At 40.2% G+C, this 138,001-nt stretch overlaps 13 protein-coding genes and 4 long non-coding RNA genes across 25 annotated transcripts in view; 9 read left to right on the top strand and 8 right to left on the bottom strand.

The window, feature by feature from the left end:
- The window catches only part of LOC122835253 (galactose-specific lectin nattectin-like), a 2,504-nt gene extending 338 nt beyond the window's left edge, over window positions 1–2,166 (top strand). Inside the window, exons 2-7 of the mRNA XM_044124182.1 lie at window positions 11–76; window positions 249–264; window positions 837–931; window positions 1,132–1,269; window positions 1,574–1,685; window positions 1,947–2,166. Coding sequence (XP_043980117.1) covers window positions 11–76; window positions 249–264; window positions 837–931; window positions 1,132–1,269; window positions 1,574–1,685; window positions 1,947–2,032 — 513 coding nt within the window. The 3' untranslated portion in view covers window positions 2,033–2,166. The remainder of the gene's footprint in view (window positions 1–10; window positions 77–248; window positions 265–836; window positions 932–1,131; window positions 1,270–1,573; window positions 1,686–1,946) is intronic.
- A 2,502-nt stretch (window positions 2,167–4,668) lies between these two features.
- LOC122836083 lies at window positions 4,669–5,885 on the top strand. The gene is made up of 5 exons (XR_006371406.1): window positions 4,669–4,823; window positions 4,905–4,955; window positions 5,169–5,266; window positions 5,351–5,499; window positions 5,821–5,885. It is a non-coding gene; the product is annotated as an uncharacterized LOC122836083 (long non-coding RNA).
- Window positions 5,886–11,285: 5,400 nt separating this feature from the next.
- On the top strand, window positions 11,286–17,335 carry LOC122835844 (ladderlectin-like). Its single transcript, XM_044125285.1, has 7 exons — window positions 11,286–11,549; window positions 11,649–11,714; window positions 15,222–15,237; window positions 15,797–15,891; window positions 16,092–16,226; window positions 16,751–16,862; window positions 17,124–17,335. The coding sequence occupies exons 2-7, from the start codon at window positions 11,649–11,651 to the stop codon at window positions 17,189–17,191; spliced, it is 492 nt and encodes a 163-aa protein (XP_043981220.1). The 5' UTR covers window positions 11,286–11,549; the 3' UTR covers window positions 17,192–17,335.
- Window positions 12,847–13,627, top strand: LOC122836129. Its single transcript, XR_006371416.1, has 2 exons — window positions 12,847–13,477; window positions 13,576–13,627. It is a non-coding gene; the product is annotated as an uncharacterized LOC122836129 (long non-coding RNA).
- Window positions 17,336–22,352: 5,017 nt separating the features above from the next.
- On the top strand, window positions 22,353–26,024 carry LOC122835447 (ladderlectin-like). Its single transcript, XM_044124557.1, has 7 exons — window positions 22,353–22,643; window positions 22,743–22,808; window positions 22,981–22,999; window positions 23,452–23,546; window positions 23,771–23,905; window positions 24,819–24,930; window positions 25,799–26,024. The coding sequence occupies exons 2-7, from the start codon at window positions 22,743–22,745 to the stop codon at window positions 25,864–25,866; spliced, it is 495 nt and encodes a 164-aa protein (XP_043980492.1). The 5' UTR covers window positions 22,353–22,643; the 3' UTR covers window positions 25,867–26,024.
- A 9,978-nt stretch (window positions 26,025–36,002) lies between these two features.
- On the top strand, window positions 36,003–63,092 carry LOC122835656 (ladderlectin-like). Its single transcript, XM_044124916.1, has 8 exons — window positions 36,003–36,269; window positions 36,369–36,434; window positions 36,607–36,625; window positions 37,085–37,179; window positions 37,377–37,511; window positions 38,037–38,148; window positions 38,418–38,504; window positions 62,968–63,092. The coding sequence occupies exons 2-7, from the start codon at window positions 36,369–36,371 to the stop codon at window positions 38,483–38,485; spliced, it is 495 nt and encodes a 164-aa protein (XP_043980851.1). The 5' UTR covers window positions 36,003–36,269; the 3' UTR covers window positions 38,486–38,504; window positions 62,968–63,092.
- On the bottom strand, window positions 38,487–63,092 carry LOC122835975. The gene is made up of 2 exons (XR_006371381.1): window positions 63,051–63,092; window positions 38,487–38,587 (listed from the first exon to the last, which is right to left on the bottom strand). It is a non-coding gene; the product is annotated as an uncharacterized LOC122835975 (long non-coding RNA).
- Window positions 43,145–50,947, top strand: LOC122835315 (galactose-specific lectin nattectin-like). The gene is made up of 7 exons (XM_044124316.1): window positions 43,145–43,400; window positions 43,500–43,565; window positions 43,743–43,758; window positions 48,681–48,775; window positions 49,002–49,136; window positions 50,355–50,466; window positions 50,728–50,947. Exons 2-7 carry the CDS (start codon window positions 43,500–43,502, stop codon window positions 50,811–50,813), a joined length of 510 nt encoding a protein of 169 aa, XP_043980251.1. The 5' UTR covers window positions 43,145–43,400; the 3' UTR covers window positions 50,814–50,947.
- Window positions 59,094–63,092, top strand: LOC122835370 (ladderlectin-like). Its single transcript, XM_044124448.1, has 7 exons — window positions 59,094–59,250; window positions 59,350–59,415; window positions 60,314–60,329; window positions 60,879–60,973; window positions 61,174–61,308; window positions 62,525–62,636; window positions 62,898–63,092. Exons 2-7 carry the CDS (start codon window positions 59,350–59,352, stop codon window positions 62,969–62,971), a joined length of 498 nt encoding a protein of 165 aa, XP_043980383.1. The 5' UTR covers window positions 59,094–59,250; the 3' UTR covers window positions 62,972–63,092.
- Window positions 63,093–68,490: 5,398 nt separating this feature from the next.
- LOC122835518 (galactose-specific lectin nattectin-like) lies at window positions 68,491–71,104 on the top strand. The gene is made up of 7 exons (XM_044124685.1): window positions 68,491–68,751; window positions 68,851–68,916; window positions 69,089–69,107; window positions 69,559–69,653; window positions 69,855–69,989; window positions 70,506–70,617; window positions 70,885–71,104. Exons 2-7 carry the CDS (start codon window positions 68,851–68,853, stop codon window positions 70,950–70,952), a joined length of 495 nt encoding a protein of 164 aa, XP_043980620.1. The 5' UTR covers window positions 68,491–68,751; the 3' UTR covers window positions 70,953–71,104.
- A 2,171-nt stretch (window positions 71,105–73,275) lies between these two features.
- On the bottom strand, window positions 73,276–137,107 carry LOC122834595 (CMRF35-like molecule 3). Of its 2 annotated transcripts, XM_044123203.1 has the most exons (9): window positions 137,051–137,107; window positions 132,889–133,224; window positions 132,421–132,726; window positions 131,401–131,706; window positions 75,690–75,842; window positions 75,265–75,372; window positions 74,419–74,453; window positions 74,182–74,331; window positions 73,276–73,965 (listed from the first exon to the last, which is right to left on the bottom strand). In XM_044123203.1, the coding sequence occupies exons 1-9, from the start codon at window positions 137,088–137,090 to the stop codon at window positions 73,813–73,815; spliced, it is 1,587 nt and encodes a 528-aa protein (XP_043979138.1). In that variant the 5' UTR covers window positions 137,091–137,107; the 3' UTR covers window positions 73,276–73,812. The 2 variants fall into 2 exon arrangements, with proteins under 2 accessions (XP_043979138.1, XP_043979227.1); XM_044123292.1 differs by lacking the exons at window positions 131,401–131,706; window positions 132,421–132,726; window positions 132,889–133,224; window positions 137,051–137,107 and adding exons at window positions 76,021–76,338; window positions 76,889–78,597.
- LOC122834391 lies at window positions 78,610–96,165 on the bottom strand. 4 transcript variants are annotated; one of them, XM_044122998.1, is made up of 15 exons: window positions 95,867–96,163; window positions 94,886–95,252; window positions 94,303–94,389; window positions 93,716–93,781; window positions 93,479–93,643; window positions 93,099–93,405; window positions 92,268–92,553; window positions 91,927–92,160; window positions 90,754–90,845; window positions 90,548–90,652; window positions 90,135–90,325; window positions 89,882–90,046; window positions 89,530–89,774; window positions 86,469–87,031; window positions 80,740–81,023 (listed from the first exon to the last, which is right to left on the bottom strand). In XM_044122998.1, exons 2-15 carry the CDS (start codon window positions 95,131–95,133, stop codon window positions 80,880–80,882), a joined length of 2,898 nt encoding a protein of 965 aa, XP_043978933.1. In that variant the 5' UTR covers window positions 95,134–95,252; window positions 95,867–96,163; the 3' UTR covers window positions 80,740–80,879. The 4 variants fall into 4 exon arrangements, with proteins under 4 accessions (XP_043978854.1, XP_043978933.1, XP_043978764.1 ...); XM_044123074.1 differs by lacking the exon at window positions 80,740–81,023 and having other exon boundaries at window positions 86,435–86,612; window positions 86,702–87,031; window positions 95,867–96,162; XM_044122919.1 differs by lacking the exon at window positions 86,469–87,031 and having other exon boundaries at window positions 78,610–81,023; window positions 95,867–96,161.
- On the bottom strand, window positions 97,458–100,713 carry LOC122834699 (zinc finger protein OZF-like). Its single transcript, XM_044123419.1, has 2 exons — window positions 100,396–100,713; window positions 97,458–99,340 (listed from the first exon to the last, which is right to left on the bottom strand). The coding sequence occupies exons 1-2, from the start codon at window positions 100,484–100,486 to the stop codon at window positions 97,962–97,964; spliced, it is 1,470 nt and encodes a 489-aa protein (XP_043979354.1). The 5' UTR covers window positions 100,487–100,713; the 3' UTR covers window positions 97,458–97,961.
- LOC122835183 lies at window positions 101,492–102,921 on the bottom strand. 2 transcript variants are annotated; one of them, XR_006371283.1, is made up of 4 exons: window positions 102,849–102,921; window positions 102,426–102,518; window positions 101,945–102,016; window positions 101,492–101,745 (listed from the first exon to the last, which is right to left on the bottom strand). It is a non-coding gene; the product is annotated as an uncharacterized LOC122835183 (long non-coding RNA). The 2 variants fall into 2 exon arrangements; XR_006371286.1 differs by having other exon boundaries at window positions 101,945–101,982.
- On the bottom strand, window positions 105,362–110,178 carry LOC122835080 (polymeric immunoglobulin receptor-like). Of its 2 annotated transcripts, none has more exons than XM_044123854.1 (7): window positions 110,100–110,178; window positions 108,844–109,182; window positions 107,926–108,252; window positions 107,786–107,845; window positions 107,310–107,405; window positions 106,995–107,032; window positions 105,362–106,908 (listed from the first exon to the last, which is right to left on the bottom strand). In XM_044123854.1, exons 1-7 carry the CDS (start codon window positions 110,134–110,136, stop codon window positions 106,831–106,833), a joined length of 975 nt encoding a protein of 324 aa, XP_043979789.1. In that variant the 5' UTR covers window positions 110,137–110,178; the 3' UTR covers window positions 105,362–106,830. The 2 variants fall into 2 exon arrangements, with proteins under 2 accessions (XP_043979789.1, XP_043979867.1); XM_044123932.1 differs by having other exon boundaries at window positions 107,929–108,252.
- LOC122834771 lies at window positions 111,650–118,673 on the bottom strand. 2 transcript variants are annotated; one of them, XM_044123506.1, is made up of 8 exons: window positions 118,628–118,673; window positions 116,621–116,965; window positions 116,185–116,508; window positions 115,774–115,911; window positions 115,423–115,533; window positions 114,470–114,489; window positions 114,227–114,388; window positions 111,650–113,170 (listed from the first exon to the last, which is right to left on the bottom strand). In XM_044123506.1, the coding sequence occupies exons 1-8, from the start codon at window positions 118,665–118,667 to the stop codon at window positions 113,003–113,005; spliced, it is 1,308 nt and encodes a 435-aa protein (XP_043979441.1). In that variant the 5' UTR covers window positions 118,668–118,673; the 3' UTR covers window positions 111,650–113,002. The 2 variants fall into 2 exon arrangements, with proteins under 2 accessions (XP_043979441.1, XP_043979451.1); XM_044123516.1 differs by having other exon boundaries at window positions 115,774–115,908.
- Window positions 120,035–125,901, bottom strand: LOC122834978 (polymeric immunoglobulin receptor-like). Of its 2 annotated transcripts, XM_044123632.1 has the most exons (9): window positions 125,157–125,901; window positions 124,264–124,596; window positions 123,300–123,623; window positions 122,906–123,046; window positions 122,222–122,320; window positions 121,554–121,585; window positions 121,317–121,475; window positions 121,060–121,090; window positions 120,035–120,654 (listed from the first exon to the last, which is right to left on the bottom strand). In XM_044123632.1, the coding sequence occupies exons 1-7, from the start codon at window positions 125,194–125,196 to the stop codon at window positions 121,317–121,319; spliced, it is 1,128 nt and encodes a 375-aa protein (XP_043979567.1). In that variant the 5' UTR covers window positions 125,197–125,901; the 3' UTR covers window positions 120,035–120,654; window positions 121,060–121,090. The 2 variants fall into 2 exon arrangements, with proteins under 2 accessions (XP_043979567.1, XP_043979662.1); XM_044123727.1 differs by lacking the exon at window positions 121,060–121,090.
- Window positions 137,108–138,001: the final 894 nt, after the last annotated feature.

The raw sequence follows: 138,001 nt of genomic DNA, 5'->3' as shown, positions 1-138,001 counted from the left end.
CTTTCTACAGATGGCTGCAGGTCTTGTCTTCACTCTGCTTCTTGGTCTGAGCTTTGGACTCTGGGATGGAGCTGATGTAAGTATGGAGAAGGACTTAAAACAATGACTGGTATATCGCTGTTGTGAGCTTTGGCTGACTGACGTAGATCAGATGGAGCAATCTGAGCCATCATTTGGTCGAAGTTCAGTGAGGAAACTTTGTTTTGTTGGGAATTTTGTCCTAAAACTTTGGGTTTTTCCATCCACAGGCGGCTCAAATGAATGGTAAGTGCTTCTTTTATTGTTGGAGTTTCACCTAAATTACACAATTACATTGTGAGATGTTATTTTGCTTTAATGGGTCATCCTTACAGCAAAAGTACAGGACAAACTTTCTGTATAAAGTCAATTAACAAATTGTTTAGTTAGGTCATATTGTATATAAATGTCCCTTCCCACAAGGTGGAATGGTCACCATAATTTTTACAGAAAGTAGCTAGTAGCTTGTTTGTTCAAGAAATTATTTACTTCTCTTCGTCTCCTGAGAGTTCTGCATGTGGGCCAAAAACCTACCTAAAACCTTGACAGAGGTTTTTCATGTAAATATAAACTCTCATCTAATAAAATCCTTTGTTAAAGTGAAGTATTTTTACTTGAGTATTGACTTAATTTAATATTGATTCTATTTTTCTATTATTAACTGACATAAATCCCATTTTCATTTGGATTAATTTCTCATATTTTTAAATGTATTTTTACCATAATGTTTGATCCAGCTGAACTTCTGGACTGTTTCATGTTAAAATTATGCTGATTATCAGATAGTTGCATTTACTTTCTCTCTTCATATTTTCCAGTTGCAAACTGTAATGATTGCAGATTTACTATGACTTGGAACGACGGTCGATGTTTCCAGTATGTTGAATTGGAAATGACCTGGGCTAAAGCTGAGGTACAGCAGCTGTGATGGTCTCAGCAGATTTCAAAGACTGAAAATTTATTGATATAAGACAATAAGGTTCACCAACAACAAGTTTACAGAAACTGATTTCCATTAAACAAATTGAACCATAACTTCTGAAGGTTGATATTCAGCTGCACCAACTGTCTCACTGCACAGAGGAAAGTTTAAACCACTGTTGTCTTTTTCAGGAATTCTGCCGCTTATCGAATGGAAATCTGGCCTCAATGCGCAGTATAAATGACTACTACTTCATCACAAACTATACCCACGACAATCATTATGGTGAACACAAAGGCACCTGGGTTGGAGGTTATGATTCAGCAGAGGTGAGATTTTAAAAACACACAAATAACTCTGTTTGGTTGATGACTTTTTATGTCAAGATGCATTTCTCATGGCACTTTTAGTAAATGCTTTGAGACGACATTTGTTGTGAATTGTCATTCTATAAATAAAGTGAACTGAATTGAACAGGTGTTCCTAATAAAGTGGTCAGTTCAGTCAACTTGAACTGACCAACTTGGTTCTGTTGGAGGTTCTGGTTTACGTTTTCTTTAATGAGTGACAGAAGTCTAGGTTGTTTTGTGTGATTTGTTTCCATAGAAACTTAAAACTAAGATGTTCTTTCAGGAAGGCACCTGGATGTGGAGTGATGGTTCCAGGTTTTTGTTTAATCACTGGGGTCCTGGTCAGCCAAACAATCAAGATGGAAACGAAAACTGCATGGTGATCAGCGCTGGTGGTATTTATTTCCGAGAAATCATAAATTATAATTTCATAGTTTAGTTTAAATGTATGTTTTTATAATATCTTTGTATCTGGTGTCTTAGTAAGTAGGAGTTTTTCCTGTAATCGGTGGGTTCCTGGTTCGAACCCCCACTACATTCATGTCTGTTGTGTCCTTGGACAAGACACTTCATCTGCCCTGCATGCTTTCTGCAACTGATCAAATCATGTCCAAGTCTTTGTCAAAGGTTTGCAGTCAGGATTTGTCTCTTTACAGGAAACTACCATATGAATGATGATATCTGTTCCAAGGAGCTTCCCTTCATCTGTGCCTATACCATCGAAAAATCTTTTTCCTTTTAATGTGAAATGCCCATTTGGCTTTCCTGCTGGTGATGTCACTTCCACCTGGATGTCAAGCCTCGATGACATCACTGCTGGAAGAACCTGATTTCATTTTATTTGATCACTTAAATAAATGTTTTCTTTCTCTGAAATCTGATTGATTTAATCATAGGATTTAGAATATGTCAAAATTCCTATTAAGCAGCAACTATAAACTAATTGGTAGTTGTTCTAAATCTCAGCTATAACTTTATGCTGAAAATCATCAGAATATCAGTGCATCAGTATCATAATAAAAATCTATTAAATATGAACAGTTTTCACAAACTGAACCACCTGTTTTGAACAAATTGACTAGATTCATAAATATTTAACACCTAATGAAACCTTGTAAAAATGTTTGTCATCATAAACCTCTGAAACACCAGAGCATCTTTAGTTAAAAATCTGTTGGCCCCAACCAGATTACTGCAGATGGGTCGTTATTGGGTCTTACAGCTGGATGATGATCCAAATCACACATGAATAGACATTTTTCAGCAGACAGAGAATCAACTTTCTAATGCTTGAGATATTAGTTTAATTATGCTTGTTTTTAGTTGGCCTGGTTTAATCAATATATAACTTAAATCAGTTGGGCTTTTTTCTTTAGATATAATAATCATAATTTGATTAGAATTAGTCTATGTAGCAGAGCTATTTATAGTAGATCTATTTCTTAAGAGTATAAGTCGTCTATTCATCTGAAAAATGCTTCTAGTTCATAACAATCAAACTAGAAAACTAATCAGAAAATATTGAGTGTATATATTGTGTATATAGAAAATAGAGTTGTCTTAGTATTGAAGTTGCTCAGGTCTGTTATACGAGTTTAAAGATGTTATATAAAATATTTGCTAATTTTTAGAATCAAAATCTACTACTGTTGCAGTCTTCATTGTCACTGTAAACAGTCTGTTATCGTTTAATGCTCAAATGGACTTACATGCTTTGAACATCCATCCATCATCTTACACCCTCATACCTAGTGGGATCATTTAAATTAACTTTGGGCCAGGGTTTTCTATTTAAAATAATTACACAGTATATATGCAGAAAGTTTGCCCTTACTGTATATTATTTAATTCTTTATTCTGTTTTTATATATGCAGGCCTTTGCAGCCTATTTTATTCATAGTGTTTATTAATATGATTCTTCTGCCAAATGAATTGGTTTTATGGAGACCTTAACAAATCTGAAAACTCAAACTTGACAGATGTGTCAGGTTTGTGTGAAATGTATGTGTTTCAAAGCTGTTGCTAAAGTTGCAAAAATCTCCCCCAGCTCAACAAGGCCCAAGCTCTTTCAAAAGCAGCCCAAAGTACCAAAAAGGAATTCAGACACTTTGGTTTGAAGTTTTGATTTTGACATGATTTTGTTATGTCTCCTACACAAAACCTTACTGAGACACCAAAGCTTCAGTGATTGATCCAAATCCGGTTCCCTACAATACCGAATGGAGAAATGATGACATCACTTAAGCCACGCCCACTGAGAACAGGAAGTGTCATGTTTTACTCTGTGGCCTCTATCTGACCCCTTTGACCTAATCAACATAAAAGTGTGTCCAGAAACTGAAGACATGTTGACATGTTTTTTTCCTAAAAATATGTTTATTAGGGTGTCCAAATTTTTATGATTGCAATCTCTCAAAGAGTTGAAAAAACATTTCTACATGGGATTATTTTTGATGTAAAGGTTCAATATCATTGAATCTATTTGTTAGTCACAAATTCAACCAAAGTCTTAATGTAATGATCTTTGACTGTTTAGGTTTTTTGTCCCCTTTGCTTCAGTTTTCTTGTATCTATTTCACCAGCCTATTGTGATCATTCACCCTTCTTAAGTTTGCATAGTTGCTGTCTTTCGCAGCTGTTCCTTATTCCACAACAAATGTATTTGAATTCAATGTCATTTTCTCCTCATCAATCAGTAGAAAAGGTCTCTGGTTGTTCTGGTTTTTGCTGGTTCCTCATACTGGCCATACTGGCTTTATGTGATCCTTCTCATGGATGACATAAAGCTGCATGTCAAGAATGAAGTAGAAATAACTCACTGATCCTAACCCTGATATACAGCAAACTCACTGGACCATCATTCAGACTGCAGAAGCTTTCTAATAGTTTCCAAAACAGGCAAGGTGATCACTGCTAAATACAGAGCAGCCAGTATGAAATCAAAAGAAAAAACCTAATAGACACCCTTTTGTCAAAATTTAATCGGGGAGTGATTTATGACCCTAATTATTAATTCCACCCCCACGCAACTCACCCCCCACCCCCTGACTTCCAACCCCATTTGTTATTCTGAACAATGCAGCACCTTGTTTTTGGTGAACTCCTAACCTCCAAGTTTTAAAAATAAAAAGTGTTAGATAATCAAGAATATACAATGCGTGTGTGTGTGTCCGGTTTTAAAACAGAATGCAGGACAGGCCTCACCTGTTGAAGGACAGCTTCACCTGTCAGGAACACTCCCATGTCCTCTGGGTCAACACTCATGGCGTACATGGAAACTATCTCTTCGGAAAACAAATTTTCAGTATAATTTAAAACACCAGCAGGATGTCTCACGACCTCTGGGGAAGGATCAATGGCTGTGATGGTCACTGCAGGCGTGTGTGTGTGTCTGGCTTTAATACAGAATACGGGACAGGCCTCCCCTGTTAGGATGTATCCCACGACCTATGGGTCAACACACATGGCGTGCAAGGAAACCTTTGAAGATCTGCAACTTTAAGTTCCCAGGTTCTATCCACAGTTTTTGACCGTAAGTTAAGAAAATTCTTAAATTCTCTTTCTCTAATAAGATATATATTTGCATATGCTTAATAATGATTTTTTGTTTCAGGCGCATACTCTGAGGATGCAGACAATGTCTTAGAATCAGAGTTTATAAGCAGTAAGTCTGTTTTCATCATAACTTTTCTTTCTAATCAGAGTTCTAAAATAATTAAAAATATTTGCTTACAGATCTTATAAATAATCAGGAAACACACCAGGATCATACAGAATCAGAGTTTACAAACAGTAATTTGGTACTTCTGTAACCACAGTTCTAAAAGCGAGAAAATAAATATTAATAAGCATTTAATATGTATCTATCTTCTTACAGATATCCAGGAGAATTGCAGAAAGAACCACTTGGTTCTCAGTTGGTGAATGCAGCTGTGACACCATCCGGGCCCAGTTCCGCTCATGCAGGAATACAGAGTAAGGGTTTTTTAAATAATAGCCTATTTGAATCAATATGGAAACTAATTTTTAATTTACGTATTTATTTTTTTCATTCCATAGGCTGAACCCGTAATGAGGACCATGTAATTTTCATTTCATCTGACTCAGAAGACGAATTCTTGCCTGGCCTTCGTTCAGGGCAGAGATTTGATTCCAACCCAGTTTTATTACCCCAAAACCAGAACCGCTACATGAAAGCCCTCACATGGGTAAGTTTTATTTGTTTTAGCTAATAAAGATATATACCTTTAAAGCTTCTTTTGTGTGATTCCACTGAACATTAAAGTAAATGGGGGGTTGAATACAAATGCAAGTCACGATTTTAAACTCTTATTTTTCAATGAAAAGAAAGACACATATCATGATCCACTGACCAACAGAGACAGCAGTGGAGGGGTCGTGTCTGTGTGTGATTTTTCCTTACCATAGTATAACTCAAAATCTGTTTTCAAAAGCTTTTTCAGTAAAATATTGTTTAGAATTAAAGCAGCCTTACCTAACTGATTGTAATTATATTTCACATCTTCCAGTGCCAGAGAAATACAGAAGAAGTTTACAGCAGACAATCTGCAAGCAAGAGTTGTTTTAGTGGAGGGACTGATTACAGGTATATTATTTGAATTTATCTAGTAAAATCACATCTCATCACTGTTAGAAGATTATTCTTAAATATTTATTCTCAATTATTTATTACAGAATCTTTTCAGCTTCTGGAGAAATGCCCTGCACGTAGAAAGTTTAAATCTGCTACAAGCCGCCAGAACGGTGTTGCATAATGCTTCTTCTGATGCAAAGATGATTGTGAAATGATTCATATATGATTTATATTCTGCTGGTTCAACTCTACCTTTTGGTTATTAGAGTCTAAGAGAGAAGAAAGAAAAAAAAGTCTTATTCCGGTGATGTTCAAAAGGTAAACTTTGACCCAAATTCAAAACACCTTTCTCATGTATGATTGTGGGTGCGAGTGGATGTGGAAAATCATACTTTGTAGACAAAATGTTGGAAAATCTTGAGCATGTCATCAATGTTGTACCGGACAATATTATCTGGATTTTTGTTTCTTTTCAACCATTGTATGCTGAATTGCAAAAATTGAATAAAAATTATAAAATTTGTGGAAGGACTGCCTGATTCTTTTGATGAAGATTTATTTCCGCTGAATAAAAGTCACTTGGTCATTTTGGATGATGTCATTTTCCAGGCTTCTAACCACCCTGAAGTAGCCAAATTGTTCACTCAATATCGGCATCATAGGAATATGTATGTTCTATATCTCAAGCAGAGTGTAGTTCAGCAGGGGAAGTACAGTCGCACCATTAGCCTGAACAGTAATTATATGGTGCTTTTTAAGAACCCCAGAGATAAGTTACAAATAGACATTCTATCACCTCAAGTCTTCCCATCAGCAAAGGCAAGTTTCCTGGAGAGTTTTGAAGATGCAACTAAAGAAGCTCACGGATATTAAATCGTAGATCTTACTCCGAGCTGCCCAGAACATAACAGATTGAGAACAGGAATACTACCTCACGAGTGGCCAGTGGTGTATGTACCTAAAACAAAGTAAGTCAGAATGTCTGCTCACTTAAAAAGGCTCTTTACTCCTCAGAAGCGTAAAGATGTTGCTCACCAGATTTCCTTAAAACTTTATGTGAGATTGCTCTAAACATTCTAAAAGGAAATACTAGACTAACACCTTCTCAACACCAGAAGTTGAAAAAGCAGCATAAAATGATCAGACTGTTGGCTGATAAACGAACAAGATTGAGATGTAAACAACTGGCTCTTAAAAGTCAAGGAGGAGGGTTTATTCTCCCCATCCGAGCTCCTCTTACTCTTACTCCCAGCAGATAAAAAAGGAATGGCTCTTAAAACATCTCAAAAGATGTTTCTCATCTCACCTCAGGTTAATCGATTGAACCCCTCAGATACTTCAATTAGAAGTGGCAGAGGAGGATCTGGATTCTCAAATCATTTTGAATGAATCAGTGTTCACTGCATATGAGAAAATTAAATATGATGCTTTGCTACAAAGATATCTATCTTTAATCAAGCAAGGTCAATTAGGAGAGACTCAGTTATCTGTGTCTGTGCAGTGTGCCAAGGATGATCTTGAATCTACAAACTATGAAGACGATTCTATTGATTCTATTTATAAACAACCTGAATTGGATGGAACTACAAATGAAGTTGTGAAAGCCCTTCCCGAAAGAGATTGTAAAAAAGGTGAATACATTTTGAAAAAGCTGTCCAAGAGTAACAGTGGGTGGAAATCCAGAGAAGAATTTGTTTATAAAGGAAATGTCACCAAAGGCTCTCATTTGGTTGATTTACTGAAAAACCTTCTGCTCCCGTTTAAAAGAAAATCCCATAGCAGGATAGCCTGCAGGATGGACTGATTTCCTTTCCACACTAGATGAACTAAATTTTCCAGTATCGTCTGTAAATAATCCGCGAGCTCCTGAACAATATCTGCATGTCAAGACAGATGGTGTGAAAATCCCTTCAAGAAGAGAAAAAAAGATTATCCTATCCCCTAAATTTGATTTAGAAGATGAGATCACAGATATAAAACGTATGTGTAAAAAGAAATTTATCTTATCCCCTAAATTTGAGCTGGAGTGTGATACCCCATAAACTCTGACAATTCTTTTTTTCAATAAAACATTTTATTCAAACATTTTTCAAGTGTACAGTCTCTTGTTTTAATACAACAATAATACTAGAACATGTTCTGTAGTCAATAGAACAAAACTTTTGCTTCTTTACACAGCGCTGATATTTTTTCACAAAATCTGAAACCATGACATCATTTTTTATCACATCACCGGGGTAACAGTCAAGTACTTGTTGCACTGATAAACCGCATGCTCTATTACATAGGTAATAAACACAATGATGGCTGCAGACAGCAGAGTGTCTTGAAGTTGATTATTATGATATATTATTTTTGAAGATGTCTTTCAAAAATTTTAGGATGCTTGTTGGATAGAAGTCAAAGTCTGTCCGAAAGCGATAGGAGTCGAAAAATGTGGCAATCCTGTTCCCTTTTAAAGTAAGAGCCAGCCAGTGTTCTCTGGGCATGTGAGCAGGATGCGTGTTCACAATAAAATATGCGGGTCCTTTGTACTCGTGTGAGAGCAAAGACAGTTCATCGCATGCCTAGACTCCACAAAATACTTTCCCCAACAGATGATGTAGCAGAATCTGAAGTTGATGATTATTTATGATTAATAATAATCCACCAAGACCTGTCTTTTCGACTTGATCTCCAGAATGGAATCGTAACAGGTATACACAATCAGTGTAGTTGTGTGTAGTAATGGGATTCTGAACAGAATCACTAACCTTAAGTTACTGTTAGAAACAGCTGATCAAGCATCAGTACCCTCACCAGGGTTGAGATTGAAGACAAACAGTGAATATCCATTATTATAATCATCACGCGCAATGCTCAGCAGAAGATCTTTAAGATGATGGCCTGTTGCAGAGAAAATGTTGTAAAATTCTCTGACCGATATTCTGTGGTTGAATCGGGGCTTGGAAAGCTTTGCCTGGGATCTGTCTACCCTCCTGACACAGAGCAAAATACTCAACATCCATGTGTTTAAAATGAAAAGGTGGCAGGTCCCTTCTTCCTGTGAAGGCTTCATGATGAACCATTCCCAGAACTATGTACTTCGGTATAGCTCCCAAAAATAGGTTCTCCTGAGTACATATTCTTGAGTTTTCAGGGATAGAATATGTTTTAACATTAACTCTGGGGGCGTGCTGTGGTGGCGTAGGGGATATCGCGACCCACATTTGTAGGCCTTCAGTCTGCGACGCGGTGGTTCCAGGTTTGATTCCCGGACCCGGCTGACGTTTGCCGCATTTCTTCCCCCTCTGCTGCCCCTTCCTGTCAGCCTACTTTCGAATAAGGGACACTAGAGCCCACAAAAGACCCCCAGGAGGGAAAAGAACATTAATTCTGGAAAGTGGGTACAACACATTTCCTCACATTAAAGCAGAAGTGTGTCCTAAACAGACTGCAGGAGAAACACAATTTTTTCACAAAAAGAGAAGTGCCCAAAATTTTCAATCAAAAAGATGAGTCACGGGCTCCCACAGACAAAATGCATCACTGGCTTTTGTTAATTTAATCCTTAAATCCATGGAATTAAGCAGCACCCTCTCACAGAAAAATATATCAGCATGGAGCGCTCCTTATTTACAACTATAGAGTTTGGCTCCAGCTGTATCTTTGTAAAAAAGACCTGCGCTAAATTGACTTTATAGCATATCTTCAGAGAAATAAAGTTTCAATCACTGCCCTGTAAGGGTGGGTGGAGCTTGACTGAGGTATCAGCCGATCTCCCAGTGTGATGTCGCAATGGGAAAATATTGTGTTAAGAGGATAATTAATTAATCACACAGCAGCGTCATTAGCCAGGTCACTACCATCGGCATTTGTGATCTTGATGCGTAGATGAAGCAGGGTGTCATTTAAGTCCAGATATTTCTCACCTCCGGGGATCATAAACTCAATAGGACTGCTGTCTGTAAGAGCTGACAGTGGTACATTTTCAGTGTAGACCTTGTCATCTATAGATACCTGGGTCATAGGGGCTGAAAATAAATTCAACTCAGCTAGAGTACATTCCGGTGATTTGTGATGCAAAAGAGCCTTGTTTTATTGAAATATATCTTTGCTAGGAGCAGAGTTCCTCACTTCGGCCCTCCCTCTCCCGTTTGATTTCTTTAGCTTCAGTGGTCTATGTATTTGTAAGATTCGCGCACACTCTCCTGGTGGGCGCATCCTTGCTCTTTTTGACAGAACTATAATTCCTGACCCTTCTTGACCCTCTTTAGCAGTGGTCCCCAACATTTTTATTGCAGCGGACCGGCCAAGCTCCTCCAGACTCAATACATAGAACGGACATATTTTATTATTTCTTGCGCGGCCCGGTACCAATTTGTCCGCGGCCCGGTGGTTGGGGACCACTGCTCTTTAGGACCAGTTATTTTATTCATTGCTTTGCCTATGACATCTGAAGCAATGTTGGTGGCTGCTCTTTTTAAGTGAGGTTTAGCCAGGGCAAAACCTGATTTAACTAGTGGCAATACAAAACGGATTAATCTTGAAAATATTGGCCCTATCCCCTTCCCATACATTACTGGCGCCCCCTGGATACCGTTCTGAGCACCACCAACCTGGTTATGGTAATAATGCACGAACCAGTGAGGATTATCTCTCAGATTTATCCGAGTCATGTTACCGCAGGTTTATACATAAATATATGGTAAATAGTTGCTTTCAGACTGCAGCTGTGAGCTGGTATGAATGATAACCTTGTCATCAGCCATTTTATATACAAATGTTTCTGATCAGAGTTCTTACGGTTATTATCTCAGGCTTCCTCGTGATCTCACAGGTCAAAAATGCAATTTCACGATTGACTTTCCATAGGTAAAATTTATCAGGGATGGGGTAATTTGAGACCGGAAATTAAAATCAGTTAATGATTAGGGTCATAAATCACTCCCCGATTAAATTTTGACAGAAGGGTGTCTATTAGGTTTTTTCCAAATGAATCATCTCTAGACCTCTGTGACAGGATTGTCTTGTTCTGGAGAAGGATCCAGAAGCTGCCCTGTTTTTAACACAGATGGACTGAAGCTGGTTTGTGAGTCTTCAGGATGGCCGAATGCTCTTGTCCTCTGCCACGGAGTCCTTCTGGCATGACAGATCCCACTTCTGACACCAAGAATGTGGTGCAAATTCCTAATCAAACAGGTAGAGAAACTACTCAAGAATTGATAAAGTTTCAACTTTATCTCTCAAGAGTTTTATTTGAAGGCAGTCAAAAGACTCTGAATCCAACAGAGTCAGGAAAAGCAGAGCAACATCTCACAGATACGTCCTTTTTTAATACACTTCTGTTATCAGAGAGTACATTCCATACAAGAACACTGTTCTGGACAGAGAAGCAGAAGTGGCAACATCAGCCGCTTTGGTCCGGTTCTAATCAGTTCTTATGGTACGTAACTCTTCACGCTACCAGGAAAACGTCCTTGGCCGAATCCTGGAAGATTCTGCAACAACTTGAACACTTTTTTAAAAAAGTGACAAAAACGAGAACAGACAGTGACTTACTCAAAGATTTCCACTTCAGACAAACAAACTGAAGGTATATAAAGTCTGTGTTTCCATCTCTGAGACATCCTGTGAGCAGAAACTGCTGCTGGAACAGACTCTTCAACTAATCATCAAAACAAGGTAACATTTAAAGTCCTACTGCTCATCATGATGCTTTATGTCTTGATTGAGTTGATTTGTGATACTAATTATTAACTTTCCTAACGATTCTTTCTACAGATGGCTGCAGGTCTTGTCTTCACTCTGCTTCTTGGTCTGAGCTTTGGACTCTGGGATGGAGCTGATGTAAGTATGGAGAAGGACTTAATTGGAAAAGATGACTGGTATGCTGGGGTGAAAGTATTTTTAAATTCTTGCCGGTACTAAAATGGACTAAAATGGTAAATGGACTGAACTTAAACAGTGCTTTTCCAGTCGTTTTGAGCAGTCAAAGCGCTTTACACTAGAGTCACATTCACCCATTCACACTCACAAACGCACACATTTATTCACCAATATGCAGATCATAGGCAATCTATGATTTTTCCATCCATCCATCCATCCATCCATCCATCCATCCATCCATCCATCCATCCATCCATCCATCCATCCATCCATCCATCCATTATCTGAACACCCTTCTTCCTGTTAAAGGAAGAATTTCTAAGTTAGCTTAATTTTGGAAAAAGCTTGGCTCTCTCTTCCTTATAGTCCCGGATACCGGGCTCTTCCGGCGGGCGGCGTGTGGCAGCAAGGAACAACGATGCGTGATGACATCACAGAGTTACAGAGTTTAATCTCAAAGCAAGCAACGTATGAGTTAACAAGAAAACTGCAGAGATACAGAGATATACATTCTTTACCTGAGACAAAAATTAAAAGGAAAAGAAAAAGAGGGACAAAGACGCGTCTTTGGAGAGAGCTGATGCAAAAAGGCAGAATAGGGCAGCTATCTGAATTATTATCACTGTGTTTGAGCTCTTATAGTGAAGGCGTTTCTCTCTTTGTTAATGTATTCAATTAAGACGTACCCCTGGTTCGACCAACCAGGATCTCCCCTGGACACTCAGAAAAACTTAGACCTTCCCTTAGTTTCACACCAAGATCAAAGGCCACTTTTGTCTCCGATAGGACAAAAGAGCAAGAAGCTGTATCCTGGCCCCAGGAGCTTCTAAGGCCACCTGAGCAAATAGATCCTTAACATAAGACTTCACATATACCTGTGAGTTTTTGAGTGTCTCCTTCACAAAGTTAAACTCAGTAATTTGGTTTAAGGAAAGATTACCTTCACAAAACCTAGTTTTTGCTCATCTGCACTCAGCATCTCCAAAGATTTGAATCTTTGCTTTATCACATAAATCCTGAACCATTCTCTGATACTAAACAACACATTTTCATTCAAACAATTTCCATTAGATTCAGATATTATCACAAATAGTACAATTTTCAAATACATTCATCATTCATTATTCTAAACTTAGATAATACACTTTGATTAAAAACTTGCTATTAGTCCATAAATCAAACACAACAGTCCGATCACCAACCACCGTCTTTAGGATGAAGATGTGTTATGAAGCCCGTTTTTCGCATTGGGGGAGGATCAGGGAGGGATTTCTCATGATGGCGGACAGCAGGTAGTATGAGAACGGAGCACAGGAACAGTAGAACAAAACGAGAGCAACAGAGAAGTGATGAAGAAAATATCCAAGCTAACAGTGTATTTTAAAGCTTATATTGGACATGGAACAGAACCAATAATATTCTTCTCTTTCTCAAAACGTTAACCTTTCTAACAGCAGCTTTACTGTCCCGCCAGAACCTGGAGCCTTGTCTGATCTGGTGCCTGAGGAGTCAGAGGTGGTGGAAGCACAATCTTCCCTAGTCGCAACTATGACTGGATAATTTGTGTAGTACTGAGCCTTTGATTTGGGCAAAAACTGATGTGGGTTTACTGGGCTGAGCAAGAAGCAGGGAACTGACAAAATATAAAAGTTAATTTTAAAGCATCGAAACATGTTTACAAAAAAAATCCAGATCGTGCTTTGAAAGCCAGCTCGCAAGTGGTGGTGAGTACACCCAAACACAGTGACTGATTTATCCCACATCCACTGTTTTGTATTTTTAATTGTGTTAAACGTCATTGATGCTTTGAAACCAATTTCAGTGACTGAAAACACGCAAAAGAATGTTTGAAAGAGCAAGAAAACAACGAAAGTCACACAAAAGTAAGGCAATTGCTCTGCTCACGCACTCAATGCGAACTTAAAAAGGTGCAACTAGCTTTAGCCTCCACCTAGCAGCGGCAGGAGGAACTGCCCGACTGCTACAGGCAACATTCCAAAATGTACAAAATAGCTTGCCCTGCCATGACACGCAGCTAAAATTCATTTATCACCAGATAAAAGTTTTGTCCATTGTGGAGAATTATCCTTTCTCCAGGTTAAATTCTTGATATATGAGATTGAGGAAGAGTCAGTGAGTTGAATTCATGAATTCCATTTATTAATACCAAAATCAACTGGTCCATTTCTCATGCTACCTTTAGGAGCTAGCAGGACAAAATGGCAACATGCAACAGTATGTAATTCTATTTGTTAGTCTCTATCTAAGTTATGCCTTGTCACATCCTTTAACCTTAGCTTTGATTGAGTTTCCTAACATGTCATTGTCTTTAGCCTTAGCTTTGTAGCTAGCTACAAGAGATAGAAGAAAAACAGAATTATTTACTCTATGTTTGGCTGTCAGAGGAGGAATACTCACCCTGACAGTCAGAGCTTAGTAAATAAACCAAATAGATACAGTACATAGAGGATGAATATTGTCAAGTTTTTCTTCCTGTCAAATATGACGACATAGTCAAGATGTTATTTCTTTATTAACTACAAAATATATTTTGTTTGTAATAATGGTCTTTACATTCGTTACAGTAATCAACTGTTCTACAGAAAGAAAGCAGCGGTGCACCGATTGCACATTTCTGGTTGCTCACCGATATTTGAAAAACTTGACTTGCCGATTTTTGTGTGTGTGTGCAAAATATAGCAAAAAAAGTCCCTACGTTGGGGTGACCGTTGTAAACTGTGCAAATGGAGATCTGGTGGGTGGAACTGTGCATTAGCCTTCTCTCATGGTAGAGCAAAAGGAGACAGTGGCTGATTATTTACATACGAGTGCATGTTATGTGCAACTGTATAGGGCCCTAGTGCCCGCACATTGGCTCAAGTCCAGGGGCCCACATCCTCCTAAGTCTGGCCCTGTGCACCATCGTTAAAACCAGTGAAATCTATGGTTTTATGTTCATAATAAGTTGTTTTAATTGAGCAAAATAACATGAAACACAAGGAGATACTCTCTGCTTTTAATTGGCACATTGTGTAAAAAGCAGACAAACATTAAACATAGTGGTTAACGGTCTGAAGGCTGTTCATGAAAGCTATGAGCTCCAGGAGGGGGACAAAGGGTGAGAGAGAGACGGCTGAAGAGTGAGAGGCTCCATCACGAAGCACAGACAGTTCAGAAACATATAAACAGACGTAGACATACCTATTGGCAGCCGATCTACCCTGACTCAAGGTGCATCCGTTCTGAATGATGGTTGTATTGCAGCCGATCTCCCTGTACTGTGTACTGGTGCAGAGTCTGCCGGACCGTACTAGCTGACTTTCACCCTTGCTGATATGTCCAGGTTCTGAGATTAGGCTGAGTGACACAGATCAGATGGAGCAATCTGAACCGTCATTTGGTTGAAGTTCAATGACAAAACTGTTTTGTTGGGAATTTTATTCTAAAACTGGGTTTTTCCGTCCACAGGCATATCAAATGGAAGGTGCGTGCTTCTTTTATTTTTGAAGTTTCTAACACCTAAAAGACAACAATATAAGATAAGAAACTTTTGCATAGGTCGGCTATATTGGGTCATCCATTTATTAAAGTGAAATTAATAAATTGTTCAGTCAGAATATATTGTATAGAAACTTTCCATCCCACAAGGCGTCTAGGTCACAGTAGTTTTTACAGAAGGCAGCTAGAAATGCTGAGAAGGCAAATTATTTTCTGAATAAAATAATTGCATCATAACCAATAAATGTGTCATTTCAGAAGTTTTTCATGTGAATATCTTTAGTAATAACTGTCATCTAATAAAACCTTTGGTTGAAGTGCAGTACTTTTAGTTAGTTAATGAATTAACATTGATCATGCTTTTTTATAATTACTAATTGACATAATTCCCATTTTCATAAGCTGTAATTCAGATTAATTTATCATATTTTTTATGTATTTTTACCATAATGTTTGATGCAAACGAACCTCTTGACTGTGTTTGGAGTTGAAATGATGCTGATCATCGGATGGATGTATTTACTTTCTCTCTTCATATTTCCCAGTTGCCGACTGTAACGAGTGTTCTCCTGGTTGGGCTTGGTGTGACGGTCGATGTTTCCTGTATGTAAAAAAAAAAATGACATGGGCTAAAGCTGAGGTACATCAGATGTGATGGTCACTGCAGATTTACTAGAATGTAAATTTATTGATATGAGACAATAAGGTTCACCAACAACAAGGTTACAGAAACTGATTTCCATTAAACAAATTGAACCATAATTTCTGAAGGTTGATATTCTGTTGCACCAACTGTCTCACTGCACAGAGGAAAGTTTAAATCACTGTTGTGTTTTTCAGAGATTCTGCCTCTCATTGGATGGACATCTGGCCTCATTGACCAGTACAAATGACTACAACTTCATCAGAGAGTATATCTACAATACAACTAAACAACACACAGAAACTTGGGTTGGAGGTCATGATTCAGTAGAGGTGAAATTTTATAAACAAACAAATAACTGTTTGGTTGATGACTTTTTATGTCAAGATCCATTTCTCATGGCACTTTTAGTAAATGCTTTGAGACGACATTTGTTGTGAATTGTCTTTATATAAATAAAGTGAACTGAATTGAACAGGTGTTCCTAATAAAGTGGTCAGTTCAGTCAAATACATTCCAGTTGATCCTGGTTTTAACACGATGCAGTTAATTGCAGATTAGAATATGAATTGGTCAACAGTTTTCTCAGGAAACCCAGTTTGTTGTATTGAATCACTGACCATGCTAAACTCCCTCATGCTGAGGAAGCATGTGGCAACAGTGGAGAGGAAAGAGAGGAGACCTCCTACAGAACCAGAACCTGCTTCTGTTTTTCCAGCGACTGCTCCGACCAGCTGAGGGTTTTAAATATAAACCATCCAAACACAGTTCATGTTTTCTATAATGACTGACAGAAGTCTAGGTTGGTTCTGTGTGATTTGTTTGGATAGGAACTAAAACTAAGATGTTCTTTCAGCATGACTACTGGATGTGGAGTGATGGTTCCAGGTTTGTGTTTCATAACTGGGGCCTCAGTGAGCCAAACAACTTTGGTGGAAACGAAAAATGCATGAACATCAATGTGGAAGGTATTTGTTACTGGAGATACAGAATCTGTAATTTAATAATTTCATTTAAATGTATGTTTTTATAATATCTTTGCATCTGGTGTCTTAGTAAGTAGGAGTTTGTCCTGTAATCGGTGGGTTCCTGGTTCGAACCCCCACTACATTCATGTCTGTTGTGTCCTTGGACAAGACACTTCATCTGCCCTGCATGCTTTCTGCAACTGATCAAATCATGTCCAAGTCTTTGTCAAAGGTTTGCAGTCAGGATTTGTCTCTTTACAGGAAACGACCATGTGAATGATGATACCTGTTCCAAGAAGTTTTCCTTCGTCTGTGCCAAACCCCTGTAACCTTCTTATACCTTTTAATCTGAAATGCCCATATGGCTTTCCTGCTGGTGATGTCACTTCCACCTGGATGTCAAGCCTCGATGACATCACTGCTGGAAGAACCTGAATTCACTTCATTTAAATAAATATTTTCTTTCTCTGAAATCTGATTGATTTAATTATAGGATTTAAAATGTGTCAAAATTCCTACTAAGCAGCAACTATAAACTACCGTAATTTCCGGACTATAGAGCGCACCTGATTATAAGCCGCATCCCCTACATTTTTAAAGGAAACACATTTTGTACATACATAAGCCGCATGTGCCTATATTGAAACATGTTGGGTCCACATGCAGAACAACCACAGGAGAGACAGAGATCAGTAAAATGATTCTTCCTGTTTTCTGCAAAACGATAGAGGTGGTGGTGAGTTTGAGGGGAGTTGGAGAAGGGAACTATGAAGGTAATGAGAACGATCTTACTTGTTGTAGAACCTGGGCTTGTCTGGGAGGGGTGATTCTGCTGGTTTGGGGCTTTGGTCTCCTTGTGTAGGTCCTTTGCAGAAATCAAGATTCCAAAGGGAAGGTAGTGGGACGGTTATGGGACCAGGCGTTGGTGCTGCGGTGGAGGGTAGTAGTAGTAATGGACTATCTGAAGCCAGGCTTCGAGGCTTGTACCGAGTAATAAAGGGGCGTGTCCGATGAAGCCCCGCTTTGAGGCTTGTGTCGTCTTGCTGAAAACAACGTGACCGGCAACAAACGAGGCCTCGCATTGCGTGGGTCACGTGACTGCTTCATTTTGCGTGTCGGTTTTCAAAATAAAAGCGTGATGAGCCGCTGCTTAATCGCATCAGAGGAGTATTTGTCTTCAGCAGTGGCCGAAATAAAATGAACGTTTTATAGTTCACGTGTATTAATGATTTTAATAACGGCGCTCGTCAAAGTGTAATGTTTGCTACCAGTTTTCTCAACGGTTGATTATGGCATATTTTGTGACTTTATGTGTTTTTATTAAGTAAAACATTTTGAAACTGCATTGTTGCTGAAATGTGCTACAGAAATAAATTTGATCGAAAAGGAGCCAGCAAGAAGAAAAAAATCTGACATCAGGAAAAACTTGAGATGATGATTCACAAGATTCTTAAATAACAATAATTAAACCCTTCACCTTCACAATTTTCACCTTCTTGAAATTTCCACTATTTCTTTGTTCTGCAAAAATATATCAGTCTTTTACAGCAGAAACAGACTTAAAGCTGTTGGATTGAAGTGAGTTGGACCAGGGAGACTGTAAGAGTTGCAGGAAACTTGCCCCCGAGGACCAGGACTGACCTCCCCTGGTTTAATTTCTTCCTTTTTAGAAGGGCTTTTCCCCTTTGCTTTAGAGCAGGGATGGGCAATCCTGGTCCTGGAGGATCAGTGTCCTGCAACTCTTAGGCGTCTCCCTGGTCCAACATGCTTGAATGCAATAGCTGAATCACTTCCTAACTGCAATCAGAGTCCTACTAATGACCTCATTATTTGACTCAGGTGTGTTGAAGTACAGATACATCTAAAAGTTGCAGGAGACCGGCCCTCGAGGCCTGGAGTTGTCCACCCCTGCTTTAGAGCTTCCTTGTATGTTCCTTGTATTTCAGTATTCTATGTTAATCATTCACCTTCCCTAAGTTTGGATATTATGTAATTAGATAGACCATCACGAACCACTCTCCATACCAATGTTAAAGGAAGAAATTACTAAGTTAGCTTAATTTGGAAAAAAGCTTGGCTCTCTCTTTCTTCCTGTTTCCCGGGTTCTTCCAGCGAGCAGCGTGTGGCAATCAGGAACCAACGATGCGTGATGACGTCACAGAGTTACAGCGTTTAATTCTACACAAGAAGCGTATAAATTAACAAGAAAACTGCAGAGCTACATAGGTATACATCCGTTACCTGAGACAAAAGAATTAAAAGACAAAGGGACAAAGACAGAGAAAGAAAAGGCAAAGACATGTCTTTGGAGAAAGCTGATGCCGAAAAAGGCAGAATATGGGCAGCAATCTAAATTATTATTATCGTGTTCGATCTCTTATAGTAAAGGCGTTTCTCTCCTTGTTAATGTATTCATTAAGGCGTAGCTCTGTATGACCAATCAGACGCTACCTTGGACGCCAATAAAACTTAGAACTTCCCTTAACTTCACGCCAAGATCAAAAAGCCCCTTTTGTCTCCTGTAAGACAAAAGAGCAAGCAGCTGCATCCTGACCGCATGGGCTTCACATATACCTGTAAATTTTAAAGTGTCTCCTTCACAAGTTAAACTCAGTAATTTAGTTTAAGGAAAGATTACCTTCACAAACCTATTTTTGCTCATCTGCACTCAGCATCTCCAAAGATTTGAATCTTTGCCTTATCACATAAATCCTGAACCATTCTCTGATACTAAACAACACATTTTCATTCAAACAATTTCCATTTGATTCAGAAATTATCATAGATAGTACAATTTTCAAATTCATTCAGCATTCACCATTCTAAACTTAGATAATACACTTTGGTTAAAAACCTGCTATTAATACTTAGAAAAATGTCTTAGAAATTAAATGTTAATGATTGATGTTCTGTGAACCATACAGGCTTCTGCCCTGCAATAAATGCTAATTTTTTGGCTTCCTCCTGGGCCCTGATAACACTCCTAAAGAATCTTTTTGATGTAGTTCCTGACCTCTGATAGTTACCCTGTTGGATAGTTTAGTTGTAAATCCTTGACACAAAATTAAGAAATTTGTTCAAAATCAGACTGTTCATTATAACCTTTACACCTGGGGTAAGATTAGCTGTATTAAGCACTAAAAATAATTATTTTCTTCAACACCAGTAAGTGGCGGTAATGCTAACAGTTTGTTGCCTACCACCAGTAAAACCAACAAGAAGAAGTTTGGATATTTGATGTGTTCCACAGCTGTTCCTTATCCCATAATCATTTCATTTGAATTCAATGTCATTTTCTCCTTATCACGCAGTAGAAAAGGTCCCTGGTTTTCAATTTACTCACATGGCTCAGCTCTACTTGAGGGTGTTGTGGTGACTTCTACCATTTGCATGTTTTATACTACACTTTAAACATTATTTTGTAATATCCCAAGAAGATCACTGGCCACTAGTGATGGTAAATGAGGAGTCATGTATTGTTTCGACCCAAAGCTAAACTGTATTGATACTGTATTGATACTGTATTGATACTGTATTGATACTGTGTCACTGAATACTGACACCTGCTGGACATTAAAAATCCCTACAGGCAACGTAGTTGAACTGATTTGATGACTTAGTCTGTACAATAAGATTGAAGTCATTGTATTTTATTATATATTATATATTGTATTAAATCATATCTTCAGTTAAATTCAAAATGTATTTGATATTCTTTGATCCAGTCAATAAATAATGTGAACATGAACCAAGTGATGAAAATGAAAGTGAACGTGTTTGGAATGAAGATGCTTCTGGAATGTTTTTTCTTCTTTTTCCCCACAATTTTTCATTAAAAAAATAAGTTTTTCCAACATTTTGAAATTTAGCCTGTTCCGTTTTTTTAACACAACTTCTCCTGCTGTAGAAAAAAAATAAAGTAAACAATACATTTCTATGAAGTAGTTTATAAAAAGTAATTTGCAGAATGGCTGCATGCCTGAGTTTATCCTGGTGTATCTGGGACTTTATTCTGATGCCCTATAATGGCTCAGCAATGAGGAGGTGGATTCATTTCAAGAAAACAGGTTTTAGTGACAATTTTAGAATAAAATTATGAAATGTATAATTTAAAAGGAGAAACATATGCAACACTTAACCTGCAGAACATAATACGAAAGTCAATTTCAGCTGAATTTGGATTCAGATCGAGTAGAAACTGGAAAGAACCGGATGAAACAACAACGCAGTGATAACCAATATCTTATTTTCTGATGTAAAATCAAAATGGTCCCAAACTACAAAACCTTTTGTTTGTCTTGAGTGTCTGTAGTTGATGCTGAACCGTAAAAGATCAAGAAATATTTTGGCAAAGGCATCCTGGTGACAGATTCATCAGTGTCATTTAGAACCAGTTCCTGTATCGATCACATGACATGGTGAAAGCAACCGATATGGGTTTTGGTCTCTGGGCTTGATGCATGCGCCGACACGTTGGTGTTGCCGGACCCATCACTACTGGCCACCTTTTAGCCCTCTAGTTATGTGCAGTGGTGACTGCATGCATGTTTCCCCATTTCAAGTTGTTGCTAAGCTCATGCAGCTTAAGCAGGTACAGCTGGTTACCAGTAAGTGGCGGTAATCCTAACAGCCTCTTTTTTGTACCCGTCCAGTGGGTCTTTTGTGGGCTCTAATGTCCCTCATATAAAAGTAGGCTGACAGGAAAACGTGAGGGAGAGGGGGTGAAGACATGTGGTAAACAAAGTCGGGTCCCGGAGTTGAACCCGTGACCTGTTGAGGAAAGCTGTTACCATGGAAACAGATTTTATACTTAAATGATTCAGTTTCAATCTATTTCCTCTCACCAAAGTCTCTCCTCTTAGACTGAAACTACTGCAGATCAGTAGCACTAGCTTAACATTTCACATCCTGCGCTCCACCGGTATACTTTTGTTAAAGCTGCCTTCAGGGAGTGTGGGAAATTTTGGTATCCAAGAGCCGCACAGGATCCATCAAAGAGTGGCATTGCTACCCCCGCACTGGACCATCATTCAGACTGCAGAAGCTTTCTAATAGTTTCCAAAGAAGGCAAGGTGAATGCAGCTAAACAAGAGGAATCATCTCTAGACCTCTGTGACAGGATTGTCTTGTTCTGGAGAAGGATCCAGAAGCTGCCCTGTTTTTAACACAGATGGACTGAAGCTGGTTTGTGAGTCTTCAGGATGGCCGAATGCTCTTGTCCTCTGCCACGGAGTCCTTCTGGCATGACAGATCCCACTTCTGACACCAAGAATGTGGTGCAAATTCCTAATCAAACAGGTAGAGAAACTACTCAAGAATTGATAAAGTTTCAACTTTATCTCTCAAGTGTTTTATTTGAAGGCAGTCAAAAGACTCTGAATCCAACAGAGTCAGGAAAAGCAGAGCAACATCTCACAGATACGTCCTTTTTTAATACACTTCTGTTATCAGAGAGTACATTCCATACAAGAACACTGTTCTGGACAGAGAAGCAGAAGTGGCAACATCAGCCGCTTTGGTCCGGTTCTAATCAGTTCTTATGGTACGTAACTCTTCACGCTACCAGGAAAACGTCCTTGGCCGAATCCTGGAAGATTCTGCAACAACTTGAACACTTTTTTTAAAAAGTGACAAAAACGAGAACAGACAGTGACTTACTCAAAGATTTCCACTTCAGACAAACAAACTGAAGGTATATAAAGTCTGTGTTTCCATCTCTGAGACATCCTGTGAGCAGAAACTGCTGCTGGAACAGACTCTTCAACTAATCATCAAAACAAGGTAACATTTAAAGTCCTACTGCTCATCATGATGCTTTATGTCTTGATTGAGTTGATTTGTGATACTAATTATTAACTTTCCTAACGATTCTTTCTACAGATGGCTGCAGGTCTTGTCTTCACTCTGCTTCTTGGTCTGAGCTTTGGACTCTGGGATGGAGCTGATGTAAGTATGGAGAAGGACTTAAAACAATGACTGGTATATCGCTGTTGTGAGCTTTGGCTGACTGACGTAGATCAGATGGAGCAATCTGAGCCATCATTTGGTCGAAGTTCAGTGAGGAAACTTTGTTTTGTTGGGAATTTTGTCCTAAAACTTTGGGTTTTTCCATCAACAGGCCGGATGTCACCTGAGAGGTTCGTGCTTCTTTATATTGTTGGAGTTTCTAACACCTTAAAGACAACAATTACATTGTAAGAAGTTCTTTAAAAAGATAGGAAACTTTTGCTTTATTGGGTCATCCTTTCAGTCAAAGTACTGGACTTCATTTCTGTATAAAGTCAGTTAATAATTTGTTCAGTCAGTATATATTGTATAGAAACTTTCCATCCCACAAGACGTCTAGGTCACAGTAGTTTTTACAAAAGGTAGCTAGAAATGCTAAGCAGGCAAATTATTTTCTGAATAAAATAACTGAATCAGAACCAATGAATGTCATTTCAGAGGTTTTTCATGTGAATATATTTTGTAATAACTTTATATATTTTTTCCATAATGTTTGATGCTGCTGAACTAATGGACTGTGTTCAGTGTTAAAATGATGCTGATAATCAGATTTATGTATTTTCCTTCTCTTCATATTTCCCAGCTCCCACAGAACATGACTGCACTGCAGGGTGGAGTTGGTTCCAGCGTCGCTGTTTCATGTTTGTGCCTAATCCTATGTCTTGGGCTACAGCAGAGGTACATCAGATGTGATGGTCACACAGATTTCTTACATTCAAAAGAAATTTAAATTTAATATAATATGATAATATAATATAAGACAATAAGATTCACCAACAACAGGGTTGCAGAAATTGATTTCCATTAAACAAATAGAATCATAATTTCTAAAGGTTGATATTCAGCTGCACCAACTGTCTCTCTGCACAGAGGAAAGTTTAAACCACTGTTGTCTTTTTCAGAAACATTGCATCTTTTTGAATTCACATCTGGCCTCATACCACAGTACAGAGGAGTACACCTTCATCAGAGACCTTATCCACAAAACAAGTGGAGCACACACACCATCTTGGGTTGGAGCTCATGATTCAGCAGAGGTGAGATTTTAAAAACACAAATAACTGTTTGGTTGATGATTTTTTATGTCAAGATCCATTTGTCATGGCACTTTTAAAATTTTTTATATTTGTTGTGAATTGTCTTTATATAAATAAAGTGAACTGAATTGAACAGGTGTTCCTAATAAAGTGGTCAGTTCAGTCAAATACATTCCAGTTGATCCTGGTTTTAACACGATGCAGTTAATTGCAGATTAGAATATGAATTGGTCAACAGTTTTCTCAGGAAACCCAGTTTGTTGTATTGAATCACTGACCATGCTAAACTCCCTCATGCTGAGGAAGCATGTGGCAACAGTGGAGAGGAAAGAGAGGAGACCTCCTACAGAACCAGAACCTGCTTCTGTTTTTCCAGCGACTGCTCCGACCAGCTGAGGGTTTTAAATATAAACCATCCAAACACAGTTCATCCATCCATCTTCTTCCGCTTATCCTGGTCGGGTCGCGGGGGTAGCAGCTTCAGAATGGAGGCCCAGTCTTCCCTCTCCAGTCTCTTCTTCCAGCTCCTCCAGGAATCCCAGAGAGACATCGTCCCTCCACCGTGTCCTGGGTTTCCTCTCCTCCTGGTGGGACATGAACTCCTCACCAGGGAGGCGTCCAGGAGGCATCCTGACCAGATGCTCCTCAACTGGCCCCTCTCGATGTGAAGGAGCAGCGGCTCTACTCTGAGTCCCTCCCGGATGACTGAGCTTCTCTCTCTCAGGGCGAGCCCAGACACCCTACGGAGGAAACCCATTTCAGCCGCTTGTATCCGTGATCTCGTTCTTTCGGTCATGACCCAAAGCTCATGACCATAGATGAAGTTCATGTTTTCTATAATGACTGACAGAAGTCTAGGTTTGTTCTGTGTTATTTGTTTGCATAGGAACTTAAAACTAAGATGTTCTTTCAGGAAGGCACCTGGATGTGGAGCGATGGTTCCAAATTTATCTTTACCAACTGGGCAACCGGTGCACCAAAGAACAATGGTGGACTCGAACACTGCATGAAGATCAATGTAGCAGGTATTAACTTCTGGAGTTACACAATCTGTATTTTAATAATTTTGTTTAAATGTATGTTTTTACAATATCTCTGTGTCCAGTGGGTTAGTAGGTCAGTGTTTGATTAGTAATTGTTGGGTTCCTGGTTTGAATTGTAACCCACCAATTACAGAGGGTAACTAGTGGGTTCGAACTGTTGGAGACTTTCACGTCTCCAGTTATGGTTCGCCGATGCAGGAGATTCCAGAAGAGTCAGTGAGATAAAATCAACTAAAGTTTATTAAAAGCACAAGATATATCTTGGAGATCCACTTAAGTATCAAACTTGCATACAGTTACCCAAAGGCAATCTCAGGGAGATCTGAAGTCCTTTGTCTGCGTCTCCTACTATGCAGCCCCACAACATCTGTCTTGCTCCACTCTGTGGCCTGCTTCTCCCCATAGTTTTATTGGGCTACAGTGCATTTCCTGACCTGGGAAATAGATTTGAAGTTAGCGACCATTTGTTTCATCTCCTCTTTGATCCACATTTTGATTCCTTTCTTCTGCCCTGGTTAAGACTGTAGTGTGCTGTAATTACTTCCCTATGCAAATCCATCTTAAAGGCTATAAAAGGCCAGACTCACCATGGAGGAGGGAACTTAGAACAAAGCAAGACCCCACTTGTAGTCTCCTTGTAACTTATCAAGGCAAATTCATGCTTATACATCAATGTAACATTCAACAAAAATAATTTTATATTTCCACAGAGCCCCCACTCCATTCATATCTGTTGTGTCTTTGGACAAGACACTTCATCTGCCCTGCATGCTTTCTGCAACTGATCAAATCATGTCCAAGTCTTTGTCAAAGGTTTGCAGTCAGGATTTGTCTCTTTGTCTCTTTGCAGAACAAGAACATGTGAATGATGAGAACTGTGCCAACAAGCTTCCCTTCGTCTGTGTTAGTCCCGTCTAACTTTTCTCTTCTTGTGCCTTTTAATCTGAAATGCCCATATGGCTTTCCTGCTGATGATGTCACTTCCACCTGGATGTCAAGCCTCGATGACATCACTGCTGGAAGAACCTGATTTCACTTTATTTGATCACTTAAATAAATGTTTTCTTTCTCTGAAATCTGATTGATTTAATTATAGGATTTAAAATGTGTCAAGATTTCTATTAAGCAGCAACTATAAACTAATTGGTAATAGTTCTAAATCTCAGCTATAACTTTATGCTGAAAATCATCAGAATATCAGTGCATCAGTATCATAATAAAAATCTATGAAATATGAAGAGTTTTCACAAACTGAACCACCTGTTTTGAACAAATTCACTAGTTTCACAAATATTTTACACCTAATGAAACCTTGTAAAAATGTTTGTCATAAACCTCTGAAACACCAGAGCATCTTTAGTTAAAAATCAAATCAAATTTTATTAGTATAGCACATTTCAGCATCAAGGCATTTCAAAGTGCTTTACATCAAATCAAACACAGAAACACAATGAAACATAGAATCAACAATAAAACACAACATCAAGTCAGATTCCATAATGAAATTTGTAATTGATTACATTTCAAATAAAATCCCAAACAGGTGGGTTCTTAATCCAGATTTAAAGGAAGTCAGTGTTTCGGCTGTTTTACAGTTTTCTGGAAGTTTGTTCCAGATTTTTGGTGCATAGATGCTGAATGCTGCTTCTCCTCATTTGGTTCTAGTTCTGGGGATGCAGAGCAGAACCAGAACCAGAACCTGAGAGTTCTGGAAGGTTGATACAACAGCAGCAGATCTTTAATGTATTGTGGTGCTAAACCATTCAGTGATTTATAAACTAACAACAGTATTTTAAAGTCTATTCTTTGAGCTACAGGGAGCCAGTGGAGAGACTTTAAAACTGGTGTTATGTGCTCTATCTTCCTGGTTTTAGTCAGAACTCCAGCAGCAGCATTCTGGATCAGCTGCAGCTGTTTGATTGATTTGTTGGACAGACCTGTGAAGACGCTGTTGCAATAATTAATGCGACTGAAGATAAATGCATGGATGAGTTTCTCTAGATCTGGCTGAGACAACGTATATGGAAAAAATGGGAATTTGAGGTTAGAAATGCAATTCAGAGTCCCTCTCCCCCACAGCACCTCACTGATTGTCTAACTGTGTTACTGTCATGTTAGGTTCTAGCTGGGTTACCCACATGCAAGAACACACTAAGAGAAGCGGTATGAAAACAACAATAATATTTATTTGGGGAAAGGTAGTGGGGGTCAGGGGAAACAGTCCTGGAACCTGGGAATGGAGGAAAACCGGTCGTTGGCCTGTTGATGAGAAAAGAGGAGTGAGACACGGGACAGATCTAAGGAAATAATGCTGAGAATCTTTCAGAGAGTGCTTACTTGAAGGCGGAGTTAGGTTTTGTCGGTGGCGGCGGCTGGAGAAATGGGTTACCGTTGGAGAGCGAGCAGGTAAGCCTTTATAGCTGGAGAGGGGAGCGAGCTGACATCCGAGCGGGGGTTCCGATGGTTAGCTCCCGGGACATGAAGCGCCGGCAGGCCCAGCCTGTGGGGAGGTGCAGGGAATCCACGGGAAGGGACCAGGGAGGTCAGTGCACGAGGGAAGGCAACCGATTGGTAACACCAATGGCGTCGTGAGGAAACACAAGGAAAATCCAGACGGCGACGCTTGTCCACCTCGAGGAGTCTCAGGATGACCACAAGGAAACCTGACAGGAAGAACACAAGGAGCGATCAGAACATGAGTTCAATCATAGAAGGCTTTTCTCTAAGGAAATGTCTACCAGTTGAGGCAAACACTCAGGCACTGGAGTGTCAGCTAGTCGGTCCTTATGAAGCACCTCCGCAGCTCTCGAAAATTAGACACAGGTGCGTCTACAGGTTGGCCGCCACACTTCTCCGGGGGCTCCGCTCAGTGGTGACATCTGGTGGCTGTGAAGGGAAATGGCAGCTTCCCAGAAAACCCAGAACAGAACAGAAGAGGAAAAATAAAAGCAAAACAGAAAAAAGAACCCCAACCAAACAGTTCCGACTCTATTCTGGAGATCAATTCAAGAAGGCAAGTTTTGTTGGATTACTATTAAGTACGAATAATCACCATCTGGAGAGTTTACTACATTACATCCTTGGGAACCTGTTCTGCAGTGTCTGGACATGTGGTCAACTATCTTTACTTGCGCATCAGTACACAAGACCTGCCTACTTTATCGTGAAAAGACATCCTTCCGAGGAAGTAGGTAATTACAGGCCAATTTCACTATTAACCTATGATCAAAAGATTCTAGCCAAAATTCTAGCTAATAGATTGACTTTATTAATGGATAAACTGATTCACCCCGATCAGACGGGTTTTATACCAAACAGACACTCTTTCTTTAATTTGCGACGTCTTTATAATGTGATCTACTCTCAGAAAGAGGAAACTTCTGATCTGGCTGTCCTTTCCCTCGACGCGGAAAAGGCTTTTGACCAAATAGAATGGCCCTACCTTTTTGCAACCCTGAGAAGATGTGATCTTGGTGAACACTTTGAAAAATGGTTAAAAATCCTTTATCATAAACCTTGTGCTAGAATTGTCACTGATAAGACACTATCTCCTGCATTTCAATTACATAGGGGCACCAGACAGGGCTGCTCGCTCTCACCCTTACTTTTTGTCTTAGCCCTAGAACCCCTTGCTCAATCAATTCGTGCCAACCCGCTTGTGCAAGGATACATTACTAAAGGGACTATAAATAAAATTTCCTTATATGCAGATGATATCCTACTGTTCATAACCAATCTTCAGTGTACCATACCAACGCTCCTAGACACAATCTCTCAGTTTGGGAGGTTTTCTGGTTATAGGATTAACTGGTCTAAGAGTGAACTGATGCCAATTAAGCTCAAAGACTCTTCGATCTTGGAAAGTACGCCATTTAAAATTGCTAATGATAAGTTTACTTACCTTGGAATAGAGATTACGAGGGACTTTAATTCACTTTATGAAGCTAACTTCTCCCCCCTTGTGGTGAAGCTACAAAATAGCATCCAGTTTTGGAAATCTCTTCCCATTTCCCTAGTGGGAAGAGTCAATGCAATAAAAATGGTTTTTCTCCCTCAGATCCTTTACCTGTTTCAAAATATTCCCATCTTTTTACCTAAGAAATTTTTTAAGAAACTTGATTCTATAATTGTTCCATTTCTGTGGGACTATAAAACACACCGAATTAGCAAAGCTCATCTCTGCAAGGCAAAAGTAGAGGGCGGACTGTCCCTCCCAAACTTTTCATTTTACTATTACTCTTGTACGCTGCGCACCATTACAATTTGGTTAGATCGTAATTTTACACAATCCAATTGGATCACAATGGAAAAGGAAGACTGCAGCCCTTATGAAATTAGCGCTCTTATTCTGTCACCCACAAGTACAGATACCTTGGCATACAACAATAACTGCATCATTCACAGTACTATACGTATTTGGAAACAGATAAAATCCCAGTTTGGTATTGAATCCATTTCTACCTTATTACCAATAGCAAAGAATCCTTCATTCGTTCCTTCCACTTTAGATTCAGGTTATACACAATGGAAAGATTTAGGTATCAGGACTATTGGTGACTTGCTGGTGGGTGGTAATTTTGCCTCTTTCTCTCAACTTCAGGCCAAATTTGGTCTCCATAAACACAATCATTTTAGATATCTACAGGTCAGAGCATATGTCAAAAAACACATGCGCACTTTAGAGAATATATTACCTAACGAATTGGATAAACTCTTTAAGCTGGGTGGTGGAGAAAGACATCTAATCTCCCAGATTTATAATGTGTTATTATCCAGCTCCTCGCCGTCCATGCAAGGCCTTAGATCAGGCTGGGAGCAGAAATTAGGAACGGAGATAAGTGATGAACTTTGGAAGGCTGCACTGGAGAATATTCACAAGTGTTCTGCCAATTCTAGACACTGTCTTATTCAATTTAAAATTATTCACAGGCTTCATTACTGTAAGGTGAAGTTGCATAACATTTTTCCTAACACATCCCCACTGTGTGACAAATGCCATATTGCAGAAGCTACGCTTCTCCATTCTTACTCTTTGTGTACAAAATTAACCCCATTTTGGTCTGGCATATTTAAAACTTTATCAGATATGCTCCGTATAGAGTTAAGGCTGGACCCACTTCTGATTGTACTCGGAGTTTCTGTTCAGCTTTCTCAATTTAATAAATACCAACGACAATTATTATCTTATGCCTTTATCATAGGAAAAAAGCTAGTGTTGATGTTCTGGAAAAAACCAGAGGTTCCGTCGGTTAAATTGTGGCTGGAGGAATTGGTAAGGCTCTCTCATTTGGAAAGAGTACGGTTCTCATTAGCAAATAACTTAAAGCGATTCAACAGAACTTGGCAACCCCTTCAGCAATATATTAATAATCCTATTTGAAGATGATTTGTTTTGATTATCGATGTGATCAGATGTAAGTCCCAGGAAAAGGGGAGGAGGGTGGGTTGGGGGAGGTGATTGGGTCTTGAGAATGTCCTTATTTATGTCACTTTTGTTTTGTTTTAATTTTGTATTGTCTTTATGTTTTATGTTCACATAAAAAAGAAAACAAACATGTATTGTTGAGGTTGTAATTCTCATGTCTGATTTCTCAATAAAACAGTTTGACAAGAAAAAAAAAAGACATCCTTCCCATATGCCTGGGGAACACTGCTTGGCTATGACTTTGGAACCTAATGATCAAGCATCATTCTTTGACTCTTATGGGTCCCCCAGACTTTGAATTTTATCCATCAAGCATTGTAACATTTTTAAGAGAGAGATCCTCAGAAATATTTTATCATAACAAACAGCTTCAGGACACCACGGCCAGCACTGCATTTATTACCTCTGTCAACAGGGGTTATCAATGAATCAAGTATTAGATTTTTACCACGGTGATTTGCATAAAAATTATATAAAGGTATCAAACTTTGTGAAAGAGTATCAGCAATGTATCTGAAATTACACCTTTTGCTTCTTTAACCATGTTACATGCTCTATGTAGATGTTTAAAGATTGTTACAAATTGTTTGTGTAATTTTTAAAAAAATTTTATTTTATTAATTTTATTTTTGTGTATTAATTACTTTTTTATTTATAATTTTATTAATGTTTTCATTGTAATTTTGTGGAAAAAATATACATTTGAAATGTGATCAATAAATGTTTTATTTAGAATTACAAAAGGAAAAAAAAACATTTCTTTCAAAAGTCTTATGGGGAAAGATTGATCCACTGAACGTTTTGTCCGTTTACGCAGCCACTTGTGATTTCACCATCATAATGTGCCCTATCAAATGATGGGGAAAGGATAATCCTTTTTTCTCTTCTTGGGGGGATTTTTAGTTTTCTGGCTCTGTCTTAAAAGGTAGATATTGTTCATCCGCATGTGGATTATTCACTGAAGAAACAGGGATATTTAGTTCATTTATAGTGTGAAGAAAATTACTCCATCCTGTAGGCAGGGAGCCTTGATGTTTTCCTTTAAAAGGGAGCAGAAGGCTTTTTAGTAAATCAACCAGATGCGACCCTGTGGTCACGAGTCCTCAATGAACAAATTCTCCTCTGGATGTCAAACCACTGTTACTCCTAGACAGTTGTTTCAGAATGTATGGAGCATTTTTGTCTATGCCTTTCAGGGAGCGCATTTACAACTTCACTTGCTGTTTCATCTAATTCATCTTGAGGTTTCTGAATAGAATCATCTTGGCAAGTTCCAAGTTCTGGCACATGGTTATCCTTAACATGGTCACACTGCAGAGTCACACTGCAGAGTCACAGTTAACCGAGCTTCCTCTACCTGTTCCTGTTTGACTAGAGCCAAATACAGTAACTCTGTAGCAAAGCATCATATATTTTTATTTTCTCATATGAAGTTAGTCCTGATTCATTCAATATCAATCTCATCTTAGAATCCAAATCCTCTTCAGCTTTTTGTCTGATTGAAACCTCTGGTTGACTCAAACGCTCGAACTGATGCGGCAAGATCGATGCATCTTTTGAGAGTGTCAAGAAAACTGGCATGAGAAAGTGAGATCTGTCCAGGTTCATGCAGAAAATGTATCGTGAACAGCTTGAGAGACTCTAGCATCATTGTATGTTGATTAATGATGATTATAAAGATGTATTTTTAGTTTTCTGATGTTATATCCATAATGATGAATGACCAATGTACAATTGTTGTGATGTATTGAATTGATAATTACATAGGAAAACTTGATGATTGATTAAAGGTGATTATATGTTTCACATACATAGAAATGTATTGTAGTGTTGTGAGGAGAATTGTAAAGAGCAGGGTCAGGGTGTGGGTGTGAGTTTACAGAGTTCAACTGAGTTCTTGGAAAGGAAGTAACATCCAGATGGCCAAGCAAAAACCTAATTATTTAGCAATCATAATTAGTCAACAGGGCAGAGGCCCAGGGTGGATGGTTGGGGCCTGGTTGTGTAATCAAATGTCAGAGAAATTGTTCTCTCTCTCTTTCTCCCGCTCTCCATGCACACCGATAGAGCGAGAGAAAAGTATAAAACCCAGAAGACGGGGTGAGACATTGTTCTTTGTCCCCGGCGTTAAGACTCGACACAAGTGCAGCAAGGAGAACAGCGGAGGACCACACCCTGGAGCCAAGGAGAAGACAGAGTACTTAGCGACAATGCAAAGGGACGGGATCCATCGATCCACTGCCTCGGCTCCTGATTGGATTTTGGTACTCAGTGCTCAATCCAACGATCTCTAAATTCACCACAACGGACTTGGGGACTGAACAAAGGTCACTAAGGTGATGAAGAACTGGGTGTTTGGACATAAATGACCAGTTCACTTTGTTTCAATTGCAAAGAGGATTTATTTTTTTCAAGCATAAGACTTTGAACAAGGACTACAAGGATTTCTGTTGCCGAGATCTATTTCTATCCTGGGTAGGAGTTGAGTTGCATCCTAAAAGCCTTATTTGATAGACAGATGACAGAGTAGGGAAGTTATTAGGAAGGGATTAAATTGATCTAAATTGAACTGATTTTATTTGAACTGTGTACTCATCAATGAATTGATCTGCTTGTCATTTGCCCTGCTAAAGCTTGCTTAATAAATATATATACATTAAAATTCTGATGAGGTTTGTGGACATTGAAATCAATTGAGTCATTTGAATTACAGTTCTATCCATCCATCCATCCATCCATCCATCCATCCATCCATCCATCCATCCATCCATCCATCCATCCATCCATCCATCCATCCATCCATCCATCCATCCATCCATCCATCCATCCATCCATCCATCCATCCATCCATCCATCCATCCATCCATCCATCCATCCATCCATCCATCCATCCATCCATCCATCCATCCATCCATCCATCCATCCATCCATCCATCCATCCATCCATCCATCCATCCATCCATCCATCCATCCATCCATCCATCCATCCATCCATCCATCCATCCATCCATCCATCCATCCATCCATCCATCCATCCATCCATCCATCCATCCATCCATCCATCCATCCATCCATCCATCCATCCATCCATCCATCCATCCATCCATCCATCCATCCATCCATCCATCCATCCATCCATCCATCCATCCATCCATCCATCCATCCATCCATCCATCCATCCATCCATCCATCCATCCATCCATCCATCCATCCATCCATCCATCCATCCATCCATCCATCCATCCATCCATCCATCCATCCATCCATCCATCCATCCATCCATCCATCCATCCATCCATCCATCCATCCATCCATCCATCCATCCATCCATCCATCCATCCATCCATCCATCCATCCATCCATCCATCCATCCATCCATCCATCCATCCATCCATCCATCCATCCATCCATCCATCTATATTAAATATATTTAATCTTTTGGTAAAACTTTGACGGGGTATGAATAGATAATAAACATGATATAACACCTGTCATGAACATGAGTAAGTCTTCATAAATATTTATGACTGTTGTCATAAAGTGTCATTCGGTAAATCATGACACTGTTAATACAAAGTTGACATTATTCAAAATGTCTTTGTTATGAAAATTTGGCATTAACCTAGAAAAAAAATAATTTTTTTATGACAACTTGCCATTAATGAAGACCCATCATATGTCATAATTATGTCATTAAGTGTTATTATACTGTCAAAAGCTTTAACAAAACAGTAATTAATATTTCCCCCTACCTGAAATAAAGCGGAACAAGTAGGACCAACAATAAAGATTGCATTAAGCATTCTTACTCTGTTAAATGATTTAATAACAGTCATTAATAATTTCTCTTACATCAAGTGAAACAAGAAGTAACAGTTATGAAGATGTAATTAAGTTTTATTACAGAGTCATTAATGTTAAGTCTTACCTCAAGTAAAGTGGGAAACACTGGACTGCTAATAACTACCATCAAAGCTGTAGAACAAACCCTTTGTACATTGGAATAAAACAAAGGATTATCCATCATCCATCTTCTTCCGCTTATCCCGGTCGGGTCGTGGGGTCAGCAGCTTCAGAAGGGAGGTCCAGTCTTCCCTCCCCAATCTCTTCTTCCAGCTCCTCCAGGAATCTCAAGGTGTTCCCAGGCCAGCAGAGAGACATCGTCCCTCCAGCGTGTCCTGGGTTTCCCCTCCTCTGGTGGGACATGAACTCCTCACCAGGGAGGCGTCCAGGAGGCATCCTGACCAGATGCTCCTCAACTGGCCCCTCTCGATGTGAAGGAGCAGCAGCTCTACTCTGAGTCCCTCCCGGATGACTGAGCTTCTCTCTCTAAGGGAGAGTCCAGACACCCTACGGAGAAAACCCATTTCGGCCGCTTGTATCCGTGATCTCGTTCTTTCGGTCATGACCCAAAGCTCATGACCATAGATGAGGGTGGGAATGTAGATCGACCGGTAAATCGAGAGCTTCGCTTTTTGGCTCAGCTCTCTCTTCACCACGACGGACCGGTACAGCGCCCGCTTGACAGCAGACGCTGCGCCAATCTGCCTGTCGATCTCCCGCTCCCTTCTTCCCCCATTCGTGAACAAGATCCCGAGATACTTGAACTCCTCCACTTGGGGCAGGACACCCCCCCTGACACGGAGAAGGCACTCTACCCTTTTCCGGCTCAAGACCATGGCCTCGGATTTGGAGGCACTGATCGCCATCCCAGCTGCTTCACACTCGGCTGTGAACCGCTCCAGCGAGAGCTGCAGATCACGTCCCGATGAAGCCAAAAGAACCACATCATCCACAAAAATCAGAGATTTGATCCTAAGGCCACCAAAACGGATCCCCTCAACACCTTGGCTGGTCCAGAGATTCTGTCCATAAAAGTAATGAACAGAATCGGTGACAAAGGGCAGCCCTGGCGGAGTCCAACCCTCACCGGAAACGAGCCCGACTTACTGCCGGCAATGTGGACCAGACTCTGACACCGGTCCTACAGGGACCTGACAGCCCGTATCAAGGAGCCCGGTACCCCATACTCCCGGAGAACCCCCCACAGGGCTCCCCAAGGGACACGGTCGAACGCCTTCTCCAAGTCCACAAAACACATGTAGACTGGTTGGGCGAACTCCCAGAACCCTCCAGGACCTGCTGAGGGTGTAGAGCTGGTCCAGTGTTCCACGACCAGAACCAGAACCACACTGCTCTTCCTGAATCCAAGGTTCAACAATCCGATGGACCCTCCTCTCCAGAACCCCCGAATAGACCTTGACAGGGAGGCTTAAGAGTGTGACCCCAATTATAGTTCTTCTAATAAAGGTAAAACCAGTGTACATGATTCCAGAAATGTGGTGGCTTCGGACTTTCCTTCAGTGAGTGTAAAAATAATGACCCTGGGACTTAAATCTAAGTTACTAAATATAATCTAGCCGTTACCAAGTGCACGTTATTTTACTCAGCTGATTGTTGCTTAACTGAAAAGGGTTGTAACTTCTGGATTGGAGGTAGTTAGAGTCAGGAAAAGCAGAGCAACATCTCACAGATACGTCCTTTTTTAATACACTTCTGTTATCAGAGAGTACATTCCATACAAGAACACTGTTCTGGACAGAGAAGCAGAAGTGGCAACATCAGCCGCTTTGGTCCGGTTCTAATCAGTTCTTATGGTACGTAACTCTTCACGCTACCAGGAAAACGTCCTTGGCCGAATCCTGGAAGATTCTGCAACAACTTGAACACTTTTTTAAAAAAGTGACAAAAACGAGAACAGACAGTGACTTACTCAAAGATTTCCACTTCAGACAAACAAACTGAAGGTATATAAAGTCTGTGTTTCCATCTCTGAGACATCCTGTGAGCAGAAACTGCTGCTGGAACAGACTCTTCAACTAATCATCAAAACAAGGTAACATTTAAAGTCCTACTGCTCATCATGATGCTTTATGTCTTGATTGAGTTGATTTGTGATACTAATTATTAACTTTCCTAACGATTCTTTCTACAGATGGCTGCAGGTCTTGTCTTCACTCTGCTTCTTGGTCTGAGCTTTGGACTCTGGGATGGAGCTGATGTAAGTATGGAGAAGGACTTAAAACAATGACTGGTATATCGCTGTTGTGAGCTTTGGCTGACTGACGTAGATCAGATGGAGCAATCTGAGCCATCATTTGGTCGAAGTTCAGTGAGGAAACTTTGTTTTGTTGGGAATTTTGTCCTAAAACTTTGGGTTTTTCCATCAACAGGCCGGATGTCACCTGAGAGGTTCGTGCTTCTTTATATTGTTGGAGTTTCTAACACCTTAAAGACAACAATTACATTGTAAGAAGTTCTTTAAAAAAATAGGAAACTTTTGCTTTATTGGGTCATCCTTTCAGTCAAAGTACTGGACTTCATTTCTGTATAAAGTCAGTTAATAATTTGTTCAGTCAGTATATATTGTATAGAAACTTTCCATCCCACAAGACGTCTAGGTCACAGTAGTTTTTACAAAAGGTAGCTAGAAATGCTAAGCAGGCAAATTATTTTCTGAATAAAATAACTGAATCAGAACCAATGAATGTCATTTCAGAGGTTTTTCATGTAAATATATTTTCTAATAACTATTATATATTTCAACTTTTAAAATATTTGATGCATCTGAACTAATGGGACTGTGTTTGGTGTTAAAATGATGCTGATAGTCAGATTTATGTATTTACTTTCTCTCGTCACATTTCCCAGCTCCCACAGAACTTGACTGCCCTCCAGGCTGGAGTTGGTTCGACCGTCGCTGTTTCATCTTTGTGAATACTCCTGTTACCTGGACTTCAGCTGAGGTACAGCAGATGTGATGGTCACTGCAGATTTCAAAGAATGTACATTTATTGATATAAGACAATAAATTTCACCAACAAGGTTACAGAAACTGATTTCCATTAAACAAATAGAATCATAATTTCTAAAGGTTGATATTCAGGTTCACCAACTGTCTCACTGCACAGAGGAAAGTTTAAACCACTGTTGTCTTTTTTAGGATGCTTGCTTCCTATTGGATTCACATCTGGCCTCATATAACAGTATGGCGGAGTACACCTTCATCAGACAACTTATCCTCAACAAAACTACAAGAAACGTACCAAGTTGGGTTGGCGGTTTTGATTCAGTAGAGGTGAAATTTTATAAACACACAAATAACTGTTTGGTTTATGACTTTTTATGTCAAGATCCATTTCTCATGGAACTTTTAGTAAATGCTTTGAGACGACATTTGTAGTGAATTGTCTTTATATAAATAAAGTGAACTGAATTGAACAGGTGTTCCTAATAAAGTGGTCAGTTCAGTCAAATACATTCCAGTTGATCCTGGTTTTAACACGATGCAGTTAATTGCAGATTAGAATATGAATTGGTCAACAGTTTTCTCAGGAAACCCAGTTTGTTGTATTGAATCACTGACCATGCTAAACTCCCTCATGCTGAGGAAGCATGTGGCAACAGTGGAGAGGAAAGAGAGGAGACCTCCTACAGAACCAGAACCTGCTTCTGTTTTTCCAGCGACTGCTCCGACCAGCTGAGGGTTTTAAATATAAACCATCCAAACACAGTTCATGTTTTCTATAATGACTGACAGAAGTCTAGGTTGGTTCTGTGTGATTTGTTTGGATAGGAACTTAAAACTAAGATGTTCTTTCAGGAAGGTGAGTGGTTTTGGAGTGACGGTTCCAAGTTTTGGTTTACTAACTGGAGGCCCGGAGGTCCAAATAATGATGGTGGATTCGAACATTGCATTATCATCAACTACAATGGTATTTATTACTGAGAAATCATAACTTGTAATTTAATAATTTCATTTAAATGTATATTTTTATAATATCTTTGTATCTGGTGACTTAGTAAGTAGGAGTTTGTCCTGTAATCGGTGGGTTCCTGGTTCGAACCCCCACTACATTCATGTCTGTTGTGTCCTTGGACAAGACACTTCATCTGCCCTGCATGCTTTCTGCAACTGATCAAATCATGTCCAAGTCTTTGTCAAAGGTTTGCAGTCAGGATTTGTCTTTTTGTCTATTTACAGAAGAAGAGTTTATGGCTGATGAGGAGTGTACCAAGGTGTTTCCCTTTGTCTGTGCCAAACCCCTGTAACCTTCTTATCCCTTTTAATCTGAAATGCCCATATGCCTTTCCTGCTGCTGATGTCACTTCCACCTGGATGTCAAGCCTCGATGACATCACTGCTGGAAGAACCTGAATTCATTTTATTTGATCACTTAAATAAATCTTTTCTTTCTCTGTAATCTGATTGATTTTGTTGTAAGATTTAAAATGTGTCAAAATTCCTATTAAGCAGCAACTATAAACTAATTGGTAATAGTGTTGTGTTCTGTGTTTTTCTGTATGTTTATTTCTAGTTTCCTGTGTGTCTGAGTCTCTGTGTTGTCCTGTCTCCCCTTGATTAGTTCCCAGGTGTGTCTCGTTCCCTGATTACCCTCTTGTGTATTTAGTGTCACCTGTGTGTGTCTGTCGTCGTCGGGTCCTACGTCTTCCTACGTCTGTGATTGTTTTCAAACGTTCATCTTGGAGTTGACTGTTAAGTCCTCGTAATTGCCTGTTGCTACCTGTAGCGAGCATTAGCCTTCCGCTCAGCAGTGCTGCCAGGTCTGTGAACTGTTTGCTATATTTTGGTTACTATCATTAAACTCCTCAACTACACCTAATCTGGGTCTGCTGCATTCACCGTCACCACCTCACCTTATGACAAATAGTTCTAAATCTCAGCTATAACTTTATGCTGAAAATCATCAGAATATCAGTGCATCAGTATACTAACAAAAATCTATAAAATATGAACAGTTTTCACAAACTGAACCAACTGTTTTGAAAAAATTCACTAGTTTCATAAATATTTAACACCTAATGAAACCTTGTAAAAATGTTTGTCATCATAAACCTCTGAAACACCAGAGCATCTTTAGTTAAAAATCTGTTGGCCCCAACCAGATTACTGCAGATGGGTCGTTATTGTGTCTTACAGCTGGATGATGATCCAAATCACACATGATTCACATAGCTGAATGTAACCACAAAGAGAATATATAGACTGCTTAAAAGCACAGGAATGTTGGTAGTAAAAACCTAGATTTATAAAATAAATGCAATGTGCCTAAAACTGTTGTGGCTGCGTTTACATGTTTGAATGTTAACTGGAAACTTAAAAATGGACATGCAAAACTATTTTCAAGTCCCTTTATTTAAACTGCATTATATTTTATCATTCATCCTTCCTTTGTCCTCACCTGCTTGTCCTGGAAGGGCTGAAGAGAGCCTGGTGCACCTGGTCAGAGGTTTGTTTCTGATTAGAAGTTGTCGGATCATCCGCCAATGTTTTCCATCATCCTTTTGTACTGGAAATATTTAAATGTTACATGGCGAGTCGGGAAATGGCTTAATTATTCCAGGATTCAAGTGATCTTTTAAAAGAAGGTTTTATTCCTTCCTGAGCTTCTGGTTTCTGTTGGTACTGTTTTATTCTTGGCCTATATTGTGATTTTTGGGTAATTGTAACAGGATCCATTAGGGTAATTAGCCCTACATCTGTTGGAACACAATGTGGTGGGCAAAGAGTGCAGGTCATCTTCATCAGATTGACACATTCATGGTTACTTGAAGTTCAGCTAGTGGTGTTTCATCAGCAGGATTAGACAAAGATTATCTTGTTATAGTTAAGATCTCACTTTTTTCTGTTATCTGGTTAAGAAATGGTAATTGTAAGGCACACAGGTTTTTCAGTTAGTGTGGCATAATGCTTTCAACTCTCACAGCCTTCATTCCACCTTGTGTGGGGAAAACTATAATGCCAAATTTTTCCGTTAAGTCGTGTCCTAACAGGTTAATGGGGCACTGGGTGATATTACAACAGAGGCATGCAGTCTTTTTCCTATTTGAGTGTTACAGATTTCAATGGAGCATGACATCCACTTTTGTGATGTTTGACCATTTGCTGATTTTACAAATATGGGAGTATTAGATGCTTTAAGCCCTATACTGTCTTTAACGCAAGTTCTACACGCTCCAGAGTCACTTAAGAAAGTCACATGCTTACCATTGATGGTCAGAACAATACATGGCTTTTCTTTCAATGCATTTAGCAGTTCCCAGGCCCCATACACATTCACACTTTAGGTCAAACTCTCGTCTGTGATTTTTGAATTATCTAGTCACGCTTGAAAAGATCGTGGGCTGGCCCTGCTTCCTCATCTCCTTCCCCTGTGGTGTGGGGCTTGCATCTGATTTGGGCATTCTCTAAACCAGTGTTTCCCAATTCCAGTCCTCAGGTCCCCTGCCTGCATGTTTTAAATTTGCCTCTATACCAGAACAGCTGATTCAAATGATTGCATGACATCTTCTGCAGCCACCAAGTCCTGCAGCCTGTTAATCACCCAAAGATTCAATCCAGGTGTGGCAGAAGGGAAACACCTAAAACATGCAGGCAGGGGGGCCTGAGGACTGGAATTGGGAAACACTGCTGTAGACCAGTGCTCTGCTGCCCTGCAAATCCAACGGCCTTCCTCTGTTTTTGGTGTTCTCTGTTTAGCCCGAGAGAACCCCCGGCCCTGGGGGGCCGCCCCTGTCTCCTCCAGAACCCGCCTCTATTTCCTGGAGAGGGTTGGGTGGCATGAAATGAGAACACTGCCTCTGAATTGGATGTGGGATCAGCCCAGAAGATTTGTGCTCCCTCTCCACTTGCACTTCCTCCTCCCTTTTTTGTATGTTTCTCAGTGAGATGTGCATTTTCCATTAGCTCCTGAATGATGGAGGTGTTAAATGTCACAAGTTTTTTTCTGATCCATTCAGTGACAGATGGATGGAAACCTGACATTAGCATATTTTTAAGGGGAGTCATTTCAGTCATCATGTGGGATGCTGCTGTGGAAGCTATATTCTTTTTCAAAGCGGATTTTGAAATCATCTACAGCCTCCCTGGGGTTTTGTTTAATTGAACTAAGGTGGTAGTAATCTGTGTACTTAACAGACTTTCTTAACCCTTTGCTATAATTCATCTCACTGACTTTGTTGTTCACTACTCGTGGGACCCTGGTGTGGGAGTACCTTTGTTGGGTCACAGGAGGAGTGTCCAGTATAATTGCCCCAGACTTTTGCCCAGTCTTCCCCTAAGGAAGATTGCTTGGCTTGGCCAAATTAATGTCCATTTAATCCATAGGAATTATGAATTCCTTCCATATCTGTGATCCATTTATCAGTATCTGATTGTGGGGGAGTTACTCCTTCCACAGCTTTTCAATCTTCTTCAAGAGACCTTGGATGGAAGCCCATTATGATGGGTTTTTCACAGTTGTCTCCTGGATTAGGATTTGCAACCAGAACCATTGGGTATAACTCTTTTGGTGGCACAGGTAGTGACAGGTATAATTTCTGGTGAGGGCTAGAGGGATCCGGAGTGTTAGAAGGATTATATGAAGGTGGGTTTTCCATTTGTACATGGACTTTAGCAGCCATCACGGTCGCTTTACTGCAGGAGGATTGGGACGGGCCTCGTGTTTCCCGTTTTCAACCACAAAACAATATTGATTGAATAACATCTTTTCAATATTACTTCATTGGCTAGAATTGGATTATTGTTTAATGATTTATGCAAAATCAATTGTCAACCTTAACCATTACGACAAAGATGGCGGCGCATGAACAACACGAGGCTCAGCGTCTCTCCAGAATCTGCTATTTAGTGGGTTTTTTTATCTATTCCTTACTGGACATTTTTCTCAGAATTGCATCGCTGCGCTAAAGCAGACAAAAGCTTCTGGATCTTTGGAGCTACAATTTTGACACCATGATCGCCAATCACCAACTCATCCCAGAGATAACCAGAACACCGGAGACTGGATGGCAAATTCCAATCCCTCGCCGTTGACATACAGTTGATTCTAGATCACACATGCATCATCCTATTTGCATCAAACAGGATAAAAAATAACATTGTTAATCTCCAAAAATGGTAAGGATTATATCAGAATTTGACTCTGGTGCGGCCCATAAGCTACTGGATCAGAAGTATCTCTATAATAAAAAGGAAAATTCTCTAAATGTGCTATTTGGTGTACAGCACATTAAAAGCCGTCTACCTGACGGCCGTCACCTGCATAACATAGATCCTGAAGTGCTTTAAACGATAGAATATCGACACATGCCAGTCTGAAGAGGAGTAATCATTGGCCATCTCCTTCTGGATGACATAAAGAAATAACTCACTGATCCTAACCCTGATATACAGCAAACTCACTGGACCATCATTCAGACTGCAGAAGCTTTCTAATAGTTTCCAAAGAAGGCAAGGTGAATGCAGCTAAACAAGAGGAATCATCTCTAGACCTCTGTGACAGGATTGTCTTGTTCTGGAGAAGGATCCAGAAGCTGCCCTGTTTTTAACACAGATGGACTGAAGCTGGTTTGTGAGTCTTCAGGATGGCCGAATGCTCTTGTCCTCTGCCACGGAGTCCTTCTGGCATGACAGATCCCACTTCTGACACCAAGAATGTGGTGCAAATTCCTAATCAAACAGGTAGAGAAACTACTCAAGAATTGATAAAGTTTCAACTTTATCTCCCAAGAGTTTTATTTGAAGGCAGTCAAAAGACTCTGAATCCAACAGAGTCAGGAAAAGCAGAGCAACATCTCACAGATACGTCCTTTTTTAATACACTTCTGTTATCAGAGAGTACATTCCATACAAGAACACTGTTCTGGACAGAGAAGCAGAAGTGGCAACATCAGCCGCTTTGGTCCGGTTCTAATCAGTTCTTATGGTACGTAACTCTTCACGCTACCAGGAAAACGTCCTTGGCCGAATCCTGGAAGATTCTGCAACAACTTGAACACTTTTTTAAAAAAGTGACAAAAACGAGAACAGACAGTGACTTACTCAAAGATTTCCACTTCAGACAAACAAACTGAAGGTATATAAAGTCTGTGTTTCCATCTCTGAGACATCCTGTGAGCAGAAACTGCTGCTGGAACAGACTCTTCAACTAATCATCAAAACAAGGTAACATTTAAAGTCCTACTGCTCATCATGATGCTTTATGTCTTGATTGAGTTGATTTGTGATACTAATTATTAACTTTCCTAACGATTCTTTCTACAGATGGCTGCAGGTCTTGTCTTCACTCTGCTTCTTGGTCTGAGCTTTGGACTCTGGGATGGAGCTGATGTAAGTATGGAGAAGGACTTAAAACAATGACTGGTATATCGCTGTTGTGAGCTTTGGCTGACTGACGTAGATCAGATGGAGCAATCTGAGCCATCATTTGGTCGAAGTTCAGTGAGGAAACTTTGTTTTGTTGGGAATTTTGTCCTACAACTTTGTTTTTTTTTTTTCCATCCACAGGCAGCTCAAATGAATGGTAAGTGCTTCTTTTATTGTTGGAGTTTCACCCAAAGGAAAACAATTACATTGTGAGATGTTATTTAAAAAGATAGGAAACTTTTGCTTTAATGGGTCATCCTTCCAGCAAAAGTACAGGACATACTTTCTGTATAAAGTCAATTAAGAAATTGTTTAGTCAGTTCATATTGTATATAAATGTCCCTTCCCACAAGGTGGAATGGTCACCATAATTTTTACAGAAAGTAGCTAGAAATGCTAAGAAGGCAAATTATTTTCTCAATAAATTAACTAAATCAGAACCAATAAATGTGTCATTTCAGAGGTTTCTTATGAATATATTTTGAATTATATTCTCTAATAACTCCTCAATCCTTTTGTTAAAGTGCAATATTTTTATGTGATTATCCATTTAATTTAACATTGATTATGCTTTTACATAATAATTAACATAATTACATAGCCTGTATTCCATATTAATTGCTCATACTTTTAATGCATTTCTACCATAATGTTTGATGCTGTCAGGAAAGTGGGATGTCATGTTTTCTCTGTGGTTCTACACTTCCAGTATGTAGCCACAAGAGGGTGCCACATATGAAGTAAATTAATAAATTGTTCAGTCAGAATTGTATAGAAACATCTCATCCTACAAGGCGGATAGGCCAGTAGTTTTTACAGAAGGCAGCTGGAAATGCTAAGAAGGTAAATTATTTTCTGAATAAAATAATTGTATCAGAACAGATAAATGTGTCATTTTAGAAAGATGGGAGCCGGGGTTTTTGGACCTGTGTGTGGATTTCTATTTCCTTCCACCTCCACAGGTTCTCCACTAGATGGATCCATGGGGCTGCTGTCACCAGAGGGCGGACCTGCTGATTATTGATCACACCTGCAGATAATCCCAGTTGTTATCCTGCCTTTAAGAGGAGCAGGGTGTCAGTCTTGATGCCTTAGTGTTGTCTACTGTGGTACTTCTAGCCTCAGAGAAGTCGCCACTGTGGTTTTTTCCTCAGGTTTTTGTGATAACCTTTGAGCTCATCTTTTTTAAAGGTCTTCTCGATGTTTCCCTGGAATCTGCTCTTTAGTGTCACCCTGGTTACTTTCTCAAGTCTCAAGATCCTCTCTCCATTTCCTGGTTCCATCTTCCCTGACTGATGACCCCCAAACTCCTCTTCCTCAAGTTCTCGCCGCTTAACTGTCTGCCCTCCAACACCACCACCTTCCAGCAGCTCCACCAAGTATTCAGGATCTAATCTTGCTCCTCATTCTGGTTTACCTTCCCCATGATGTTTCTAAGAAAAGCTACATCATCTCATTACTCACAGGCAGAATGATGAAGTTGGTGGAAACCCAGTTCCAAAAAGTCAATAATTATGGGATTATGTTCAAAGAATTCTTGGTGGAGTTAAAGCAGACTTTCAGTCAGGATCCCAATCACGTTTCTCTGTCCAGAAATCTATAGAAATTATAACAGGGTAATGAATTAGTCAAAGAATTTCCCATTGACTTCAGAATCTGTGCAGCTGCTTCCCACTGGAATGCATCTGTGCTTAAAAGTGCCTTTTTCCATGCACTCAACAATTTTTTGAAAGATATTTGGTTACATTAGACTAGCCAAAATTTTGTAACAAATGAATTTCCTTTGCCACCCTTTTGGATAATTGACTGACAGAATGTAATAGAAGAGATTTACAACTTCCAGGTCCAACCCACCTTGCACTACTCCCATGTCACGCCCACCTTATCCACCAAAAGCCTCAGAACTTGAACTATGCAGATCGGTAGAACCCGGTTAACTCTGGAGTGTCAGAGGCATATCGATTCATTGCAGTGCCTTTATTGCGGGGTAGTGAGACATTTTATTACACACTGTCCCATTTGACTCCACTACGACTCACTGCTCTCTATGGCAAGCCATTACCTCAGATCATTCATATGACTAAACTCCTCCATCTCATCACCTCTGGTAAACACGGTGAAGAAATTTCCTTTTTTGTTTTTCCCACATCTAGCTCTTCTGTTTTCCTGGGTTTTGGCTGGTTACGACAACACCATCCACACATCAATTGGTCCAAATTAGATATTGAGACCTGGTCTTCCTCTTGTCACTCCACTTATCTCCGTTCAGCCTTTTCGCCCACATATACCTTCTGAATATCCTGATCTCACTGCAGAATTCAGTAAAACTCAAGCTCTTTCCTTACCCCCTCATCAACCTGTGCTATTGCTCTCCTGTACGGTGCTCCATTACCCTCCAGTCGGTTATTTAATATTTCACGCCCAGAACCAGCAGCCATGAACACTTGCATAAGACTCGCTTGCTGCAGGCATAATGCGCTGCTCTTCTTCCCCGTTAGGAGCGGGGTTTTTCTTCGTGGAAAAGAAAGATGGATTCCTATGCTCCTGCATCAACTACCGAGGTTTGAACCAAGTCACTGTCAAAAATAAATATCCTCTCCTTTTAATCTCCTCAGCTTTTGAACCAATTCATGGTGACACCATCTTCATAAAACTCGACCTTCACAATGACTACCACCTGCTCTGGGCCGGCCAGGGGGCTGAACTAAAGACCACCTTCAAAACTCCCATAGGACATTATGATTATATGGTGATTCCATTCAGTCTCTGCAATGCTCCCAGCTTCTTCCAAGCCCTTATTACTTATGTCCGCCAAGATTTTCTGAACACTTTTGTTTTTGTGTACTTTGATGACATCCTCATATACTCCAAAATTCAGTCAGATCATAGTAAACATATTTGTATGGTTCTCCAGCACCTTCTAGGAAACAAACTGTATGACAAAGCAGAGAAGTGCGAATGGCATAAATCATCAGTTACCTTTTTAGGGCACATCCTTTAGTATGCACAGGTATGGCCTACCCCTGAAAAGACTCAGGCAGTTCTTGACAGGGCCTTACCACAAACATTCAAACAACTACAAAGATTCCTGGGTTTCATTAATTTCTACTGCCACTTTATCAGAAATTACAGTCAAAGAGCTGCGCCTTTAACAGCCCTAACCTCCTGGACTACATTTTTTGGACCCCCAAAGCCAACACCGCCTTCCTCCATCTAAAAAAAACTTGTTTTCTCACATGCCCATACTCAGCCAGTCCAGCCCCAGCAAGCAGTTCATTGGGGAAGTGGATGCATCCAAGACTGGAGTTGGAGCTGTCCTCTGTACAGAGTTCTGATAACAAAATTCACCTATCTGCATTCTTTTCCTGCAGGCTCTCTCCCACCAAGAGTAATTATGACATAGGCAATAGAGAGCTAATGGATATAAAACTTACCTTGGAGGAGTGGCGTCATTGGTTGGAGGGTGCATAACATCCTGTGCTGGTCTGGACAGAACACAAGAACCTCTCTTATCTTCAAGTAGCCAAACATTTAAATCCCTGGAAATCCCATTGGTCACTATTCTCCTGTTTTAACCTCTCTATTTCTAACAGACCCGGTTCCAAGAAGATAAAGCCTGATGCACTATGCACCTGATGAATCTGAAAGAACCTTCTCCCATTCTACTGCCCACCTACTCCACAGCCACTGTCACCTGGAAAATAGAAGACGTCATTAATCGAGCTCTACAGTCCAAACCAGGTCCTAAAACTAGCCCACATAACCATACGTATGTATCGGCGTCATTCAGAGCCAGCGTCATCCACTGGTTTCATTCTGCCAAATTCTTTGCTCATCCCAGAATCAGTAGAACTATAGCTCTCATCAATCACCTCTTCTGGTGGCCATTAATTCATTAAGAAGTCAGAAAATACGTCCTTGCCTGTTCAATCTGTGCCCACAACAGATCTTCTCATCACCATGTGGTCTGCTCCAACATCTACCCATCTCCAAGAGACCCTGGTCCCACATCTTTTAGACTTTGTCACAGGACTCCTCGTATTCAAAGGTATGACCACCATCTTGACCATTATCGACCATTTTTCTAAGGCTCATCACCTTATTCCCCTCAGAAAACTTCCCATGGCATTCCAGACAGCCCAACTCCTTGTCACACATGTTTTCTGTTTTCATGGCATCCCCCAAGAAATCCTACCAGACCAAGGTCCTCTGTTCATTTCATAAGTCTTGAAACAATTCTGCTCAGCCATCGGAGCCAAGGTCACACTCACATCTGGTAATAATCCACAATCCAACGGACAGTCTGAACGAAGGGATCAAAAACTGTAATCCACCCTCAAATGCCTTACCTCCACAAGTTCATCTGAACGGAGCCATAACTTACCTTAGGTTGATTATGCTCAACCTAAACCAGTGGCAGAACATTTTTGCTGCTACTGGTTTAACTCCTTTTCAAATATCTCTCAGTTATCAACCTCCGTTTTCCCTTGCAGATGAGAAAGACATGTCAGTTACTTCTGTTCAATACTACATCCGTCATTGCAGAAACATCTGGTCTAATACCGTCGCTGCTCTAAACCAAACTTCAGAACAGAACCACCTCTTCACTGACCGGAGAAGTATCCCAGCTCCACAATACTCACCTGGTCAGAAGGTTTGTTGTTCCCGGCTTCCAGTCAAGTCCTCAGAAGAACACATTCATTCACATTTACTTGTTTGTTCAAGAAATTATTTACTTCTCTTCGTCTCCTGAGAGTGTTCTGCATGTGGGCCAAAAACCTACCTAAAACCTTGACAGAGGTTTTTCATGTAAATATAAACTCTCATCTAATAAAATCTTTTGTTAAAGTGAAGTATTTTTACTTGATTATTGACTTAATTTAATATTGATTCTTTTTTTCTATTATTAACTGACATAAATCCCATTTTTATAACCTGTCATTTAGATTAATTTCTCATATTTTTAAATGAATTTTTACCATAATGTTTGATGCAACTGAACTTCTGGACTGTGTTTAATGTTAGAATTATGCTGAGTAACAGATGGATGCATTTACTTTCTCTCTTCATATTTCCCAGTTGCCGACTGTGATAAGTGTTCTCCTGGTTGGACTTGGAACGACGGTCGATGTTTCCTGTATGTGAATGTTAAAATGACCTGGGCTAAAGCTGAGGTACAGCAGCTGTGATGGTCTCAGCAGATTTTAAAGACTGTAAATTTATTGATATAAGATTCACCAACAACAAGTTGGTGAATCTTGTTGTTGGTGAAGAACAACAAGATTTGTTTAACTGATTTCTGTTAAACAAATTGAACCATAACTTCTGAAGGTCGATATTCACCTGCACCAACTGTCTCACTGCACAGAGGAAAGTTTAAACCACTGTTGCCTTTTTCAGAGACTCTGCCTCTCATTGAATGGACATCTGGCCTCAATGCGCAGTACAAATGAGTACAACTTCCTGAGAGACCTTATCTACAAAGCAAGTGGAGCACACACAACATCCTGGGTTGGAGCTCATGATTCAGCAGAGGTGAGAATTCATAAACATACAAATAACTCTGTTTGGTTGATGACTTCGTATGTTGGCCTTCTATAACCTGAAGAACATTTCCAGGATTAAAGGACTAATGTCTCAGCCAGATCTAGAGAAACTCATCCATGCGTTTATCTTCAGTCGTATTGATTATTACAACATAGTCTTCACAGGTCTGTCCAACAAATCAATCAAACAGCTGCAGCTGATCCAGAATGCTGCTGCTGGAGTTCTGACTAAAACCAGGAAGATAGAGCACATAACACCAGTTTTAAAGTCTCTCCACTGGCTCCCTGCAGCTCAAAGAATAGACTTTAAAATACTGTTGTTAGTTTATAAATTACTGAATGGTTTAGCACCACAATACATTAAAGATCTGCTGCTGTTGTATCAACCTTCCAGAACCTCTCAGGTTCTGGTTCTGGTTCTGCTCTGCATCCCCAGAACTAGAACCAAATGAGGAGAAGCAGCATTCAGCATCTATGCACCACAAATCTGGAACAAACTTCCAGAAAACTGTAAAACAGCTGAAACACTGACTTCCTTTAAATCTCAACTAAAAACCCACTTGTTTAGAGTTGTATTTGAAACGTAATCAATTATAAATTTATTGACGGAATCTGACTTGATGTTGATTCTATGTTGCATTGTGCTTTTGTGTTTGATTTGATGTAAAGCTCTTTGAAATGCCTTGATGCTGAAATGTGCTATACTAATAAAATTTGATTGATTGATTGATGTCAAGATCCATTTCTCATGGCACTTTTAGTAAATGCTTTGAGACGACATTTGTTGTGAATTGTCATTCTATAAATAAAGTGAACTGAATTGAACAGGTGTTCCTAATAAAGTGGTCAGTTCAGTCAAATACATTCCAGTTGATCCTGGTTTTAACACAATGCAGTTAATTGCAGATTAGAATATGAATTGGTCAACAGTTTTCTCAGGAAACCCAGTTTGTTGTATTGAATCACTGACCATGCTAAACTCCCTCATGCTGAGGAAGCATGTGGCAACAGTGGAGAGGAAAGAGAGGAGACCTCCTACAGAACCAGAACCTGCTTCTGTTTTTCCAGCGACTGCTCCGACCAGCTGAGGGTTTTAAATATAAACCATCCAAACACAGTTCATGTTTTCTATAATGACTGACAGAAGTCTAGGTTGGTTTTGTGTGATTTGTTTGGATAGGAACTTAAAACTAAGATGTTCTTTCAGGAAGGCACCTGGATGTGGAGTGATGGTTCCACGTTTCTGTTTCATAAATGGGGTCCTGGTCAGCCAAACAACTATCGTGGAAACGAAAATTGCATGGACATCAATCTAGGAGGTATTTGTTCCTGGAGATACAGAATCTGTAATTTAATAATTTCATTTAAATATATATTTTTATAATATCTTTGTATCTGGTGTCTTAGTAAGTAGGAGTTTGTCCTGTAATCGGTGGGTTCCTGGTTCGAACCCCCACTACATTCATGTCTGTTGTGTCCTTGGACAAGACACTTCATCTGCCCTGCATGCTTTCTGCAACTGATCAAATCATGTCCAAGTCTTTGTCAAAGGTTTGCAGTCAGGATTTGTCTCTTTACAGGAAACGACCATGTGAATGATGATACCTGTTCCAAGGCGCTTCCCTTCGTCTGTGCCAGATCCGTCAAAGCTTCTCATGTCATTTAATCTGAAATGCCCATATGCCTTTCCTGCTCGTGATGTCACTTCTACCTGGATGTTAAGCCTCGAAGACATCACTGCTGGAAGAACCTGATTCCACTTTATTTGATCACTTAAATAAATGTTTTCTTTCTCTGAAATCTGATTGATTTAAAATATGTCAAGTTTCCAATTAAGCAGCAACTATAAACTAATTGGTACTAGTTCTAAATCTCAGCTATAACTTTATGCTGAAAATCATCAGTGTTGGGTCTATTTTAGTTCCCAATCTGCAAAGTATCTACCAAAAACACAAGTTACTTCTTTTCTGCAGAAGCGGGGAGGAGAGCCAGATGCAGAGAACTGCTGGACAACACTGTCTGGGTTCAACTCCGCCGGCTCTCTGTCCTCAACTGCTTTTTATTATGATCACAAGGAAAGACGTTGGGCTTTTTCACACAGTCACAAAAACAGTTTATCAGAGACCTCTACCACAGGATGTTCTTGAACCCTCTGTGGGTGTGCCCATACAAGGGCACAAGGCTGACCGTTATAAATCAGCTTCAACAGGCAGCTGATAACACAGGAATGTGTAAATGCTTTTAACCTCCAAGCAAACATCCAGAGAACAGTTAGTAATGTACCCCAAAAGAAAAGGAGCCAAGTAAACAACACAAAAGAATAATAATATGAAAACACAACCTTTCAAATAAATTAATAATTAAATTAACTTAGATGATAATTTTCCTAGCATTCTCGCTCCCGTTTTTCTTATTATTACGGGAGGAAATAATAAGAAAATAGAGTCTCACTCAAACATCAGGAATACATTTCTTGCTGGTGCATTTTCAATGCATCTTTCACATTAGACATTGGAGTCTCCCTCAGACATGGAAGCAACAAGTTTATACTGATACATAAAATTTCCAACGGTTTTAGCTATCATTGATTTTAAACATGGTACTATGCAGGTAGTAAAAATACAAAACAATAAAAGAATAACAATAAGAGGCATCATTATTTTCGATAGGAGAGGCCACCATTGTCAAGACATAAGCCAAGAGAGAAAATTTCCTGCGTCCTGTGACATGGCCTGTTGCAGATTTTTCAAGGCAGACATTGCTTCTTCAATATTGGTTCCATTAGCATTAGAAATATAAATACAACATGTTTTTCCTATCATTACACACACACTACCCTGAGTAGCTGTCAGCATGTCCGACACCACTCTGTTTTGATAAACCATCAAATACATTTCATTGAGTTGTTGGTTCTGTCCTTTCTCAATGCCCTGAATCTTCATCCTGGAGTCCAGTGTCTCAATCATCAATGTGGATTTTGCTACTCCAACCCATAAAAAAGAGACAGTCCCCATTTTCTGCAGTACTCCAATGTTTGTGTTCACTGGGAACATTAGAGCCCCAGATATGATCATGTGGTTGGAAAACAATTCCTGTATTTCTCCTCTGCTGCATGTGGTGGGAGTGCACTGAACAGCCCAGTGTCCTGGAGAAGAATGAATGCAGACCAGGTCCTTTGTTCCTGGCTTCATTACAGCTGTCATCCTCGATGGGTATCCAGCAACATCGCTGCAGTTAAAGATAGGTGCACATCCTTTTCATCACAATGGCACCATCTGAAGCAGGGGTCTCAAACTCAATTTCCCTGGGGGCCGATGGAGGTAGAGTCTGTGTGAGGCTGGGCCGCATCGGGTTTTTCACAAGAAAAGCTCTTACAAATACATTCCAATGTTATCAAATGTCTTTATTTTTATTTTTTAAACACAAAATAAGATGAAAAAATAAATAAATTAACAATTCCTAAGAAAAAAAAAATAATCAGTAATAAATAAATAAAATAATAATAATAAGAAATAATAATAACACAGCAGCTATAGAAGACTAGATAAATGTAATTATAATAATTCAGATTCAAATGGCTGTATTAACAGTCCTTTAACCTTTAACTTTCTGAACATGAATGGAACATTGAACATAAACTGTTATGAATATAACAGTTTATAAACTGTTTCTTCTGCCTACTTCATACTGCTAGAGGTCTGGCAGCGCTTCCTCTCGCATAGCCGAGCCACATTTGGCTTAAGGGAGGAGGCAGTTGAGACCCTAAGTAGAGCTTGAAGATGCTCGTCAGTAAGTCTGGACCTGTACTTGGACTTATTAAAGTTCAAGGTAGAGAAGAGCTTTTCGCATAAGTATGTGCTCCCAAAAAGACACATGGTTCACTTGAACATTTGGGAAAGCTCAGGGAAGCTGGGTGGCAATTCTCTCAAAAATTGCCCAAGCTTGTCTGCTTTTCCACTCACCTCCCTGAACTTGGCTTTGAGTTCAGAGTGGCACTGCGGGTCAATGAGCTCCATTTGAAGCACTGTGATTGGTAAGTTAGTTCAGCTCCGCACACAACACTGACACATATCAAACTCGCGGGCCACGCTAACATTAAACTTTCATATTAAGGTGGGGGCCACAAACTATCGTCCCGAGGGCCGCATCTGGCCCGCGGGCCGCGAGTTTGAGACCCCTGATCTGAAGTGTTGTAGAGTAGGTTTCCTGGTAGAATTTGGCATCAAGTCTACCAGGAACTGCTGGAGATGTAGCAGTTGGTCATGTTCCGTTCTCTGGCCAACATCTCCACATAATTCTGCCATATGTTGTCATGGTGATGGTCTGAAAGGCATCCTAGCCAGTTCTTCACAGCCATGGTGTGGACAAATCTTCCGCCTCAATGGATCGAGTTGCCACAATGCAAAAGAGGCCCCATCTCCATGGGGAACCCTTTTTTGCTAGGTTACAGAGATGTTAGCGTTTACCCGGGTCTCTTTGGAACAGGGGTTAGATGGTTTCTTCACCAACGTTGAGATGAATGGTCCTAAAAAACCAAACCCCTTTATATTCAGACTTCCTCACTGTTGCTGCCTTGGATTCCATCACTCTCTGCAACTTACAGTGGCTTAGGTGGATCCAAGATGGTCTCTCTGCAATTTTTACTGCAGCAGGAGTGGTCAGAAGTACTTGGAATGGTCCCTCCCAGCTGGCCGAGTTCTATCTCTTAATGGCCTTGATAAAAACCCAATCACCTGGTTGCACCGCCTGAGGGTCCTGTAAAGACAGAGGTTTTTCTAACAGGGAATTTGCATTTGACACTTCTTAGACTGTAAAAATTCTTTCATGTAATAAATATCACTGTCATCTGGTGGTGATGTGGTTTCCTTAAACAAAGGAAGCTTAAAAGCTCTGCCGTGTACTATTTCAAAAGGAGTTAAACCATTCCCAGTAGGCACAATTCTCATGTATATTTTCACTAAATCCAAACATTCAGGCCATGGCCTTTTGGTCTCTTCCATACATTTCTTAAGTCTGGATTTAATTGTCCCATTTGTTCTTTCCACCAAACCTGCACTTTGTGGTTGATAGGCACAGTGATTTTTTAATGTTACCTGCAATCTTTCTGCCATTAGTTGAATAACTTGGTTTACAAAATGTGGACCATTGTCACTGTAGATTTTCTGTGGAATGCCATGATTAGGTATGATAGTTTAGCATATTGCTTTAGCTACAGTTAGTGCATCTGCATGTTTTGCTGGGACAATTTAAACCCATTTAGAGAGAGCATCTATCATCACTAGGCAATATTTATAGGGACCACTCTGTGTAAGTTCAATAAAATCCATGTGCATTGTCTGGAACAAATGAGAAGGTTTTGGGAAACTTCCTCTTTTTGGTCTCGTGTCCTTCAGGAGTGTTTTTAACACAGATTGGTCATGCAGTACAAAAGTGTGTAAATGCAGGAATGTGTAAATGCTTCTAACCTCCAAGCAAACATACAAAGAACAGTTAATAATGTACCACAAAAGAAAAGGAGCCAAGTAAACAACACAAAAGAATAATAATATGAATACACAACCTTTCTAATAGACTCAAAATTTTATGAACTTAGACAATGAGTGGGATCATTTAAATTAACTTTGGGCCAGGGTTTTCTATTTAAAATAATTACACAGTATATATGCAGAAAGTTTGCCCTTACTGTACATTATTAATAAACACTATGAATAAAATAGGCTGCAAAGGCCTGCATATATAAAAACAGAATAAAGAATTAAATAATTCTTTATTCAGCCTATTTTATTCATAGTGTTTATTAATATGATTCTTCTGCCAAATGAATTGGTTTTATGGAGACCTTAACAAATCTGAAAACTCAAACTTGACAGATGTGTCAGGTTTGTGTGAAATGTATGTGTTTCAAAGCTGTTGCTAAAGTTGCAAAAATCTCCCCCAGCTCAACAAGGCCCAAGCTCTTTCAAAAGCAGCCCAAAGTACCAAAAAGGAATTCAGACACTTTGGTTTGAAGTTTTGATTTTGACATGATTTTGTTATGTCTCCTACACAAAACCTTACTGAGACACCAAAGCTTCAGTGATTGATCCAAATCCGGTTCCCTACAATACCCAATGGAGAAATGATGACATCACTTAAGCCACGCCCACTGAGAACAGGAAGTGTCATGTTTTACTCTGTGGCCGCTATCTGACCCCTTTGACCTAATCAACATGAAAGTGTGTCCAGAAACTGAAGACATGTTGACATGACATGGTTTCTAACTGACCTGCTTCGTTGGAGGATGTGGGTGTGGCAGTGTGGAAAAGTCACAAACGACACCATTGCCGTATGTTTGGCTCTAAATTCCATGGCCTAATTACTCTACAGCGCCCCCTAGAATGCTTTAAAGGATCAGCTTTTTTATGCATATTGTATCTAAGCGATCTCCTGCTACAACATTTGACACACAAACTTCAGAATCACTCAACACAGTCTTGACACATTGAAGACCAAAAGTTATGAAAAACGTTTCTGTACATTTAAGCATGTGGGCGTGGCCAAAGCTCAAATCTGACCATTGGCCATGAAACATCAAGATGCAATAACTTCCCCATACAAGGACACAGCCGCATCAGACTTTTTGTGTCTCATTACAGACCAGCCCTCCTCACGATCACATGGTCAATTGGTGACATCACTTTAGCCCCAACCCCTTCCAAACAGGAAGTCGCCTGTTTTTCTGCAGGATGTCAGAGGCCGGAGCAGCACTGAGCTGTGAGGGCCACCAATTCTGCTTGTAGCTTAAATTTATATTCTATCTTTGTGTGAATCTATTTGATTTGATTGCCTGTCATTGTGTTGATGTTGCATTGAAACTTCCCCAGAGAGGGACAATAAAGTTATTTTGACAAAGTAATTATTTTCTGTGTTAAATTTCACAGATAAATCAGATTTTACTATGTGAGTTTTTTCCTAAAAATATGTTTATTAGGGTGTCCAAATTTTTATGATTGCAATCTCTCAAAGAGTTGAAAAAACATTTCTACATGGGATTATTTTTGATGTAAAGGTTCAATATCATTGAATCTATTTGTTAGTCACAAATTCAACCGAAGTCTTAATGTAATGATCTTTGACTGTTTAGGTTTTTTGTCCCCTTTGCTTCAGAGTTTTCTTGTATCTATTTCACCAGCCTATTGTGATCATTCACCCTTCTTAAGTTTGCATAGTTGCTGTCTTTCGCAGCTGTTCCTTATTCCACAACAAATGTATTTGAATTCAATGTCATTTTCTCCTCATCAATCAGTAGAAAAGGTCTCTGGTTGTTCTGGTTTTTGCTGGTTCCTCATACTGGCCATACTGGCTTTATGTGATCCTTCTCATGGATGACATAAAGCTGCATGTCAAGAATGAACTAGAAATTTGCCTCTATACCAGAACAGCTGATTCAAATGATTGCATGACATCTTCTGCAGCCACCAAGTCCTGCAGCCTGTTAATCACCCAAAGATTCAACCAGGTGTGGCAGAAGGGAAACACCTAAAACATGCAGGCAGGGGGCCTGAGGACTGGAATTGGGAAACACTGCTGTAGACCAGTGCTCTGCTGCCCTGCAAATCCAACGGCCTTCCTCTGTTTTTGGTGTTCTCTGTTTAGCCCGAGAGAACCCCCGGCCCTGGGGGGCCGCCCCTGTCTCCTCCAGAACCCGCCTCTATTTCCTGGAGAGGGTTGGGTGGCATGAAATGAGAACACTTCCTCTGAATTGGATGTGGGATCAGCCCAGAAGATTTGTGCTCCCTCTCCACTTGCACTTCCTCCTCCCTTTTTTGTATGTTTCTCAGTGAGATGTGCATTTTCCATTAGCTCCTGAATGATGGAGGTGTGAAATGTCACAAGTTTTTTTCTGATCCATTCAGTGACAGATGGATGGAAACCTGACATTAGCATATTTTTAAGGGGAGTCATTTCGGTCATCATGTGGGATGCTGCTGTGGAAGCTATATTCTTTTTCAAAGCGGATTTTGAAATCATCTACAGCCTCCCTGGGGTTTTGTTTAATTGAACTAAGGTGGTAGTAATCTGTGTACTTAACAGACTTTCTTAACCCTTTGCTATAATTCATCTCACTGACTTTGTTGTTCACTATTCATGGGACCCTGGTGTGGGAGTACCTTTGTTGGGTCACAGGAGGAGTGTCCAGTATAATTGCCCCAGACTTTTGCCCAGTCTTCCCCTAAGGAAGATTGCTTGGCTTGGCCAAATTAATGTCCATTTAATCCATAGGAATTATGAATTCCTTCCATATCTGTGATCCATTTATCAGTATCTGATTGTGGGGGAGTTACTCCTTCCACAGCTTTTCAATCTTCTTCAAGAGACCTTGGATGGAAACCCATTATGATGGGTTTTTCACAGTTGTCTCCTGGATTAGGATTTGCAACCAGAACCATTGGGTATAACTCTTTTGGTGGCACAGGTAGTGACAGGTATAATTTCTGGTGAGGGCTAGAGGGATCCGGAGTGTTAGAAGGATTATATGAAGGTGGGTTTTCCATTTGTACATGGACTTTAGCAGCCATCACGGTCGCTTTACTGCAGGAGGATTGGGACGGGCCTCGTGTTTCCCATTTTCAACCACAAAACAATATTGATTGAATAACATCTTTTCAATATTACTTCATTGGCTAGAATTGGATTATTGTTTAATGATTTATGCACCATCAATTGTCAACCTTAACCATTACGACAAAGATGGCGGCGCATGAACAACACGAGGCTCAGCGTCTCTCCAGAATCTGCTATTTAGTGGGGTTTTTTTATCTATTCCTTACTGGACTTTTTTCTCAGAATTGCATCGCTGCGCTAAAGCAGACAAAAGCTTCTGGATCTTTGGAGCTACAATTTTGACACCATGATCGCCAATCACCAACTCATCCCAGAGATAACCAGAACACCGGAGACTGGATGGCAAATTCCAATCCCTCGCCGTTGACATACAGTTGATTCTAGATCACACATGCATCATCCTATTTGCATCAAACAGGATAAAAAATATCATTGTTAATCTCCAAAAATGGCAATAGGATTATATCAGAATTTGACTCCGGTGCGGCCCATAAGCTACTGGATCAGAAGTATCTCTATAATAAAAAGGAAAATTCTCTAAATGCGCTATTTGGTGTACAGCACATTAAAAGCCGTCAACCTGACGGCCGTCACCTGCATAACAAAAATCCTGAAGTGCTTTAAACGATAGAATATCGACTCATGCCAGTCTGAAGAGGAGTAATCATTGGCCATCTCCTTCTGGATGACATAAAGAAATAACTCACTGATCCTAACCCTGATATACAGCAAACTCACTGGAACATCATTCAGACTGCAGAAGCTTTCTAATAGTTTCCAAAGAAGGCAAGGTGAATGCAGCTAAACAAGAGGAATCATCTCTAGACCTCTGTGACAGGATTGTCTTGTTCTGGAGAAGGATCCAGAAGCTGCCCTGTTTTTAACACAGATAGACTGAAGCTGGTTTGTGAGTCTTCAGGATGGCCGAATGCTCTTGTCCTCTGCCACGGAGTCCTTCTGGCATGACAGATCCCACTTCTGACACCAAGAATGTGGTGCAGATTCCTTATCAAACAGGTAGAGAAACTACTCAAGAATTGATAAAGTTTCAACTTTATCTCTCAAGTGTTTTATTTGAAGGCAGTCAAAAGACTCTGAATCCAACAGAGTCAGGAAAAGCAGAGCAACATCTCACAGATACGTCCTTTTTTAATACACTTCTGTTATCAGAGAGTACATTCCATACAAGAACACTGTTCTGGACAGAGAAGCAGAAGTGGCAACATCAGCCGCTTTGGTCCGGTTCTAATCAGTTCTTATGGTACGTAACTCTTCACGCTACCAGGAAAACGTCCTTGGCCGAATCCTGGAAGATTCTGCAACAACTTGAACACTTTTTTAAAAAGTGACAAAAACAAGAACAGACAGTGACTTACTCAAAGATTTCCACTTCAGACAAACAAACTGAAGGTATATAAAGTCTGTGTTTCCATCTCTGAGACATCCTGTGAGCAGAAACTGCTGCTGGAACAGACTCTTCAACTAATCATCAAAACAAGGTAACATTTAAAGTCCTACTGCTCATCATGATGCTTTATGTCTTGATTGAGTTGATTTGTGATACTAATTATTAACTTTCCTAACGATTCTTTCTACAGATGGCTGCAGGTCTTGTCTTCACTCTGCTTCTTGGTCTGAGCTTTGGACTCTGGGATGGAGCTGATGTAAGTATGGAGAAGGACTTTATTGGAAAAGACGACTGTATGCTGGGGTTAAAGTAGTTTTAAATTCTTGCTGCCATTATGAGAAAAATCGTCAGTGGCTCATTGTGCAAAGCAAAACCAATAGTCATAAGTATTTTACCGTGCTATAGGCTACCTGCATGGATAACACAGAAGTAGAAGCACTTCACAATATGTAAAAGATATATAGTTTGGTTCTGCCTTACAGGGTGGAGAGCTATTTGTTCCATTTATATCAATTGCTGTATTACCAGTAAAACAACTTGTCTAATTTGTCCTTTAAATTGTTTGCAAATCCTGAACTTTTACTTTTACTTGAATTTGTTTTGAGGACATTGAGTTACATTTGAAGTAATATCCATTAATGAGTAAAGATAAACATAAGAAAACACCAGAAACGTTGTCTTGATGAGCAGAACTTTTTCTCATCATAAAGTAACTAAAGTTAAATTTTAATGAGCCACATGTTGCTTTTAATTTTAGTAACTACATGTATTTAAGTGCAATTTTTATTAATCCAAAATAACTGTAGTTTTACTTGAGTAGCCAACGTTTTTTGTGCTCTTTCCACCTCTGCTGACATGTATTAACATTGATAATTTCATCTAGTTGCATCTGCAGTAACGTTTTATGTTCAGCATCGCTCTCTTTTCTATTGAACAAATGAGTAATGGTTTTCTGCACTTTTACCAGGTTTTTATTTTGCTCCAATTAGAAATTCACTGGTTTTTATTTTAAAGTCTAGACATGATAAGCTATTCATTGTGTCCTGTTCCAGAGCAAGTGGCATTTTCTATGTCTGTATAGCAACTATGTAACACGAAGAAACTTTGTTTTGTTGGGAATTTTATTCTAAAACTTTGGGTTTTTCCATCCACAGGCATGTCAACTGGAAGGTGCGTGCTTCTTTTATTTTTGAAATTTCTAACACCTTAAAGACAGTAAAATACAATAAGAAACTTTTGCATAGATTGGCTGTATTGGGCCATCCCTTCAGCAAAATTGCTGGACTTAATTTTTGTATTAAGTCAATTAATAAATTGTTCAGTCAGAATATATTGTATAGAAATTTTCCATCCCACAAGGCGTCTAGGTCACAGTAGTTTTTACAGAAGTCAGCTAGAAATACTAAGAAGGCAAATTATTTTCTGAATAAAATAATTGCATCATAACCAATAAATGTGTCATTTCAGAAGTTTTTCATGTGAATATCTTTATTAATAACTGTCATCTAATAAAACCTTTGGTTGAAGTGCAGTACTTTTAGTTAGTTATTGAATTAACATTGATCATGCTTTTTTATAATTACTAATTGACATAATTCCCATTTTCATAAGCTGTAATTCAGATTAATTTATCATATTTTTAATGTATTTTTACCATAATGTTTGATGGTAAAAATACATTGGATGGATGTATTTCCTTTCCTTCTTCATATTTCCCAGTTGCCGACTGTAAAGAGTGCCCTAGTGGTTGGGATTGGTATGACGGTCGATGTTTCCTGTATGTGACAAGAAAAAAGTCCTGGGCTGATGCTGAGGTACAGCAGATGTGATGGTCACTGCAGATTTTAAAGAATGTAAAGTTACTGATATAAGACAATAAGATTCACCAAAAACAGGGTTACAGAAACTGATTTCTGTTAAACAAATTGAGCCATAATTTCTAAAGGTTGATATTCAGCTGCACCAACTGTCTCACTGCACAGAGGAAAGTTTAAACCACTGTTGTCTTTTTCAGTACCACTGCCTCTCATTGAGAGCAAATCTGGCCTCAATCCACAGTACAAATGAGTACAACTTCCTGAGAGACCTTATCTACAAAGCAAGTGGAGCACACACAACATCTTGGGTTGGAGCTCATGATTCAGCAGAGGTGAAAATTCATAAACATACAAATAACTCTGTTTGGTTGATGACTTCGTATGTTGGCCTTCTATCACCTGGAGAACATTTCCAGGATTAAAGGACTAATGTCTCAGCCAGATCTAGAGAAACTCATCCATGCGTTTATCTTCAGTCGTATTGATTATTGTAACGGCGTCTTCACAGGTCTGTCCAACAAATCAATCAAACAGCTGCAGCTGATCCAGAATGCTGCTGCTGGAGTTCTGACTAAAACCAGGAAGATAGAGCACATAACACCAGTTTTAAAGTCTCTCCACTGGCTCCCTGTAGCTCAAAGAATAGACTTTAAAATCCTGTTGTTAGTTTATAAATCACTGAATGGTTTAGCACCACAATACATTAAAGATCTGCTGCTGTTGTATCAACCTTCCAGAACCTCTCAGGTTCTGGTTCTGGTTCTGCTCTGCATCCCCAGAACCAGAACCAAAAGAGGAGAAGCAGCATTCAGCATCTATGCACCACAAATCTGGAACAAACTTCCAGAAAACTGTAAAACAGCTGAAACACTGACTTCCTTTAAATCTGGACTAAAAACCCACTTGTTTAGAGTTTTATTTGAAACATAATCAATTATAAATTTATTGATGGAATCTGACTTGATGTTGATTCTATGTTGCATTGTGCTTTTGTTTGATTTGATGTAAAGCTTTTTGAAATGCCTTGCTGCTGAAATGTGCTATACTAATAAAATTTGATTGATTGATTGATGTTAAGATGCATTTCTCATGGCACTTTTAGTAAATGCTTTGAGACGACATTTGTTGTGAATTGTCATTCTATAAATAAAGTGAACTGAATTGAACAGGTGTTCCTAATAAAGTGGTCAGTTCAGTCAAATACATTCCAGTTGATCCTGGTTTTAACACGATGCAGTTAATTGCAGATTAGAATATGAATTGGTCAACAGTTTTCTCAGGAAACCCAGTTTGTTGTATTGAATCACTGACCATGCTAAACTCCCTCATGCTGAGGAAGCATGTGGCAACAGTGGAGAGGAAAGAGAGGAGACCTCCTACAGAACCAGAACCTGCTTCTGTTTTTCCAGCGACTGCTCCGACCAGCTGAGGGTTTTAAATATAAACCATCCAAACACAGTTCATGTTTTCTATAATGACTGACAGAAGTCTAGGTTGGTTTTGTGTGATTTGTTTGGATAGGAACTTAAAACTAAGATGTTCTTTCAGGAAGGCACCTGGATGTGGAGTGATGGTTCCAAGTTTCTGTTTCATAACTGGGGTCCTGGTCAGCCAAACAACTATCGTGGAAACGAAAATTGCATGGACATCAATCTAGGAGGTATTTGTTACTGGAGATACAGAATCTGTATTTTAATAATTTCATTTAAATGTATATTTTTATAATATCTTTGTATCTGGTGTCTTAGTAAGTAGGAGTTTGTCCTGTAATCGGTGGGTTCCTGGTTCGAACCCCCACTACATTCATGTCTGTTGTGTCCTTGGACAAGACACTTCATCTGCCCTGCATGCTTTCTGCAACTGATCAGATCATGTCCAAGTCTTTGTCAAAGGTTTGCAGTCAGGATTTGTCTCTTTACAGGAAACGACCATGTGAATGATGATACCTGTTCCAAGGAGCTTCCCTTCGTCTGTGCCAAACCCCTTTTAATGTGAAATGCCCATATGGCTTTCCTGCTGGTGATGTCACTTCCACCTGGATGTCAAGCCTCGATGACATCACTGCTGGAAGAACCTGATTTCATTTTATTTAAATAAATGTTTTCTTTCTCTGAAATCTGATTGATTTAATTATAGGATTTAGAATATGTCAAGATTTCTATTAAGCAGCAACTATAAACTAATTGGTAATAGTTCTAAATCTCAGCTATAACTTCATGCTGAAAATCATCAGAATATCAGTGCATCAGTATTGTAATAAAAATCTATAAAATATGAACAGTTTTCACAAACTGAACCACCTGTTTTGAACAAATTCACTAGTTTCATAAATATTTTACACCTAATGAAACCTTGTAAAAATGTTTGTCATCATAAACCTCTGAAACACCAGAGCATCTTTAGTTAAAAATCTGTTGGCCCCAACCAGATTACTGCAGATGGGTCGTTATTGTGTCTTACAGCTGGATGATGATCCAAATCACACATGAATAGACATTTTTCAGCAGACAGAGAATCAACTTTCTACCACGGTAATCTCATCGCTCAGACCAAAATCCAACATTAGAGCCCTCATTGATGCCAGCACATAACACCAGTTTTAAAGTCTCTCCACTGGCTCCCTGTAGCTCAAAGAATAGACTTTAAAATACTGTTGTTAGTTTATAAATCACTGAATGGTTTAGCACCACAATACATTAAAGATCTGCTGCTGTTGTATCAACCTTCCAGAACTCTCAGGTTCTATTTCTGGTTCTGCTCTGCATCCCCAGAACCAGAACTAAATGAGGAGAAGCAGCATTTAGCATCTATGCACCACAAATCTGGAACAAACTTCCAGAAAACTGTAAAACAGCCGAAACACTGACTTCTTTTAAATCTGGACTAAAACCAACATGTTTAGGATTGTATTTGTAATGTAATCAATTACAAATTTATTGACGGAATCTGACTTGATGTCGTGTTTTTGTGTTTGATTTCATGTAAAGCACTTTGAAATGCCTTGCTGCTGAAATGTGCTATACTAATAAAATTTGATTGATTGATTGATTGATTGATTGATTGATTGATTGATTGATTGATTGATTGATTGATTGATTGATTGATTGATTGATTGACTGTATGTAGAAGCATTTAGGAGTTATAGTCATCTGAAGTTTGTATATCAGATTTTGTCCAAGTGTGTCCATTTGGAATCTCCAAATGGACACACTTGGACAACAGCTGTACATCCTCAAAAATAAAACATGTCCAAAGTTTTATTTTATTTTAGTCTTTTTTTGCTATCTTGATCTGTCTTGAGATCCACAAGCAGAATGCTTCATTCTATAGATTTATTGTATTTTCCAGTCCATACATTCAACACTCAATGTACATTTACACTGAATAAAAATAAAAAATCTGGGTGAAGCAAAATTTTTAAGTTTCTTTTGTCTTACAGACGTAATGGCTACAAACTACTTACAGTTAAAGTATTTTTGACTGCAAACAGAAAATGTAGCTTGTCATCTTCATAAAGAGTCCAAGCTTTTGCATGTACTCCAAATTATTCAAGAATGGCAGGTGATTTAATTTGGGTTTACCTTTTCTGGTGTTTTTGGTGATTTTGGTACTGCCAGTAAAGGGGTAAAAGTTTAGTCTAAGGTTGTTTTTTGCACTGTAGTAATCACAGGAATCAGAATACGCTTGTCACAATAATGGAAGAAGAACTTCAGAAACTTAAAAAACTGGAGGCATGCTTAAGAGCTGACAATGAGCAGTTGCGACAAGGATAGGCTAGCTCAAGTGCTCAGCCGTCCATTTCTTCAACATTGCCTAATGCCCCTACTACACATTTATTTTAGAAAGGAGGACCCTTCTAACATATTTGAGATCTTACAGGAACTGTATGGTTTTTCTGAGTTATATGTTGCTCTTCCAGAGGTCTTCTTTTCCAGAAAACAACAGGGAGAGAGTCTTCAGGAGTTCTCTTTGCATTAATGGGTTTTATGGAGAGAGTGAAGCAGTGTGCACCTGCTGGTATGTTAAATTCTCAGACTGTTAAGAGACCAGTTTATTGAGCAAGTGTTGGACAGTTCCCTGCATCTTGAGTTGAAGCAGTTGGTGTGCACTCAGCTGGATAGCACTCTGGTTGATGGTAGGGCTACAGCAATCCAGTGGGAGCGTGAAGGGGTGTGCCTCGTGGTGTGAGGAGCCAAAGAAAGTCGGTTCCATCAGTATATGGTGTCCAGTATGGGGTTCATGATGGTCCTCAGGTAGGTGAAATGAGACTAAAATGAGTTAGATAAGAGAAATGCCAAATCATCAGCAAGAGCAGCTCCAACAACTCAGTGAGAGTATTTCTCAATTTGAAGAATTACTGCCATCCTTACCATCCACCCATCACTGGTCCAGTAATCTGTAGGCAGTGTACTCAGCCTGGTCATTTTGTAGAAGAGTGTGACGGGGTGCGTCACAATTGTGTCCTGTCCCCTCCACTTGGGACAGGACCCTGCTGAGGGTGTAGAGCTGGTCCAGTGTTCCTCGACCAGGACGAAAACCACACTGCTCTTCCTGAATCTGAGGTTCAACAATCCGACGGACCCTCCTCTCCAGAACCCCTGAATAGACCTTGCCAGGGAGGCTTAAGAGTGTGACCTCCCTATAATTGGAGCACACCCTCCGGTCCCCCTTTTTGAACAGGGGGACCACCACCCCAGTCTGCCAATCCAGGGGAACTGCCCCCGATGTCCATGTGATATTGCAGAGTCGCGTTAGCCAACACAACCCTACAACATCCAGAGCCTTGAGTAACTCCGGGTGGATCTCATCCACCCCCGGGGCCCTGCCACCGAGGAGCTTTTTGACCACCTCGGCGACCTCGACCCCAGAGATTGGAGAGCCCAACCCAGAGTCCCCAGGCTCAGCTTCCACAATGGAAGGCATGTCGGTGGGATTGAGGAGGTCTTCGAAGTATTCTGCCCACCGGCCCACAACATCTTGAGTTGAGGTCAGCAGCACACCATCCCCACTGTAGACAGTGTTGGTGCTGCACTGCTTCCCCCTCCTGAGACGCCGGATGGTGGACCAGAATCGCCTCGAAGCCGTACGGAAGTCTTTCTCCATGGCCTCTCCAAATTCCTCCCACGCCCGAGTTTTTGCCTCAGCAACAACCCGAGCTGCATGCCGCTTCGCCCGCCGGTACCCATCAGCTGCTTCCAGAGTCCCACAGGCCAAAAAGGCCCGATAGGACTCCTTCTTCAGCCTGACGGCTTCCCTCACCAAAGGTGTCCACCAAAGGGTTCAAGGGTTGCCGCCGCGACAGGCACCGACAACCTTGCGGCCACAGCTCAGATGAGCCGCCTCGTCAATGGAGGCAGGAACACGGTCCACTCAGACTCCATGTCCCCCACCTCCCCCGGGACGTGTTCGAAGTTCTGCCGGTGGTGGGAGTTAAAGCTCCGTCTCACAGGGAATTCTGCCAGACGTTCCCAGCAGACCCTCACAACACGTTTGGGCTGCCAGGTCTGACTGGCATCCTCCCCCATCAGCGGAGCCAACTCACCACCAGGTAGTGGTCAGTGGACAGCTCCGCACCTCTCTTCACCCGAGTGTCCAAGACATACGGCCGCAGACCCGATGACAAAGTCGATCATCAAACTGCAGCCTAGGGTGTCCTGGTGCCAAGTGCACATATGGACACCCTTATGCTTGAACATGGTGTTCGTTATGGACAATCCATGACGAGCACAGAAGTCCAACAACAGAACACCACTCCAGTTCAGATTGGGGGGGCCGTTCCTCCCAACCACGCCCCTCCAGGCCTCACTGTCATTGCCCACGTGAGTGTTGAAGTCCCCCAGCAGAACAAGGGAGTCCCCAGGTGGAGCACTCTCCAGTACCTCCTCTAGGGACTCCAAAAAGGGTGGGTAACCTGAACTGTCATTCAGCCCGTAAGCACAAACGACAGTCAGGACCCGTCCCCCCACCCGTAGGCGGAGGGAGGCTACCCTCTCGTTCACCGGTGTAAACCCCAACGTACAGGCGCCAAGATGGGGAGCAACAAGTATGCCCACTCCTGCCCGACGCCTCTCACCTTGGGCAACTCCAGAGTGGAAGTATGTCCAGCCCCTCTCAAGGAGACTGGTTCCAGAACCAGAGCCATGCGTTGAGGTGAGACCGACTATTTCTACCCAGAACCTCTCAGCCTCACACACACTAGCTCCGGCTCCTTCGGCCGCCACCCAACACACATTGCACCCGACCCCATTGACCCCTCTCACAGGTGGTGGGCCCATGGGAGGGGGGACCCTTGTTTCCTCTTCGGGCTGTGCCCGGCCGGGCTCCATGGGTAAAAGCCCGGCCACCAGACGCCCGCCGTCGTGCCCCCTCTCCAGCCCTGGCTCCAGAGTGGGGCCCCGGTGACCCGCGTCTGGGCGAGGGAACACATAGTCCAAAGTTAGTATCCATCATCAGGGTCTTCGGGCTGCACTTTGTCTGACCCCTCACCTGGGACCTGTCTGCCTTGGGTGACCCTACCAGGGGCATGAAGCCCCAGACAGCAGAGCTCCCAGGATCATTGGAGCCTCAAACCCCTCCACCACGATAAGGTGGCAGCCCAAGGAGAGGAATAAAATAAAATTATGAAATGTATAATTTAAAAGGAGAAACATATGCAGCACTTAACCTGCAGAACATAATACAAAAGTCAATTTCAGCTGAATTTGGATTCAGATCGATCGAGTAGAAACTGGAAAGAACCGGATGAAACAACAACGAAGTGATAACCAATATCTTATTCTCTGATGTAAAATCAAAATGGTCCCAAATTACAAAACCTTTTGTTTGTCTTGAGCCTCTGTAGTTGATGCTGTACCGTAAAAGATCATGAATTATTTTAGCAAAGGCATCCTGGTGACAGATTCGCTTCCTTGTCATTCTTTATGTGATCCTTTTCATGGATGACATAAAGCTGCATGTCAAGAATGAACTAGAAATAACTCACTGATCCTAACCCTGATATACAGCAAACTCACTGGAACATCATTCAGACTGCAGAAGCTTTCTAATAGTTTCCAAAGAAGGCAAGGTGAATGCAGCTAAACAAGAGGAATCATCTCTAGACCTCTGTGACAGGATTGTCTTGTTCTGGAGAAGGATCCAGAAGCTGCCCTGTTTTTAACACAGATGGACTGAAGCTGGTTTGTGAGTCTTCAGGATGGCCGAATGCTCTTGTCCTCTGCCACGGAGTCCTTCTGGCATGACAGATCCCACTTCTGACACCAAGAATGTGGTGCAAATTCCTAATCAAACAGGTAGAGAAACTACTCAAGAATTGATAAAGTTTCAACTTTATCTCTCAAGTGTTTTATTTGAAGGCAGTCAAAAGACTCTGAATCCAACAGAGTCAGGAAAAGCAGAGCAACATCTCACAGATACGTCCTTTTTTAATACACTTCTGTTATCAGAGAGTACATTCCATACAAGAACACTGTTCTGGACAGAGAAGCAGAAGTGGCAACATCAGCCGCTTTGGTCCGGTTCTAATCAGTTCTTATGGTACGTAACTCTTCACGCTACCAGGAAAACGTCCTTGGCCGAATCCTGGAAGATTCTGCAACAACTTGAACACTTTTTTAAAAAAGTGACAAAAACGAGAACAGACAGTGACTTACTCAAAGATTTCCACTTCAGACAAACAAACTGAAGGTATATAAAGTCTGTGTTTCCATCTCTGAGACATCCTGTGAGCAGAAACTGCTGCTGGAACAGACTCTTCAACTAATCATCAAAACAAGGTAACATTTAAAGTCCTACTGCTCATCATGATGCTTTATGTCTTGATTGAGTTGATTTGTGATACTAATTATTAACTTTCCTAACGATTCTTTCTACAGATGGCTGCAGGTCTTGTCTTCACTCTGCTTCTTGGTCTGAGCTTTGGACTCTGGGATGGAGCTGATGTAAGTATGGAGAAGGACTTAAAACAATGACTGGTATATCGCTGTTGTGAGCTTTGGCTGACTGACGTAGATCAGATGGAGCAATCTGAGCCATCATTTGGTCGAAGTTCAGTGAGGAAACTTTGTTTTGTTGGGAATTTTGTCCTAAAACTTTGGGTTTTTCCATCCACAGGCCGAATGTCACCTGAGAGGTTCGTGCTTCTTTATATTGTTGGAGTTTCTAACACCTTAAAGACAACAATTACATTGTGAGAAGTTCTTTAAAAAATAGGAAACTTTTGCTTTATTGGGTCATCCTTTCAGTCAAAGTACTGGACTTCATTTCTGTATAAAGTCAGTTAATAAATTGTTCAGTCAGTATATATTGTATAGAAACTTTCCATCCCACAAGACGTCTAGGTCACAGTAGTTTTTACAAAAGGTAGCTAGAAATGCTAAGCAGGCAAATTATTTTCTGAATAAAATAACTGAATCAGAACCAAAGAATGTCATTTCAGAGGTTTTTCATGTAAATATATTTTGTAATAAGTTTATATTTTTTTTCCATAATGTTTGATGCTGCTGACCTAATGGACTGTGTTCGGTGTTAAAATGATGCTGATAATCAGATTTATGTATTTTCCTTCGCTTCATATTTCCCAGTTCCCACACGCATTGACTGCCCTGCAGGGTGGAGTTTTGACGGAGATCGCTGTTTCATTGTTTTTAATATTCCAAAGTCCTGGATTGCAGCAGAGGTACAGCAGATGTGATGGTCACTGCAGATTTCAAAGAAATGTAAATTTATTGATATAAGACAATAAATTTCACCAACAACAAGGTTACAGAAATTGATTTCCATTAAACAAATAGAATCATAATTTCTAAAGGTTGATATTCAGGTTCACCAACTGTCTCACTGCACAGAGGAAAGTTTAAACCACTGTTGTCTTTTTCAGAAATCTTGCCTCCTATTGGGTGCACATCTGGCCTCATTCCGAACTACAGAGGAGTACTTAATAATCACACACCTTATCCGCAAAAAATTTAAATATGACGTATCAACTTGGGTTGGCGCTTTTGATGCAGTAAAGGTGAGATTTTAAAAACACAAATAACTGTTTGGTTGATGACTTTTTATGTCAAGATGCATTTCTCATGGCACTTTTAAAAAAAAATTACGTTTGTTGTGAATTGTCTTTATATAAATAAAGTGAACTGAATTGAACAGGTGTTCCTAATAAAGTGGTCAGTTCAGTCAAATACATTCCAGTTGATCCTGGTTTTAACACGATGCAGTTAATTGCAGATTAGAATATGAATTGGTCAACAGTTTTCTCAGGAAACCCAGTTTGTTGTATTGAATCACTGACCATGCTAAACTCCCTCATGCTGAGGAAGCATGTGGCAACAGTGGAGAGGAAAGAGAGGAGACCTCCTACAGAACCAGAACCTGCTTCTGTTTTTCCAGCGACTGCTCCGACCAGCTGAGGGTTTTAAATATAAACCATCCAAACACAGTTCATGTTTTCTATAATGACTGACAGAAGTCTAGGTTGGTTCTGTGTGATTTGTTTGGATAGGAACTTAAAACTAAGATGTTCTTTCAGGAAGGCAGGTGGATGTGGAGTGACGGTACGGGATTATGTACTAGGGTATGGAGCCTTAATCAGCCAAAGAATGATGGTGGAAACGAACACTGCATGGTCGTCAACTTAGATGGTATTTATTACTTAAAATACACAACTTGTAATTTAATAATTTCATTTAAATGTATGTTTTTATAATATCTTTGTATCTGGTGTCTTAGTAAGTAGGAGTTTGTCCTGTAATCGGTGGGTTCCTGGTTCGAACCCCCACTACATTCATGTCTGTTGTGTCCTTGGACAAGACACTTCATCTGCCCTGCATGCTTTCTGCAACTGATCAGATCATGTCCAAGTCTTTGTCAAAGGTTTGCAGTCAGGATTTGTCTCTTTCTATTTACAGGAAAAGAGCATGTGAGTGATGTTGAGTGTCATCAGAAGCTGCCCTACGTCTGTGCCAAACCCCTGTAACCTTCTTCTGCCTTTTAATCTGAAATGCCCATATGGCTTTCCTGCTGGTGATGTCACTTCCACCTGAATGTCAAGCCTCGATGACATCACTGTTGGAAGAACCTGATTTCACTTTATTTGATCACTTAAATAAATGCTCTTTTTCTCTGAAATCTGATTGATTTAATTATAAGATTTAATGTAAACAATAAAAATGTTTGTCATCATAAACCTCTGAAACACCAGAGCATCTTTAGTTAAAAATCTGTTGGCCCCAACCAGATTACTGCAGATGGGTCGTTATTGGGTCTATCAAGCTTATTCACTCAACACATTTCGTCACCAATGTACAAAACCTTTGTCTTGTAACAATTCATCACCATGAGTGAAAACTAGCAGGAAAAATGAAAACCTTATAAAAACCTGCCTCTTTCTCTATATTTACAAAATATATATTTTTCTTTTCATTGCTGTATATAAAATTAAGATACAACTTACAAACATATACAACTCTCCTCATTGTTAACTCAAAAGTGTATAAGACTTAATAATATTTTTCTTCTAAAGTATTTTGAACTGGTTTAAATTAGGACATTTTATCAAATCCTCTTTCAAACTGTTCCATAATTTGACTCTATGCACAGAAATGCTCATTTTTTAAGTAGTCCGCACAATTTTACTTTTGAAATCATACTTCCTTTGAGTTTTTCTGTCACTTGAGCTTAAGACAAAAAACTTTTTATGTGTTGCCCTAAACCCAAGAGAGGAAATCCCATTTCATTATTTGGGGTCTGGGAGATAAACAGGGAAATTTCTTCACAGTGTGAGGGGTCGGCGATGTCACAGTGAAATATAACGTAAAATGTGGTTTCAAATTTTTTTTATTGTGTTTAATTGCTACTCCTAAGCAAAAGTTATTAGAAGTAGCAATAAATAACAAAAGTGTTTTTCTCAGAAAACAATCTGTTGAGACCCATTGAAGTCAAATTAAGATTCAAATGTTTAGCTAAGAGTTTGGTTCAGTGTCACCATCTTGTCGCTGCTACACCCAGTGGTATTTCTGCCCATGCCTGTACCTCAATACAACAAGTCGGATATGGAGCAACAAATGAATAATATAAAATCTCAAGTGTTGAGAAATCTAAAATATATTGTACTTAGTTTAAAAGTCCAATAACTTTGCATAGTCTTTGTTTTATAAATTTTTATGAGATTTCCAGTTAAGTTCATGATAAAAAAATTTATTGTATTTTAGCCACTTAGTAAGTTCAGACAGCTCTCTAGTCATATATTCCATAAGAATTTTAAACCATTTCCGGAACAAAATAAGCTTATATTGTCAGCAAATATAAGATGCTCTTCAACTGGCCCCTCTCGATGTGAAGGAGCAGCAGCTCTACTCTGAGTCTCTCCTGGATGACTGAGCTTCTCTCTCTAAGGGAGAGCCCAGACACCCTACGGAGAAAACCCATTTCAGCCGCTTGTATCCGTGATCTTGTTCTTTCGGTCATGACCCAAAGCTCATGACCATAGATGAGGGTGGGAACGTAGATCGGCCGGTAAATCAAGAGCTTCACTTTTTGGTTCAGCTCTCTCTTCACCACGACGGACCGGTACAGCGCCCGCTTGACGGCAGACGCTGCACCAATCCACCTGTCGATCTCCCGCTCCCTTCTTCCCCCATTCGTGAACAAGATCCTGAGATACTTGAACTCCTCCACTTGGGGCAGGACGCCCCCCCTGACCCGGAGAAGGCACTCTACCCTTTTCCGGCTCAAGACCATGGCCTCGGATTTGGAGGCACTGATCGCCATCCCAGCCGCTTCACACTCGGCTGCGAACCGCTCCAGTGAGAGCTGCAGATCACGACCTGATGAAGCCAAAAGGACCACATCATCCGCAAAAATCAGAGATTTGATCCTAAGGCCACCAAAACGGATCCCCTCAACACCTTGGCTGGTCCAGAGATTCTGTCCATAAAAGTAATGAACAGAATCGGTGACAAAGGGCAGCCCTGGCAGAATCCAACTCTTACTGGAAACGAGCCCGACTTACTGCCGGCAATGTGGACCAGACTCTGACACCGGTCCTACAGGGACCTGACAGCCCGTATCAAGGAGCCCGGTACCCCATACTCCCGGAGAACCCCCCACAGGGCTCCCCGAGGGACACGGTCGAACGCCTTCTCCAAGTCCACAAAACACATGTAGACTGGTTGGGCGAACTCCCAGAACCCTCCAGGACCTGCTGAGGGTGTAGAGCTGGTCCAGTGTTCCACGACCAGAACCAGAACCACACTGCTCTTCCTGAATCCGAGGTTCAACAATCCGATGGACCCTCCTCTCCAGAACCCCCGAATAGACCTTGCCAGGGAGGCTTAAGAGAGTGACCCCCTACAACATCCAGAGCCGTAAGGAGTCAAAACGAGTCAGTTTAATGGGAAAAGAATAAAAAGAAGAGATGCTCCCAGAGGAAGACGAAGCAGAACCAAGTAACGATGAAGAGGAACCAACCAAAGCTCCTCCTGTCGCCTCAGGCCATGCTGCTGCTGCAGCAGCTTTTAAAGAGACAAAGGAACAATTTCAAAGTCCAAATATGTTTAGTTATATTTAATATGCTCTTATTACAGTCTGATTAACTTCTGAACCCTATTAACTGTCAACTGTTGCAAATGAAGCTGGAGAATTGTTCGTGTTTTTGTCTACAGGTTTCCTTTGCATGTTTTAATGTGGAGTGACGGCTACGCAGTCTGAGCGTTACGCCGTTTATGTTGGGCCCTAAAGCAAAGTTTTCTGTTTATTAATAGAGTCAAAAGAACTTTTGACGGGATCATCCGCCCATCAGGCAAAGACGACTTCTGACAAAACCAGAAGTCCTGAAGTTACGCTGTATTGGAGTACAGAGACTCTTCTCCAACATGGCTGCCAACAGCCACCCGACGAACAGAGTGAACCGCGTCGTCAGAAGGTTTGTCCGAACGTCTGTAGGGGAAGTTCACCTGGGCGTAGGTTGGTCCTGTCAAATCATCTTCAGCCTGAAGAAAGAAAAGCAAGCGGTCAAGGTGAGCTGCTGGTCAGAGCCACAAGAGATTCCTGATCATTAAACTGGATCTGAAAAACACAAAGCGGGTTCAGGACACTGAGGGACTCAGCTCATCTCCACTCCATTCAGTGATCTTTAAATTTGTTTTGTCATGAATGAATGAAGGAATGTGAGTTTTTGCAAGTATTCGGGTCAAAGTTCAGCTTACCTTGTCCAGAGGAAGAGCTGCCGTCACCAGGCTGTAGACGCCATCAGCTGCAGCTGGTTTACTGTAGGAGGCGTAGCTGTAAACTGTGCAGATTTCCACAGGAACAGATTTCATCTCATCTCCTCTGACTTCTTCATAAACTCTGGTAGTCTTCAGGAGAAAAAGGGAAACTGATGCCTCTTTATTTCTGACAGTTTTACAGCATTTATGCTGAACTGTGAAGCTCCTCACACTCACCTCCACAGCAGTTTTCTTTGTTTTCACAGCAGGATCTGAAAAACAGACCAGAAGGTTCAGAAACCTGCTTCCATAACAGATTCTTTCTAAAGAGGAATAACTAACTGAACCTCAACAGTCCTTGATCTGCCTTCAACCAGCTGAAACCGGGTTGGACTGAAACAGATGAACCAAACTGGACCTGCTCTTGCTCACCAGATTCTCCCTCCTCCTCAACTTGGGGGAACTGAAATGCTTTTCTAGAAAGCTGAGACATGATCTCCAGGTGAGTCCTGGGTTTTCACTGAGGTCTGTCTGAAAGACCTTGCTGAGGAATTATCCAGCAACCAAATCACCTCAACCTGAACTCCAGCTCTGGTTGTTCTGGTCAGATCCTGCAGACTGCCCTCAGGTCTGCTGCATGCTGGACTCATCACAAGGTGGAGAGTCACCAGAATCCCACCTGAAAGCTGTTGAGCGTTCAGGTGAGCCGATTTCTGAATCATCTCCTCTTTCTGAGTCGGAGCTTTCATCCCAGCAGCTCCTTCTAAGACTTTCTCTTTCTCCACCGGCCCACACTCCCTCCATACCTGGGAGTCCTGCATGTTTGTCCTCTTCCTGCCTTCTTTACAAACATCTATCAGACTAAACAGCAGAACAACTTGAGTGGCTTCCACCAACATCAGTCCTGTCTGACATGCAGCTTCAGCTCCTGAACGCTCAAACTGTAAGATCCCAGTAAGAACCGGTCAACATACAATACCTGTCATACTTAAATTAGACTGAAATATTGAAAAAAAAACAAAAAACAACAACTTTGGAGTTTTGGTAAATGGTTACCATGGTAGCCAGGTTTCTGTTTGCTACCTTTAGCATGCCTCTGTGATCTGTTTCTGCAGAAAACCAGCAGAGCCACAGTTAAGATGATGAAGATGATGATGAAGACCAGAGCCAGACCCACAATTAGCAGAACGTCTGAAAACAGGAAGTTATGTTGGGTTATTAGTGTTAATGTTGATATCAAACATCCAAAAATGTTTCATGTTTCTAATATAACTTCATTATTTTATTATATAAAGTGTGATAATTGTGTATTCATGAATTGTGTGTTATGTTTCTAATATATATGTGTTTTTGTAATTAAAGTTTTAATGATGTGGACCCCAGGAAGAGACGCCATGGCTGCTGGGGATCCAAACAAACAAATCCTAAAAACACAAATTAGCATCAAACTGAGCATTTCTGTGGTAACAGAGTAAAAACTCTGCATGTCCAGCAGAGAGTTGTTGGACCTGGAGATGATTTATTGCCGTCACCCAGAGCCGAACGCTTGGTGGGTGCAGAGGAACCTGAAGATGTGAAACTTGATGCACTGGAGCTGAAACTCCTGGTTGTTGAAGTAGTTGTAGTTTTAGTTGTAGTTTTAGTTGTTGTCAGTCTGACTGCTGGGAATTGGAAGAAAAGTTTAAAATGAGCAGTGTCATAATTTACAATAAATAAAAGCAAGTTTCATGATATACCTTCAAACTAAAAGGTAGGATGTTTTTAACACAAGCACTGTTATTTATTTATTTATTTATTGAAGATTGAAGAAGGTTTCATTTTTATTTAATAGAAACTCACCATCTGTAACAGTGAGATTAAAGTCTCTGTATGGATCTCGGCCCTTCAGGTTACATCGGTACCATCCAGAGTCAGACTGGGTCAGCGCTGAGATGCTCACATACAGAACTCTTCCTGAGGTTTCAATCCTGTATCGTCCATTTCTATCTGATGTTTTACGTGTTTCAATGAGGATGTTTTTTTCTTCACAGTTTTCCCAGCAGAAGATCTTCCATTCTCCAGATGAAGGAAAGGAACATTGAACTTTGATTTTTCCTCCAGGAACTTCATAAAAACGGGTCACAGGACCAGCGGTTCTGCTGTTGGGGATGTGCAGAGCTGCAGGAAGGAGCAACAGTTAATGTCAGGACTTCCTGTTGGGTTCTGCAGTGAGACCACAGCTTGTTCTGATTCAGTTACACTCATGGACCGACTCCAACCGAGAGCCAAACTTCACATTTCTGTAATAAACTGGTGAAATTCCCCTTCAACCCTCAAGCATCAAAACACTAAAACTAAGAGGATCTGAAACGATCCGACTGAAAATGTGGGAAAATGATCAAAATTAGATTCTAACCTTAAATGTTGCAGCTTTAGTGTTCAGGAAGCAGAAACGTCTCGACAACCAAACAATCTCAGTCTTTAAACATTAAAAACATTGTAAAAACTGGTAACTTATAAAACATGAATATGAAGCCAGTCAGTTCAGTTTTACTCTGGTTATTTTAAAACTTTACTTCAGCTTCCTGTTTTAAATCCGACCAAACTCTCAGCTGCATGTTAAAGTTTTACAGTTTAAAGTTTAAAAGTCACAGTTTATGTTTACATCATCAGAATAATAAATTACTGATAAAATGTTTGAATGTACAAATAAAGAAAAGTGACTCACAGAGGCAGATGAGGCAGAACCAGGTGATGATCATGTTGGACTTTAATGATTCTTCTTTAACTTCTCTAAAGTTCTTCCTGTTGTAATGAAAATGTTCCTCTTCCTGCTTCTGCTTTTCAGCATCACTGCGTCTTAATGCTCATTTGCATTTACAAATGCAAGTGAGCAAAACAACATTTGATTAAAAGCTGCAAAAAGATGAGATAAATAAATAGGATCTGATACAAAACTTATAATACTAATTACATAAAACAATAAAATATTTGCCACAGAGTTTAAGGTTTAAATTTGGGTTTTTAGTGATTTATGTCATTTTGCTGCACAAAAGTATTGAATAAACAACTTCTCTTCAAAATACAAGAAAAAAAATAAACAACCCTCAACTTCCAGTTGAAACACTTTTTGTAAATAAGTTCTTTAACTAGGCCGGTAAAGTTCAACTAAAATATTAAGTAAAAGATGAATAAGAAGAAAACCTGTGGTGACGTTCACACTGCAGGTTTTAATGTTCAATTATGATTTTTTTATTAAATTCAATTTTTTTAGCCGTTGTTCACATTTCCAAATATGAGATCTGAAGTGTGAACTGCAAATGTAGCACAGTAACGTTACACAGACAGCGCTCAGGGTTTTGTCAACCGACATAAAATAAAGAAGAAGAAAAAGAAGGAGAAGAAGAAGAATTGCTGTGTGGAAACAGACACAGATACTAATGCAGCAACATATCTTATGATTAACTGAATCCGTCATGATTGTTGTTTTTCTTTCCGTTTGCATGAATCAGGATGCATTTATTGAATGTTGAGGATCAAAGTTCAGGTCGGATGAATGTGACCGGGCCGTTTGGACCGGGTCTGTACGTCAGATCAGATACGTACCGGATTTAGAACCAGAGTGGCCTGAGTCGCATTCGAAAAAGTCTGATCCGTGTTGTTCAGAAAGACTCTGACACATTTAATAGAAACTGCTGTTCTGTGCATCAACCCTCTAGTCAAAGGAAAACTTACAGAACCAGTCTCCAATAAAACATTTAGAAATCAACCTTTAAAACGAGTATTACAGAGAAACATCTAAGACATGCAGTAGAAAATTACTTCAGTCCAATTAGTGAGGTTGTTCTTGTGTGTTTAAACATTAGAAGTTATAGTCATGAAAAAAAAGTTTTGGTAATTGTGTCAGAAGTAATAACTGGTAATAATTATTCTGTTGGAAATGTTTCTAATGTCTTAATCAGAGAGTTAGGCTCAGGATGTCACTCAGAGATGGAGTGAGTGAAAAGGGGAAGCAGAGCGAGACTGAAAGCGTGAGCAACGAAACGGAACGCGATGAGATATGAGCATAAAGAAGTTCATCATCAACTTCAACAGCTTTCAGAACATCTAATGGTTTTTATCTTTTGTTGTAGAGTTTGGTATTTGTGCAGACATGACGTGACTGATGTGGGAGAGGAACTGAACTGACCGTCTGATGTCAGGGACGACGTACCTGGGAGTAACAGGAAGGAAACGGAGATCTTTGTAAAGATTATTACTACATAAACATGCCAAACAACTAAACTTATTCATTGCATGTGTTTATTTTTAAACTCAAGATGACGGCACTGCATAAAAAAAACTTATTTTGCATAAAATGTTTAACTTTTAACATAATGAATAGATTTTTTATAAACAAAGTGTGTGTGAATCTTCTAGACCAACTTCCACTTCTTCTCTAGTTTATCATTGGATGGATGGAGGTTAAAGACTAGAAAACATCACATCAGAGAAACAAATGTTAAAAATGATCTGACTGAATTAACAGGTTGAGCAACAAAATGTGAAGTTCCTGGTACCATCATTTGTGTCCAGGCCTGTTTCAATAGTCTGGTTTTTAAATTGTTAGCTTGAACCAAAAATCAAAAGCAATGTCTGATTTTCAAAGCTTAATATTAAGTAGATTTTTCTTATTGCTTTTGACAGTTTCAAGTTATTTCATTGAGCACTGTGGGTTTTTGGTCATAAACAAGAGAAGTGGCAACAATTTTGTCAATGTATGAATAGAAAAGTAAAGCAGGAAGCCAGCAGAGCAGATGAAACGGAGAAGAGCTGAAGATTGATTGTTTATTCTTAAAAATAAAGGCCTTAATGCTTAGGATCAGTACAGCTATACCCAAACACTTCCCTTGTGTTTTAAACCTTAAACGTTTAGAAACAATTGGATACGAAAGCTGTTTTGAGAAAACTTCCTGGTTTCTAATGGCTTTCTGAAGTCTGCTGCTCAGGTGGGTGTTGATCTGAATCATCTGATAAATCACCAAGAAGTAGCAACACTCCAGCACTCAGCGAATCCAAAAGACATTACGTCCCAGTTTGTGACCCTGGACCAGAAACCCAGTCAACTAATGCCCAGGGCATCATCAGTTCCAGGGGAGGAAGATTTCCTGTGGACTCCTCACTGGAACGAACCTTTAACGTATGTATTTAAACTACATCCTCTCCTATGTGGACCCTCATGTGTCTGTTTAAATGAGGCTTTTGATAAAATCTAATCCCACAGATATGACAGCCGTAGGGTTTTTCTCCTGTGTGGATCCTCTTGTGTTTGTTTAAATTTGATTTGTGGTTAAATCTTTGTCCACAAACGTGACAACCAAAAGGTTTGTCTCCGGTGTGTATCCTCTGGTGGATGTTTAAAGTTGACTTTTGATTAAAACTTTGTCCACAAATCTCACAACCAAACGGTTTGTCCCCAGTGTGGATCCGGATGTGCTTGTTTAAACTTGACTTTTGGTTAAATCCTTTCCCACAAACATCACAACCAAAAGGTTTGTCTCCTGTATGAATTCTCATGTGTTTGTTTACAGCTGACTTATCACTAAATCTTTGACCACAAACATCACAAACAAATGGTTTTTCACCAGTGTGGATTCTGATGTGTATGTTTAAATGTGACCTTCTGTTGAAGCGTTGCTCACAGAAAAGACAACCAAATGGTTTATCTCCTGTGTGAATCCTCATGTGCTTCTTTAAATTAGCCTTAAGACTAAACGTCTGTCCACAGACATCACAAGCATACGGTTTGTCTCCAGTGTGGACTCGTGCGTGCATGTTTAAATCTGCCTTTCGACTGAATTTTTTCCTACAAACGTCACAACCAAAGGGTTTTTCTTCCATGTGGGCTCTCTTGTGTTTGTTTAAATCTGACTTTTTGTTAAATCTTTGCTCACAATCATCACAGTGAAACGGTTTCTCCTCTGAGTGGTTCCTCATGTGCAGATTTAAGCTTGATTTTTGGTTAAATCTAACTTCACACGTATTACAACTGAACGGTTTCTCTCCAGTGTGGATTCTCCTGTGAATTTTTAGGTGAGACTTCTGGTTAAATTTTTGTCCACATACGTCGCAGTTGAATGGTTTCTCTCCTGTGTGAATTCTCAGGTGTCGGTTTAAAGAGTTTTTTAGGCTAAAACCTTTCCCACAATCATCACAGGTAAAACCTTTTAAATCAGTTTGGACATTCGCTGAGACGACGTTTTTAGACGAACAGTTTTTTCTTGAACTGTGTCTCTGAAGTGAGGACTTGTTACCAAACTGTTGGCTGCACTTGGAGCAGCTCAGCGGCTTGTTGGCGCCGTTTCCTCCTGACTCTGCAGCTCTAGTTTCCTTCCAGTCGTTCTCACTGTCCTCAGTTTCAGAGCCGGAGTCTGGTGGGTGTTTCAGATGAGAACCAGGATGGTTCACATCATCATCATCCTCCTCCTCTTCGTCCCCACTGACCTCTGTCTCTGAAGAGCTGGAAGTGTCTCTGTCAGTGTGTAGGTCTGGGTTCCTGCTGGACTCTGCTCCTCCACCGTCCTCTTCATCACTTTCTGCTTTCATCTGGTCAGCTGAGCTGCTGGTTGGAAGATCTCCAACTTCTGGCTGATGAAGCTGTGAGAACAGAGGTTTATCTTCATGCTCACTTTTCACAACAACAACATTCAGTGGAAGCAGACACGGATCTGTCTCCTCCTTCACACTGAGCTCTTCATCCTCCATACTGCTCCAGACTTCCTCCTCTTCCTCCTTGATGTGAAGACGCTGTGCATCCTGCTGGTCTCCACCAGAACTCTGCTCTTCTTTAGCTTCTTCTTTAAGCACCAGCCTCTCCTGAACACCTAGAAAACACAGAAACACAACAAACACATTGTGACCAATGAGAGTTTAACATTTCTAAGAAGGTAAAGCAGAATTAGAGGAAGAATCTGATTAACCTAATCAGGTAACGATGCTGAGATTAATCACATGTTGATTAATGAAGTAAACTGGAAAAATGAAGGAAGTTCTGAGCTGTAAAGACATAATCTACTGGTTCTGATCAGGACCAGGAACGAGAACCTGGACCGGCTGAACATGTTTGGGATAATTTTAGGTTGATTTTGGATTTTTCTATTGACCATGAACTGTTACAGAGGTATGAATCCAACCTACAAACTTGTTTTTTCCTTCCTTATTTGTTTTTTCAGAATAATAGCCTGAGATTTTTAAATATAGTTTCCTCCTTCTGCTCCAGTTTCTGTTTTATCTAAAGTTGAATGTTAAACCATCCTTTGACAGTAAAAATCAGAGATGACGTCGTGGATCCATCACATTCTACTCACTGTAAATGAGTTTTGGTAAGCAAACTATTACAGTATTAGGTTTATAAAATAAAATCTCAAAAGTTTATGTAAACAGTTGAAAAGCAGAAAAGTTTCTGTAATCATGGAGGAACAGCACAGCTTCTTGAGATGTTAATGTTTCTTTTTGTAGATTTTCTAAAGATCAAGTGAAAAATCTCGACTCGTACGGCTTCTCATTCATGTTTTGCTAAAACTTTTTTTAAATATATAGTGCAGTTTTAAATACATATTTTGTATGCCATATAAAACTTACTGTGTTACTGAAAACAAAATGTTTTAACCCTAAAAAAGATTCCACATATGATATTGCCTTTGGAGTCGACCAAACCAGTTTAAATCACTTGCATTTAATTATTTGGTCGTTTTAAAGCCAATGCAATTACATACAAAACATGTAATAAGATCCTGTCTCTAAATGTTCAGTTTAAAATCAATGAAGTCAAATACGCACTGCAGGGAGAATATATTATAATTAACCCAAGGTTCAAATAAATGATCAATTTAACACTTTGCTCTGAAAAATAGCTGAATGATTTTAAAAGTCATAGAGATCCTTATTGCGCAGTAGCGTGCTGGATGTCTGCTGCATTGAAAACTGAACAATGGGATTTAAGTTTAAAGATTTTCATAAAATGTGTTGCTGTTGCCAGTTCTGTTTGTAAGAGGTAGCAGCAAAGGAAGGCGTAAATTTTAGCTTATTTATAATCTTTCCTCTTTATTTATCTGATTGTGGCCATGTTTTATTTCTCTTACATCTTATGAAATTGGCCAGTACAGTATGTCGCACACGAATAATAGCCATGTCTTTGGCACATATTTTAAAAAAGGGGCTAATTTTTAAAACATTCTCTAACTCTGTGGCATTTTGATCAGGGATCGCTGCAGATCCCCGAACTCATTTAAACACATCCGCCTTGCGCAGCGACGGTCACCAGATAAACTGGCCACCAGTAGATCTGACACACCGTAACAAGCCTCAAATACAGACAGCAGCTTCACTAGTTCTCATTCAGGTAAATCCGTCATCTTCCTAAACATTGCTGCTAAATTCTAACCAAAGTCCAAAGTGGATGTGAAAAAGGAAAAGACACGGACCCGATGTTTCCATCTGAACGTCAGAGCTAAAAGCAGAATCCATGTTTCTGTTTCTCCTCTGCTGCTGCTTCCAGTCGCTGTTTGAGCTGCTGTCTCTACATTTCCGGTAGCGTTTCCGTCTCCAGACCGTTCCGTAAACCGTTACAGTTCAATTCTAACCCGCCTTACGACCAAAGCCAGAAGAAAAGCCTCCGGTCACCGCGGCTGGACTGAAGACAAGCTGGAGTCTGCGCACTAGGAGGAAAGAGGCTCCAACACGTCAAAAGAACAAAAACCCGGAAGTCCCGCCTACACAGGGCGTCAGTTACTCTGTCCGCCATATTAGTAGAGAAAAGGCGAGCTATGTCAACAATATTAGTAATCAAAAGTATTGCTGTTTTAACTGGTAGAGAAGTAACTCACCATGAACATAGGATTTTAGACGTTTTAAATTTATTTTTCTGCAAAAATATTTTATTAATATTGATTTGAAATGCTACAAAAATAAAGTATCTGTTATTTTTGGCTTAACAAAATAAATATCCAACTCTGTATCAACCCGACTGAGCGCCCAGTCCTTGTGTCTGAACAAGAACATTTCCTGCTTCACGTTTCTCCCTGCAGAAAACCCTCCATGCTCCATCCGTTCCATAAGTACGTCACTAACGTTTCCTCCAGGAACTCTGAAGACATCAGCTCTGCTGTTATTGACCTGCAGAGCAGATCATTGGTTAACAGCAGAACTTACTGAGAGGTTCTGCAGTCTGACCTCAACATGTTTCCCTGCAGAAACAACTTAATCATTCTACTTAGATCATCATTGTTACCATGGAAACTCAATGTAAATCAGCCTGGTTTAACATGCAACACAAATGTTAATCTACTGACTTATTACCAAACTAAAGACAGAAGGTTAAATAATAAAAATAACTTTTTAAGAGTTTTAAAAGTTGCAGTTTCAGCACTAAGATAGAAACTTTAACAAGAACAGAATATACTTAATATCTGAAATTAAGAATTTTTACTTTCACTGACTGCAGAGGTCAGTTAAAGAAATAACTCATCCTGTGCCTGAACTTTATCCCAGATTCCAGTTTCATGTCCATCCAGAACCCTGAAGGTTCTGTTCTCACAGGTCCAAAACAAAAGGGTATCGTCCTTCCTCAGAGAAAAATCTGGAAACTGTCGGGAAAGTTGACAAAACGGGTTTGGCCCAATAATTAATACTGAACTGAAAGGGACAAAGCAGAACAGAGAATCCAGCCAGGACCAAAGAAAAGCCAGAAGGTTAAATACCTGGAAACAGGTGAGTGGTTTATGAGGTTAGACAGATTTGTTCGGTGGTTTAAAGACCAAATCAAAGAATTAAAAAGTACTCAGAGGAAGAAGCAGCAGAACAAAGTTAGACTCATGGTGGAGCTCTGAGGTTCTGCTGGCCTCTCTCCTGTTTCATCACTTCTAGAATTAGAGATGCTCCTCCCTCAAACACTTCCTGTTCCCTTCAGTTTCTCACCTGCAGATTTCTGCAGCTTTACATCAAAACATCTTCTCTCACTGGAAAGGGATCAAATGCTTCTAAAATATTTTATTAATAAGAAATTGATGAAAGGAACAGACTAACTTCATTGAAGAGTTCAGCTGCAGTGAGAAAATGGAATGGGTTTATTATGAAAACATAAATAAATGTATTAGTATTAACATAGATAAAGTTGGAAAAATCACTACAGGCATCAACATCTGATCTCCACTTCTGAACAGAACATGGACTTCTCTACAAAGTCACACCGTCCAACATTAAAGACCCCAGATGAAGAGCAGCTGAAATAAACTTCCTTTACCGGTTTACAGAGACAGGAGGAGATTTATCATCATCATATTGTAATGTATTCCTTAAAATAAACACATTTAAAGCAAAGGGTTTAAATGTTAGAAAACACTTTCCCAGTAATAATAATTCTGCAGCTCAGACTGAGGAGATTTAAATCTTCCAAATCATTTATTATTCTGAAATTTGGCAAATATAAAAAGATCTGATCATCCCACTTGACCCAGAAGAGAAAATGTTTACTTTGATTCAATGTCAGGCAACAAAAATTAAGTCTTGTTTTTATAGCATAAACAAATTTTAACAAGTTGAACAAGAATCCAACAAAAGAAATTCTTTAAAATATTCTGACATGTACAGAATTTCTGATACAAAATACTTTTTCATATTCAGCTGATAATCACGCAGCATGAAGTCCTCAGTTTGTTACAACCATCCATGAACAAAACAAGGAAGTGTTTGTGTCCAGACCATGAGGCACGTAGACGTTTCTCCAGACAAGAAAACATACATTTAAGAAATTCACAATGCTCAAATTTTAAAAAAAATATTTACATGGCAATTTCACAGAAACAGATTTAAACAAAAAGCACTGAGATTCTTGTGAAGAAAACTTTGATTAGACTGCAGCAGGCATGTAGATTTTATAAAGTCTATTTCTGTGAGCTGATAGAGAAAAGATGTGTACTGTAATATCCCACGTTTTTAAAAACCTACTGCATTATATAGTTTAAAGAATCATGGTTCAAAAACAAAACGGCTGAACTTTAAAGCTTTACTTTAACAGCTGTGAACATTTAAATCTGAACACTTCCTCCATCTTTGTGGACATTACTGTGTTTGATTAAATGTGACTTTAGGTTAAATCTTAGTCCACAGACATCACAACCAAACAGTTTGGCTCCTGTGTGGAGGGTCATGTGTTTGTTTAAATGTGCCTTCTGGTTAAACCTTTGCCCACAAACGTCACACCCAAAAGGTTTGTCACCTGTGTGGATTCTCAAGTGTCTTTTTAAAGCCGACTTCTGGTTGAATCGCCGTCCACACACATTGCAGTCAAACGATTTTACCTCACAGTGGATCTTCATGTGTTTCTTCAAAGCAGACTTTTGTATTAAACGTTGTCCACAAATGTCACAAGCGAATGGTTTCTCTCCTGTGTGGGTTAACTTGTGCAAGTTTAAATGTGACTTTAGGTTGAATCTCTGATCACAAACACTACATCTATATGGTTTCTCCCCTGTATGGATTCTTACATGTTTGCTTAAATATGACTTCAGGTTGAACCTTTGTCCACAGAAATCACAACCAAACGGTTTCCCCCCAGAGTGGATTTTGGCATGCTTGTTTAAGTTGGATTTTTGGTTAAATCTTTGTCCACAAACATCACAACCAAACGGTTTCTCTCCTGTATGAATCCTCATGTGTATGTGCAAGTATGACTTCAGGTTAAATCTTTGTCCGCAAACATCACAACCGAAGGGTTTTCCTCCCGTGTGGATTCTCATGTGCTTGTTTAAATTAGAATTCTGGTTGAATCTTTGTCCACAAACATCACAGCCAAAAGGTTTCTCTCCTGTGTGGATTCTCTTGTGCCTGCTTAGATGATTTTTCCAACTGAAACTTTTACCACAGTCATCACAGGTGAATAATTTGACATCACTCTGGACCTTTCCTGGACTTAGTGTGCTGACATTTTTCTTCCCTTTAGTACTTTTAACGGCCCGGGGTGAAGACCTTCCTGTTGAATGATGGGTCATGTGCCTCTGCAGAGAGCGCTCGTTAACAAACCGTTTACCGCACTCAGAGCACCTCAATGAACTGACGGCGTTTCCTCCTGACTCAGGAGCTCCGCCCTCCTTCCAGTCAGTCTCACTGTCCTCAGTTCCAGATCCAGAGTGCTGATCCATGTGCTGATGCTGGGAGTCAGGATGGCTCCCTTCTTCATCACTATCACCACCATCATCATCAAAATCATAGTCACTATCACCATCATCCTCCTCTTCATCCTCCTCTTCATCCTCCTCTTCATCCTCACTGACCTCTGTCTCTGAAGAGCAGGACGTGTCTCCATCAGCGTGTTGGTCTGGGTTCCTGCTGGACTCTGCTGCTCCACCGTCATCTTCTTCATTTTCTGCTTTCATCTGGTCAGCTGAGCTGCTGGTTGGAAGATCTCCATCTTCTGGCTGATGAAGGTGTGAGAACAGAGGTTTCTCTTCATGCTCACTTTTCACAAGAACGACATTTAGTGGAAATGGATCGGTCTGCTGCTCACTGAGGTGCTCTCCCTCCAGGCCGGTCCCAGGTTCTTCCTCTTCCTGCTTGATGTGAAGCAGCTTTGGATCCTGATAGTCCACACCTGGATTCTTTTCTTCACGAGCGTCCTGATGAGGATCTGGGTTCCTGCTGGATTCCTCTTCATTGGTCTCCATCTTGTCATCTGAGCTGCTGGCTGGAAGACACTGATCTTCTGTTTGTTTCTGATGAAGCTGTGAGAACAGAGATTCATCATCTGGTTCCTGCTTGATGTGGAGAGCTTCTGGTTTCTGCTCGTCAACATCCTCTTCTAGAGGAACCACAATCTGAGGAACATCTGCGAGCAACACTGAAACACATCATGTTCATTATAGACAACTGCAACTCGTCAGCATTTCAATTTATTACAAGTTCATTAGTGTAGCCATGACCACAGGCGTAAATCCGGGGGGGTAGAGAGGGTCTGGACCCCCCCAATCTTGGAAGTCTGGAGTTGCCCCCCGCCCCCATGAAAATCATTGAAGAAACATTTGCATTTAAATAATATGAATATGAAAAAGCAAAAGAAACAAAAAACAAAATAAATCTGCCATTTATCTCAGAAAAAAAAGAAAGAATTATTTTTCGGTCCCCCTACCATTATTAGAACAATGGTTCAGTCCAAAGAGTGGGAGGAGCAACAGCAGCACTGCAAACGGCTCGTTAGAGCCGCTGAAGAGGAGCTAACTGTTAGCTGCTAACTGTTAGCTGCTAACTGTTAGCTGCTAACTGTTAGCTGCTAACTGTTAGCTGCTAACTGTTAGCTGCTAACTGTTGGCTGTTAGCTGCGGCTCTGCAGCACAAACATAAAACCCTCCAGTAAGTAAATACTTGCAGCAGAAGACATGCAACACCTTTTATTTACTTTCACTGCTCAATAAGAAGAAACACATTAACAATAAAGATCAGACTGTTATTTTATTACTTTGGCTGAATTATGATTAGCAAAACTGCTACACTGCTTTCATAGATTTAAGCATTTTTGTGGCAAACATCTCATTCATATTTAGCTCTTTAACTTTTAGTTAATTAGAGTTTGAAACAGGAGGGAGGAGCTGAGGAGTGGCAGACTTTATTTCTCACCGTCTTCAACGTAGAGCCTTTAAAAGTGCAAAATAAATTCTGAATATTTTTCTATATACATCCTGGTGCTTTAAGTGTTACGTTTAAGTTATAATAGTCCCTAGATGTTCATATGGCAAAAATAAAAAAGGCTTAAAAACAAAGCAACTTATAATTTAAATAGGTCATAACTTGTATTGGGAGCCATTTAAATAAATCGATGTTTATGAGGAATTTTATTAAGAGCAGTTAATCATTAAAGCTTTTTTATTTAGAGCCTTAAATGTTTGTAAAGGTGTAGCAGAGATTAGATCAGTGAGACAGCAAAACTCACAACATTTGAATTTTAGTTTTATTTCTCAATAAATTGTTCACTGAGAATAAAACATGTTTGATGTGCATTACTAGTCATTTTTGGTCCTGCAGCTTCAATGTGGTTTAAAAACGTTTTACGTTACATTTCACTGTAACTTTGCCCCCCTCCCCCCAATAATGAGATGGATTTACGCCTTTGGCCATGACCCCTCTGGTTTTGAGAAGATGGAACAGAAACTGGTGCAGGAGTACGTCCTATGTTAGAGCAAAGCAAAGACTTTATAGCGACACCTGGGTAGAGCACAGAGCTGTCTGAGAGACTGAGGCAAACGAACAAGGACCAGGCTAATCGTATCGGACAAAATGAATCGTATCGGACAAAATGAATCGTATCGGGCAAAATGAATCGTATCGGGCAAAATAGATAAATGTCGGGCAAAAGAATCATCGGACAAAGCAGAATCGTATCGGACAAAATGAATCGATCGGACAAAGCAGAATAAATGTCGTGCAAAATGAATCATGTCGGACAAAGCAGATAAATATCGGACAAAATGAATCGTATCGGACAAAACGAATCGTATCGGACAAAACGAATCGTATCGGACAAAATGAATCGTATCGGACAAAATGAATCGTATCGGACAAAATGAATCGTATCGGACAAAACCGTGGACTGAAGGGCCCAATGCCTTCGATGTGGAAGTCATGTTGTTTTGAGATGTTCGTTTTCACACACCTTCAAGGTTCACAAGAATTTAATGTGTCCGATTTTTGATTCGGAAATTATTACACACTGAGGGGGAAGAAAGCAGTTTTATCCTAAAAATTAATCATAATCAAAATTAGAATTCAGTATTGCCAAACGACGTGTAGCTTTCCTAATTTTATAAATCAACAGTTTTTATTAGGAATGTAAAAAGCAGCTGTGTTACTCAATTACAATTTTTAATCAAGTTAATTTCAGAGTCTGAAATTGATCAGAATGATTGGATTTCAATAAACAATCATTAACAAAATAAGCAACATTTTTAATTTAAAAACTATTTGGTGCTCAGTTATTACATCAATATATGAGCTCAACAACAAAAATACTCAGGATTTTGAATCTGTTTTTCAACCATCACATTTTCTATCCGTTCATCTTTCCAGAGTTTCTCTGATCATTCATGGAGCTTCTTTAGGGATGCGGATGCTGAAACTAGTGTGAGCTGCTACATGTTTATGAAGCAGAAATGAAGCCCCAGAGAGCCGAGACAAATGGCCGCTGTCCAGCACCGTTTGGAAATGCCGCTTGTGCGTCAGAATTACGGGCATACCAGAAACGAGAAAACAAAGTCCTGTCTCTACACAACAAAAAGGTTTTTAATGCGCTAAAATCCATGTAATTAGTAGAAACTATAAACAGTGACACAAACATTGTCTTCTTACTCTGGCCCCTGCTGACTTGTAACTTTAATGGCTGCTGTGAGCTGGAAGCTGGTGCGACGAACAGCACGCCGTACTGACGAGGGTCACTCCGTGTCGCGGCAGTAAGACGAGGGAGACCTCGCCCCGATGCCACCCGCTTCCCCACAATGGCCCTCTGAATCTGCCGGATGTAGCGGTAATCCTTTTCCTCCTTTATAGCATACAAACACCACTTTCTGGATTTTCTGTTATAAAGTTTGCGATATCTGAAATTAGATGTTAGACAAACAATAAAAACAAGTGGAAATATTTATATCCGGAGTCTTTCTTGATAAGGTAGAGTAACAAATTACAAATAAAAAATAGTACGTACTCTACGGAGCCGTCGGGTTTTCTCTTGGCCGGTCTGTGGACATGGTGGTTGTAATCCAGGCCAGCCAGGAAAATCCGGGCTTCATAGACCGGACGGCTGAAACTGAAGTGTTTGCTGGCATACATCAGGATGTGGTTATGGAAAGACTCCAGGTCAGCCGTTGACCTAAAATTTCAATGAGACCCATCAGATCATATAAGCTTTTTCTCAAGCGCAATATATCTAGAAACAGAATAATTCAACATATTCATACCTAAAGTGCAAGTACTTGTGTACTTCCTTAAGCCAGCGTTGATTCAGAATAACTTCTGATAACGCCTGATGGGCCACAGACCCGTTTTCTATCCACACCTTGTCTCTGCGTTCCCCAGACGGACGCTGACCGGCGTCCAGGGGCCACTCCTGCTCTCCTGTTACATGGTTAAGAAGGCCAGCCCACATCTCCTAAATTACAAAATAAACACAACAGTTTAAACTTATATTTATCAAATATACAATTGGTATAGTGGCAGCATTTTTCCCACAATGTTTCACTCTTCATAATACAGTTATCAATGTGCAGTAATCAAAACCAACCTCTAAACTGGTTTTATTTACCCCACATAGCAACAACTCAATGCTGAAGTGCCAGAAAAATTACATCCAGGATGTTTGGATGTGACTCACATAAAAGTTCTCATAGTTTTCAGTCATCTTGCAGCAGAACCAGAAATAATTGCAGATATCTTTGATCCACTGCAGCAGGATGGAACAACCCTTTTGCTGCCCTGCCTTAATAAACACAAATAAAGAAATAACAAAATGAAATATTGCACAAAAATATACAAGCCTGTCATTTTTGATTTCTTAATTTTAATCAGAAGAAAACTTACTGCATGCATCTTCTTGGCCAAGTCTTTGGAACCATGCCACATGTCTAGAGTGTGCAGCACACCGCTGTCCTTATACTTTCCTTTGACTGGGTCTTTCAAATAACAGCATAAAAGAAATTAGATTAGGAATATTGTTGCATTGACAAATAAAATCCTAAGAGGTCAAGCATTTATTATCGTAATTTCCAGACTAGTGAGCACAACGAATATGAGACAAACCCACAAGCTTTGAAAAGAAATTAAATTAAACTGTATGAAAACTGGCCACGCTTGTCTAAAAGTCACATCATAATGAGATATTTGCAAACTTTTTTTTTTCCTTCTAATGGAATACGTCACTGTAACATCCACAAATACGTACCATAAAAGCTTTTTGTCTGTAACATAGCTGCTTCACAAATAAATACATCAACCTATGAAAGTCATTAATCACCATCTTTATTTTCCTCCAGTGAAACAAAATCATTTAAGTCTTCTTCAGTGTCAGAATTATTTCCTTTACCCTCTAACCCCCTAAACCACCAGAAATGTCTGAAAAGGTAAACCCAAATTAAATCAGCTGCTGTTCTTGAACAATATGAAGTACATGCAAAAGTTTGGTCTCTTTATGAAGACGACAAACTACAGTTTCTATTTTTTCAGTCAAAAGAACTTTAACTGTAAGTAGTTTGTAGCTATTACATTCTTTAACAAAAGAAATGGAAAGATTTTGCACCAGCACTCAACGGTACACTAGCACATCCCACACACACACACACACACACACACACACACACACACACACACACACACACACACACGCACGCACACACACCATTTCTCCTTTGGCCCCCCTCCTTCGTGACCCCCGCCTTTCTAACGGTGTCATGGATCCATAGATCTTCTGTAGAAACGCCGTCCACAATGTTCCCTTACAGAATAAAACTGCAGGGCTTTACACTGTAAAATCCTACAGAATGAAGCTGTTGTGTTTAGTCTCCAGGACTTTAATATAAAACTAGGTTTATAGCTGACACAGTAACAGGTCATGAGGGGGGGGCTCCAAACATTCGTCTCACTCTGTAGTTTGTGCTGTCCTGTTCATCATGCAGCAGTCCAGCCTTTCAAAATCCATTGCACCATGGCAATGTTCAAAGCGTGTGAAAAACATAGCGGGTTATGATCTGGACTTACCAAAGAGAGTGGATATCTGTGACTGTGAATCTGTGCAAACTTCAGTGAGTTTAACCTCCTGGTGGATTTGCTGAAAGCTCCTGATGAAGCCTTCCCTCTCCATCATCACAGAACTCCTCCGTGTCTCTCCCTTGTCAATGTTGACGATTGACAGGATTTCTTTGGTTTCATTCTCCATGATGGTGTAGGTGCAGAACTGAGCAGACGACCCAAGACTGTTCATATGACCATCAGCTTCAAAAAGTACCAAATGCAAAAGAAAAGGATTTCTCATCAAAGCAGGAGAAACAGAGTTGCATGTGAACATTGACAGAGGTTCTAAAACTGACCATTAGACTCACCCAGTACAGCAACATTTTCCTTTGATTTCAGCCTGGAAACGACGTCAGCTCTGCTGTTATCCCAAAAGTCCTTGATGGTTCCGACACAGTATGTGTCCTGTATTTTCAAGAAGGTTGACCAATCCACTATTCCCATCTTCATAAACTTGAAAAGTAATGCAACTTTGGCATAGTTGTTGCCAGACAGGATGATATTTGATGCCAAAAGGAAGTCGCCAGCTTGCATCCCGTCTTTGAAAGTGGGCTGGGAGTTCCACTCCCACACACAGTGATTGTTAGAACACATCTGGAAAACGGATTTAAAAATATTTAGCATTACTTTCTAACCATCACAACAATGATACAACAGAGAGCAGCGTTTGCTCTAGGGCAACTCCAGGCATGGAGGGCCAGAGGGCCGGTCTCCTGCAACTTTTAGATGCATCTCTACTTCACCACACCCGAGTCAAACAATGAGGTCATTAGCAGGACTCTGACTGCAAGTAGGAGGTGATTCAGCTGTTGGATTCGAGTGTGTTGGACCAGGGAGACTCTAAGAGTTGCAGGACACCGATCCTCCAGGACCAGGACTAGCTGAGCTAGCGGTGAAGCCTGGGGCGTGATTGTAAAGCTACAGACCGAGTTTGAGAGAGCGCTGCCAGTAGACGAGCGACTGCGTGCAGACGGAAAAAGCTCAAACCAGGATAGAGTGATGAGCTTAGGCTGACAAAGTCAATAATATTAACTGTGAACACCTGCAGTTCCTACAGGCTGTGATCTTCTTGGTGCGGCAGGTGCTCTCGTTGGCTTGACACCCCCTTGGGGAAACACTGGAGTAGTAAATGAACATACCCACTGCATGATGACAGCCGTTCCTCTGGACTTGACCTGGACTTGGAATGGTCCAGTTGCCTGACACTCCACCAGTGTCACCGGGTCTTTAGCCGTACACACCGGGATGGGCAGCAGCAGATACTGAGCGAGTTGCATCAGACAGACATGATAGGTGATGGCTGCCGGATGATTAGTGATGTCATCCTCACTCTGGGCTGGTTGGGACTCGGCTGACTCTGTGACCAGAGCGTCATGAACCGTGTCCTCCATGCCGACGGCCGGAAGAGCATCCAGAGAAAACTTCTGCTCACCGGAACCAGCAGTGCTGATTGAATACAAAAAAGCAATGAGAAAGGAAAATTATTTTCATGAAAAATTACTTTTAGTTGGGAACTTACCGAACGCATAAAGGGGGGATGTAATCCTCCTCCTCCTCCTCCTCATCATCATCATCAGTGTCGTCATGGTAACTGCCTTCCCCCATACTACTCTCTTCCTCTGAAGCTGAAACGTCTCCAGTGTCGTCCTGCAGAGGCCGGGTCCAGTCTTCTGCCCAGTCGATGCTATGAACCAAAAATATTAATCTCATACCAAAACGTCACATTTCAGGTTAAATATGTAAAAATGCTACTTACACAGAGTTCTGAATGTGATTGAAGTCACTTTCATTGATGTCATCATGAGTGTCCAGCAATGAAATACTAACAACAAGAACATGTAGAAATAAAAATGACATATAATCTTATCTGTCTGAGTTTTGTCTCTCTGGATTTAACTTGAAGAAATTCTGTGCTTCGTCTTCCAACATTTTGTCATTTTTTCTCAATGCAGAGCAAATTCTGGACATCTAAATTTGCAAAGAAATAATTTGCTCATTATTTCTTTTTAATTGTAGTCTACGGCGCCAATGCAAACGTTATTATACATCTCTGTAATTGTATGCAGGAACTAAGATTATAAAATCTAGATTTGCAAGATTTAACTAAATAATCCTGCAGTGAATTTCAGGTCCTGATTTCTGTAGAAAATAAAATACTTGAGGTAAAACTATTAACAGATTTTTCTTCACACATTAAAATCTTCTCTAAATGATTGGCTCTGATTTTCAACTCACTTTTATAATCGTAGAATAAGACATGCATTATAATCTGTCGCCATGACTACTGCTCAGGCTGACCCATCATGGTGAACTTGGCAATATAAGCTGCTAATGTTTTCTCACCGATCTGATGATGAGCTGCTGACAGAACTGGACAGGGCGGTCTGATGGCTGGTTGTAGTTAAAGAAGTCAAATCTCCAACTTGACATCTACAATAAACCAAAATCTGTCAGACAACCTTCACCACGCTGTTTACTCACCTTATGAAAAGACGACCTACAGACAGTCGAGTGTTACGTCAAACATGAGCACATCCATCAGAAGGAAAATAAATCACAAATATTGGGACAAACACTAAACATTTGGATTACAAACAGCCAACACAACAGGCTAGGTGCCAATGTTGTAATCAGTTCTCTCATATTTTATTTACTTTTTGTAAATACTTCATTAAATCACAATAAATTACACAAATTAGTTTCACTATTGACATCATTCTGATTCAAAAAATATATTGGCATAACTAAATAAAACAATAAAATATATACCGAGTGTGAAAGAGTTGGCAGTAATTGCTAACATTACTGCTAGCTAACAAGCTAACTGTTAGACTTAGCAACAAGCTACAGAGTGAAAAGAGACTGGAGATAATGTAACCGTCGTCGTTGTGTTGTTATTAAAAATAAATCCAGCAGAGATACTTACTTGTCTAGCAGAAACGTGGCTAACTCTGCATCGGACTTGAAGCGTTTCAGGTAGAGTAGCTCCCTCCACCTGAGAAAAGCCGCTCCAATGTTTATCCTCGTCTTATTCCGGGCTCGGTCCAGTTCTTTCTTTTGAGCTTGCTTTTCATCTTTGGACTTCTTCCGCCTACCTCTCCTTGTTTTTTGAGCAGGTGCCACCACTCGAGGAATTGGCAGTTTTCCTACAACGTTAGGTTCCCTCTCTGCCATTAGCACAGCTGCAGCACACCAGCAGTCTTGAGCTTGAGTGACTGTTGCTGGGCAGCGTGTACAGGAGCCTGATTGACACTGCTGAGACGCCTCTCCTGGCTCTTACTAGTGGTGTATTTCTGCAAATAGCAGCAAGATCATTGGGATGAGCCAAGGGAACTTGACTTTTTTTATAGATTATCTGTCTCATATTTTACTGTCAGCAAATTTTGACAGTTTTAACAAATTACCTAAAAAATTAATTTTTATTTAAAGTTGCCAACTGCAGCTTTAAGTAATTAACAGCAACAGATCAACTGTTGTTCCCAAAGCTGTCTCAGCTAAACAGAAACTCAGAACCAGCCATAGCATCAATAAAGACAAAAAAAGAGAGGATAAACAGAGTAGTGATGTCATACACGTCACTAGTGACGTCAGGAGCGGCCATGTTGAAACACGAAGTCGTAGTTGCTCCCACATTCCCAGTGGAGAAAGTGATTTTTCCAATTTCCAAGTAGGACTGGAACGCACCATTAGCGTTGAGCTGGTGCATTTCATATTTCACGGTTAAACGTTAACCACTGAGTAAAAAATAAAACTTAAACACAGTCTACGTCTCCATCAAACAATCATTTACCAACTAGGGGTCCAGATCCTCTGAACCAGGAGAACAAGGAGCTGGTAGCTCTGCGACAAACTGTCAAACTGTAGCTGGGATCCAAACAGTTGATATAATGAACTAAAACATACTAACCTAATCCATCCATCCGAATCTTAACAGCAGCATCCATGTTTCTGTGTTCCTCTTGCTCTGCTACCTCCTGTCGCCGTTTGAGCTCCTATCGCTACATCTCTGGTAGCTTTTCTGTCTCCAGACCTTCATTTAACTGTTACTGAACAGCTAGGGTTCGGTTTTAATGTCATTAAATAAACAAAAACCAAAGAAAACACGACGGACGAGGCTTCAACTACAACCGTTATGCTAAAGAGAATTTGGCATCTGACTGCGGAAGTCCCGCCCAGGATCTTCTGAGGGAGTCGAATCCGCATGCGCATCAGGGACGTCTGTCAAGAGCGACGCCATATTGTAAGTGGCATTTTATTTAGAATACATATACCTATATAAAACTGATCAATTTTAAAAAAGATTATATTAAAAAATGTATGAAAACTATTCAACCATGTCAAATAGTATATCAGTATTTTTTGTTTGCTTGTTTCATTCTACAGTTCAATGGAATTCAATTCAGTTTAATTCAAATATATTATTAATCCAAATGAAAATTAAATGTTGTAACTCATATTATCAATTTGTTCAAGGAGTTATTATAGATGTCAATGGCTATGGGGACTGGTGGGCAGAAACACTCTCTGTAGCATTCAGTGTTACAGCAATTCTAAAGATTCTGGCTAAAAACACTCAGCTGTTGTATGAGAGTCTCCGAAGAGGATCTTCAGGGTTATTTGTAATTTTATTGATTTCATGAATAATCCTTTGCAGCATCATCTCCAGATATCTGAGCAGAACCCAGAACAAAACCAGACTTCTTTTTTCTCCCCTCACCGCTCATGATGTCTCAGTGCACCACAGATATTCTCTGACTAGAATATCAGAGAATGTCTGATATTCTCTAGATTAGAAACTTTGTGGTCTATGTAATAATCATCTGTGAAAGCAGACTTGACCTTTACTTACTCTCCTGTTATCCATCTTAACGAGATACTAAACCCATCAGTCCATCCTATCTGGAGGTATTGGGCTGAATTTCAGCTGAATAAATAATATTAAGCCTTGAAATTAAATTGCTGTTTATATTATTTACTTGTTTTTAATGTTGTTGCAAATAGTTTATTCAGATGGAAAACAACGTTATTTTTTTCATAAAGTGCCTAAAAGAGACCAACGATTAGCTAAACAGGGATGCAAACAACAGATCTACTTACGATTGTCGATCAATGCTTTATTAGATTTAAATTAGTTCCATTTGATTAACAACATCAGCTTAGACTTTTTTCAGGGTTGTAGTTTAGCCTCCATCCAGCAGAGTCAGTTGACACAGAAATAAAGATGGTGGGGCCATACCCGAACTGCAAAGAGAACAGAGTCCAATCTGGGCTGCAATATGTGCTTTATATGGTTCTGTTCATAAACATAAACAACAAACTTCTTAAGTTATTAACTTAATAGCACTCCTTCAGCCGAGCTGTATGGAGGAGCAGCATCAGTGTCAACTTCTCAGCTAAAAACAACTTGTGCTATGAAGGCCCGAATATGATGACAGAAAAGCAAAGAAGACAACTGAGAAAAATTGTAACACGGAATAAAAAGAAATGATGCCAATAAGTACAATCGACTTAGCAGGCTTTTATTATTTAATCCATTTTATGGAGCAAAATTTTAATATTTAATATAACACAAATTGCTAGAGCTAACACTATTAGCAGGAGCTAAAGCAAAAATCACTGGAGGATAATGAATGGATGTCTAAAGTTACAATGAAGCATTTTTTAATCTTTGTAATATCACTTTAGTATCTGAGAAAATGTTTTGATCCTAGTGTGAGCCATCATTTAAATATAAATTTAATTTAGCCATATTTAAATTTATAAAAACTAAGCCTGTTTTGTATTTTAATTTATTTTTAACATCTGAAATAAATGTTTCTCAAATAAAATGTATTGCTCCAGTTAATCATGAATGCTTTAATAACAACTTAAACTAATTGAAACAAAGAGCTTATCACAACAGTAAGGTACATTTTAAACACTTCATTTTCTATGAACATTCATGGTTCATAGAAAATTAAAGACATTACAGTCCTTTAGGTAGGAACTCTTTTACTGCCTGATTATTCCCCTCCTGTGTGAATTCTCATATGTCGGTTAAAATGGGATGTCTGGGTAAATGTTTCTCCACAAACAGAACAGCCAAATGGTTTCTCTCCAGTGTGGATCCTGGTGTGCGCATTTAAATTAGACAACTGGCGAAATCTCTGACCACAGACATCACAACCAAAAGGTTTTTCTCCTGTGTGGATTCTCATGTGTGTTTTTAAACTTCCCTTTAGACTGAATTTTTTCCCACAGGCATAACAACCAAATGGCTTCTCTCCTGTGTGGATCCTGATGTGTTTCTTTAAGGTTGACTTATCGCTGAATCTTTGTCCACAGGAATCACAACCAAACGGTTTGTCTCCTGTGTGGATTCTCATGTGTCTGTTTAAACTCGTCTTGTCACTAAAGCGTTGTCCACAAATGTCACAACCTAAAGGTTTGTCCCCCGTGTGGATCCTCATGTGTTTGTTTAAATGGGACTTATCACTGAATCTTTGTTCACACACATCACAACTGAACGGTTTCTCTCCTGTGTGAATCCTGGTGTGAATGTTTAAATGGGACTTCTGGCTGAATTTTCTGCCACAGACGTCACAACCAAACGGTTTCTCTCCAGAGTGGATTCTCATGTGAACATTTATGTTGTTTTTCCAGTTAAAACTTTTACCACAGTGGTCACAGGTGAAACATTTAACCCCTGTCTGGATGTTCCTCAGCAACTCAACAGCTTTTTCCTCTCTAACAATTTTCTTGCCAACCAAACAGCCTGCAGGTTTTGCTTTTGAAGGGCAGGTTATGTGTCTCTGAAGTGAGGACTTGTTACCAAACTGTTGGCTGCACTTGGAGCAGCTCAGCGGCTTGTTGGCGCCGTTTCCTCCTGACTCTGCAGCTCTAGTTTCCTTCCAGTCGTTCTCACTGTCCTCAGTTTCAGAGCCGGAGTCTGGTGGGTGTTTCAGATGAGAACCAGGATGGTTCACATCATCATCTTCATCCTCCTCTTCGTCCCCACTGACCTCTGTCTCTGAAGAGCTGGAAGTGTCTCTGTCAGTGTGTAGGTCTGGGTTCCTGCTGGACTCTGCTCCTCCACCGTCCTCTTCATCACTTTCTGCTTTCATCTGGTCAGCTGAGCTGCTGGTTGGAAGATCTCCAACTTCTGGCTGATGAAGCTGTGAGAACAGAGGTTTATCTTCATGCTCACTTTTCACAACAACAACATTCAGTGGAAGCAGACACGGATCTGTCTCCTCCTTCACACTGAGCTCTTCATCCTCCATACTGCTCCAGATTTTCTTCTCTTCCTCCTTGATGTGAAGACGCTGTGCATCCTGCTGGTCTCCACCAGAACTCTGCTCTTCTTTAGCTTCTTCTTTAAGCACCAGCCTCTCCTGAACACCTAGAAAACACAAAAACAACGTGAAAAAGTTTAGTAAACAAAATTAAATACTGAAGAACTAAACTAAGATTTCAAATTAAAACCGTTATAAATTTATTTATACAGCAAATTCAAAAAATTCTGCTCAGAAGTAAGAGCATTAAACATTAGTTTGTCCAAATAGTTAAAAGTTGGGTTGCAACTGATTATTTTAATAACTGATTTTTCTACCTATTATTCTGATGACTAATTGAATAACAGAGTTGCACATTTTGCAGATTTTAACCATTTAAGATGTTTTTATACATTTTAAATAGTTTTAAATGCAAATAAAATTCTTAAATAACAAAATAAGCATTTTATTCCGTAGAATACAATAAAAACTTTCTTCTAACATCAACATGTGGACAGTTCAGCTCTTTCTGCTCAACTGAACATCAATACAGTGTAGGATGGGGATGATTCCACCTGAGGAGTTCATATTTACAGAAATATGTTCTTTTTTTTATCTTAAATGCATAAATGAATATGTATACAAACATCTATAGATAAATATATCAATATATGTTTTAACTATTTTGATTAATCAAGGCGGTAAAAGCTTATAGCTATTATAAAAACACACAAATTAGTTTAATTTAGATCCCAGTTCCATTGCCTTACACCGCCATGGATTTTATGTCTTTGGTTCTGATGCATCATAATTTTGCCAGTTTACTGAGTAAATTATGCCAGATTAGAGGCAGAAGGTAAACCTGAGTCTTCCTGATGTAAGATATTGTTTACTGGACTCAGATGACCACATTTCTTCCAGCAGCCTAAAAACAAATTCAAGAAATTGACTATAAATCATCGGTTGTCAAAGTGGGAAGGAAACGTCCTTCTGTCGGACTCCAAGTGACACATGATCGGGTCAAAATGTTCATTTCAATCCCCAAATGTCGGGAATCAAAGCTGCTGAGGTTCGAAATAAACGGACATCCTGCTAAGCTAAGATACCAATCAAAGGCTTCACAAGGTAAAACTAACCCAGCATCTCCAACAGATCCAAACGGCTGGAATGAAAACAGACAAACCTGATCTGTGCGGCTGGACCAGGAGGCTGAAAGCGGCGTCCATGTCTTCTTCTGCAGCATCCCGTCCCTGTTGGACCTGCTGTCCCCACATCTCTGGCGGTTCGACTGTGACCCAGCAGCTGCAGCTCAGCTTTAACCGGCCTGAATCCCTCCAGGGTTCACCGACTGGGGCTGTTGCTCCCTAAAAGCTCTATTAACGCTCCCAGAACAGAACCAGAACCGAAGAAAGTACACGAACGAGGATCCGGCTGAGTCCCCTAAAGTGATGAGAAGCTGGAGTCTGCGCACTAGAGTCCACAGGCCAAATAACCCGGAAGTCCCGCCTTCATCAATCATGATAGCATTTAGCGGTCCGCCATGTTCTCATTTAAACCAATTTGACAATATTTATAAACAGTTTTTCCATTTCTTCTTAAAATTATGTTCAACTAATTGCACTAAAAAGTAGAACAGAACAGAAAGAATAGAATAAAAGCTTTGTTAACTTATGCTCAGTAAGTGAAAACATGATACTTAGGCATCATAAAATACAGACAGTTTAGATCAACTTATTAAACAACAGAAAATAATCAAGTAAGAGACATGATCTTCATCAGAACAAACTAAACCTCAGACAGTGTAAAAACAGAAACAACAATAATTTTTGTCCATTTCAGGCCAATGATTGTTACCACTGAGTCTCCAGTACTGAGTGGCCAGTAAAACATGTGCAAATGATCTGGACATGTTTTACAGACCTCTTTCCATCCGTAGGAAATGCATGTTGAAACCATAATTATGGTTTTAAATCATCTGATGATGATGCAACTTTCGTAGAACAAGTTAAAGCTGAGTGAAGCTTATGGCTCTACAGAACAGAACAGTGCTGCATGAACCGACAGCTTCTACAAAGGAGTTGGGGTTATGATGAAGGGGTCATTGTACATGCACTGTCCAAACTAACAGATCTAAAGGATACGCAAAAATCTATGAAAGTAGAAAAACAAACTTTCCTCAAGAATTAAACAATTACTTTTCTGCTGCAAAATTTTAATTCAAGCAAATCAGCAATTTATTTTCATAAGAAGTACATACAGAGTAAAGACTGAGGCTCAGTTAATAAATCCAACTTTCTTCAGGTTTCAAATTCACTGAACAAATGCAGTCCTGAGATCCAGAACCTGAGTCCAGAACCTGAGATCCAGAACCTGAGATCCAGAACCTGAGTCCAGAACCTGAGATCCAGAACCTGAGTCCAGGGTCTCATCTGGGCTGTTAGAGCGTAGAGTAGATCTGGTTCTGGTCTCTGCTGGGAGGACTGAGACTCTGATAAGTCGCGTCCTCAGAGGAAACGTCCTCATGGCCGACGTTCTGAAAGAAGAAATGATAGTTGAAAATATTATAGAGCGAAAGAGTTTGTTCCAGTATAAGAAGGAACATTTTTACAATAATCAACTGTCAGGTTTTAAGATTTTACTGAAATAAAACTATTAATTTCCACAACCTTCTGCAAACTCTCTTCTCAGAGCTTTATATTATTTTTCACTCTAAACAAAAAGAAGAAAATCACCTCCATCTTTACTCCATCGTCTCCTCTCCTCCTCAAATCTTTGAAACAAAACGTTTTGTTAGGAGAAAATGTCTGAAGCCCAGAGAAGGATGGAAGAAAAACATGAAATCATCAGATGGATTCAACAACAAAACTTAACACGTTATAAATATGGATGATCACTTGAAAACAGTAAGGTAATAATTAGAAATTACTTTGATGTCAAAATGTTTAAAGTTTTCCTCCATGAATAAATTTCTTCTACTGTCATTTAAAATCAGCAATTGTAAGGCTTTACTACGTCTTTATCAGACAACAACTCTGGAAGAAGATTTAATCTCAATTGAACCACAGGGGAAATTTTCCAGTCTGCCATTATTTGATAAAATTAAACCAGTTTGTATCAAAATAGAAATGACTTAACTTAGAATAAGTCTCAGAATAAAGTTTGGTTTAGTCTGTGGTCCCTTTAACTGACTGCTGGTGTTTGTTGGTGTCTCACCTCCCAGAGATCTTCTCCTGCAGAAAACCATCAGAGCTGCTGAGTTCAGAACCACCATGGCAGCCAGAGTCACACCAACGATCACAGGAACGTCTGCAGAGGGTCAACAAGCCGGTTCACACTGACCCCTGCTGGTGGATCATGGTAAGGAGCACAGATTCTAGGGGTTTAGACTCATAATGTTCTAGTGTTTGTAAAGTTTCTCTGTAGAAATGTTTCATCCAGATCAAAGCTTTCTGACAATAACATGACATCAGTTTTGTTCTGATGTTTCTAAGGAAAATGAATCATTTTTTAAGTTTCTTTCTGAACATTAAAACTTTTGTAGAAAATTATTTTCACTTCAAAAGATAAACAAAAGTCCAGATGCTACATCAGCTCAGAAGGTAAACAGCAGATACATACATATTATTTATTACTCACAGTGACTGGATGGGAGCTGAGATGCTGCAGGAGTGAAACTTGCTGTCGGTGTGGAGGCTGACGGGTCGACTGCTGGGAAAGACCAAAACAATCTGGACTCAAGACTGGTGCTTAGCAAATCTGTATACGGTAGTAAGAACTCAGGTTTGTTTAAGATATGACATGAGGTCATGTAAAGTGATGGACTCTGACCTGAACATTCAGAGCCATATAAAGACAGTTACAAAGTCGGCCTTCTATCACCTGAAGAAAATTTCCAGGATTAAAGGACCAATGTCTCAGCCAGATCTAGAGAAACTCATCCATGCGTTTATCTTCAGTCGTATTGATTATTGTAACGGCGTCTTCACAGGTCTGTCCAACAAATCAATCAAACAGCTGCAGCTGATCCAGAATGCTGCTGCTGCAGTTCTGACTAAAACCAGGAAGATAGAGCACATAACACCAGTTTTAAAGTCTCTCCACTGGCTCCCTGTAGCTCAAAGAATAGACTTTAAAATACTGTTGTTAGTTTATAAATCACTGAATGGTTTAGCACCACAATACATTAAAGATTTGCTGCTGTTGTATCAACCTTCCAGAACTCTCAGGTCTTCTGGTCCTGGTTCTGCTCTGCATCCCCAGAACCAGAACCAAACAAGGAGAAGCGGCATTCAGCATCTATGAACCACAAATCTGGAACAAAATTCCAGAAAACTGTAAAATAGCTGAAACACTGACTTCCTTTAAATCTCAACTAAAAACCCACTTGTTTAGAGTTTTATTTGAAACGTAATCAATTATAAATTTATTGACGGAATCTGACTTGATGTTATTGTTGATTCTATGTTGCATTGTGTTTTTGTGTTTGATTTGATGTAAAGCACTTTGAAATGCCTTGCTGTTGAAATATGCTATACAAATAAAGTTTGATTTCATTTGATTTGATATGAATTTTGAATATGAAAGGCATCTGTATCGTCCGGAGTGTATATATATATATATATATATATATATTGGATGTAGCATTACCAAGTGACTGCAACATCAGGAAAAAGGAGCATGAGAAGCTAGAGAAATACCAGGGCCTAAGGGAGTAACTGGACAGGGCCTGGAAGGTGAAGACCACAGTGGTGCCTGTGGTCATCGGGGCCTTCGGGGCAGTCACCCCCAAACTGGGGCAGTTGCTACAACAGATCCCAGGAACAACATCAGACATCTCAGTCCAGAAATGTGCAGTTCTAGGCAGAGCCATTATCCTGTGCAGAAACCTCAAGCTCCCAGGCCTCTGGTAGAGGACCCGAGCTCAGAGGAAGAAAGAGAGAAGACCACCCGCGGTGGGTGAGAAGGGAATTTATTTTTGTTTTTATATATAAGGAAAAGGATCTTATAGATTCCCGCTAAGAGGTCTGCCATGCACAGTCTTACTGGGGTCCACCACACCTGCTGGAATCCCCCAGTGTGGGTATCCGGCTCGAAGGACCAAGTAAATGTCAGGTTTAAGCGTCCTAAAACATCATTAATAACACAAAGAGGAACAACAAAAGAGTTAAATTTCTTATACTCGCAAGGAGAACGGACAGACATGTACTCAGTTGCAATCTCTACTTGCTCTGAAGTACGTCTTGCTGCACCCTCTCTTTTTATTTCATTCAATCCCTAGTTACATACACATTTCATCTTTAGGTCACACAGCTGCAACATGATTCAGAGTTACACAGCATAACTTCTGGAACACATGTCCATGTATGATTAAACAAAAACAAGTTATACGACTTCACACAATCTTTTGTGTCAAGGGCACAGGAACTTCCTGCTGAGCGATTATCTGCTGAAACCGGCTGCAACCACTCCCTTACTCAAAACATTCATGTCAACCGCTTCCTTCAGTGAGGCTTCCTTACATCAGTGTGACTATTTCCAAGGTCTCTGGGATTTATCAGAAAATGTCTGATCATTTTGCTGTTATCTTTGAAAGTACAATCTGTGTTGACTGTCTTAGCCAGAAGTCTCTGTGGATTAGCACTCCAATAGTAAAATACAAAAAACTCTGTTGAAGGTAAATGTTGTAAAACTAAACTCAAAGTTCTTTTTTATTTCATAAATGATTTTCTGCTCATCATTTTTTCAAATTATTCCAACTAATTACCTCAGGTTTGTGGTTTTTCCACTCAGTCTTTTCCTGCTCTATATCCAGTAATTGCTCTTCTCAGAGTTCGCTCTTCCTGCTTCAGCTCATTAAAGATCATCTTTTGTCACCTGGTTTTAATTTACATTGAACTTTTGTCTCTAAAACATTTTGTCTGCACTGTCCAGCTGTCTGACCGCCTGCTGACTGGAACCCGACTCAGTTCCTGATGGCCCAACAAACTGTTTGAACTTAGAGTCAAAGTTCATTCATTTCCCTCTGAGAGCATGATGGAGGATCTGTGTCTGTTGTGTGAACCATTTACACAAAAAACACAAGAACTGAAGAAAAATCTCCTTTTATTGTTATTCTTGCTGCAGAAGCATTTCATTTTATTAGTCACATGATTTTAAAAATTGCTAGAAAAAGCAGCAAAATTACAGATTTATCATCTTGCATGAATAAAATCCTTCCAGTGGATTTCACTGAACCCAGCTAAAGATTCAGAAAGGAGGATCCGACCTCCAGCTTCCTGCACTAAAACATCTCAGCCTAAAACACAAGCAGAAATAAAACAACAGAAAAAAGGAAAACCAGAAACAAATGGCAATAATTCACAACAATTTAAGTATCTGATAATAGTATCTGATACTTAATGTGCAAAAATAATCTGACAAAAAGAAAATGCACAGTCAGATTGGCATGTCAACTTCCTTCTTGCCCTCGCTGAAGGCGGATGCTTTTTTCCTCTGCTCCCTTTCTGCCCATGCCTGCCTACTTGCTCTGTTTTGGTCTTATTACTTAGAAACTGTTTAGTGCTCATTAATTTTGACAAATTTAGAGCACACTTAGAAAGTCCAGAGATTATTTACTTTCTCACACTGATCTGGCAACCCAGAACAGGGACCAGAACAAACTTAGATTCTAGAAAAACTACATCAGCAACAACTTTTTAGACTCTTATTCTTCCAAACCAGAAAAGAAATTAGACCAGAGGATTCTAACTCATACTTATCTAGCAACCCTAAATAGGAGTATCTAGTTTAATTACTTTGGATAAACATTATTAGCTTTTTCTTCTTTCTTTTTGTTTGTTATTTTGTTTGTATTTCCTTTTCATTTCTGTAAATCACTTTGCATTGCCTTGTTGCAGAAAAGGTGCTATTTAAATAAAATTATCTTTACCTTTTACCTTTAAAAAGTAATTTCAAAATTAAAGAAATAGAAAAAAATGTTACCACAAGGTGGCAGTAAAGCTAAAGCAGAAGAAGTCGACTATTCAACCCATAAAGCTGAGAGAAAGTTGAGTTGTTTTAAATGCATTATGTTGCATCTCTTAAATTTTTTGAATCATTATAGTTTTTATAGATTGATTAGAATCTATAAAAATTGTGAAAGATTAAAATCAATAAACTGTCAATGGTATTTAAACACAAAACCTTTTTCTCCAGGAAATGAAATTAAAAATCTGTTCAAATTAATCTCTAACTCAATAACTGAAATTATCCTATATTTGTATTTTATTTCTTCAGGCAGTTATTTGATGAGCAGAACCAGAATTTAAGTTTGAATCCAGAGTTTCATTTGGGTCAAAACAGAATTTACAGGTAGATCTGAAAAATTGGAACATTGAGAAAAAGTCACATTTAGGAAACTAATGATGCTGAACTTAAGCAATATTCTAAATTTATTACATTTTGGATTTTTATTCTCTGAGAAACAAAATAATCAAAATGACAAGAAAAAAAGACTTGAAATATTTATCTCTGTGTGTCATGAATAACTACAAGTTCTTCTTTTTAAATGAGAGATAAAAAATGTAAATCTTTCTCACAACATTTAATTTCTCTGCGATGTGATTGTATATCAGCTCTTTTACTCCTGGTTTCTGCTGGCAGGTTCGAGGTTCTCATAAATCAAATCTTCAGAGGGTATCCGCTCACAGGCAAAAGTCTAGAAATAATAATAATAAAACAAACTGAGCCTTCATAAGCCAGATGCAACATTTTCATCCAGTTTTTAATATTAGAATAAATCACCTCCATCGGTTGGCTGACAGAGCCTCTCATCTCCAAACCTGTGGAGCAAATACACATATTAAAATCACAATTTAGATCAACAAGCTTTCATTTTATAAATAGAAAAACAACAAAGACAAGAAAAATCAGCATCATTCAAAACAAATCCAAATCCATCTAAAGCAATGAGACAAAAAGAGGATGCCATGTGCAGAAGGTCTGGGTTTCCCTCTGAGCCTGTTTCAACACTTCATTTATAGTTTTACTTTTTATTTTTTGGAAATCATAACAGAAAACCTGTAAACATGAAGAGAAGTGTGTTGGTTGCTTCCTCACCTCTCTCAGATCTCTTCCTGTAGGAAACAATCACAGCTGCTGATAGCAGGACGACGGTGACGGCCAGAGTCACAACAATCACAATCAGAGGAAGCTCTGCAGAGATGAACAAACTGGGTTTTACTGACACCTACAGGCGGATCATGGAAGTGACTATTGACATGTCACTACCTTAATAATTCTTTCTTCTAGACCACAGGTGTCAAACTCCAGTCCTCCAGTCGCTGTCCTGCTGTTTTTAGATGAGCCACAGGTACAAAACCCTGGAATGAAACGTCTTAATGACCTCCTCTTTGTGTGGATCAGTTCTGCAGAGCCTTAATGACCTCATCATTCTGTTCAGGTGGTGCAGCAGAGGAACATCTAAACGTTGCAGGACAGCTGCCCTTGAGGATTGGAGTTTGACACGGCTGTTCCAGACTTTAACCAAGGTAACAAACTCCTGGTCTTTAACTGATAATACTGAACTGATGTACCTCTACATGTTGCTCTGTAATTCTGGTCCAGAGGTGATGGATCAGTGGTTTCAGAGGAGACTGTTGGATAAAAATACATATTGTCAAAACCTCCTCAGTGCTTATATATTTGTGTGTTTTTATATATTACTTAAACTCACCACCTGAGACGCTGACATTGAAATCCAAATGTGAATTCTTCCCAGAGTTTAAATATGAAAGGCATCTGTATCGTCCGGAGTCAGAGCTGGTCAGATTCTTAATGGTCACAAAAAAAACATCTGAAGATTGATATCTGTCAAATCCAATGCTGTATCTGCCGCTCTGAGCTGTGTCTCCATCGGTGTAAACAAGAATGTTTTCTTCTTCTTCACATTGTCCTCTGCAGAAATATTTGGTTTTTCCAGAGAAACTGAAGGAACAGGCGACTGTCAGTGAGCTGCCAGCGTCTTTACGGAGGTCATGATCTTTTCTGCCATCCAGCAGAGCTGTTAAAATAAGATAAGATAAAATAAGATAAGATAAAATAAAATAAAATAAAATAAGATAAAATAAAATAAAATAAGATAAAATAAAATAAAATAAGATAAAATAAAATAAAATAAGATAAATCTTTATTGTCATTGTCACAAGAACAAAGAAATTTAAAAAGTGCCATCAGTCAGTGCATATGCTTAAAAATAACTCTCACAATTTACACACAATGTTAGAAATAAATAACAAATAACTGATAAAAAAAACTAATAAATAAGAATAGCCACATTCACACACATCATTCACCTCCATTAAAAATAATCATCAGTTACTGTCTGATCTCAGCATGATGCATTCTGATCACATTAATCCCAGTTTCACTCTGGGAGCTGCCCAGTTCAACCAGTCTGAGGCTGGAAGAGTTAAACCAGTAGAAACTGGCATTCATATAAATCAATTATTTATATCAAAAAGTAAAGACATGTTTAGTTTTAGTTTTTTTACTTCAACAACCTTCAGTATCAGACGAACCTCAGCAGCTCTGTGAGCGACTCAAATGTTCTTCATTTCTTTGGGAACAAAAAGCAGCTTTATTAGAAACTCACCTTCTGCAACAACAACTTTGAATTTTGCGAATGTAGAAAGAGAATCAGTCAGACCACATCTGTAGAGTCCTGAGTCAGAAGGGGTCAAACTGGAGACTTCTACAGTTAAATTGTAAGACTTGTCAAAAACGCTTTCAAAATATTCAATGCTGTTTCTTCCTCTTGCTGCTTTATTAGATGTTGTGTTAAGAAGAATATTTTCTCCTTGACAGTTTTCTTTGCAAAAAATCCTCCATGATCCTAGTGAGAAATTGTAGCATGTAATGGTGAGGTTTTGTCCAGGTAGCCGATAGAAATGGTTAATCGTTTTCAAAGAACTGTTGCTCCCAACCAGTAGAGCTACAAAAACGAAAAAAATAAGTGTTAATATCAGAAATTTCTGTTAGGAAGTACAATCTAAGCATGTTTTCTACATCCAAATAAAAACACACAAGCAAATACACACACACATATATATATATATATATATATATATATATATATCGAAGCAGCATTATATATTCTGAAAGGTACTCGAATCATTCGAGGGATCATTTCAGTTTTAGACCTGACAGGATTCTGTTGGGTAAATTTACTGTTGAATGAGGAAAAGGTTGTTTAAATAATTCAGATTACATGTCGGCCCTCACTGTAAACGCCCCAGCGCCCCCTATGGTCCATATGGGGGACCATCCGCCGATGGACTCTGGACTTGACTTGACAGGAACACGAAGCCGAGAGCTCAAACTGTCCAGCTGCTCATTTGTCAGATGTAAGTTTGTGTGATTCTTCAAGACGTTTTAATAAATGTGAACTTCTGCACATTATGACCAACTGCACCCAAACTGAACCGTTCCTGGGCTGATATTTTACTGTCAACCAGATGATGAACAATTTTCTTAAACAGACTTTCTGCTTTTTGATTTAGTAATAATGGAAGTTAGAGGAAGTACAGAAATGAAGTTTTTATTTTAGGCTCCTGTTTTTAACATCTAATTAGTTGCACTTCTGATTACAGAAGAAGATAAATCATTCGTAGGCTACTTCCTGAAAGAAGCTGCTGAGTGAACTAACATTCTAGTTCAAGTTTTCAAAATGAAAAATGGTTTCACTGGGAGAACATGGAAACTATCGGAACCAGAACCGACCGCTGCTCCACCATGAAGCCAGGAGGAACCTCCCAGGGTTTATCAGTGTTTCCCTGATTCACTTTCTGCATCCTGATTATTATGTTTGAAGGGTTGAAAGTTACAGAAATAATAATAAAATAAACTCACGGAGGATAAAGAAGCAGCAGAAGATGCGACCGGCCATCACACTGAGGCTCTGATGGTTTCCTGTTTCTTCTATCGAAGCTCTTCTTGTCCAACTGAAGAAGGTCCTTTTGTGGATGAGCTAAAATATCAGTTCACTTCCTGTTTCTAAATTTTCTTGTGCTTGTCTCACAGTTCTTAATTTCCTTCCTTAAACTTGATCCATCAGTTCCTGTTCAGGCTGAGCTGAAGCTATTGAAGTTACAGCAGGTTGTGTCTGGTTTTGCTGTAAAGTCTTAGTTCTCACCACTTTAAATAAGATCAGTGTGTCTTTCTATTTAATGTTTTACTTTATTTCATTTTGTTTTATTTTTCATCTTCCCTTCATCTGCTTTCTTACACAGAGCTGTTCATCTCCTCATTTCCTTCAGCTCGTCTCTCTTCCATCCTGCCTTGCTCTGCTGGTTGTTTTGTCTCTTCCATTTCTCTCTCTGCCTGTCAGTTTTTATCTCCTCTCTGGCTCCTTCTGTTGCTCCCTCCGTTAATATGCCTCTTTCTTGATTCTCTCTGGATGTTCACGGTTATCCTGCAGCTATTAAGTTTACGTCCTCTTTATAAATTTTCATTAAACACTTGCCTTGCATTCATCTCTGCAATTGGATCCTTCATTCATCACTGAACATGACACTTTTCCTGAGAAAATGATGTTTCAGTTTAAAGGCAGAAGCCAACATGGCCTCCAAGAAGGAGGCGGAGCCTGAAGAGTCAGTAGATGGAAGAAAGATCTGACAGATATTAAACTGTATCAGATGTTTTACTCCCATCCATCTGACTGCAGGTCAGTGGGTAGAGTATTTCCTCTGGCGATTGGAAGGTTGTGGGTTCAATACTCACATACTGATCACACAGTTATGAATGTGCAAAACTGGGTGAATGTGAGTTTAGTTTATGACTAGAAACACTCTATAAAAGTTCAGACCTTTTAAAATCCATATCAGAAACTACTTTACTAATTTAACTTCTGACTGCATTTTGAAACTACATTTCTCAGTCGGGTTTACTCAGGCTGTGGTCATACATTCAATCTTCTGCTGGCCACGCCCCCAAATCAATGTTACACTCACACATGAAAATGGCTGCAAATAAATGCTAAATTATACAACCGTCCATCTTGGAAAAGCAGAAGTGGAGCCTCCTGCACAACCAACAAGAGTGCAGCAAGTGGTTTCTGGATGGTGAATCAAGAAAAAAAACACTTGTCTTTTCCAGCAGCCATTGCACAGTGCAATCAGCGGTAAAAACAGCTGAACAAATGTGCTGGAGCTCTGCTTGGGTTGCTAGGTAACGGGGAAGTGCCCATAGAATGTTACTAAAAAATTGGGATGTTTTTAAAATGAAACGTTTTCCAGACATCAAAAAATATGAACTTACTGCCAAGAATCGTCTGGATGTTTTTAAGAGCTTTGTCTGTTTTTAGAAGCAGTAGAAACCCAAATGGAAGAGTAAAAACAGAAAAACTCTCTTTGAGGAGCTTTCTAGCCAAGTGAAGAAAAGGCCGTGTGGTGAGTGCTGGGTGAGATCAACTCATTTTATTTCACGTCACAAAGAAATCTCCACATCCTGCATAAGGCCATCAGAACCCAGTCGGCGATTTATTGATCGATTCTGTTAACTCTGATGTTTTCTGTGGATAAAGTTAAAAACTTCTCCACATCTGCTCCAGGTGGTCAGATGTCAGAATGACAGATGGCTTCAGGTCAGTTTAAAATAAAGAAAACATCCTGGTAACATGGCGTTACCAACTGCAACAGAACAAACATCTTTTATAATATTACATTAGCAACATATCAATAACCGTAGTTATTTATACTTACGCATAAAAGTTAATTTTTTTATCAACTTGATTTTACATTAAGAACTTTAAACTAAGTGTTTAGAAAGAAAATTAAACAGTTTTAACTTTTTCCCAACACATGAAAGAGATTATCCCAGTTTTAATCTGTTTCTAGAGCAGGGGTCACCAACACGGGGCCCGCGGGCCCCCGGTGGCCCGGGGGGACGCTGTCAGTCGGCCGCAGAGCAAGTTCTAAAGATAGCCACTGTCATTATGGAGCACTGCCAAAAAATGATTTAATTTAATGTTTTTACATTGAATTAATAACATTTGTTTATATTTAGATTTTTTTAAAGTAAATTATAATTTTTTTTAAATAAATTGCTTTATACATAAAACTGTTTCTGTGGTTAAAGTTCAGAAGGATTTTACCTGTGAAGCAGCTCCCAGTCTCCTGGTCCACATGGACATTTTTAAATTAATTTTAATGAATCTATCAGACAGAAGTTTCTCTGTAAACCTTGGAGAATCTGTGTCTTCTTCAGCTTCATTTAGGTTTTGGAGTTCCTCAGGGACATATCCTGGGGTGGGTTTCATTTCTACCTATATGTTGGAGTTTTGATCTTACATTTTCAAAAAATCTGATAAACTTCCTCGACACATCTTACCTGCTAACTGTCAATTCTTTATTAAAAGTGGCATTTAGATAGTTTTAGACTGTATGATGTTATATTTTTGAATGTTTGATCTGTAAAGCGATTTGTGGTTTTTGACCCATGAAAGTTTTTATATAAATGATCTTTTTTTTTCACGTTCGCTCATATTTTTCATAGTTTTTCATTATCCCAGCACTGAAGTCTTTTATAGAAGAAAAAGCATTTTAGCATGTTAGCATTTAGCATCAGATCCTCCATGATGTGAAGCAGTCTGGAGGGTCAACCGCAGGTGAAGCAGCTCCATCTGAATCATGCTGGTGCTGATGCTTGTAGGAGCTGCAGATCCTGTTTCTGTGTTTCAGGGTTTCAACTCGTTGCCTCGGCTTCAAGCTTCCTGTTGATCTGTGAGGATAAACATGGCTGCCGCAGAGCTGAAGCTAAGTTATAGTGGAGTAAAGCCGCCCATCTTGGCTGCTCCCATCAACTCGAGGATCAGCGTAGAGAACATCAGTCATGGTTCCACAGGAAGCTCTGGGACGAGACGCCGCCTTCCTGCTGGAGAACTTTACTTCTGCATAGACGACCTGATCTGAGGCGTCTTCGGCCTGAAGACAGAAAACAAACATGAGGAAGAGTTAGAATACAGAGTGAAATTTATGGTGTTTAAAGGAACTTAGTGATTGTTCCAGATTTGTGGTGCATAGAAGCTGAATGCTGCTTCTCCGTGTTTGGTTCTGGTTCTGCTCTGCATCCAGAACCAGACCCAGAACCTGAGAGGTCTGAAGGTTGATCCTGCAGCAGCAGATCTTTAATCTGTTCAGTGGTTTACCAGCAGTAGTTAAACTGCAGCGTTCTGGACCGTTGGGTTGTTAATCAGGCCTGTGAAGACGCTGCTGCAGGAATCAAAGCCACTAGAGAGAAACTAGAGCCTGGATGAGTTTCTCTGGTCTGAGACTTTAGTCCTGGAGATGTTCCTCAGGTGATAGAAGGCCGACTTCCTAACTGTCTTTATGTGGCTCTGAAGAGTCAAGTCAAAGGTCAAATCACCTGAAATCTCTAGTTTTCTGCTGGAACAATTAAAGCTGTGTGTTGACTCTAGATCTATAACTCTAGATCATTCCTCTTTAGACCCAGAGATAATAATGTCAGCTTTGTTTCTGTTCAGCTGGAGCATAATGGAAGCATATAGATATTCAATAAGCATATAGATATTCAATAGACATATAGATATTCAATAAGCATATAGATATTCAATAGACATATAGATATTCAATAGACATATAGATATTCAATAGACATATAGATATTCAATAGACATATAGATATTCAATAAGCATATAGATATTCAATAGACATATAGATATTCAATAGACATATAGATATTCAATAGACATATAGATATTCTCTCTGTCGGCTCCAATGAAGCGTTGTTGAAACAAAGAAGTTCCTGGTCTTTAGTTCAGACTGGAATCTCTTCCTGCTTTAATCATCTCCAGATTGTTCTCCGGTTCTTTGGTCTTCATGCTGCTTTTTGTCTCTGATGATCTTAAACGACCTCAGAGACCAGAAGCTGTGGACTCTGTTTATTATTTAGTAAGTTATGTAACGTTAAAGAACGAGGAAGTTGAATCTGGTTTGAGTTTCTGTAAGGATCTGCTCACCGGTTGCTGAGTTGTGGTTGCAGTTCCAGAGCTGCAGCCTCGGTTGATTTCAGCTTCTGTTGGTTTGGTGTTTGTGGTTTCATTGTAAGATGAGTAGATTTTCACATCAGCAGATCTCCACTCATCAGCTTCCTCTGTGACGTCTTCATTCATTTTGGAGTTCTTCATCAAAAGAAGTTGGTTTTTATTCATCTCAGTTTCTAAAATAACTCTTAAGTGCTTCCAAGATGTTTTCATGCTCACCTCATCAGCAGGAGGATTCTCTGTTTGCACAGGAGAAACGGAAAAACATTTCAGAATTTAAACTCTGTTTGTTTTCTAAATCTTCTTTCTATACATTTATGGTTTCTGTGTTTCCATTCTTCTCTAAATTCACAAATTTTCCTCATCTGTGTTTCCAAAGTTTGTGGAATATTCCAGGTATTTGTTAAAACTACAGACTAAACACACACAGTAATTCTAACATGTTACTGTAACACAGATGTTTATAACAACATCTGTGTTTTTCATGTGGTTTGTTCAGTTTTTACTTTGGACCGATGTCTGACCAGCACCAGAATCATGGAGGACCCTGATGAACGTCAGGTGACAGTAAAGTTGTTTTCAGTGTTTCAGGTGTTGCTGATCTTTATTGTCTCCATGCACCTTGATGGTTGGTGAATTAATACCAGAAACATTTGGATCTCTGTCCTGTGGAGCCACCAGAATTAGGAACCCGAACGTTCTGCATGTATTCGTCTTTGTGTGAGTGAGTGAGTGAGTGAGTGAGTGAGTGAGTGAGTGAGTGAGTGAGTGAGTGAGTGAGTGAGTGAGTGAGTGAGTGAGTGAGTGAGTGAGTGAGTGAGTGAGGAGGTGGTGAGTGAGTGAGTGTGAGTGAGTGGTGGTGGTGAGTGAGTGGTGGTGGTGGTGGTGGTGGTGAGTGGTGGTGGTGAGTGAGTGTGGTGGTGAGTGGTGGTGGTGGTGAGTGGTGGTGGTGGTGAGTGGTGGAGGTGAGGTGGTGGTGGTGGTGAGTGGTGGTGGTGGTGGAGTGAGTGAGTGGTGAGTGAGGAGTGAGTGAGGAGGTGGAGTGGTGAGGTGGTGAGGTGGTGAGTGAGTGAGAGTGGTGGAGTGAGTGGTGAGTGGTGAGTGAGGAGTGGTGGAGGAGTGAGTGAGTGAGTGAGTGAGTGAGTGTTTGTGTGTGTTTTCCGGTGCCTTACCTGTGTGATGTTTTTCAGATCTTTCTCTGCAGCAAACCAGCAGAACCACAGCTGACAGGATGATGATGAAAACCAGAGTCAGAGCCACAAACCGCAGAACATCTGCAGACCCTGTTGGAGGATTAACACGTTTGTTACTCTGGGTTTCACAGGGAGCTTTGGTTCTGGTACTGGGCAACAGATCCTCATGTCTTCCTGCTGAAGGATGCAGATTGTAGAAATAATTGCAATAATGAAGCTTCAGTTCAACATTAAAGTGCTGAAGTTGTGATGTTTTGATGGTGAGATGAGCTGATCACCATTTTGACGTGTTACAGAAGGACTGAACTGAAGGATTTCTCCATCACTCACTGTGGTTTGGTGAATCTTTAGATGTTGAGTTCTCCTGATTCAGATCAGAGGTTTCAGAGGGAAGTGAAGGTGTGAAGCTTCCTGAACTGGAGCTGAAACTGGTTCCAGTAGATGCTGTGGAGGCTGAAGGGTCGCCTGCTGGGAGACAGAAGATTCAGAGCCAGAGATGCTGTAAGAGTTCTGGTTTAGACAGCCGAGCATCGAACACGGAGGACGAGGACACAAAGCTGCTGGGTGCAAACTGAGGAAGTGAAGAAAGTAATTACACTTTATGAAATACAGCATCATCAGAAAACCTTTCTGTCTAACAATGTGATTTTTCTAAATTCATGTTTCCTTTAAGCTGATTTATTTTAGTAATCCCAATTCCAGAGACGTTCAGAAAGTTTCATCTTCTTTGTAAAAACTCACCAGTTCTGACAGTGACCTGAAAGTCTCTGTATGAACTACTGGAACCAGTTCCATCCAGTTTACATCGGTACCGTCCAGAATCAGATTGGACCAGCTGTGTGATGGTCACCAACAGAAATGCTCCTGATTTTTGTTCTTCATATTCAATGCTGTATCTGCCTCTGTCAGCTCTGACTCCATCAGTCTGAACCAGAACTTCTTCGTTTCCACATTCTCCTCTGCAGAACAGTCGTTTTCCCCCAGAGTGTTTAAAGGAACAGGCGACTGTCACTGAGCTGCCGGCTTCTGTAAGGAGGTCAGGAACTTTGTTTCCATCCAGCAGATCTGTACAAATAATCACCAGTTAGTTTCTGTTCTGTTTGGATCAGTTCATGCAGCAGAAACTGGAGGAGAAACTCAAACTGCTCTTCACTCCTTCAGTTCAACAGAAACTCACCGTCTACAACAACCAGTCTGAAGTCTTGGTATGAACCTGATGATGAAGAGTCGCCTGAACCACATCGGTACCATCCTTCATCAGACCGGGTCAGCTCTGAGATGCTCACATGGAGAAGAAAAGCATTTATGCTGGTTTGTTTAACATTTTCAGTTCTGTATCTTCCTCTCTGATCGGTGGACTGTCTTGTTTTAATCAGGATGTTTTCTCCTTCACAGTTTTCCTTGCAGAAGAACTTCCAGTTGTCAACCAGAGAAGCAGTACATTGAACTCTGACCTCTTCTCCAGCTGCTCCATATATATTATTTGGTGCATTAGCAGAGCTGCTGATTCTGTCCTGCAGAGCTGCAGGGAATGCTGTATCAACAAGTTGTCGTTATTTCTTCCTGTGAGAAACCACACTGATCGCAGTTCTGCACATAGTTACAGGAAGAAAATTATATTTAGTGTAGATGGATGGTAAAGACCAGGCTCAGAAATAAAAAAAGCATAATGTGAGAAATACAAAGTTTTAGATTCTCATCAGCAAAAACAGACAAAGAAAAGTTAAATACAGAAACAGATTAATTTAGAAGTCATGCCTGTAAAAGTACATAACCTCCAGAAGACGACATAGAGTCAGAACTTTAGACGTTCCTCTGTGGGACACCACCAGGTTCAGTCCTGGGACCCCTCCCATTTCATATTAATAAACTCCCAATGGCTCAGATTAACACAGGAAATAAGATTAGTTACCATAACAACCCAGATGACACACAGCTCTACATTATGATGTCACCAGGTGACTCTGAAACGTCCAATCACTGAACAGATGCTGAGAACAGATAGATGTGTGGATGTGCCACGACTTTCTCCAGCTGAACAGAAACAAAACTGAAGTTATTACAGAGGAACAATCTAGAGTTATAGATCTAGAATCAATGCACAGTTTCAGTTATTACAGATGGAAACCAGAGATCAGGCCCAAAGTCTGATCTTAACTTTCAGAGGCACATAAAGACAGTTACAAAGTCGGCCTTCTATCACCTGAAGAACATCTCAGGAGAACTTTTCAGTTCAAGCGTCTTTATTCAGGCTGCAGTTAGGCAGCAGACAAAACAGACAAAGCCTGCAGAACACTAATGTTTACTATGGACACAAAATGTCTTGCACATTTATCTCTTCTAATAAGCTGCAATATTAGCAATATTGTTGCACATTTTGCAAAGATTGTTTGAAGTTAAGATATTTTGAAAAGGAATAAGCTTACAAAGTTGATAAGTTACCAATGTTCTGTTTAAAAAGATTTACTGGTTAGTTAAAAAATGCCTCCTGGAGAATCAGTTTCTCTTTTTCTCTTGAGAATCAGAATCTGTTCGTTCTTAATGAAATGTTGTGAACTGAGTCCATAAACTGAACATGGAAATTGCTTTAAGATTTAAAACAATAAAATGAGATGCAACAACTTCAAATTGAAGATGCTGCAGCTCAGCTTTTGTTCACTTTTTCTCACAATCCAGAACCATCAGAAATTGTTTATAGTTTTTTATTTTTTGGCCTTTTTGCTTTGCATGTTTGCTTCAGTTTCTTCATGTTTCCAGCAGATGCAACCTGAGAGTTTCTGTGGTTTTGTTGTGAGACATCAGCAGGATTAAAGATGAAAACAGGTAAGAACTGATGCAGGTTGGACAGAAACATCCAACAACAAACAGCAACAAAATAACTCTGGAACAAAACGAGCAAAACAGCAGAAGTACGAAACGATGACGGCCCAAAATGAGCAGCAGCGTTTAGCATCCAGATGGACTCAGAAGTTCAGCTGTGTTGGAACAGTTTGGCTTTAAATATGCAGAACAGAAACTGATGACACAATCTGAATTTAGTTTAGAGCAACTAATACAGGAAGTGACAGGAACACATTTTACCTAAATTTAAATAAATGTCAAAAGTTCAGTAGCTTTAAGTCAAGACAAATCTTTAAAAAGATGAACCAACTGCCTCAGATCAGAATGAGGAAGATTTACTCACAGAGGAAGAAGCAGCAGAACAACCTGCGGTGGATGTTCATGATGAAGATGTGATGATCTGCTGCTGCAGGTTTTCACACGTTCTGCTGTTGAATCAAACGACTTCCTCCTCCAGACGTGATGCAGAGCATCTCTCTTCCTCTGCCACCGTGAGTCACGTCCACACCGAGGCTCACGATGCTTTCAGTGATGGTCTCATCTCAAAATCATTTTTTTAACAAGTGGATCAGAATCCAACTAGTTAAAAAGCTCGTTAGATGGGAAGTATTTAAATGCTGGAAAGGACACAGCTTGTTGTTTTCTTTAGAATCTCCTGTTTATTATCTGTATTTGTACAAAGATATAACAATAAAAAGTATTTATTTATTCTGGGCAACCAGAGGAGTCACTCCGTGTTTGTTGGAGTCTCATCTCTCAGTTTTTCTCCTGCAGAAAATAAGAGGAGCTGCTGGGAACAGAACAACCAGAGAAACCAGAACCTCTGCGGAGGTCCAACAAGCTGGTTTACACCGACACCTAGTGGCGGCTCGTGGAACTGCAGCAGGCCGTATGGGTCATAACAGACACACTCCCGGTAGACATGAGGACATTGTTTACACTGTGTCTATTCCCAAAATACAGCCAAACAGAGTCAGAGGATTGCTTTAGACTGAAAATAACTTTCTAATATAAGGCAACAGAAATAAGGAAAATCAAAAGGAAAAGCTTTTGACCAGTGGAGGCAGCCGCTTCATTCTGAATCAGTGGTCAAAATAGATAAAATGATTATACATCCGTTGCCTTCACTGACTAAACAAAGAGGTTGGATGTCAGATGTTGAATTTTCCTTTGAACCAGAAGTGACTTTAATTTTATTTGTGTTGCACATTTTCAGCAACAAGGCAACACAAAGAGGAAACTGAAGGTCAGAAACTTCCTGAACTGGAGCTGAAACTGGTTCAGGCTGCTGGTGTGAACGTCGACGTTTGGATTCTAGACTCGACTCAAGTTAAAATAAATAAATACAACTTAGACTTCAAACCCATATTTACATTAAAAATGCATCAGATTTGTCATCTTTATGAAAACAGTTTCCTTCATTTTCACTGGTGCCAAATAACCGTTTTAACAGAAAGTTTTAATTCAGGATCTGAGACTTCAAAGTCTGTTTTATTACAGTTTTATTCTATTTGCTATTTTTTTTACTGTTTGTGTAATTATGAAGCACCGTTGATTTCAAAGGTGTGAAAAACTAATTTGACATTAAAATTTTAAGTGACTGGATTTTTGGGATTGTATTTCTCTATTACATTTACTCCACAGTGTAAATCTTCTTTCTTTTATTTTTTATGTTTCCACCACATGAACCAGAAATAAACCTGCCTCGTCTTTAACTGGAGTTTGAAACAGAATAAATGACGATGAGGAATCTAAACATCAAAGTTTAATTTATAATAAATGTTGGAAAACATCAAAGACTCAAAGGAGTCAGGAAGAAAAATCCCAGTTTGCTGCATTTTATTTACAGATGGGAAACAAAATGATTGGAATAAAAACAAACATTTTCAGTTTGTAAACTTTGATCATAATCAACAATTCCTAATCAAAACAACCAAGTAGCTGAAATAAATCTAAACTTTTGTTTTATTCAGAATCACAGGGAGCAAAAACAAATAAATGCAGAGAAACATTTACTGACGTGTTTAGTTCATTCATATTTCTTCAGGTTCCTGATTCAGGGAACAAACTGCAAACCTGAGAAACCAAATCCAGTCTGAATCCAGTCTGAATCCAGTCTGAATCCTATTTTAATCCAGTCTGAATCCAGTCTGAATCCTATTTTAATCCAGTCTGAATCCAGTTTGAATCCTATTTTAATCCAGTCTGAATCCTATTTTAATCCAGTCTGAATCCTATTTTAATCCAGTCTGAATCCAGTTTGAAAACAGTTTGACTCCAGGCTCCTATGTTGACTGCAGAGCCGATCCGGTTCTGGTTCCAGGTGGCAGAACTCAGACTCCTTCAGGTAGTGGTTACCATGACGATGTTCTGTAAATACCAACAAAACAAACAGATATTTTCTGTTAGAATGACAAACATCACATCAGCTGGTTCTGATCCATATTTACAGAACTTCACTCTGGTTGTCAGCAGGATGAATCGTCTCACCGCTCACAACAACAACAATAAAAACAACAACAACAAAAACAAAACCAACAACAATAAAAACAACAACAAAAACAAAACCAACCACAACAACAACAATAAAAACAACAACAACAACAACAAAAACAACAACAACAATAAAAACAACAACAACACCAATAAAAACAACAACAAAAACAAAACCAACCACAACAACAACAATAAAAACAACAACAACACCAATAAAAACAACAACAACAACAATAAAAACAACAACAACAATCATTTCCAGGGCAACAGAAAGCTCACCTCCACATTTGGTCCCCTGAACGTCTGAAACCTGAAACAGTTTAAGGATTACATTTACAGTCCAGATTTACAGCCTGTTTCTAATTTTAGGAAGAAAAAAGAGGAAATAATAAAGAAAATACTGAAATCAATTTGATTGAAGCATCATAAAACTATGGAAACAGTTTGGATGATTAAAACCTAAAAACATTTTTAACGTTTTTGTAGCTTCAGTTTAAGGTATTTTTGTGTTTCCAGGTGAAATAAAACATTCTTACTTATAGCCGAGTATCCTGTTCAGACTCAGAGCCGTCGTCTCCATCGCCCCCAGCTGCTGCTCCGGTGTTCAGGATTTCATGGTAAACCTCGTAAAGCTCCACATCAACATCTCGCCACAGTCCGGCCTCCTCTCTGACGTTCTCGTAAAACGTGGCCGCCTTTCAGACGAGACGAGATGTGATTGTAGTTTTACTGAGAAATATTTTAGGAAGCATTTAGAAGTTCTTCTTCCTCACCTCAGGAGTTTCCTCTGGTTGCTCAGCAGGAGCTGAAAAACATTTCAGAAGAAACTCAGGTGATGAAGGCATCCAGAGAAAAACTGGATCTGGGTTCATTTGGAAACAGTTTCAGAAATTCAAAGCAGATCTGGGTCCTAGTTACCATGACAACAGAAACAAACCAGTCTATCACTTTGTGTTGCATCTAACATGTTTGTAAGTAGATTTTCATTTAAAGCTTTTGTCCTAAATTATTCTTTAATTTTGGTCACAGAAAAAATTATCAAAAAATATCAAATACACACAAATACACTAAAAAACAAAAACACAAGAATAACCAACGACTTCAGAGACGTGATCGAAAAGAAACATTAACAAGTGTCTGTGTGTGTGTGTGTGTGTGTGTGTGTGTCTGCGTGTCTGTGTGTGTGTGGGGGTGTGTGTGTGTGTGTGTGTGTGTGTGGGGGTGTGTGTGTGTGTGTGTGTGTGTGTGTGTGTGTGTGTGTGTGTGTGTGTGTGTGTGTGTGTGTGTGTGTGTGTGTGTGTGTGTGTGTGTGTGTGTGTGTGTGTGTGTGTGTGTGTGTGTGTGTGTGTGTGTGTGTGTGTGTGTGTGCGTGTGTGTGTGTGTGTGTGTGTGTGTGTGTGTGTGTGTGTGTGTGTGTGTGTGTGTGTGTGTGTTGTCTTGCCTGTCGGAGCTTCATCAGATGTTTTTCTCCAGTACAGCAGCAGAGCCAGAGCTATGATGACGATGATGAAGGGTGGAATCAGGGCCAGCAGCAGAACATCTGCAGAGGTTTGTAGAGAAGATCTGGTTGGTTTGGTGGCACCAACTGCTGCTGCTACAGACCAACAGCGCCCCCTAGGGGCTCTCAGGCTTTAGGACTGGATTAATAAAACTTTTCAATAAAATTAGCTTGAGCTGAAATGATCAATCAGATTAATTTATTAGTAAAATATTCATCAACCAATTTATTAATTAATCATTAACTGGAGTATATTTGCTGGAAAAAAAACACACATTCAGAGCAATAATTATGAAACAACAATACAGAAATATGTAAATTTTGCATTGAAGATAAAATTATCTTTGTTTAAAAATAAGTTTTAGCTTCATCCAGTTCAGATTTACTGCAGGAATGTTGTCATTAAATGATAATTAAATGGTCATTTTCTTATTTAACAAAGGAATTGAACTTTTTGTTTATTATTTAATTAGAGCCATGATTATTAAGATAAAATTATGGTGGAAAGAAATCAGGCACTGACCTTTAAAAGTAGATTTCTGATAACAAGCAACCAAAAATGAACATTTTGAATAATTAATACACGTATTTATACCAATATTATATAGCAGTCCATAAATCTCTTACTGCTGTTGGGGTCAGTGTCGGTCGCTCTCTGTGTCCCCTGACAGAAATCGGCGGTTTCTGAGGAAACTGAAGTAGTGAAACTTTCTGAAGAGGAGCTGAAACTCTGTGTGGTTGTTGGTGTGAAAGTCGATGGATCAGGAACTGGAAAATAATCAGAGACAACCTGGATTTAATGTAAGGAGCTACAAACAGAGGCAACAAAATAAAGAACAGCCTGGAAAATTAGAACTAAGGGCAGAAATACAGGAATCCAAAACATCTGGAGGAAGTTTGGCTTCCCAGCAAACATCGACTCTCAGTCGATTCTCATATTTGAAAAGATATAAACCCAAAAAACGACCCAACAGAAAACTCCATTAGAAATATTCACAAGATTATATTTTCAAAAACTCACCATCAGTGACGGTGATGTAAAAGTCTCTGTCTAGATCTGATCGAATGGCTCTGTCCAGTTTACATCGGTACCGTCCGGAGTCAGATTGGACCAGCTGTGTGATGGTCACCAACAGAACCGCTGATTTTTGTCTTTTTTCGTATTCAATGCTGTATCTGCCTCTGTCAGCTCTGACTCCATCAGTCTGAACCAGAACTTCTTCGTTTCCACATTCTCCTCTGCAGAACAGTCGTTTTCTCCCAGAGTCTTCAAAGGAACAGGCGACTGTCACTGAGCTGCCGGCTTCTGTAAGGAGGTCAGGAACTTTGTTTCCATCCAGCAGATCTGTACAAATAATCACCAATCAATAATCACCAGTTAGTTTCTGACCTCAGCATGATGCAGTCTGATCACTTTAATCCCAGTTCACTAGATCCCAGTCATCCAGATTGGATAATCCAGTCCAGACATCTGGACTTCTCTTGTTCACAACAGTTGAAGGTTTTTACAGGGGAGGAGAAACATCTTCAAGAAACAAGAGACGTCATCCAGTTGTCTCGTACTGAAACTGAACTCCAGTTTCACCAGAGTTGAACTGGGAACCGCCCAGTTCAACCAGTCTGTGATGGGAACAGTTCATCAAACAGAAGAGATTCACTGATTCATTATCTTGTTCTATGAGGGTTTGCAGTTGAACCTAAATGTGGAGGATTAAAAGCAACTGATTTTATTTTTACAACTTTTATTTGAAAGAATAAAAAACTAAAAGAACAAAATAAGAAACAAACATGGTTGTGGTCACAAATGTCCACAGCCATCCAAAAACAAGATGAAGGTTTATATCATTTGAATTTCACACAGATTTAAACAATTTGTTGATTAAATTTCCCAACCCGGCTGGTTTCTGTCGGGTCAGTCGGTCAGAGAGTCGTGATGCAGCAGCAGGTTTCAGTTCACCAGTAACCAACATTTCTCAGAGACTCACCGTCCACAACAACCAGCCTGAAGTCCTGGAATGAAGCTGGTGATGGAGAGTCTTCCAAACCACATCGGTACCGACCGGCGTCGGACCGGGTCAGCTCGGAGATGCTCACAGACAGAACTGAGAAAGTTCTGGAAGCTTCCCGGACATATTCAGTTCTGTATCGGCCGATCTGAGCTGAGTCATCACTCGTTCTGATCAGGAGGTTTTCTCCTTCACAGGTTTCCCTGCAGAAGAACTTTGTTCTTCCAGATGAGTGAAAGCTGCATGGAAAAGTTGTGTTTCCTCCAAAAAGTCCATAATGTGACAAAATGTCAACAGATCTGACCTGCAAAGCTGCAGAAAATAACTGTTAGTCTCAGATCTTCTTCTAGGACAACATGCTGCACTTCACATCACTATCAAGGTCAAACAAGTTATTCACTGTTGGACAAAACATTTTTCTGTCTTCATAATGAAGAATTTGTTCAGATTCAGTTCAACATGCAGTAATTAAAAATGTTCAAACCAGAGGAAACATTCAGTCAGAGACTAAAACAAGATGTTCCAGTTGGTAAATGAATCAAAAGGTTGTTGGTTTCATAAAGCTGTGATTCTTACATTTTAAACACTTTTCTAATCACAATGTTTACAGTTATGACTTTGTTTTTAACCAAAGGGATTTAAAAATGAGGATCTACTAAAGGTAACAACAAGTAGTTTAAATGATGAAGTAACAAGTTATTAAACTGAACTTTAACTTTTATTCTCTTAAATCTCTGGAAAACTTTACAAATGCAAACTGAAGATCCTCAAATTCAGTCCAGATGAGTTTCAGTGTAAAGTCTCCTCTATCTAATTTACAGAAAACACCAAACATTTTTATTTTGGACTGAAAAATCCTTGACTGGACTCACAGAGGAAGATCAGACAGAACAAACTGTGATGGACGTTCATGTTGAGGCTCTGATGGTTTCCCGTCTCTCTTCAGACTCCTTCCTCCTGGGACGTTACACTCTTCCTCTTGTCTGATCCTGGTTGCTTTACGTCACTATACTGCAGGACTTTAATGACTAAATGTTGTTTCTTGACACACATTGGTTGGTTTGTGTTCTGCTGCATGTTGGGGAGGAGAGACGAGCCGCTCACTGGTCGTTTCCCAGTATCAACCATCGATTCTCTCTTCAGACTGGGAAAGTTAACTTTCTGTTTAGCGTTATGAAATATTAGAAAAGGGAAATTAAAACCATGAAGAAAGAAGAAGTGAAAAACACCATTTAGGGTTTTTTCTTTTTTATTGTTCCAGTGGGAAACTTTGTGTGGAACAACCAGTAGAGTCACAAAAACATAAAAATATGTAATTTATGAAAACAGAATAAAAAATAAACAGGTTTTGGAGAGTAAGGGAAAACATTCAACATAAATATCACTTAGTTTAAGAAGTAATGGGGCGTGCTGTGGTGGCGCAGCGGGTTAGCACGCCCTAGTCCTGGACGCTGGTTCGACTCCCGGTGACCTTTGCCACACGTCTTCTCCAGCTGCAACAATCCAGACTCTCAGTCACTTTGGACAATTTAGAATCAGACAGAAAATCTCCAACAGGGAATCAAACTCACAACTCTGAACTAAGAACTTCTGATCACATGATAGTAATGAACCAATTATTACTGATAACTATTGTCAGTCGTCCCTAACATTAATATGATCATATATACATATATTAATATTGTTATAAAGGCTGAGACAACAATATTTATGTCTGAATCAAACCAGCAGCCCTTCGTGTTGCTCTGGACCCGGGAAGCAGCTCCCAGTCTCTAAGAGGTCGGTGACCTCTGACCTACAGTCTAACAGTTTCATCCTTCGCCAGCGATGCTGTTTGTCCGCCATCTTTACTGTGGGACAGGGAGAAATAATCCGACCAAACCAGGACCCACCAAGCGACGCTGTGAGGCCTTAATGACTCTGTGGCAGCAGAAAGTCTCAGGACCGGTTGGGTCCAGTGTCAGATCATCGAACCCAAAGCTGTTCCTGTAAAAACGCCTCAGTGATGGTTGTCAGACATGTTGACATTATGAACCACAGTCACAGCAACACGAAGTGAAACCGTCAGAGAGGATGTGTCCCCAGGACAGATCCTGTCTCCTGCAGTGATGATCCATCTAACTGGATGGCAGCAGGGGAACGTCTGAGAGCTTCATAAAAATGGCTCAGTGTCGCTCCCTTGTGGTCGGGCAGAACTCTGCTGTAAAACTCCATCAGCCTGCAGACTCAACCTTACTGTTTGGTTCCAAGTCAGAGCTTCATCTTTTCTTCCTCCTGAGTTTGTCTTTGTTACACCAGTCTGTATTTTATCACTAAATATTCTGCACAATATGACCTTATGTTGTAGCAAAGCAGGTTACCCAGACAAATGTGCCAAGTAGATCATTAAACCTGAGTATTGACTGAGCCACAGCTAAAATCAGCCATTCCCAGAAAGAGTTATGAAGTCTTTATAGTACTATGTACCTGTTGAGTACACAGTACTTAATAAACTACAACTTCTTTCTAATTTTAATCTAATGTTGGTGGATTTCCTCAGTCACAAAAAAATCTGTCAAAACAACATTTGTAAAGTAATTACAAATCTATTGTTAATATTTGTTTCTAAATCCAGAAATGATACTTTGGACAACAAACTATACAGATAAAAAACTCAAAAGGTTCATAAACAGGCAGGCGCTCTAGCACCACCTAGTGTCTACCTGTGCACATTCCTGACATCAGACAAAAAACTGCAGCAATTTCATAGACAGCAGTTAGAATATCTGTTTTTCTTTGTAAACATAAATATAAAAACAAAAATACATGTTCCAAACTGAAAGAAAAATCCAAATCTGACCACCTACAAGTTTCCTACCAAACAAACAGGAGAACTCTGAAACTGGTTAAAGCCGATGGGACCAACATGCAGGTAACCCTAACACAGCAGGCAGGCGGCCGAAAGGCCCAGAGCTTCACATCCAGTCTCTTTAATGGCCGCCTGATGCTACATGATGATTGGCTCGCCACCGTGGGAGAATCATCCAATTACAACAGAGGATCAGGATCCAGAAACGAGGTGTTGGACATGAAACTTAAGGGTGTTTTTTTTCCCTGAAATGTATTAAAACAAGAATGAAAAGAACATGAGAAAGTAAAAACAAAATGTCCTAACAGAGAAAGAACAGAATAAAGTGTGGTTGACGCTCATGATGAAACTCTGATGGTTTCCTGCAACTAATCCAGCAACTTCCTCTTCAGACGACTCAAAGCATCAACCTTCCAGTTTTCTCTCTTTCTGCTGGGGTTTGGTGGTGGAGAGTGTGATGTGTGGACCGACAGACAGACGGCTGTTTTTAAAACTTTTTCTCACATATTTCTATGTTCATTAATGGTGGAACTGCTCAATAATGTGACTCGTGTGACGAGAAAAAAGGATTTCCATTGCAGTTTTGCACTGTACGCAAATTCTCTGTTCTCCCTCAGATTTTCTCTCTGCACCCCTGGACTCGGGTCCTGGACTCGGGTCCTGGACTCGGGTCCTGGTCTCGGGTCCTGGACTCGGGTCCTGGACTCGGGTCCTGGACTCGCGTCCTGGACTCGGGTCCTGGTCTCGGGTCTTGGTCTCGGGTCGTGGACTCGGGTCCTGGTCTCAGGTCCTGGACTCGGGTCCTGGTCTCGGGTCCTGGACTCGGGTACTGGACTCGGGTCGTGGACTCGGGTCCTAGTCTCGAGTCTTGGTCTCGGGTCCTGGACTCGGGTCCTGGTCTCGGGTCTTGGTCTCGGGTCCTGGTCTCGGGTCCTGGACTCGGGTCCTGGACTCGGGTCCTGGACTCGGGTCCTGGTCTCGGGTCCTGGACTTGCGTCCTGGACTCGGGTCCTGGACTCGGGTCCTGGTCTCGGGTCCTGGACTCGGGTCCTGGTCTCGGGTCCTGGACTCGGGTCCTGGTCTCGGGTCTTGGTCTCGGGTCCTGGACTCGGGTCCTGGACTCGGGTCCTGGTCTCGGGTCCTGGACTCGGGTCCTGGTCTCGGGTCCTGGACTCGGGTCCTGGACTCGGGTCCTGGACTCGGGTCCTGGACTCGGGTCCTGGTCTCGGGTCCTGGACTCGGGTCCTGGTCTCGGGTCTTGGTCTCGGGTCCTGGACTCGGGTCCTGGACTCGGGTCCTGGTCTCGGGTCCTGGACTCGGGTCCTGGTCTCGGGTCCTGGACTCGGGTCCTGGACTCGGGTCCTGGACTCGGGTCCTGGTCTCGGGTCTTGGTCTCGGGTCCTGGACTCGGGTCCTGCACTCGGGTCCTGGACTCGGGTCCTGGTCTCGGGTCCTGGTCTCGGGTCCTGCACTCGGGTCCTGGACTCGGGTCCTGGTCTCGGGTCCTGGACTCGGGTCCTGCACTCGGGTCCTGGACTCGGGTCCTGGTCTCGGGTCCTGGACTCGGGTCCTGGTCTCGGGTCTTGGTCCTGGACTCGGGTCCTGGTCTCGGTCCTGGACTCGGGTCCTGGACTGGTCGGTCTGGTCTGGGTCCTGGTCTCGGTACTCGGGTCCTGGGTCTCAGGTCCTGGACTCGGGTCCTGGTCTCGGGTCCTGGACTCGGGTCCTGGTCTCGGGTCCTGGACTCGGGTCCTGGACTCGGGTCCTGGACTCGGGTCCTGGACTCGGGTCCTGGTCTCGGGTCCTGGTCTCGGGTCCTGGACTCGGGTCCTGGACTCGGGTCGTGGACTCGGGTCCTGGTCTCGGGTCCTGGACTCGGGTCCTGGACTCGGGTCGTGGACTCGGGTCGTGGACTCGGGTCCTGGTCTCGGGTCCTGGACTCGGGTCCTGGACTCGGGTGGTGGACTCGGGTCCTGGACTCGGGTCGTGGACTCGGGTCGTGGACTCGGGTCCTGGTCTCGGGTCCTGGACTCCTGGCTGGACTCGGTGGTCTGGACTGGGTCCTGGACTCGGTCCTGGTCTCGGTCCTGGACTCGGGTCCTGGACTCGGTCCTGGACTCTGGTCCTGGACTCATCAAAGCGTCAGAGTTTGTTCCAGAATCCACTGTCAGGCTTTCAGGATTTTATTGAAATAAAACTCAGAATTTGTGAAATATTCTGCAAACTGTCTCTTCTCACAACTTTATATGATTTTTCATTTTAAAACAAAGAGAAGAAAATCACCTCCATCTTTACTTCATTATCGACTTTCCTACTTGAATCTGTGAAACAAAAAGTTTTATTAGGAGAAAATGTCTGAAGCCCAGAGAAGACTGGAAGAAAAACATGAAATCATGTCAAGCAACGAAATCTGTTAGTCTGAAGGATTCAGCTGCACGGAAACATCAGACAGAAAATGCAAACATGATTTAATGGAGTTAAAGAGAGAATCATAAAGTGGAGAATCACGGGAAACATATTACAGTGTGTCATTATTTCATTTTGATTAAACCATAGAGTCCAAATAATAGCTTCTGGCTGCTTTTTAAACTCTTAATTTCTTTGTAAATGTAGTAAGATGGTGTCCACTCTGAGCCAGGTGTGGCCAGGAGCGCACCACTGGTCGGTGGGCGGGGCAGACGCCTTTATAGTGAGGCAGGGTGCCACTGAGGTGTGTGTGTGTGTGTGTGTGTGTGTGTGTGTGTCTCCCGTTACATGTCGGCTGCCTGAGAGGCTTGTGTTCTTGATCTGATCATCTGAGATCGTCAGAGCCATCTTACCATCAGTGGCTGGGATTGTGGTTGGTTTTAGGTGCTCTACCTGCCGGCGTTTCTGCCGCGTTGTTGCTCTGCTGGCGTTAGCGGCTCTGGCTAGAGGTTGTTGCAGCGTGCAGAGTCTACACTGCTGATCCACTCCCTCCCTGGGTAGGTTGTGTTTCACTGCTGGGGAGGCTGCCTACTATTTAGGTTCTAATCTATTTTACCTGAATCCACAGTTTAATGTGTTTTCTGCTTCAGGCACCTGATTCTCTGCACACTGAGCTGCATTGCTCTGGACGCTCTGCTGTCTTGTCTTGTCTTGTCGTTGATTGGTTGAGCTGCTTCTCCACTGGATCTGTTGCTGCTTGGGCAGGTGCTGATGTGGCAGTGCATGCCTCCTCAGAACCTGCTGCAACAGGGTGTGAACTGGACAGTTGTTCCACTAACTGAAGTGTGTTTGCTTTGTTTTGGTTTCTTTTTGTATTTGTTGTATTATTGAATTTAATAATGCGTTTTTCCCTTTTTTTGGTTTGATTTTCTAAATTGCTTTCTTTCTTTTGCATGTTTTGTTTTTGTGTGGAATAACATAAATTGTCCTCTTCATACTCCATTTTTCTTCCTAGGGATTGAGTTGCATGTTTTTTGGCTTTTGAAATAGAATTATTTTTTTTAAGGAATTGTTAATAAAATATTGTGCAGGACTCAATCTGTGTTCTGGTCCATTTTATGGACCTCAATTTGTTCGGACAAAATCATCTACCAACTGGCATTGCATTTTATAAATAAAAATTGGTCTAAATAGTCTGTGGTCCCTTTAACTGACTGCTGGTGTTTGTTGGTGTCTCACCTCCCAGAGATCTTCTCCTGCAGAAAACCATCAGAGCTGCTGAGATCAGAACCACCATGGCAGCCAGAGTCACACCAACGATCACAGGAACGTCTGCAGAGGGTCAACAAGCCGGTTCACACTGACACCTGCTGGTGGATCACGGTAAGGAGCACAGATTCTAGGGGTTTAGACTCATAATGTTCTAGTGTTTGTAAAGTTTCTCTGTAGAAATGTTTCATCCAGATCAAAGCTTTCTGACAATAACATGACATCAGTTTTGTTCTGATGTTTCTAAGGAAAATGAATCATTTTTTAAGTTTCTTTCTGAACATTAAAACTTTTGTAGAAAATTATTTTCACTTCAAAAGATAAACAAAAGTCCAGATGCTACATCAGCTCAGAAGGTAAACAGCAGATACATACATATTATTTATTACTCACAGTGACTGGATGGGAGCTGAGATGCTGCAGGAGTGAAACTTGCTGTCGGTGTGGAGGCTGACGGGTCGACTGCTGGGAAAGACCAAAACAATCTGGACTCAAGATTACTGATTAAGGAAACAGCCTAATAAAAACTAAGATATGACATGAAGTTATTTACACACTAGCACCATAAAAACATTTTGTCAGTAAGAACTCACCATCTGTAACAGTGAGATTAAAGTCTCTGTATGGATCTCGGCCGTACGCCACGTTCAGGTTACATCGGTACCGTCCAGAGTCAGACTGGGTCAGCGCTGAGATGCTCACATACAGAACTCTTCCTGAGGTTTCAATGCTGTATCTGTCTATTTTAGCTCTGTCTCCGTCAGTCTCAACAAGAACTTCTTCACATTCTCCTCTGCAGAACTGTTTTCTTCCTCCCCAGAAACCAAAGTAACAGGCGACTGTCACTGAGCTGCCAGCTTCTTTATGGAGGTGAGGAATGTTGTTTCCATCCAGCAGGTCTGTTAAATCAAAATCAAATCAAACTTTATTAGTATAGCACATTTCAGCATGAAGGCATTTCAAAGTGCTTTACATCAAATCAAACACAGAAATACAATGCAACATAGAATCAACAATAAAAACACAACATCAATAAATTTATAATTGATTACGTTTCTAATAAAACTCTAAACAAGTGGGTTTTTAGTTGAGATTTAAAGGAAGTCTGTGTTTCAGCTGTTTTACAGTTTTCTGGAAGTTTGTTCCAGATTTGTGGTGCATAGATGCTGAATGCTGCTTCTCCTCATTTGGTTCTGGTTCTGGGGATGCAGAGCAGAACCAGAACCAGAACCTGAGAGGTTCTGGAAGGTTGATACAACAGCAGCAGATCTTTAATGTATTGTGGTGTTAAACCATTCAGTGATTTATAAACTAACAACAGGATTTTAAAGTCTATTCTTTGAGCTACAGGGAGCCAGTGGAGAGACTTTAAAACTGGTGTTATGTGCTCTATCTTCCTGGTTTTAGTGAGAATAACCATAACCATCTGTTACTTCTGACCCATCATAATAATCTGATCACATTAATCCCAGTTTCACACTGGGAGCTGCCCAGTTCAACCATAAATTTACTGTAGAATTAAAACTATGAGGTGATGAACTGTTCACTCAGTCATTAGTGACTGGATTCAATCAGACGGGATCGTTAACGTCTTTAGCAGCTTTAAGACTCACCTTCAGCAACAACCACTTCAAAGTCCTGGAATGAATATCTGGATGAAGACGTCCTCCATCCACATCGGTACCGTCCAGAGTCAGACTGGGTCAGCGCTGAGATGCTCACATACAGAACTCCTTCTGAGGTTTCAATGCTGTATCTGTCTATTTTAGCTCTGTCTCCATCAGTCTCAACAAGAACTTCTTCACATTCTCCTCTGCAGAACTGTTTTCTTCCTCTCCAGAAACCAAAGTAACAGGTGACTGTCACTGAGCTGCCAGCTTCTTTATAAAAGCGATGAATGTTGTTTCCATCCAGCAGATCTGTTAAAATAATCATCTGTTACTTCTGACCCATCATAATAATCTGATCACATTAATCCCAGTTTCACACTGGGAGCTGCCCAGTTCAACCATGAATTAACTGTTAGTGACTGGATTCAATCAGACGGGATCGTTAACGTCTTTAGCAGCTTTAAGACTCACCTTCAGCAACAACCACTTCAAAGTCCTGGAATGAATATCTGGATGAAGACGTCCTCCATCCACATCGGTACCGTCCAGAGTCAGACTGGGTCAGCGCTGAGATGCTCACAGTAAAACCATATTGATTGTTCTCATCAGATTCAATCCTGTATCGTCCATTTCTATCTGATGTTGCACGTGTTTCAATGAGGATGTTTTTTTCTTCACAGTTTTCCCAGCAGAAGATCTTCCATTCTCCAGATGAAGGAAAGGAACATTGAACTTTGATTTTTCCTCCAGGAACTTCATAAAAACGGGTCACAGGACCAGCGGTTCTGCTGTTGGGGATGTGCAGAGCTGCAGGAAGGAGCAACAGTTGGGTAAAACATTGAAATTTCAACACTGATATTCATTTATATGATGCATCCTTCTGCACCAGCAATGTATCCCACAATGCATTGCACCAACAGCAATTCAAGAATGAGTGCAGAAATTTATCATCTTTAAACCTCAATTAATTTCCCATACAAAGTAGCTTTAAGATGCTTGTGACGGACGTGTACGTTGATAGCTAGTCGCTCCCTCACTGACTATGTGCTCCGGTCAGAGAACAGCTGCGACTTTAGGTGTTATTACGGACTTTATTGACGATCATGTGAGAGTGTGTGTGAGTGTGTATGGATACATGTGTGGTTTCTGCAAGATAAATTTTCTCTTCTTTCTTATGCACTTCTTGTTACTGTGCACTATTTTATTTTATTTTTTTTTATATTTGTATCATGTTCGAATAAACTTCATTTCATTTCAAGAACTATAAACATATACAGAAAGAGTAATTAGAATATTGTACATCTAGATTCCAAATATACATATACAAATTCTAACATATGCAGAATATTCGGTTTCAGGTAGAATCAAATATACACATCCAGTTACATTAACAATATATAATTGTAATTGCAATTATGTAACACCTCAGTAACATTAATTAACAAGGAACAGAATTACCGCAAGTAGCAAGTAATAACAGGATAATATAGGTGAGAACTTGGCACTCAAAGTGTTAGTACAGAGCATATAGATGCAGTACACTTAATGACCACAGGGTGGCGCATAAAGACCACGAATGGCAGAAGCGGTTCTTCCCGCCGTAAGGTAGAGAAAATTATTATCCACTCGAACATAACGGCTCCATAAACGCTCAATGCTACATTTGGAAGCTAGTTTACCGTCCTAAACATCTTCAGAACAGTAGAAATAACACTACAATTCGGAGTACTGCTAAACAGCTCTCAAACTGAACTATTCTTGTAACGGTAAACCAGGAAATGAACGTTAGTTCGGCATTTCCTCGTCTGAATACATTGTATCTCGCGGTAACTAAGGTTACACAGTTACCGAACTAACAGCGTGTAGTAAACACAAACAGACGAAGGAATTATGTACTTACATTGTCATCAACGCACACGTACACACAAAGAGTTCAACATTTTAGTGAGGTGCTGGAACAGAGCTGCAAGTGTCTACTAGTGAAGCACACTGAAAGTCAACGGTCATGAATGTGCGCAGGCGCGTGGTACGTTCCTAATAACGTCTCTGATGTCACGACACAGGTTCCATCAGGGAGTTTTCCACAGCCGCCCCCGGATTCGTGGAGCGAATACGTAGACCAGGAAAGTCTCTGCTGGATCGGCGCAGCTGGGTTCTCAGTCGTCAGGCATCTCCGGAAGTTCAACCAACTTGGCGACGGGACGGGTGTAGAGGTTACCCTTGATGTCTACCTCTGCAACTCGCACCTTACCGTCGTCGCTGGGGATGATACGGGTGATACGCCCAATGGGCCATAGCGCCCTTGGGAGCTGTGAGTCGAGCACCATGACGACGGTGCCCACTACCAGGTCTGGGGTAGTAGTTCTCCACTTCTGGCGTGGCTGTAGGCCAGGCAGGTAATTACGGATGAAATGACTCCAGAAGAGGTCGGCAAGTACCTGACTATGCCGCCATCGACGTCGTCCTAGTAGATCGCTGGAGCCGTAAACTGCCTGAGGGAGTGAAGCATCTCGTCGTCCCATGAGGAGGAGATTGGGGGTAATCGGGTCAGGATCGGCCAAGTCTGAAGATGCGTAGCCTAAGGGCTTAGAATTGAGGATGCCCTCGACTTCAATGAGTACAGTCATTAGAGCTTCCTCTGGCAGAACTTGGTCCTTCAGGACTGTCTGGAGGGAGGCTTTGGCCGACTTAATCTCCCTCTCCCACACTCCTCCAAAGTGTGGAGCAAGAGGGGGATTGAATTTGAATAGGATGCACTGTTTGGCCAGCTGTTCCTTGAGCGATGGCTCAAGTGCGGCAAAGGATTGTTGGAGCTCTTTCTCACCGCCACGGAAATTGGTACCCCTGTCGCAGAGTATCTCATAGGGTTTGCCCTTACGTGCTATGAAGCGGCGGAGAGCAAGAAGAAAGGAGTCCGTGTCCATACTTGGCATCAGATCAAGATGGATACTGCGGGTTGTGAGACATTTGAACAAGATGCCCCAACGTTTCTCGTGCCGCCGTCCCAACTTGGTAGTGTATGGGCCGAAACAGTCCACTCCAGTGGACCAAAATGGCGGCTTGTTAATACGGAGACGCGCAGCAGGTAGATCAGCCATCTTGGGGATCGTAGGCTTACTTCTCCATCTACGACACTCAACACAGTGTCGTTGGCGTTTCTTGATAGCTTGGCGGCCTCTGAGGACCCAGTATGACCTCCTAATCTCCGCGAAGACTCGCTCTGGACCAGCGTGTAGGAGACGATCATCGTAGTCCTTAACCAGGAGCTGAGTGATGGGGTGCTCTGGTGCTAGGACGACCGGGTGGATTGAGTCTTCGGGTAGATCATTAGCTTTGCAGAGGCGACCTCCCACTCGACACAGGTTCCAGCAGGGAGTTTTCCACAATGCTTTTAGGTGAGAAAGTGACCTGGAAGCTTCTTCTGCAGTCAGTTCATCCAGAATCAATCAATCAATCAATCAATCACTTTATTTTGGTAAATTGTCCACATTAAACACAAGAAACAACAAAAGAAAAAAAAAGAAAAAAGAAAAGAACAGCAATAGACAAACCCAGTTTACCAAAAAGGAATCGGCCGAAGCAAAGCTTATTGCCTTCCATATTTTTTTACCTTTTACCTACCAGGATTTCTTCACAGTACAAATTCAGATTCAAGTACATAGTACATATATAGATCTACATAACAGCGTAAGATTTTATCATTTTACATTTTAAAGCTCTTTTAAAGTTCACCAAGAAAGGACATAACTTTAATTCATCATTCAATTCATTCCACAGTTTCACACCAATAACTGAAACACTTTATCTGACTTTTCTCTTTTGCACATCCAAATATAAACAAACCTCGCAAATTATATTTATTTTCTCTTAACTTAAATAATTTCTGAATACCAGAAGGAAGACTTTTATTCAATGCTTTATACATTATTTTCAGTATTTTTGTATAAACAATATCTTTAAGAATAAAGAGTTTATCAGTTGGTTCACAGTATCCCACCTTATTTATAACCCTTATAGCTTTTTTTGCAACTTAACTAATATATCAATAGTTGTTTTACTTGCATTTCCCCAAATTTCTGAGCAATAAGACAAATAAGGCATAACCAAAGAGGAATATATAACATGCAAGCCTTTAACATTTATTAAGTCTTTTATTTTAAACAGTATTCCAATAGTTTTTGCAACTTTATTTCTAATATATCCTATTTGAGGCTTCCAACTAAGTTTATTATCTATGATAATCCCTAAAAATTTTGTCTCATAAACTCTTTCATTTTCAACTCCATTTATGCATAACTTTACATTATTATAGTTCTGATTACCAGAGAAAACCATGAATTTAGTTTTTTCTTCATTTAACGATAAATGAATGATGCTGGTCTGAAACGTTCCTGCGTTTTTGGAGCTGCTTCTTATGACTTAATTTTGTTTGTTTCTGTTACTTTTGTCAAAACTGTTTCAAAAACTTTACATGTTTTGTGAGTTCCTCTTTTTTACGGCTATAGATTGATGACTCATTGATGAATTATTCTGTCAGAGCAGACAATCATGATAAATATGCAGTTTAAAGACACGCATCTATACAGTCTAGGAAAGGATGGAAAGAACAGAAGTAAAAAGAAAATGTACTTACAGAGGAAGAAGAAGCAGAACAAAGAGTGATGGACACTCATGATGTAGGTCTGATGGTTTTCTGCTGCAAATGACCAAACTTCCTCCTCCAGACACGACATAAAGCCTGAACCTTCCTCTTTCTCCCTCTTTCTATTTTTTTTACCTTGCAGCCACGTTTATCCCTTTACAGCAGGGGTCTCAAACTCCAGTCCTCCAGGGCCGCAGTCCTGCAACCTTTAGATGAGCCTCTGCACCACCTGAATAGAATAATTTAGTCTCTGGAGAACTGATCTACACAAGGTGGAGGTAATTAAACCATTTCATTCCAGTGTTTTGTACCTGTGGCACATCTAAAAACCGCAGGACTGTGGCCCTTGAGGACTGGAGGACTGGAGTTTGAGACCCCTGCTATACAGCATCACTGTGACACTATCAATGCTTTAAGCATGACTGTTCATTTAAATTCTCTCTCTGAATTGATTGGGAGTGGAAGGTTGTTGGTTCTTTATGTTTTTCTTTATGACTCTGTCTCTCTACTAGTGACCACAGATATCCACAGCCCTGCAGGGATCAGTGGGTTTAGCCAACAGATGATACATTTCATAATGGAAGACGCTACGTAAGACATCCTGATCCAGACCTGTAGAACTCAGATCTTCAATGTGATTAGGAAGCACAAAGAGCTGCTTCTGCAGAATATGAAGAACAAACTACACTGCTGTGTGATGCAGGAAATGCTATAACTGTTAAGGATGTGATGAGGAAAATGTACAAACTGCATAGGCAGTAAAACACTCCACATACAAATGAAATGTGTGTACGGATCACTGGACGGATCAGCTTCCCTACGCTTCTGGTTTCTGATACTGCAGTATTTGTGAATACTGCATGGTATTCACAAATGAGACGATGCGTCCAAGACTGGTGGAAAATGATGGGATATCTGAGAACTAGAACTGTAATGCTGCAT

The sequence above is a fragment of the Gambusia affinis genome, linkage group LG01 (genome assembly GCF_019740435.1).
Source record: "Gambusia affinis linkage group LG01, SWU_Gaff_1.0, whole genome shotgun sequence".
Taxonomy (NCBI): Eukaryota; Metazoa; Chordata; class Actinopteri; order Cyprinodontiformes; family Poeciliidae; genus Gambusia; species Gambusia affinis.
This window is presented reverse-complemented; position numbering and strand designations above follow the sequence as displayed.

Excerpts from the sequence above, each read along its gene's own strand:
- LOC122834699 (XM_044123419.1), bottom strand. The coding sequence starts at position 100,486 with ATGTGGGGACAGCAGGTCCAACAGGGACGGGATGCTGCAGAAGAAGAC. Across the intron at positions 99,341-100,395 it reads GGTCCAGCCGCACAGATCAG|GTGTTCAGGAGAGGCTGGTG; the intron begins GTTTGTCTGTTT and ends TGTGTTTTCTAG.
- LOC122835080 (XM_044123854.1), bottom strand. The coding sequence starts at position 110,136 with ATGGCCGGTCGCATCTTCTGCTGCTTCTTTATCCTCC. Across the intron at positions 109,183-110,099 it reads CTGCTGCTTCTTTATCCTCC|CTCTACTGGTTGGGAGCAAC; the intron begins GTGAGTTTATTT and ends TCGTTTTTGTAG. Across the intron at positions 108,253-108,843 it reads CAAAGTTGTTGTTGCAGAAG|CTCTGCTGGATGGCAGAAAA; the intron begins GTGAGTTTCTAA and ends TTATTTTAACAG.
- LOC122834595 (XM_044123203.1), bottom strand. The coding sequence starts at position 137,090 with ATGAGTGTCCATCACTCTTTGTTCTGCTTCTTCTTCCTCT. Across the intron at positions 74,454-75,264 it reads ATCACAGAGGCATGCTAAAG|ATCCTGCTGTGAAAACAAAG; the intron begins GTAGCAAACAGA and ends TCTGTTTTTCAG. Across the intron at positions 74,332-74,418 it reads CAAAGAAAACTGCTGTGGAG|ACTACCAGAGTTTATGAAGA; the intron begins GTGAGTGTGAGG and ends TTTCTCCTGAAG.
- LOC122835315 (XM_044124316.1), top strand. The coding sequence starts at position 43,500 with ATGGCTGCAGGTCTTGTCTTCACTCTGCTTCTTGGTCTGAGCTTTGGA. Across the intron at positions 48,776-49,001 it reads TGACCTGGGCTAAAGCTGAG|AGACTCTGCCTCTCATTGAA; the intron begins GTACAGCAGCTG and ends TGCCTTTTTCAG. Across the intron at positions 49,137-50,354 it reads GAGCTCATGATTCAGCAGAG|GAAGGCACCTGGATGTGGAG; the intron begins GTGAGAATTCAT and ends ATGTTCTTTCAG.
- LOC122835656 (XM_044124916.1), top strand. The coding sequence starts at position 36,369 with ATGGCTGCAGGTCTTGTCTTCACTCTGCTTCTTGGTCTGAGCTTTGGA. Across the intron at positions 37,512-38,036 it reads GCGGTTTTGATTCAGTAGAG|GAAGGTGAGTGGTTTTGGAG; the intron begins GTGAAATTTTAT and ends ATGTTCTTTCAG. Across the intron at positions 38,149-38,417 it reads CATTATCATCAACTACAATG|AAGAAGAGTTTATGGCTGAT; the intron begins GTATTTATTACT and ends GTCTATTTACAG.
- LOC122834771 (XM_044123506.1), bottom strand. The coding sequence starts at position 118,667 with ATGAACATCCACCGCAGGTTGTTCTGCTGCTTCTTCCTCT. Across the intron at positions 114,490-115,422 it reads ATCTGAAAAACATCACACAG|AGAATCCTCCTGCTGATGAG; the intron begins GTAAGGCACCGG and ends CTGTGCAAACAG. Across the intron at positions 114,389-114,469 it reads AGAATCCTCCTGCTGATGAG|AACTCCAAAATGAATGAAGA; the intron begins GTGAGCATGAAA and ends CTTTTGATGAAG.
- LOC122835447 (XM_044124557.1), top strand. The coding sequence starts at position 22,743 with ATGGCTGCAGGTCTTGTCTTCACTCTGCTTCTTGGTCTGAGCTTTGGA. Across the intron at positions 23,547-23,770 it reads TGTCTTGGGCTACAGCAGAG|AAACATTGCATCTTTTTGAA; the intron begins GTACATCAGATG and ends TGTCTTTTTCAG. Across the intron at positions 24,931-25,798 it reads CATGAAGATCAATGTAGCAG|AACAAGAACATGTGAATGAT; the intron begins GTATTAACTTCT and ends GTCTCTTTGCAG.
- LOC122835844 (XM_044125285.1), top strand. The coding sequence starts at position 11,649 with ATGGCTGCAGGTCTTGTCTTCACTCTGCTTCTTGGTCTGAGCTTTGGA. Across the intron at positions 15,892-16,091 it reads TGACATGGGCTAAAGCTGAG|AGATTCTGCCTCTCATTGGA; the intron begins GTACATCAGATG and ends TGTGTTTTTCAG. Across the intron at positions 16,863-17,123 it reads CATGAACATCAATGTGGAAG|GAAACGACCATGTGAATGAT; the intron begins GTATTTGTTACT and ends GTCTCTTTACAG.
- LOC122834391 (XM_044122829.1), bottom strand. The coding sequence starts at position 95,133 with ATGGCAGAGAGGGAACCTAACGTTGTAGGAAAACTGCCAATTCCTCGA. Across the intron at positions 93,782-94,302 it reads AGCAGCTCATCATCAGATCG|TATTTCATTGCTGGACACTC; the intron begins GTGAGAAAACAT and ends TCTTGTTGTTAG. Across the intron at positions 93,644-93,715 it reads AATCACATTCAGAACTCTGT|CATCGACTGGGCAGAAGACT; the intron begins GTAAGTAGCATT and ends TTTGGTTCATAG.
- LOC122835370 (XM_044124448.1), top strand. The coding sequence starts at position 59,350 with ATGGCTGCAGGTCTTGTCTTCACTCTGCTTCTTGGTCTGAGCTTTGGA. Across the intron at positions 60,974-61,173 it reads AGTCCTGGGCTGATGCTGAG|TACCACTGCCTCTCATTGAG; the intron begins GTACAGCAGATG and ends TGTCTTTTTCAG. Across the intron at positions 62,637-62,897 it reads CATGGACATCAATCTAGGAG|GAAACGACCATGTGAATGAT; the intron begins GTATTTGTTACT and ends GTCTCTTTACAG.
- LOC122834978 (XM_044123632.1), bottom strand. The coding sequence starts at position 125,196 with ATGAACGTCCATCACAGTTTGTTCTGTCTGATCTTCCTCT. Across the intron at positions 123,624-124,263 it reads CAGGCTGGTTGTTGTGGACG|ATCTGCTGGATGGAAACAAA; the intron begins GTGAGTCTCTGA and ends TTATTTGTACAG. Across the intron at positions 121,476-121,553 it reads AACCAGAGGAAACTCCTGAG|GCGGCCACGTTTTACGAGAA; the intron begins GTGAGGAAGAAG and ends CTCGTCTGAAAG.
- LOC122835518 (XM_044124685.1), top strand. The coding sequence starts at position 68,851 with ATGGCTGCAGGTCTTGTCTTCACTCTGCTTCTTGGTCTGAGCTTTGGA. Across the intron at positions 69,654-69,854 it reads AGTCCTGGATTGCAGCAGAG|AAATCTTGCCTCCTATTGGG; the intron begins GTACAGCAGATG and ends TGTCTTTTTCAG. Across the intron at positions 69,990-70,505 it reads GCGCTTTTGATGCAGTAAAG|GAAGGCAGGTGGATGTGGAG; the intron begins GTGAGATTTTAA and ends ATGTTCTTTCAG.